The sequence below is a fragment of the Tachypleus tridentatus genome, chromosome 13 (assembly GCF_004210375.1).
Source record: "Tachypleus tridentatus isolate NWPU-2018 chromosome 13, ASM421037v1, whole genome shotgun sequence".
NCBI classification, from domain to species: Eukaryota; Metazoa; Arthropoda; class Merostomata; order Xiphosura; family Limulidae; genus Tachypleus; species Tachypleus tridentatus.
This window is the reverse complement of record NC_134837.1, coordinates 96,572,990-96,680,652: the sequence shown is the minus strand read 5'-3', so window position 1 is coordinate 96,680,652 and position 107,663 is coordinate 96,572,990. Positions and strand designations below refer to the sequence as shown.

Genomic DNA, 107,663 nt, shown 5'->3' with positions numbered 1-107,663 from the left:
GAATTACGTTTCTTAATTACTGTTTACCTGTATGCCTAGCGTCAAATACAATACTTCAAATAATGTTTAACAGAACTTCCGAAAAATAACATATCCCTAACTCACAAATACAAAATGTACTTAATACAAAATGTCACAGACATGCCAACCCTTACTATTTAGCTGTAACTGAATCACAGATTCTTACTTTGTAATTGGTACTGAACTAACTCGCTGTTTCATTGGTTCTTGTATTAATATTTTACTCATTTTATACTCACTACACAAAACTAGCTTTTAACTTTGTTGAAGTTTCTATATTGCATAGTACAAATTCCAGAAAAGCGTCTAGATTAGGCATTAAAAATATAGCTTATAACAATAAAAATATCAGTCAGATCTATTGTTATAATATGTACTTTGATACAAGATGTCACTACGTGCCTTTTTTTATGTAACTAAAAGTATATTCGACGATTTCATCGCCTAAGAAGTTTTCTTATCAATACAAATGGCTATAGCGAAAGCGTATAATAAACTGAGATGATATTATTTCAAATGTATTGCAAAGCAACATTTGATGAACTTACATGAAATTCTAAATAATAATGTATTATGTTTGTACCATGTAACTGACCACATATTTTCAAATACATAACACGACATGAACGAAAATAGTCCTTTATTGTTTCATAGGTATAATACTATAGGTATATTCGATAGAGTAAAATCACCAGTGCTCAAACGTGACCATTTGCAGTGAAAACACGAATAAACAACTGACAATTAAGTAACTTAGTGATAAAGTATGTAATCTCTGGTAAATTATTATATTTGTGTTTAAAATTGTAAGTCGATGCATTTATGGCATATTTTATTTGATTCTGTTAAGATGAAAGTAGGTGATTGATATTGTCAGGTTTTTACGTATGTGTGAGCCGGATATTTACAGTAGGCGTCTATAACTTGTTGGCGATAAATTTCAACAATAAATAAAGAGCACACAGTCCACCCATTTTAAGATAAAATATTAAAATAAGTCAATATATATATATATATGTTACACAGTTAATCACCACAGTTGTATCCAGAGCTTTCAATAATTGTATATTTTCGTCAACAGTCCACACAGATTCGTTGAATTACTTTAGAACACAATGAATAAGATATTTTTTCTTCTCTAAATTGTTGTTATAATACAATTTGCAATAAATTCCCTTTAAAGAAAAGCGCCACTATACGCTCTTTACAGCTTAACTGACAATCACACAAGTCTAGATCTATTTGATTGTAGCTCTCTCTGACTTTGTCTTACTTGAACTACATTTTGGACACGTTATTTATAAATAGTCCAACCGAGGCCTAGAACTTTCTATAGACTACGAGATATCTGTAAAATAAAAAGTATATGTGTGTGTGTGTGACTGCCAAAACACCAAAAGAAAAGAACCTAGATATCTTTATTTTTTTTTACATATACTAAGGTGGTTCTAAAGGTGTGTACCTGGGTATCAATTATTAAATTTGGCTCAAAAAATTTCGATGATTTTTTCATCATATAAATTTTCCCTGTAGCCCTTAATCTCCATAATTCTGCTTCCTGAAGGTCTGGCCAGGTAGGTTAAGGCGTTCGACTCGTAACCTGAGAGTCGTGGGTTCGAATCCTTATCGTACCAAATATGCTCGCCCTTTCAGCCATGAAGGCGTTATAATGCCATGGTCAATCCCACTATTCGTAGGTAAAAGAGTAGCTCAAGAGTTGGCAGTGGTTGGTAGCACTAACTAAAGCAGTAGCTGCCTTCTCTCTAGTTTTACACTGCTAAATTAGGGATGGCTAGCGCAGATAGTCCTCGTGTAGCTTTGCGTGAAATTCAGAAAACAAACAAACCTGAAGGTCTACAGAAAATTATCATGTTTATTTCTAATTCTTGCTTATTAGTGAACAATATGTTAATAGTAGCCAAAACTTGGGAAACAATGGACATATTTTAGCAAAAATGAAAAAAATTCAATAGTGTATGTAACTGAACATTTCTTTGTCAGTCAAAGGAAAGAAAGACATCAAGACCTTCCAGAACCTATGGGACAGACCTTCAATATATTAGAAAAGGTTTAAATAAATAAAATTCAGAATAACATCAAACAAAACATTTAAAGAATTTTGGCGCAGGAAGAGACAACAGTGTTAAAAATTTTAAATTGTATATCATTTGAATACGTAATTTCGCTTTTTTTTTTCAATTCGGGAAACAGCATCAGCAATGGCGCCGACGAGGCCAAAAATTAGAAAATAAAGTTGAAATTCTTTTTCATGTTTATTAGTAGAAAAGAAAATTAAGAAAAAAGTTTTAAAAGTAAAAATTAATAATATTGGTTTCAATACCTTGAATTAAATTAAGTTTTGAAAAAGGCTACAAACAGAACAGTGGAAAAATATTGATGATTCTGCAATAAGAACTCGGACAAAAAAAGTGTAAAAATCACAATACTTGTTTAAAAAATGAGGCTTTAAGAATTTATAAATGTGGGAAACTGCAACAAACAACAGAAAGAAAATTGTGAATCAGAGAAAATTGGAAAATTCAAAGAATGAAAGGAATTTCAATAAAACACGGAAATAAAAAAACAAATATGACAGCTAAATTAAAACTATTTGCTTGTTTAAAAAGAGTTAAGTTGAATTAAATTAAGGAAGTAGCGATAGACAAATTAATTAAATAATTGTTCCATTGGGATAGATACAAAAGTAATTATAATAATGGAGACGCTCGACTGGTAAAGTGAAACCTCTGAGAATCACGATGGAACTTTAAAATCCCGAAGTAGAACGTGCGTATTTTAATAATAAAACAATTGTTCATTTACGAGAATTACACATCGAATGATGCGATAAACTAGTGCTTCTAAAAATAACTAAATATAATATTCGCGCTATACTTAAACCATCTAAATCGTAACATTCGCATTAGAATTAAACAGTCGTGTACACCTAACAGAAACATACACACACACCCAGACCAATACAAAACCTTAACAAACAAACAAACACACAGTAAGGCGGTGAAACTAAAAACGAAACAAGTGGAATGTAAGGTAAGGCAGAACTTAAATATAAATATTGATAGATCAATAAACTTCTAATATGACAAGCGCAATGATGAACTAGTTCGATTATATGAGGCCATACTCAAACATTTTTCAGGCCAACTATGCTACATTTTGAGCATACGAGGTGTGATTGTGGTTACCATTTTCTCGAACCCATACCTTATAGTGAGATCAGTTTAGGACTAATCCCTTGATGCTTTATGAGAGTTGGAAGAAAAGATAAGTAACAAATAACTATTCCTTTTTACTATATTATTTCCAGTAATAAAATAATCCATTGTTACCGAAAAGCTCACATGATGGAAGAAATATTAAAAAAATGACATTAGGAATATAACTGTTAAGCTACAATAGTAAGGATGTTCGATTAACAACAAAATTGTAAACTGTTGTAAAAATACAATATAAATTTTAACGTACACTTCATGTTAGGATTCAAATTATATATTTACGTATGAGTTATTACCTCAACACTTTTCTCTCTCTCTCTTTTCTTCTCGATCTCATTGCACTTTTTGTTCGTCAATGTTTTTGTACTGATTTGATAGTGAAATTTACTAAACCGTAAATGCATAAATACTGTACTTATAAACAATCATGTAAAAATTCGCCGAAATGTTCAGTTTACATTCTTCTAGTAGCGCAATGAGTTATCACAACAAATTAAAACACTGATGTTTCACCTTTATTTTTAGGTTGGTAGTTTGTAGTAGCAGAAAACCAATAATACTGGGACTTTGTAGACAGTAGTACATTTTAAAAACACAACCATATATACTTATTTTATCACAATTTAATTAATTAAAAATTGTATATGTATAGAAGTTAAATTCTTAAAATAAAGAAATATAGTTCAATGCACTAGCACTCACAATTCCAAAACGTTCTTAATAAAATAACGATAAAAAGCGGTGCATACATCGTAGAATTAATAAATAATAATAAAAAAAATGCAGATGGAGCACGAAACTGTGGGTACCAAAGCGTCTCTTTCTGTTTTTCTCCCCACCCTATCTTAACTCATACGTTTCTTAGGTATCCAGGATGATAATATTGTTTATAGCCTAATTAATTATCATTACTTTGCCAGTACGCTGAATGAAAACAAATATATTTCTTTTTCCTTAGCATTCACCATAGCTTCGGACAACAAATTTGAACTTGTTGTAAAAAAAAATATATATACTAATTATGAATTCAAACTTTAAGTACGAGGAATTCAGCTGAAAGAGTCAAGAAACAAAGTTTATAGATCATGTATACAACTCTTCTACAGAACAGCGATTCTTTTCACCTTTCAATTTAAACAATGTAAAAGCATTCTGACAGTTAAGACCAAATTTATACTCCAAAGTACTTATGACTCTTCACCATGTGGATCAAAGTGTCCTTCAAAGGTCAGAGAAATAAACCTGATTACAACCAATTTTTATGATACTCCCTTGAAAACGAAATACCCAAGATAAACGTTTTCCAACCCAATGTTTAATATACACAGATACCTTTAAATATATTTTAAGAAAACATATAACCATAAAATATGACAATAATTTTTACAGTTAGGGCAGCTGGACAGATAATTGTTAAACGTTACTGCTTCACAAACACAGCTAGTACAACAATGTAAACATAGCAATACCGTTATACCGACAACACAATTGCAAAACTAAACAGTACTTACTATACGAAGTACTGACATATGCCAGAAGACAATAGCAACATAAACAATAGCGGCAAATGTTTAATAAGAGGGAGTATTTGTTTTGGTTGTTTGTAGTTAAGCGCAAAACTACACAATGGGCTATTTCTGACATACTCATTAAGGTTATCGAAACAGTTTTTGGTGTCATAAGACTTCATACATATCACCAAAGCACTGGTGAGTTACAGGAAGTGAAATCTGATGTAAAATATTTTTAAACAAAGTATCTTCAAAATCCTAACTGCCATGAAAACAGAATTTTCTTAAACCATTGTGGTAAATATTAAAATTGCATTGCACCTAGAATGAAGAGTAAATATCTAATGTGTTACTGTTTAAGAGCATTCACTTCAGTTTTTGTTATATTAGCATTAATATATTTTGATTTAGTCACCAGTCTTATTATTTTTTTTCAAAAAATTCAACGAGAATGTTAGATAAGTGCTAAATCTTTGGTAACTGTTGGAAAGAAGTGTTCCTTTAACAAAATGATTCCATACTGTGAGCTTTCTGAATCACTTGTTTTATTTTATCTTTTCTTGTTAACTGGATAATTCTTCCTCTGGCAAAATCTTTCAATCTTGCTTTTATATCCAACAAATGTGTTCTTTGTTTGGCAAAACAATAATCTGGTTATTACAAAAGCTAACAAAAGTAATTGCGTTGTAGTGATGAATTATTGTTATTATTTGAGTAATATGAGTGAATTATTGAGTGATCAAGAGCATTATAAACTTTTAACTAACAACCCAACTAAAAACAGAGAAAATAAACTGAATTAAAATTTATTAGATTATAAAAATATTCAATTATTATCTAAGTTTTCGAAAACTAGTGATACAAATGCACCTTGCCTAAGATATATGAACAATATATATATATACATCTCTAAGACCTGTATACATCAGAAAGGTGTTTAATTCTAAAATTGGTATATTTTTAGCCTGGATTTTGAGACCTTATGTGGAAGGAAGTGTGTGTTATAAAATACAGAACGTTTTACAAAGATATTGGGTGCGTTTGATTCTTGTAGTTATTTCATTATTTTTACAAGTATCAATAAATGAATCTATTGATTGTGCTCCCTCTTGCTTTATACTATATGAAAATTCAAGAACACAACTTTCTTCGGAAGTTAAAAAAAAACAACATTGGTGACTTCAATTTAATAGCGAATTTTACGATCAGATTGAAGAATAATTATGGATAATTCATTATCACCTGTTGTATCTAAAATCGTTTTGAACATACTTGATTATGAGGTTAAGGTACGGTTAATCCAAGATTATGCTTATGTCTCATATTGATAATGCATTTGCTGGCTTTATTTCTAGACAAACAGAACAGTTTTTAACATTTAAAAATTTTTAAATCCTAATATTAGATTTGCTCATGAGAATGAAGGTAATATTTTTGTTAATGTTATGGTGAATAGGGTCAATAATGCTTTTAAAACAGCGTTTAAAAAGGAAGCACATATTGATATTTTCTTGAGGTTGGTAGTCAGCTCATCATATAACTCAACAAATAGGTATCAAAAACTTTATTGGCTACAGCAAAAATTAATTGTAGTTGAGAAGAAGAGCTTGATATTTGTGAAAATGAATGATAATCTTACCGGTGTTGTTAGAAAATACTTAAAAATTGACAGATTGACAGAAAAAAAATATTTATTTAGATAATTTTGGTTTAATGAATAATTCTGTACCTAGCTGATCAAACACGATGAAAAGATGTAGAAAGAAACTGAAATGATATATAAACTTCCAATTGTTGGTTATTTTTTCAGTAAGGAAAAACGTTAACTGGAATATTAAAAATATAATTAAATCCCACACACATTTGAGAAAGAATTAGTTTACTATGTAGAACGTACGGCCTATAATTACCAAAATGTTTTAATAAAGACATACCTTGTGTTAAAAGCTATACCAAAGTCTGAAATATAGACACAAGTGGCAGGCGATATACTGAGGATGCAGAACCCGAGATGTGATGGAGAAGAGGAATAAGCCAGCTGTATTGAATATCGAATCCAACAGGTAAGGGTAATGGAAGAAAGATCCTGAGAGGAAGAGGGGATAAATAAATGGGGACGGGAACTTCTGAAGGAAGTAATGCACACAATATAACAATGAAGAGCACACAAATGGAGATAAATTAAGGGAATGGAGTAAATATAAAAGTTCCAATTCAGAAATTCTGGATGCCAAGGAAGCCAACGTATCAAGAAAAAATAGACCAAAAGGGTAAGGATAGGGGAAGAAAGATCTCACAGTGCAAAAAAAGAAAGTATGGGATAGGGCTGCTTCATACCCAAATATTGAGGAGAGAAGACACCAGCAAGTACTGGACGAGAGGCTGAAATACAACTGTAACTGAAATATGTGAGAAAACCATAGTTGAGTGAGTCAGTAAGGAGCAGTCAGGAGGACTCTGCAAGGAGTGGTATGGATGAGGAAGATTATTAGATGAAGTAATAAGATAGGAAGATAAACATAAAGAAACTTGTTCGATCAATCCTGACTGAAAGTATCTATAGTTAAAGTTTGAGGATGGGGAACAGAAAACCAAAACAAAGATAACTGATGATTGAAGGAGGGAGCAAATGCATCGTTATGAGGGGTACCCCATCGAACACAAAGTCACTAAAAACTATGGTGGGAAATTGGTGTATCACCACATGATGGATAAACTGAAGATAAGGATAAGAATGCTCGGTAATGGGAATGTATAGATAAGCATTGGAAACGTCCATCTTGGTCAAAGATCCAGAGAAAATGTCCACCAAAGATTGTGGATCGTGAGCCGTGAACACGGTGAATGAAACAGGACAGGTCAATGACTGATCTCCAGTCTCCAGTATTGATGGGAACCATAAATAGTTGGGAGTAAAATCCCTAAACCACGTGGGGTAGGTTTGATAGATTATTGAGTAAGGAGGTCTTATACCACTACAGAAAGTTGCTGGCACAACAAGAGATCTTGAGGAGGAAAGAAATAGGATAACTAATCCTTCTGACAACATTTTGTAAACCCAAACATCTGATATGAAAGGGCTCCAATGATGAAAGAAGGCTTTCAAATGAGCTCCCACCAGACCCGAGCTCACAGAGTTGTCATCAGACAAAGATGGACCAAGGAAAGATATAACAACAGTATCACCATGATAAGATTAAGATGGTAATACTGGACATTTTCCCCACAAACAGGCAGAACCAAATCCAAAAATTGTTGGTGCAGATAAGGCCAATCTGTCCTGTGATAATAGAAAGTAGACTGACACATGGAGTGAGACGAGGTTTCTTAATACCAACATAGCTGAGGGAAAAACGTTCAGCGCAAATCAAAATATCAGGAGACAGGGAAAAGAAACTGAATACGACTGGGAGGCAGAATCGTGTTAAAGGGAAAGACTTAGGTCATAAGAACTAGGAGCAGTAGACAAAACATCACTTACTTCAAGAATATAATCTGAAAATATCTACATTGTCCATATAATGCTTCATTTTCCTGTGAATAAATGATGATAAATCCCTTGACGGGTCGCACACACCTGTGGCCTGAAACATGGCTTCAGACGATTGAGATGGACCCGAAGTGCTAACACGAACTTTGAAAATCGTGCTCGACGTTGAACAAACAAGCGAAAAACTTTGTGGCAAAACACAGGTAAAATAAATGCTTTCAAATGAAAGTGATTATGTTTTGAAATGAAAGGAAATAAAGTACAAGTTAAACTACTCCACAGCAGAACTGATAAAAGGAAAGACGTATGAGCTCGACAAGTAATGGTCTGGTAGTGAAGCATAAAAGTAATATACATCCACTAATAGTGGTGATTTCCTGTTGGTGAAGAAATAGCACACATTGATTTGATGAGAAACGTGTTGTAATCATTGATTTTAATAGGGGCATAAGGCTTGTGGTATGCTTTTATTTAAGTTCGCATATAGAGGGCAGCACAAACTGGGAAAAGCTAATCTTGTGAGAGATATATCAAAATATTTAAGTTTTTAAAATCAAATCTAACAACTTTCTAATTTTAATATTTTAGTTTGTTATATCAATAAATAAATATACATCAAAAACATGATATTTAATCAATTTGAAAGTTTGTCTTTTTCAATAGAAATAACATCAATCTCTAGCCCTAACTTTCAGTAATGATAACGTATATCACAAACTTCTTTAAAAATCTAATATAAATTTAGAATATAAAATATCGACAGGAATATAAAACAATGTTCTAAAACTATAGTAAGTTAACTGGCTTTCTAAGTAAGCTAAAAGTTAATTAACTAACTCACATAATTGGGCCACTCGAGTTCTAATCTAGCAAAAACATGTTCAAAACATTTTATTAGTGCTTTCAGGTCCCATTTCGTTCAACAAGTTGAATTTTTTTTTTATCAACTGTAAATATTCCAATAACAATTGCTAGAGAAATTTGCCGTAATTTCTTGAAAACAATGTACTTGGAAAGGCATTGCACGTGATCTACAGTTTATTACTTGTAATCTACATAAATAAAAATGGCAGGTCAAATACAAACTAGATATACGTATAACACAAGTGTGAAATTCCACGGAAAGTTAGAAAGCTCATAAATGGTGAGTAGGAAATCTAAAATGATAATATGGAGCAAAAAGTGATACAGAGAAGTAAATACTGTGAGTTTCTGTGAATATTACCTTTTTTAATGAGAAATTAAAACTAAAATAATGCTTAAAGTTTAATTATATACTATGTTTTAATGTCAAGTTTAGGAATATACATTGATGAGAAAGTTATTAAATTAAAATTTGAATGTAATTTTGTAAGACAGTTGTGACTTTTGCACTCTAATCCAGGTATGCCCTGCAAGTTAAACACGAGTCGCAAAATCTATATTTTGCTCACAGAGACCTGTGATCTCGGCCAAACCATTTTAAAATGCATTTGAGATAAGTAACTCCTTTTTTTATTAAAACAAAAAATACTCGTCATTCATACTGTATGTAGATATACAAAGTAACTTTCCACTAATATTTTTCACCAGAACTCATATATTGTAAACACATATGAAAATTGTACTTATATTAAATAATGATAATACTCTTTAACAAGTGTACTCATCAAAAAAGCAATCCAGGGAGTAATTCTGAATTAAGGTAATCTTTGTGAATCATTTCTTTCTGCATTTTTAATCTCATATAAATAAATACTTCAAGACCTTTTAATTTGTTTTTCTCACTAAATTCTAAATGTGTATAAACATGTTCCAAATTGTACCTAAAGAATAAATCATTTAATTCTGTCATATGCAAAAGTTAGTGATGATCATTTCATTTTATATCCACAACTATTCAGTAATATTGATTTTATATCCACAACTCTTCTGCAATAAACTCCAATATTAACTGCTTCTAATAACTTAATCATAATTTTAGTTTACATATATTCCTGGTGATTTCAAAATAGTTCTGTTAACAAATTACACAGTTTCTCACTGATTTAACATTTTTTGTCTCAAATAAAACAACAAAAGAGAATCTTTTTACAATTCTTTCCCGTTTTTCCAAGATCTCTTTCTTAGAGCTGATTGAATAAGGGGAATAATTACTCCAATAATCACGAGACTGACCATGCTACTTCTTATACTTCTAATACTAAGAACTATCTTAACCATCTAAGTCTTAAAAGATCTTAGCCTAAAAGTCTGTCACTAAATAATAAAATTAAATTAGATTTTAATGTTACATAAAATAATCTAGTTTTTTTCTTATTTTAGTTGCCCACAAAAATTGTCATTCATTTTCAAAATAGTTAAAACACTGTAAGTTTGTCTTTTATTATTCAAATGGTAATATTATTAAAACTTCTGACTAATTCACTGAGATATTAGGTGAAAAGAACTAAAGAAAAAATAAAAATGTGACTACAGCAATACAAAATATAAACATTTATGAATAAATTGTATGTGATAATTCAAGTTCTAATACTTTTCCCAAAAAATAGTGAATAACATTTAAAAGTGATGTTTCTCAAACAAATCTTTATAATACTCAGTTTTCTTTTTCACGTTTCACAAAATTGTTCTTACATAAAATTAGATACTTTTACTCAAAAATATTTTCAGCACAATCTAAAAGTACTCCATATTCCAACTTTAGGGATATTTACTTAAATCTTTCATAGTGTGTGTGTGTGCACATAGATGTTTATTTTGACATTTGACTTTTAGTCTGAGATATTGGTAAATGTTTCATCACAACATGCTAGGAAGCATGGACTTCAAATCTCAAGTGGTATCTTATTTTCAATTGGCTATGAAATACACATACATGTGTATACATATTAAGCCAAATAGTTCACTGTTACTAGTATGCATATGCTTGTGAACAAACTATTCATGATAATGTGTGAAGAGTTAAAGCTGCTAAGTTATATTATCATGTTTCCTTACAAAGTAAAACATCTGTCAATTTATACATGAAGTCTAGCAAACAGCACCTTCAGACACAAAAGTCTCCTAGTAGTATAAATATGAGTCACATGCCTAACTACATTTGGCAACCAGTTCCATTGCCTTTTTATAGCTTTTTTTATAGGTCAGTTATCACAAACAATTGCAAGAAAAGGAAACATGCATTTCAAAATATTGCCATTAGTTCTTAACAATCCCAAAGCTTCATGTTTTAGGAGAGATTATAATATCACACCAACATGCATGAAAAAAATTTCAAATATATTAACAAACTTTATTCACAAGATCTTTTAGCCCAAACTGCACATATAATTTGCTGAAATTCTTTAATCTGTCTTCACCTAACAGAATAAATTTTAAATATGTCAATATTTTTATAATAAAAAAATATTTTTTTAAGTGGTTTATTAAATATTCACTATAACCTTCCATTTTCTTTAATTTTACAATTACTTTCAATAGCACACAAACAAAAGTACAACATAAGAATGTTTGACTGTACTTTGCCAGGTGATTAAAACTAACCATTTTAAACTTTATCACTAATCATACAAAATGTTTCTTAATTTGCAGCCAAGTATAAAATACAGCAACAAAACAAAAACATCACTGACAATATTAGTTACTTCATATCTAATAATTCACTAACTGAAAACATTATTTCATTAAATATTTGTTACAGACACAAAAATGTTCTTTGTTTTGGAAGAACAAAATGATGTTTATCAAAAATGCTGGGATACAATACTGGAGAATTAATGTTTTACTTTCATTACATTAATGTAATATGATTGGGATATACTGGTTTTGAATTAAACAATTACACCTCAGTTCTATACTTTTGTAGAATGACAGTACTAATATGAAACACTGATAAACTAGAAAGCTACACTTATTTTATTAAAGTAGTTATGTAACACTAGTGTGTGAGAAAGTCAAGTAATGTTCATTCCATTTAACCCTTTGTTCTCCTAGTACTTGTAGGATTAGTATACGTTTAAACAGTTCAATTACTGTCAAATAATTTTTAACAAAAGAAGGTTGTTACTGATTTTGCAAGTTTAACACATTTAAGAAAAAATAACTACTAATATTTTCAATATCATAGGCCAGTTCAGCAACTAACAAAACATTTCACTGAACCTTCAGTCAGCTTTTAACACATTCTTCCAAAGTAAGTTGCAATTCAACCTCAAATAGGGTTTCCCATGGTCCTTTTATTACATTGAGAAATGTCTCTAACGAAGTCTTAGTTTGGGTACCAATGATCCAACAAAACTCTTGGCAACTGTCTTCATCCAGAAAAGACAGTTTTACACATTTTAGATTATCTTGAAGGATCTATATTAAAATAAAAGTATATTGGATCAGTATTTATTATTGATATATATAGTGTTTAAATTTGACTTGTTTGCTGATAACACACAACTTGAATAAATAGATTTAAACAACAGAACTTAAAATTATTCAATGTGATGTATTACACAGACATCACCACTACTGAATGATATAATAACGGGAGGAATTTGAGTTTTAAACCATACCTAGAACAGTGAACTGTGTGGAACATGGCAGTAATTTGATGATTAATCGTATATAGAGCAGTGAATGGTTAAAATTAACCAAGGAGTGAATGGTATAACACTGTGGAAGTCTGAGGGTTAAACACACACAAAGCAGTGAATGGTATAAAACACTGGAAATTCAGTAGTTAAACATACACAGAGCAGTAACCAGTATAAACCATTGTGGAAATTTGATGGTTAAACATACACAGAATAGTAAACAGTATAAAATACTAGAACCTGAAAATGCATCAGTACATAAATTATACCAACAAAAATCCCTCAATTACTTTCAAAATATTATAAAAAATATCTGAAAAAGAAAGTTTATACTCACAACTTCAATTAAATTTGAGATCTTTTGTCTATTAAGAGGTTCATAGTGTGTAACCGGTTGTGACATGGGAGACTTTTGGAAATGTATACGAGCAACATAGATATCTGTGTATGTGACAACTAGGACAACAGGCTGCAAAGTTGACATAACTGAAATAGACATTTAAAATGCTGTAAAAACAATAACTAATATTATAAACTACAAAAGACAAAAATAATTGATTTTAAGTCAAATGACTATAACTGGAAATGTTAACCTTGAGAAAGTTCAGTTAATATAAAAATTATGATACAAACATGCATTATACATTACAAAAACTACACATTAAGTGTGGGTTTATCATTACCTGATTAATCTTAAAAATAATAAATTATGAAATTAGTTATTTAATATTACAACACAGTGAAATTAAAGAAATTAACACAAGTTATAATGCAAAAGGTCAAAAAAATGTATTCTGTAATAACATTGTTCAGTAACTATCACTGAAAACATGGATTTACATATGTTAATTTTTACAGATAGTGTTCTTTGCCTCTTAATTTGCAATAATACAGATGGATCAAGATTGTTTCAATCCACACAAAATTAGCATCAACTGTGGATTTCTATTAACATCATCTTGAAATGATTTTCTTTTCGTAATTTCAGTTGTAGTCATGATCATTCATTTGATAAAAATGTGAGCTTTTCACAAAACCTTCAATCAAATATATAACACCATTTCAACATCCACTTACAGTTAAATCAGCTGTGATTTGGTTGGTTAGTTTGGTGTTTTATGGCACAAAGTAACTAGGCTATTTGCACCAAACATCCAATAAAAAGCTAAAATTAAAAGTAAAATTATTAAGATTCACAGAAGGAAATTAAGTTAAACAAGGCAAAGTTTAATTTTTAATTGAAAACATAAATAGCATCAAATTCCATTTATACATCTAGTCTACAGCTGTAAGAGAAAAACTACAGTAATGCAAGTTGTAAAGGACTTTCTGTAGCATAATTGTAATTATTATAACTCACCAGGAAGACTAACGGGTATGTTCAAAAATCACTGTTAGTCACCTGAAATTGACCTTTCCAGTCTTGGTTTCAAGTTATTAGACATTATGGCTGTTTTCAGAAAGTAATATAAGTTTTGAAAGACTTGTAGCAAAATCTTAGTTATTATAACTTGCCAGGATGACTAGTTGGTAGTCAAAGAGTAGCATTAGTCACCTGAAGTTAGCCTTTTGAGTCCTGGTTGAGTTATTTGACATTACAACCATTTTCTAACTTCAAATCAAACTAGATGTACTTTCATTCTTAGAAGGGAATCACATTAAAAAAGGTCTAATGTATAAATTAAAAACTTAAATAGCATTAAAAAGATCAATGGCCTTTAAAAAACTAAAAACATTCCTAAGGTGGACAGTGTCACCATCATCAATAACACAGTCTAACGTCACGGATAAACCTTGGGACAAAACATGTTTAAAATGGTGCTGTCTTTGATGGCAACACAGTAAAATGTGGCTTATTGTGACCTGAGTGTTACACAGACAACACACTGGTGCATCAGTCCCAGATAAAAGAAAACGAGAAGTTAGAAAACTGTAACCAATGCATAGTTTAGTTAGAACAACTTCCAGAGCGTCCACTCTAAAAAAGCATTGCCCACTGAAAAAGGAAAACAAAAACCCAGGTGAGACGTTTTGGTAAGGAATGAAGTATACAGCAAAAACAGTTGCAAACGGCAGAGGTGCAAAGGAAGTTCAGGAGACTCTGTGTATAAGATTTGAACTGGGGAAGTGCAGAAAGTCTTAGTGCAAAGCTGAAGTTCCTGATGATGAACAGGGTCCAGTATCTTTAAGGCCGAGGTCCTGGCAGAGCCAAAGACCAGTGATCCATAATCTAGTTTCAATCAAATAAGAGCATGATATATCTTTTGCACATAACACTGATCCACTTCCCAAGTGGTGGAAGAGAGGACACAGAGGATGTTCAGTGCTCTTGTACATTTGACCCATAGCCGTTTGATGTGTGGTATAAAGGTCAGCTTACGGTCACAGATAAGCCCCAAGAACTTTGTCATAGGGACCACAGGTAGCACAACTTCACCAATTATTCAAAGAATATTGATACAAGATGTTTCAAGTTGAATCAGGTGGTCCATGGTGGAGCACTGTTGTTGAAACCCACACTGGGTGGGTGAGAGGAGGTTGTTTAATTCAAGGAACCAAACAAAATGAGCATTAACCATCCTCTCTTAGGTCTTACAAAGACAGCCCATCAAAGCAATTGGATGGTAGTTTGAAGAAATCTTTGGATCTTTCCCAGGCTTAGAGAAAGGTAGGACAATAGCCTGGTGCCATGCATCAGGAAAACATTCTCCTGCCAAATCCAGTTAAAAACAATCAGAAGAACAGCAAGAGAAGCAGGAGATAGATGGCACAGCATTTCATAGTGTACTTCATCGAGTCCAAACGATGTACTGCCAGACTGAAGAAGAGCCAGTTTGAGTTCCACCAGTCAAAAGGGATGATTACATAGAAACAATCAGCTTGAAAAAAAAAGAGGTGATTGCTCTACCCAAGTATTGATGGCTAAGAAGGTAGAAGATGAAGCAGAAGTGCCAGATACCTGGCAAAAGCTTTCACCTAGAGTATTGGCGATGCTCCAGATATCAGCTACTTCCTGGCCATCAGAGAGCAAGATCGAGAATGGGACAGAATTATATTGCCCAGTGACCTTTCGAATCTTGTTCCACATTACTTTGGAACTGGTGGTAGCAGATATGCTGGTTGTGAACTTAAACCAAGAGTCCTTCTGGCTTTGATGTCTTACCCACCGAGCATGTGCACGGGCCTGCTAGAAAGCTATGTGGTGTGATAGTGTGGAATACCTATGAAAAGTATCCCTGACCTGTTTTTGAGCCTTCTTTGCCATGTGGCAGGCAGGATTCCACCACAGATGAGGATATTCTGGAAAACGTGTCAAGGTTTTAGGAATACACTGAGCAGTTGCCTGTATAATACAATCAGTTACTGCTGCCACACAGTCATCTATTGATGGCTGACAGATGATGGCAGGATTAGGAGAGCAGTAAAGGAGGGTTAGTGTGCTTGATCCAGCTTCCACTGGGACACACAGGTTGAGTGGCATTGACTACAGCCAGTCCCTCTCAAGATTATAGGAAAATGATCACTACTTTGTGGGTTATTATCAACCCTCCACGAAAAGTGGGAGAATAATGAAGGGGAGCAAATTGAGAGATCAGTAGCAGTAAAGGACTGACTAGGTGCATGAAAATAAGTAAAAGAACCAGTATTGAAAAGAGAAAGGTTGTGATCAGAAAGCATACATTCTACAGAGCAACTTCTACCAATATCAGCACTTCCCCAGAGGAGATGATGTCCATTAAAGTCCCCCAGAATTAAAAAGGGAGACAGCAACTGTTCAATGACAGCATCAAGGTCTGATTGATCATAGGTCTCTCTAGGCAACAGGTAGAGAAAACAAACAGTGATGGTACAACCCAAGGATACACAGATTGTTACAGCTTCCAAGGGTGTGTCGAGTGGCAAAAACTTTTAGCTACCATAAGTACTTCACCAATAAATAAATGCGAGTGAAAATTATCATTACAGTATAAACAAATATACACACATTATCTGCAAAAATATTTCTTCCTGGAAAAAAATATGGTCACGGAGCTGAATGGCTGAGACATAATCATGAATTGACCACAAAGATTTTTAGGCTTTTCTGGCATCCAAACTTCAACTTTTAATATCAGAATTGTTACTGCAGTGTTAGCCATGAATAGTTAACATGTCAATATTGAACAAATCATACATGTTAACTTAAGGAAAATGAGAATTCCCAGAAATGTATTTCATACAATGAAAATACTAGCTGGACCATTACCAATTCAGAAAAATAAAAAAGAATATGCAAGAAATTATTCTAGTTTCTATCTTATTAATTTTGCAAATTTTCTAGCAGGCATATTAATAAGTTTTTAATGTTTTGTGGTTTTAGAAAATTTGAACCATTGTTGATAAAATGTTGGAGCTGACTCATAATATCTGGAAAGTACAAGTATTCAAACCTTGTTTATAAGGTTAAAGCAGTATTCATAAACACATTTTGAATAGTTTGGCAGTACGTGCCTACTTTTCAGTTGATGTCTTCAATTTGATTTGTTGGATCAATTGTTACAACTGAAGCATTTGTCATATTTCAAACATTGACAAAAATATACATCTGACAAAAACTCCATGCGTGACCACACACATGCAGTAAGAGGAAATGCTGTGCACACTTTGGAATATATAAGAGAATTTATGCAACAATGATTTACCAGGAAAGAAAATGTGTGTCAAGTATAAACCAATAATATATTCTAATCTGTATTGAGAAATAGATGTTTATATTATCCACAAACTGATGCTGTTATAGCAGAATAACGGCATGTTTTGATCTGGTGACAAGGTTACACTCACTTACGGAAGTCTTTTTATGGTATCAACTAAGTAGCTTTGATCCAAACATGTAAAGGGAGTATCTTTATAACATTAAATTTAAAATATTACAGTACATCACTAACTTACATAACATTAAATTTAAAATATTACAGTACATCACCAACTTATATAACATTAAATTTATGCAACCCTTTACTATGCCAAAGGAAATAACAGTACTGGAAATTTTTTCTTTATCTGCTTTTATTCATTTTTTTATTTATATTAAGATAACAAAGTTTTGCGAGGGAAAATATAAAATGGTTTCTTAAATTTAGACATCATTTATTAGATGTACCTTTTTCACAGCAGGTGAACAATTTATAACTAAGCAATTTATTCACTAATTAAAATGAGAAACAAATACTCATTCTGTACAGAATCCATTTAAGTATAACATATTAACTAGTACATAACAAATAACAATACATACACCTCTCTATTGTATCACATTTAGCAACTTCTGCCCAATAACCCATTAAGTAGAGTAACACTTCAGTATCACAGTCAGTTTGGTGGAACTCTGAACCTTCAGGTTTCCATAGCAATACTTGTTCAGTGAGTTGTAAAAGACTTTGTTCAGCTGATGTCTCAATAACCATGGAATCACTGCTTGGTAAGATATCTTTCTTTATGAGATCTATATCAAAAACAATAAATAATACACAGTGTAATAACAATTCAGGTTTCATACAGTTTTGGGAGCAGGATTTTGTCTTTAACTTTATGTTTCAAATACAGCACATAGCACCAATTACTTTTGTGGCCATGCTTTTTTAAACTGATCATAAATAAAAGCTGTAGTTCAATAAGTGCATAAACATGTTTTAAAAGGAAAGTTAATTAATTTTTCCATTGCAAAAAGAGTTGAAAAAGGGACATGTATCAACATTTAAAGAGATCCATGAAATTTCATTTTATGGATGCTTTCAGAAGTGTATGTAGTGTATACATTGAATTGCAGGGAACTTCATCTACTTGACGATATGTGAATGATATTATGAGAATCAATCTCACCTTGTAGATGAAAACGTAGTCTACATCAAGTGTCCAGGCAAATAAAGTTCCCTGCGATTCATTGCTATGTTTGTAAAATCTTAAAATATATGCTAAATAATTCACATCCAAAGATCTTAGAGAGGGTGGTTAATGCTCGTATTGTTTGGTTCCTCAAATGAAAAAAAACCTCATTTCACTCATCAGTGTGGGTTCCGACGACAGTGCTTCTTCATAGACCACCCGATTAACATGAGTTGAACAGTATTATTAAGAAAATATTATTTCAACTGAGGGAACATACAACAGTTTACACAATTTAGAAGTTTGAAAGCATGGCCTCATAAAAAACAACAAAATGAAAAAGCCCCTTATTAATGATTGCCAAGTTTCTTTTACTTAGAAACTAATTCATGCTGCAAACTAGAAAGAAATCTTAGGTTTGAAAAATCTTTCAAAAAAGTATACGTGTAATGGTTTTATCTTTTTATACTCAGTGCTGAATCTATCTACATATATAGTATTTTGAGAATATGTAGCATTACTGCCACTAATTTATTCTTCTGTAATATTTAGCAACCAGACATTTTAATATTCTATCATAAAAGTAAATAATATCCAGGGTTACCAATAAGGGATGAAATTCTCCCCGTCTGCTGAATAATTCATCAAAATGTTGTTGTTGTTTTGAACTGAGCACAAAGCTACACAATGGGCTATCTGTGCTCTGCCCACCATGGGTATCGAAACCCGGTTTTTAGCATTGTAAATCCGCAGACATACCGCTGAGCCACTGGAGGGCAATTCTTCAAAAGAATAAATTATTATTACAATTAATAACATATTATTTAATATCAACACATTACCAAATGCTATATTTCTGTGTGTGTGTGTCTATATATTCATTCCTTCATTATGGCAAGCCAAGGACAACTAAAAACACATACATACAATACACAGTCCACCACTATAAGATGCCTAGCCTTTTTACTTTTTTTGCTCACAAAAATCAATGGTTTGAAAAAGGAGAGCCTCACATAACTTGCAAAAGCAGCAGCAGGTAAACAAATGCATCTCTACCTAAAAAATCACAACAGTGTACAAACCAAGAAACAAGGGAAAGTGCAGAAGCTGACACTCAAACCAAGATAGAAGCTAACAGTGCTTCCAACTCATCAAATTGATGAAATGACCACTGAGAGGCTTCTACAAAATAGTGTAGGAATGATAAATTTCTCATCATCATAATTAGATTCACACAAATCATTGAAAATTGTGATCTATTCAGGTTAACCATAGACTCCATTCTGGTATTTCCACACATTTAATAAAAAACATTGAAGCATCTAACTTATTAATCAATTTTACATCCTGAAAAATCAAGTCATAACTTATCTTTTAAAATTCTTAAAATATTTTGTAAAATATCAGTACTTTTGTTTAAGGTTAATATTTCTGAAAAATGCTAATATCTAGTACAAAAGTTACATATCCAATAGGTTTACATGAAATTCAAACATTCACAATCAAAGTTTGAAAGTAATTATTTATTTGATATATACAAACCTGATAGAAAAGAGATGAAACAGTTGCAATAGTCAGCATCTTTCAATAAACACAGAATTGAAAAACCATCTCCATTCCAAATTAGCCAGAAACCTTGATTTCCACATAAAATAATAACTTTTGAAAGTTTCTTCAATGGCTTAATATCAACTACCTGGAGACTGGAACCTGGGTCACTACTGAGAAAATAATATAAAATATTTTAAACTAAGTTCTAGAACACTGGTCAGATATGCAAAGAAAACTGCAAATTACAGTCAGGAAATTCAGTTAGTATTTAAGTTTCATTACTGTACTACACTCAGCATTTTGCTAAAACTGGTAAAAGAAGTTGGTTTTTCTTTGAATGATTAACATCTCATCACATTTTATAAGAAACAATACAAATGACTTGTACTATATCACTCACTCACTTTAATTTCAGTTTCTGTAAGTTTATGATTAGAGTAAGGAGATGCTAATGAAGAAACTGGCTTTCAAACTAATTAAATATCTTTCTAATTCAACACTCTAGTATAGAACTGATGAAACAAAAAGCTCTGACTCATTATGAAACTTACATGATTACTTTCTGTGTTGATTGTCCTAAGAATGAACACAGAAGAATGAAATACAAAGTATTTTCTTTCTTTGAGAAATACCCACTTAATTATTGAACATACATAAAGTTTGAAACAACTTTTGTGGGATAATATATTTCCAAGAGTAGAATGTTTCATCTGTGAAAGTGAGATATGATAAAGCACAGTGGCCAAAGTAAAAATGAATTCAAATCACAAATACATGTAATTAAATAATGGTGATTACAATGATGCTAAGTTATGTTAGATCTTAATAATTGACTCAAAGTACTTCCAAGTGTTTCCTTGTGTTGAGTGTATCTTCACATTCAATACTTTAACACATTTTTAAATTTATCTTGTGTTATTTTTCAATCATACCTTTATTTTATATATATAATACACCTAATCATTATTTTCCTACTAGTTTCTTATATACTGAAGCTCTTACAGTCTAAACATTGTTTTATACATTATACATGTCACATTTTTTATTATTTTAAAAATCATTTTTGCCAGCTTCTATTGAAAGACTTTTAAAATTGGTTTTAATATCTAAAGATGTAATGCAGCACACTATGAAGTTTGAAAATTGTGTGTATTTTAACTGAGATAATCCAGCAAAGTCCAAGTTGATAAAAGGAAGAATCAACAAAACTTGTAATATAGATACCAGTTACAAGGATATGTTTCGTGAAAAGGGTAGCAGACAAAGATCACAAAAAAACTAATAACTCAATTTACCAGCTTTAAGGTTTGTCTCAAAAAAAAAAAGAAAAAAAGAGAGAGTGCCATTATATTTGAAAATGGATGAAATGAAATAACTAGGGGGTCATTCTGAGCTTCCCATTGATTATTCACATGTCATATGTAGAAGTAAATATAAGGGACTATTTCCAAAAATAGAAAGAGCTGAGCAGAGGCTTGGGTTTGATTTATTAAATATTGCGACAGCTTAGCATAGAGAAAATATAACAGGTTTTTATTTTGTATTCTAGCTTGTCAATATCAGTAATTTGAGTCCCTAATTTATACAAAATTATAGACTTTGTATTTTGACATCAAAAACATCTAATGTAAACTAATACTGTATTCAACATACCATGTGACACAAAAATTGATCAGGTGAGTTTAATATTTACTTTTAAATTAAGAAAGTTGAATTATAATCTATAATTCGATATCAAACATAAAAAGAGAAGTTCATAAAATAGTGGTTCAATAAAACTTGGAATGCAAATCAACAAAAGCAATGACATGGCCTTTCACCCATGATCCATCTAGTTAGAGCCAATAAAAATTGCTCATATTGTATCTTGCACTGTGTCATCAGTGTGGTTATTCCTTAGCATTAACCCAGTCAGTTGAACAGTAGCATTATTTTACATTTCCATAGCTTAATCAGACTTGTTCAAAATAGCTCAAAGTATTTTCAGTTCACCTAAGAATACCACATATGAATACTCTCTTTATTGTTTTGTGATACAGTCTATTACTGCCTCCTTAAATTTATAGATGTTAAAAAGCTTTTTACTTGTATGTGTGTATAATAAAAATACAGATATATGCAAATTTTAAAATTCTCAAAAAATATGTAAAACCCATGACATACTCTTCAATGCCATTTCTAAGAAGAATGTAAAGTTGGGTTTCTGACAGCACCAGCAATCCTGAGACCTCTTCTACTGATGAGGGTAAGACAAGTTCTGTCTGCAGGATAGTTTTTATTTTATGAATAGATTTCTCTGAACTTTGGAATTAAAAAAAAAAAGATTGAAAAGAACATACATGAATTTACTTCATAAAAACATTAGCTTTCTATTTATTTGCAGCAATATGTTATTTGCTCTACAACTTATTTTACATTGTCATATTTTGTTCCTTCTAAACAAACATTCATTTTAATGTCAGATAAATGCTTTTATAATCTTACAGAAATTACTTTCTACTTATATTTCCTTTCCTCAAGGTAATTTTCTTAAAAGATTAATAATACCTTTAACATGCCTGCAACCTCCTCTTCTCTGCCTAGTACATAGACTTCAAGGTAAAGTTTAAGACGGTGATCAATCTGCACAAAATCATTATAACTGACTCCTGCTCCTTCAGATAACATGGACCAAATGTTATTATTCTGCCTCAAGGAAATTATGCTCTGATCATTGACCTCTATAACTCTAGATGATTGTACCTGAAATGTATTGGTATCTTTGATTTCAATGTTGTCTTGGGATTGTTTAGTACCCATATTATCAACATGTACCTCAGGAACTGCAGAAACTTCAGATGATACAGAAGAAACACTATCAGAACTATTAATACACTGTGATTTCTCTGATGAACTTGCATTATATATTTCTGAACCAGCATTTTCAGGTTTTATTATAACAAGGTCAGTTTCAGCTGGTTTTCCAGTTTGTACAGTTGTACAAACACTGCTTGTAATAGATCCTACAACAACAACAAAAAAATGATTAAAGTTCTTAGACTTCATTTTAAAACAAACAAATAAAAATATTTGGAATAGATGAACTCATGTTAGATTGCAAATGTATTATTACACATTCCTTATAATATGTCCTTCACAGATTTCAAATCAAAGGTTTATAGAAATAATTCACAAACTAGAGTCTTTTAGCATTGGCTTCTCCTCCTTCCAATATGAACATTATACATTATGTGTATGTTATATATTAAATATTATAACAATAGTGGTGTAACATAAGCCCCCACCACTTCTGCAAAGTGAGAAGGCCTCACATAAAGTTAGAGTCCTGCCCTGAAGTTTTCCAGGAGGCTTTGTTTAGAAGTCAGGAAAATTGTCAATCATCACCAGTTTACATTTTGGTTAGTAACTGTTCATTTCCTCTAGCAATACAGCTGTGGGGAGTTGTACCAACCCAGTTGTGATGCAACCAGTGAACAGTGGGGGAATGTGAAGGTGGAGGTCAATGCTTCATGCAAAATGGGCATCCTAGGACTATGTAGGACCAAAAGCTGTTTTATTTACCATTTACAACTTTCAGTTTTGGTTGTAATTATGGACTATAAGGAGTAAGTCATTTTAGAGGCACTAAAAATTGCCAAAGAAACAAAAAGAGAAACATAAAGACAGGTTGATGAAAATAATGTCTTTATTTATTCCTGCTATCAATTATTCTAAATCATCGTTTCAATCACATCCAGAATTGCACCTAAACCATTGTTATTCTGCTAGTAAAGTTAGTTAGTAAAGACACCACTGCACCCTTTAATACTGTTATGTTGTTGTCATTAGTTGCTAATGACAAGGTAAAAACAACAAATAATGAAACTATGATAGAAATTAAACATGATAAACCTGAAACAAATTATTGTCATCCACATAACTCATTCCCAACTAAGAGTACAAATGTTTCAACAGACATCAATCATGTTATCAACTTCAAAAAGTTTATTATGATTGTTGAAAATGGGTCTTGTGAGCTTAAAGGACATTTGTCACAAGATATGTAAAAGAAAGATACTTTCTGAGTGAATATCATTTCATACTAACTAGGAATGGAGATATGTTTCCAAAGAAATGGTGTATTACAAACTGTATTGGTTGTATGGAGGTCAAAAACATGCTTGTAACCAATAAGTAGTATGAAAGCATCCACACAGAGAACTTCACTGATAGCAAAGATGCCCAAAAAGAAGGGAATCTTATGCCCACTTTGTGGGATATGTCAAGTTGGTGCACAACAGTTTATGTCCAGACTGGAAGCACTTGGCACATGACACATGACAATATGAATGTGATGTGCATGGGTCCAACATAAGAGATCCAACATACAAAAACAGTGATAACTGGACCAGATGTCCCCTCCTTGGTGGTTGATATGTGCTACTACAATAGTATTGTCTGAATGCACCATTACCAAACAATGCCAAGCAAGAACAAAGAAGCAATGCAATGACACATACAGCCAAAAGTTTGAGAACACTGGTATGCATAGGGTTTTCATCTGTTATACCAATGGTCCTAAACCTCCTCATGACTGATTCCTTCCTCCATCCCCAAGTGATGCATCTGTGAAAAGACATAGATCTGGATGCAGGGGAGAAAGTAGCACACCTCCCATGTATGGGCATTGTCTAACCACCCTTTTGGTCATCTGCAACCCTGAAGAAAATTCCATCTCAGTGTAAGAAAACACTCCATGGTGAACTGGGGTAGTGAAATGAAGTGGTTAAAGCAAGATAAAGTGATTACTGACCATCAATCCACAAATTTCTTGGGACAATGGGAAGGTAGAAAGAAAAATCTGGGGGGGGACATGGGATAAGGAGAGATGAGAGATCGGAAAAGAAAATAAACAATGAAATCATCTGACAGAACATAAAGCACTGAACACCAGGGAAGGCATGACAGCAATGAAGACAATGAAGGCATATGATGCTCTAACTGAGGCAAGTGGGCTATAATATTTGTAAGTATGGATTGTTGTTGGACTTATGACACCAGAGGCTCCAGAGTTTTTCTACATTTATACATTTTTTTAAAATGTAACACCTCAGGAATTTGGTCATACAGAAATCTTCATGATATGTCGAGAGTAAATGGTACTGAGCCAATAAGGCATCATGATCTATAAGGTCCCAACAACAATGAAACCATATACGTAATGTCAGAGTTGAAGAGAAAAGGGAAAGCTTATCTCAAGAAAATCTCTCACAACTTCTGTGGAAAGCCACATAAAGAAGATATAAAAGTGCCTTAATAGATTAGTACAAGTAAGGTGCAAAGTAGAATATTGTGCACAACTAAGACTGACAGATGATTCAGGAGCTGCCCCACAAATAAGCAATAATGAACCTAACAGCTGTTGATCTAAAATGGATAACCAGCATGATGGTAGGAAAATGCAGATTGATCTCAAGACCATGTGGAACACAGCATGTAAATCTACTCACTCAATTAGAAGCTAAGTGATCAACATGAACTCAAGTACAAGGTGAGGGAGGAAAATTAAAAAAAAGTTAAGAAGTTGGAAATGTCATGAGGAATAAAAAAAATGAATAAAACATCACAAACCTGAAACACAAAACACAAAAGCCATAATGACATTAGTACTAGAAGAGACACTAAACTGGGAATAGGAAGGAACAGCAAATTTAAAGATGGAAATTCACAACCAAAATTCTCATAGCCTGTACAGGACCAGCCTGTTCTGGAGGAGCCTGGGTGTCATTGGGGAACAAAGTTTGTCCAATGTAATGTGCAATCTCTCATAGTATATAAGAACAGATAAATCCATCATTGGATTTTCCATTCTTGAGGCCTGAGAAAAAAACTAAATGATGGTTGTTGGTGTAATCTCCAAAGTGGTAACTTTAACTTCAGAATGCATTGCACTGGAAAGTTCACCAAATTCTTGTGCAGTAAATAAGGTGACTAAAATTAATTGATAAATATTGATTTAAAAAACAGGTTAGCCGAGAGTGCATTCATTTAAAAACTAAAGTTTCTCGAAAAAACAAAGTCAAACATGAAGCATTAAACAAACAAAACAGCACATCTGAACCTAAGCACTGCCAAACAAAAAGTGATGGTTCAGAAGAGGAATTCAGAGAGAGTCAGATGCATCACGTAAGCTCCTACTGCTAAGAATGCATGATGGTTTGCATGAATTCTTGCAATTCCAATAAGGGGAAGCAGAAGGCTTGTAGCATGCATAAAGAAAACGTTTGCTTGTAGAGGACAGCACTGAATGAGAATAGCTGATTTTGTGAGAGGAGTAATACTATAACTGAAAACAAAACAAAATAGTATTTTGGAAGTATATTGGAGCCACATGAGATCAGGCACCTCACCTACATTGATCAACATGGGGGGGGGTCAGTTTTCAGGAGGATAAAAATAAATTGAACACAACACTGTTTAAAATTAGATGTTTATGATATCATATTTCTGTATGAATTAGGAACTCAAATAACTTACACTGACAAGCTAAATATAAAATAAGAACTTCATATCTTTTTATTTTACTGAGATATGGCATATATCCTGAATCAAAAACTGTAGCCCTATTCAACTCTTTCAATTTTTTGAAATGGTCCTTTTGTACACTTACTCCAATATATGCCATGTGAGTAACCAATCAACAACTCAGAATGTGCCCAGAGTGGTTTTCCCTGCCATTTTAATCTATAAAAATGCTTCCACATTCTTTCAATCCAAGTTTTCAATGAGATAAGTTGTGTCTTTAGTCTGCTCAAACTTTCATATTTTGTAAAGTCTAAATAAATCTTAGCCAGTAAGCTTAATAATTTACAGTAGAATTCTGTGGTATCAGTGTAGTTATGATTTTTTTATTATTCAACTGTACATATAAAACCTAAAAAGAATTTTGTTTGGTATCCTCCACATGCAAAAATTTAAAACTCTCAGCAACCTATGTCCAGCAACAAGTGAGTACAAAGGTCATTACAAGAGGAGGTAACTGTTTGCTTTACTTCTTCATTTATTTTTCTATATTTCAAGAACAATAAGGTTAATAATTTATTTCTAAATAGTAATAATCTATATACATAATGTATAATAAATGGCAAGTGATTGTATGTTACAATATACTAGTCCACTAAAACACAGCAAAGACAGGGAGGACAGGTCAGTTTTATATTACTGAATAGGGGACCAAAGTGGATGTGCACCACATTAGTGCAAGTTATGTAATGTTAGGTAGGCATGAGTGGAAGATCAATATAACAAAAAAATAGTAAAAATATATGTTCATATACAGTGTTATGAGAGAAGTAAGCTACTTAGACATTTGTATAACATTTGTATTTTCGTATTGTAACATGTAGTCATTCTAGCACAAATAAAGCATAATTTTTTTATTTTTTTTTTAAATGGTTACTAGGTATAGTATAGAAGATAACAAAATATACACTCTTACTGAAAACAAACAAATGTATTTAGGGGGTTTTAGAGATTACACAAATAATATTGTGTAATATTGACAAAGAATAATTTTCTTAATTATAACATGAAATTACTTTGCACTTAGACTAATAATGAAACAATAATCCTTAAATACCCGATGAACCACTTTCTGCAGTTAAGCTTCTGTAACGGTTTCTTGGGTAGTCTAATGTATTTGACTTGCTGAAGTCATTTATATGATGTGGAGAAGCAAGACTGGAAAACATTAAAAACATTTAAAACATCTGTGAAATGTTACAGCTTTTACACACAAATATACTCAGACAAATCAAACAGTTGGAATGAATATCAAAGTAGTAGTTAATGTTACAATAGATCTTGATACAGAATCTTTAACTAATAAATGCAATAACAATTTGCTAATTATGAATAGCTTGTTCCAACATACAATTAATGGTTTAACATTTTAAAAATTATTTCCTACAAACTTATGTTTGTGTGATAGTCACCAAATTATGCCTTATTTTTATTTTCCCCTGTTAATAACACTGATAAGGCAGTCGCATATACTTATTGTTCTACATAATGTGATAAACCTGATTACTGACTTACGGACTACAAACACTGGACTTTTCTGAAATTGCTTCTAATCCTTGAGGAGCTTGTTCTGAACTAGATGAAGAGATCACAGCAATGCTACTTTGGCTAGGATTACTCAGTATTGTAATGTCACTGCAGCTTCTTTTGAAACCTTCTCTGTGCTTAAGAACTTCAGAACACTCTGGATTTAAGATTACTTCAGATGATACAAGGGAGCTGGTTTCTGATGATGACTTTGTGGGTTTCATTTGGCCTTTTTTATTTTCACCATCATCTAAGAAGATAAAACCAGGAGTATCTAAATTAAAAGTTATTGTTGGACACAATTTTAAGTTATTATATCTAAACATATTTACAAAGGTCTGAAAAGAAAACCAACTAATTGAACAATACCAATACAACAGTAAAATAAACAGATTAACATATGGGTTAATAAAAAACGTTAACATTTAAACTATATAACAAAAGTATGAGCACATAAGTAATAAAAACTAATGTTAGTATATATTATGGTAACCATAACACTTTAAGGTCTATCATGTGGTTTGGTATGAAAACTTATACTCATATTGCAATTATATGTTTATTCATTACCTTGAAAATCTAAAGAAACACTTCGTCCATGATTGTACTTCTTGTGTGTTAAGCTTGGACTGCAACTGACAACTTTGGATCCATATGGTAAAGGTTTTGATCTGTAAATAACTTCCATTCATGATATGCACATTAACACAAGGGTAAAATATTACAACTTTTCCTTCTTATGATACACATATTCACATTCTCTTTTTTTCTTCAAATATGTGAATTAGGGCTAATCCTATGATCTCAGCTTGGTCAAAGTGTGCATGTGATGATCCTTTATAGAAATAAATTTAAAATTTGATTAACTACCTTAATTATTAATATATTTTAACAAATTTGGTATTAACAAGTAGTTTATAATTCAAAGTTTTACCTCTTAACTTCAAATCAAAATATTTAAATCACTTCTTAATCTTCATTTCTTTGTTATATGACAACTCCCTCTTGATTTTTCAGTTTTAGAAATACTTTATTTCTTAAAACTTTCAAAGTGACACCAATTAGAAATAAAAACAACAGATATTTACAAGCCAGAACATAAAACTTCAGACCTTATTTTCTCAAGTTGCCAAGATATAAATATATTTATTAGCCCAGCCAGTGAAACTTTTTCAGTCTTATCATAGCTATAAAGAAATTTATCTATACTATGGGTCATTATGTGAAAGGAAATTAATTACCAGTAGACAGAGATATTTTTTTTTGGTTAATAGATTCTTAAAGATATTTCATTTTCAGGCAGATGTAGATACTTTACCTCAGATGACTTTTGTGTGTTCATTATTGTTCATCTCTTAAAAGCTAGTAGAAATTTTTAAACCTACTTACAGATTAATTAGCAGGCCAGTTGAATTAAAGTAGTTTAAGACATTATACTCAACTGGCTGGTATATTTTTTATGTTCTAAAGCTCATATTTGAAACATCCATGAATCTATCTATTTGAAGAAGTGACCTATTTAAAAGTTAAACATTTTCTTACTTTGAAAATGCATTTCTGATAGATAGGCACTTACTTCCCCCTCAATTAAAGTTATCTCGGTTTGCTCTCTAAGCATTGCAAAATCCATTTTGCTATAGCAAATCAGTTTTCTGCCATTTCAAAACATGCGCTAATCCCGTGATTACTCTTCACCAATCGTATTGTACAATCTTTACTATTGCATCTAACTCCCAATACTATCCTAAAAAAAATTCTCTCATTTAATGATTGGTAGGCACAAACCAGAAACCTGGAATCCCAGTGGGGAGAAAGAGTGGAAAGTGGGACTGGAGGTAAGTACTATCAAAAATATATTTTCACAGTAGAAAAATGTTAACTTCCAAAATTATTTACCTCTGCTCATCCAAAGTTAGAATTCCACATTGCCAAGGTGGAGAGGCCTCTGAAGCTGCATCAAACTCAAATCAATTAGAAAGATACCACATTGAAAGAACAAGTATGCAAGAGTAAGAAGAGAAAGCATATCAGAGGAGTATAACAATACTTCTGGAACAGGTATGTTCTTCTCTTGGCTATCAATACAGTAAAACAATTGGAGCAAAACCGAACTGAGAGGCATCAATGAAGTAAATAAACAGACATACAGTACTAATCAGTGCATGAAGTAATGAATAACTATGATACAAATCAGTATGAATTGGACAAACATGAAAAGGCTTGTGTGTATGCAACTACTTTCCCTTAGGGAAGCACCTTGGATATGTAGGATTATAAAAGATTTTGGTTACTGTTAAGATTCCAATTGTGAAGGTCATCATAACTAGCCCTCAGTCCACATCCACAGCATAATGAATCATTGTAAGAAACAAGATACCAAATACAGTGATATCAAATCAAAGTATGGTGCCAGTAAATGAGCTATAGGAGAAAATAAAATAACAGTACATGAATGGCTAAGAGCATAAGAGGCATGAAATGTATTTGAATTGTATAAATGTGGTCCACTCAGGCACAAAACATCCTTGAGATACATTTGATTATGCCAAGTGCATTCCATTCGAGCAAAAAAAATCTAGTGGAAGATCCTTAAATAAGAAATATATGATCATCAAGTGCAATCTGTCCAGACAAAAACATCTGGGGAAAGTGCCTTGGAAACTGAATATTACTGGATAATTCATTGTTTGGTACTGTAATGATTATAATAACTATAACCCCATATTCTCTGAGTGAATACACAAGAGCTAGAAACAATAACAAATAGGATACAATAAGGAGTGGTCTGAATAAAGGAAACGACTGGGGATAAGAGTCTAATCATAGGGTAAGTGTAGAGATGAAGACCCTTCCAATCCTGAAGGAATGCATTTACTCTCACAACTGAAGAGTGTAGAACTAGAAACCCAAAAGGAAGGAATTTTGGTATTCCAGCAAGTGGCAAACACATTTATATGTGGTGTTCTGATAAGACAAAAGACATGCAAGTAAAATCTACCCTGAAAAACATGAGAATGAAAAATCACCCAATTAACAATAACAAAATTTGACTGAAATCTAATCCCTAATTGGATATGACTTAGTATTAAAAAGGAAATTACAACCAACTGACATAAACAGTGAAATAAAGTATCAATAAATGAACAAACCCACAATATTGGCCAAAGTTACAATTATTGAAACAGTAACTAAAGGGCAAAACCTATACATATACTGAAGATTAAACAAAAACAAAGGAATAATCAAATTTTAAATGCAAGTTTAAACTAAAATAACTTAGATGTTAAAAGAATTATGAAAATCTAACTTACCAAGTATGGAGCAGAAAAACATTAAAGACAAATTATTGCATGAGGAAATTAGGTTAATCCACACAAGCACACACACACTCTTCTAGGAGTGAGGAATATATGCTCAAAACTCATCACAGGTCTTCTGTGAAAAAGGGAAATACCTAAACCAGAAGATTATATGGAGAAGTTGTAACAGATGTTACTCAGTATTACATCCTTCCTCACAAAAATATCCACCAAATTTATGACAAACCCAAGCAGAAATAATTAACCCTGAAACATTGGGACTAGTGTCAGAAACACTGTTGACTACAGTGGGAATTTCATCATCTGTTATATTAAATCTCCTATTTATATGAACAAATTAGAACTTGGAAAACAAATATTTTTGAAAACTAACAGGCAGAAACAATGAAAATCAAACATACAACGTCATAACTTGAAGTTGAAACTTATATAAATTTGTGATCAAGCACTACCATAATTTTGTCACACAAACAGCAAGTTAAAACACACATCTACACATTAAAATGCCAATCATGAAAGTGGGAATTCTTCTATAATAGTAGAAGGAACTAGTTGCACCAGTAGAGATGGCACAATATGATTGGTGGAAAGCAGTCATATGATCAGCACATTCAAATGGCACAAACTGATGGGGTATAGAAACTGGTGCACTGTAGTGAAATTTTTTAGTAATGATTAGACAACAGACTAGGATGGAGACAGCTTTGGGTGAAAGGAGCTAAGCACAGTTTTGAAGAAAAGTGATACCTTACAAAGTAAGGTTTGCACTTGCAAAGATCACAGATCACTCATGGAATTCACAATATATGTTAATGATCTCCCACTGTGGTTTTATTTCTGTATAATAAAAGGATTAAAGTTCAAGTAGGACCAAGAGGCAACAATAAAACCACATAAAACAGATCTGAAGAGGTAAACAGTAAAATATGAAGGTAAGTTGATCAATAACTTAGTTAAATGATCCATTCTGAGAATAAGAAAAGCATATATAGTCCATTCAGTATTGGTTAACTTTCCATTTCACTGTACATTGATGATTTCATTACAATTAAAGCAGAGAAAACAAGATAAAAAATTCAAAATTTTAATGAAGAAAAATTTTTGGTATTCACTTAGGGGGTTCTATAATTTATGCAAATTATAATATGAAACCTGTAAGATGAAAAAGTATTTCTATTCTTAATATGAAAAAATCACCTTAGTCTCAAAATAACTTTGTAAAAGCTTTAGAAATTAACAGATCTTTAGTAGAAATACTTTATTAAAAATTCTGAAATTTTGCCTACAAACACTTTTAATATGTCCTATAAATATGCCATATATATTTACTACGTATACATTCACAGATATTGTGTCAATCCAATGGACTGATGCTATTAGAATAGGGGTAAAATCTAATCCAATTACCAAAATAATTTCTGCTCTTCTAGAGCTAGAGAAATATTTTACATTCTATAATGAAAAAATAGCAGACATAACTGACTTAATGTGAGTGTTGAAATTTTGACACTAATATAAAACTTTTAGCACTATAAGGCACTATAATGATTCATCTATTCAGGCTTATGGCTAACAATTCATAGGGGAGTGGCAAGGTATTATTCTAAATTGAACTGAAAGTTTTCAACTTGAATAACTGTCCTTTTTCAGATTTAATGTTCAAAGTAACATCATCATGCAATGTTAAGAGAGGGGCTATGCTTTCTCATTATCACATAATTCTTGAAGTCAAAAATAAAATTACAAATATTAATTTAAAAACTTTGTACAGAATTTAGTTATAAGAACTTGAAAAACTAGCAATTAACTGTGAAACAACTTGTTAAACTTATTTACTAGCAAAGTCACTTAATCACAAAAATGTGGCCTTCCTGATATTTTACCTCAGGTACATACCTGTGTCTTTATGCTTAACCATAAAAATTGAAAATGCATTTTATCACATTATGCAGACCTTATTATTTTTCATTTATAAAAATCAACATTGTTCAAAAATGAATCTTACTGTTTCAAAAGCTGATACTACTCTACAAGAATAATAATAATTTGAATGTTATTGTAAAAACAAAAATTAATTATGAGAAAAATAAAATTTTATGGGGCCATATAGACTACTAGTTAAAGGTTATACTATAACAGAAAGAATAAGCTTCTTATTTTAGGTTGATAAAATTAATGAAGCAATTAAAAGACATTATAATTTAAGAGAATTTCAAAGGTGCATAAATGTGTTTATAAATGCTACTAAATATACATGTACAGTTAATATGGTCCTAACCTGTAAAACACAAAGCAGTAACATTTAATAATTTGGTTGGTTTGGCATTTTATGGCACAAAGTAACTAGGCTATCTATGCCAACATTTGATGAAAGAGCCATACATATGCCTCTTGAAATGTTTAATATCTCAATGAAATCCATGTATTATTTGAATAAAGTACTTATATAATAACTTTTAGCTTGAAATTATCACATTTCTTTCTACAGTATGTCTATAACAACCAACTAGTTCATTACAGTTGATACTCAGGTTATTCAATTACTGAATTATTCACTTTAATTTTTGAGAATAATTAGCCTGAAGAAGGTATTTCTACTTTAACATTACTGTGATTAGTTGGTGCATTCTAGACAGAACAAATATCCTTATGTCCTTCTCTTGGACAGGACTGACTTAAAAAAATACAAGGAAGAGACTGGATGTGATCCCTACACTTGTTGTACAGTAGCTCTAATCATTACAGTTTTCAAGTATTTAGGAAAGCAAAGAAATATATTTACAAGCTTAAAAGTGGCAAAAACTAATTATCAAGATTTAAACAAGTAGAATGAAAAAATAAGTACACAATAAATTGTTTAGTCAACAGAACTGTGCATTTCAAACCTGAAATAACAGGTTTCTTCAAAACAGTGAAACCTAAAGTATCTTGATTCTTTCAAGTCAGTGAAAAATAACATACCCATTATCTGTATTAAAGTTCTTTCGATATATATCCGAGAAGAATTTTCTAGGAGAACTAGATAAGAGAGAAGCACTTTCTGAAGATTGTACAGTTTTCTGTGGTGTGACATGAGAAGAAACTTGTAGAGTGGCTGGTCTTTCTGCAGCAGGTAAAGGACAAGAATCAAGCTGCATCACAACTGTGCTTTCACAGTTTGGACAAACTTCAACCTCACTATGATACTCTGAAATTGTGTCAACATTTACGTAACAACAGGTTAGAACTTGTTTAACTAAATATCTTTGAATTTTTTTTTTATCTATTTCATACAACACTCAGTATCATCACACCTGATTTTCAACTTAATACTTGAATGAGAGTTTGTACAAGTAATTCACAATTATCAAAACTTGTTTTACCAAAATAAAATCAATAAAGTATATACATTTAAAAAACGAATATCTACAACTTTCCTCTATGATTATTAAAGATGATACAGCCTTTTAAGACAGTGCTGAAGTGTTAAGATTTTACATTTTATGGTATTAAAAGGTTTTTGCATTATATAGATAAACTTTTGAGACTATAGCTCACTGAAGGTAGTTTTGAAAAGAAATATATGTAGTCAAATACCAACAGTTCAAATTTTTACTCATCATTACTTAGAAAAAAATAAATATAGCCCATTTATACTAAATATATTTATATATAAAAATTGAGAAATATAATCCCAAAACTTTCATTTTCTACATTACAACTAAAAATGTTTAACTGTTAGTTAAACATTACATGATTAAATTTATAAAGATTTACTGTTAACCAATTTATTATTTAAAAAAAACTATTAAATTTACTGCAATGTTTGAAAACATGGCAAGAGATGGTTTTATTCATATTCACTGAACATATGTCAGTAACACACCAAACTACAACAGCCATATTCAAAATACTTAATTTAGTCAAAAATGCCAACCTAAAGTGAATTTCAGCACAGGTTAACAACACTGAAATACCAAACAACATATAATTTTGCAAAATTATTTTTAAAACATATTTCCAAAAACTACATCATGCATTACATGGTGAATATAAAAAAGAATCATGAACATGAAATAAGTTAAAAACTACTGATTAAATGCACGGTTACATGAATGCAGAATGGCAGTACAGATTTTATATCAAAATGAAAATGTGTATGGCTTACTTAGTTAAGCATACATAACTTTGATTCTTAGTGAACTGTATTTAAAAATATATACTTATTTGTCTTAATTTCTTACAATCTAATTAATTTTGAGTTGTTTTGAAAATAATTAAATTAATTTGCTTAGTTTCTGCAACTATATACCAAATTTGGATGCTAGGCTTTGCTTGCATTTGTTTGTCCTATTGCTATAAAGTCAAGTGCTAAGTAGTCTTCATCTCTAATTCTTTATATCAAAACTGCAAGCACCTCTTAAATACATCTTATTTGTATCGATTATCATCATTACGGAAGCTAAAAGTAAAAATAAATTAACAAGTAACTGAGTAATATATACACATAAAACAACAGCAATATATACACAGGCTGCTGGTGATTGTTTCCCTGTATTTAGTGTTTTTAATTTGGGATAGTGCTGTGCTACCTGGACTGCATAACAAAAACTATGCTGCAAAAAAACTCCACAATTTGAGGGAAAGAGAAATTGTATTTTGGTCAGTGCTAAAAACTCTCTAGCATAAAACTGTAAGCATAAGTATAACACATACAAGTGATATAGAATCTAAAAACTTAGGCAACAACAACAACAAATCAGAAGTGAAGAAACACAAGAGAAACAATTTTTCAAACATTTGGGCTTATGGTCGTTTCTATACGAGAATATTTACATTCACAAGGTACAGCTGTAAACGATAAGCAACATTTTGCTTTCTGGTACCTTACAGGCTTTGTTTCTAAGCCGTAGTTCTGGACAATAGCCTGATAACATACTTTTTTCATGTTGTACTATCAGACACATTCTAATTAATATTATATGACTTACTTTTTCATATTACAAAGTATAACTACCCACAATCTTGATGTTCAAACACCAAAACACTAAATCAGCTTTGAATTTATTAAAAACAAAACTGTCAAAATGAGTTAAATTCTGTACAGAACACATCAGTCTGATTACAAATAAAGCTCTAATATAAAATACAATTCTTTAACAGCAAAAAGATAACCTTAACTTGAAGAGATTTTACAAAACAATTTGACAAATGATGCCATTGGTTTTAAAAGGCAATACTGATTACAAGTTAACTTGTTTAATTTTACCACAAACATTTTCAGATGTGATTGTCATGTCTGTCTTTTTTTCAGCTGTAAAACATACCTTTGTAATTTTGCATTTGATTAAAGTTATAAATTCACAACTTTCTTTTAATATATGATTGACCTTACAAATCTGATTACTTTTATCTAAAATATCTTTATTTTCTTTTAGCCGATTTCTTTATAACCAAAAAGGAATGAAAAAGGGAATTTAGAAACATCTATTTATCAAAGAAAACCTTCTTCTGTTCTTGTGTCACCACACTAGAAATTGTGTTATACTGAAACACAAAAAATGTCTTTGTTTTACACACATGTTCAAAGAAATTTGAAAACATCTACAAAATAACAAGACTTAAAATGAACTGTTACTAACTGCAATATTTCGCAACAGAAAGAGGATTCAACCCAACTACTGTAGATAAAACTACTAAAAAATTCACTATTGTGGAAATGGATCAATGACAATATTAAAAAGGAGGAATGTTTAGTATTGACATGTTTAATGTCTAGTTCTTTTAAAGTATTTAAAAAACAACAGATATTTTACTCTATATTTAAACTGATAATTAAAACAATTTTTAGCTTATACTAAAGATAATACAGTTAATGAAAAGTCTGGAGTTTATAATATTGAATGTGAATGTGAGAGTGTTTATATCAGAAAGATAAAACATAATTTCAAATATATTTTAGTAGAACAGAAAAAAATGTGTAAAAGATTTATCAAGAACTACTTTTTAGTAGTATGTATAGTAGTGTAAATATATGGGTATTTTGGTCTAAGGAGTCTTCTACAGTAGCAGAGATGCCAACTATTTTAAATGACTGAGCATAATGATTGTAGACAGAGGCCTATCACAGTTTTAGTCCTTTTAGATTTGCCAGAAATAAGACAATCTGGTAAACGAGGCCTCTTTTTTTTCCATCTTGTGAATGATCGCATTGGTGTTCCTATGCTGCTTAGAAAACGAGAAATACCCATCTACGCAAGCGCTGACTGGCTGACAAGCACTGATGACGTAACTATGGATTCCCCCATGTACCCAGAATGGAGAAGCACTGCACTCAAACTATTGGTAGACGTTGGAGATACAAATATTTTTTATTATTTCAAGCACAAACATGATTATTGCAAGTAGCCATTTGGACTATGTCTTTTATTTATTATCAAAATTTATTTGTATCTCACTAGACATTTTCTTTTCACGCCTTTCAAGCCCTGGGGGAACAATTTATCACTTTATTGTATAGGCCTATATAATATATAATAATTTGGGAGTTGCAACAAGTCGTAATATTTGTCTGTATGAACGTATAGTCGTAATGTATACACCAAAATTGTAATGATTATGCTAAAATCGTAATGGGTGGCATCTCTGCAGTAGGTGTCTAACTTGTTGGCAATAAATTTACAGCATGCACTCCATTTGCTTTTAAAATTATATATATGTATACAAAAGTTAAATGTATGTATAAAATTCTTTACACTATGGAAATCATAGTATTGTACAGTTTTCTTCTTGTCAAAAGTACACTCAAGTGAAATCACTTGCTGAATCAAATTCAGTTGACAAGTCAGACTATCTTTAATCTAATATCCGTATATAATTCACTTACACTGTCACACAAGTTACTTCAGTTGTATTCTGAGCTTCTGTACTTATGATAATCGTCTGTCTTTTCATCAAAATCCTCACAGGCAGATTCAATTAGTTTATAACACCCTTTGATAACACAAGTTTTCTTGTCTATTTCAAACCGTTAATTTAATTCTAACATATCAACCATTAGGCCATTTACTCCTATAATGGTTAACTGTATGTTTTCTACCCTTTTCTCTTGTTTTTTTTTTTAACTCTCTTTCTTCTTGTCTGATCACAGCTACTTATGTGTATCACTGAAATCTTCTAGAAATTTTGACAGACTTGGCATACACAAATTAGCAAACACAATGTCTGATAGCCTCAAATTAATGAATTCTAAACACACAAACTAATTAATAATACATACACTAAACAGTCTTTTATATCTAGCAAAATAAAAAAACTGAAAATTAAGCTATAGTAGAACAAGTACAAAAAACAGAACATAAAGTATCATGAGAAAAACAGTAACATTGGCAAAACCCAAGGATATTAGAGCAAACAATAGCCAGGAATCTTTAAAGATAAAGAAGTTTAAGAAATCATGAGTTAATAAATAAAGAAAAATTTTTGGCAAATATATGTGTATGAATGTGGCAGAACCTTCTCTGAGAATTATTCTGAAATGTAAATTTACACAGATCACATGACCTAAGGATGAATAAATATGACATGTCTTACAAGTTCACTTTTCATGATGTGATAAATTCTGAAACATGTTGAAAACAGATTGGCCTGAATTTAAAATGTTTTATTTATGTATTGATTTTAATGTTACGAGTTTCTTACTTACCATTTTATACAAACATTTAGTCACCGTTTTATATGATGAAAAACCATGAGCATAAATTCTAAAACTAGACACAACACTATTACCTTTATGACTTGCAGTCTAAAACTTACAAGTTCTATATATCTATTGAGAATATGCAACACATTTCAAAATGTATAGTCTATTAGACATTGAAAAAGTTTTAAAAACAAAACACAGAGTGAAATAAACAAATCCTTATTCTGGACTTTTTGGTCATCTTTTGATCATACAAAATATCCAAGTTACTTCTGCCAGCACCATCAGAGTACAGTTTTAGAACTTAAAAACTTAAAATATGCAAAGGTTATTATAAGTGAAACCATAAAATTGAAAAATTATAAACTATTTGCAAAAGCAGCTAATTAACAAGTATTTACAAGCAGCTACATGTTTTCTAAATGCAAAATAACTATAAAAAATATATATATTTAAGAATTGAAAAGTAAATATACATAAAAGTTATTTGTTAACATTTAAATGGTGTTATTTAATAAAACTTTTAGTTGCATATCATTCTAATCAAAACTACACTGTAATCTCAATAACATTAGCAGATAAATATACTCACCTTTATTGGAATAATTGTTCTTCAAATGTGGCATTTCTACTGGTCCAGACACTTTAACAAGTTTACGTATGGCAACATCCTTAGAAAACTCAGCTAGACATTTCTGACACTGAAAAATAAATTAATATCACACATCAGTTTTGTAAAATCTCTCTGAATCCTGTTTTCAAACTAGCCCAACAAATGCACTTGACACTGTTAAATCTTTAACACTTATATAAGACCTCTAAACTTCTGAGTCTTCTAAGTATTTTGTACATTGGATTCTACCATAAAGAAAACAAAAAAGTTTTAAGATCACAAACACTAAAGTTATAATTTTCTATTACAGAAAATGTATTTCTGACAGTTACTTACCTCCCCTCATAAAAAAACTATTTTCATTTAGCGCTGCCCTTTATAGACAAAACTTTTTTTCATGTTACAAAACTTGCACTTCCACTTACCCATAACCATCATGGTTCAACTCTAATATATACATTGTCATGCAACAGTCCTTCACCAATAAGAATGCTACACATCCTCTTGATGCATGCAACTCTATTTGATTCTACCAAACAATCATTTCAAGTTTGGCCAAAAATGGAAGCACTTGTTTTCAGTGAACAGAAATGGTTGGAAGTGTGACAGGAGGTAAATACCAATTGGAAATATATCTTCAGTGCAGGAAAATTACAGCTTCTGACAAGACACATTATCTTTTCTCACATAAATAGCTAGAATCCCACTTTGAACTGGTAAGGGGACAAAAGCAAGGGAAAAAAGTCACCTTCAAAAGCATTTAAAGAGCACCCTAAAGGGTGAGGATATCCTTACAGTAGGAAATCATATATGGAAGACTTCTGTGAAAGTCATCTTGACCTAAGAAGGTCCATACATTGTTCTGTACTTTATTTCAATTAAAGTTTTAATACCCATACCAACCATCTTGAAAATACATTTAAAGCACTGTTTAATTTAGCTGAAGTTTATTCACCAACCATCCAAGATATGAAGACCCAAACACATTGTTCAAATATTTCTTTGTCTATTATGGTTGTAACAATATTTTGACAGCATCTTTTACTTGTTTACAGTTATCTGGTATTTCATTACAGTTAAAATACCTGTAATGCCTATTTATAACACAAAATGAGGGTGTATAATTATTAGTCTACAACTTTTATGTGTGGGCTATCCATTGGAAACAGGCAATAACATTTTATTTCAATGACAGTTGTTTTTTAGACATCTAATGTAACTATTAACATGTAGCTGTTTGCAACTAACATTTATAACTTTTATAGTTAAAGTTGGTATTATATTTTGGACTTTTGTTTGTCTTATTAGAGTACAAATTGAGTAGAGTTGGGTTTCTGTTTTTCATTATTATTATTTTTGCATATAGGGTTTACCATAATTACCTGAATACAGATCAGAGGTAAACTCTATGTGTGTGTTTTTTATAGCAAAGCCACATCAGGCTATCAGCTGAGTCTACCAAAGGGAACCAAACCCCTGATTTTAGCATTGTAAATCCATACTTACCACTCTACCAATGTGGGACAAACTCTCTTTGTTTTGTTGGTACTTTGAAAGCATAACTACTATAACAACTGTGTGTAAACAGTGACTGCATAGATAAATTAAAGTAGCTTGAGTCCTACCCCTTAGTTGATTGTCAGTTGTAAACAACTTAGTGAATAATTTAAGAGATGGGGTAGTGCCATCACTATTTTGGTGCTATCACAACATGCACCTTTTATTTTTATGACTAGCCTTATTTGTCAAACTTTTTAAATTTGTTATTGATAAATCCTCTTTTGTATTATGGTACTAATTCACAGTTGTTGCAATTCCATGTTTATGTTTATTTGTATATATGTATACTAAGCATAATAAATTCACATAACAAGATGAACATTTTTATCTCAATTCTGAAAAATATTAATGAAATTAAATAATGAGAGCCTAATGCCATTAACCCTATGGCTACTGGTTAACAATTTTTGGAGAGTTGCTCTCATCATGTTTCATTATGAAAATAAAATTAATTTATGAAATTGTATAAATTTGACAAGAATATCCCTCAAAGTATCTAGTTTCAGAAAAATAAAACAGTTAATTTTGTTTGTTTTGCTGTACTTTCTAACACAAAATGCGTTATCTAATGTAGTTATTTGCATTTGCACTATGAATAGTTTACCTGCAAGTTAATTTTTATATGATAAAAATACTAGTTATTACCTTACAGTTTTCAAATCTCATTTACATAATCTCTAGAACCTCTTAACTGATTATCAAAAGTATTTTTAAGATAAATGTTTACACTGCATCTCCAGATTTTCTCCTAAATCACTAACTATCTGTTATCATCAATATACAGTGCAATGGAATGTTTAAAATTAACAAGTGGAAATCTTCAAATCTTTGGAAAAAATCTACTAGGATAGTTGTATTTTTCTTATATATCATAATTTCAAGCCTTTATTGTTTCACTTATAGTTTTAATTTTCCTTTCATACTACTCATCTACTATCATTTATGCTCATGCACTAGCTGATACCTGCCTGGCTTTACAAAGGTATTTTGGCAAACTCTCCACAGAGGTGCGTTGCTAAAATAAGGTGGCACATACGTGTGCCATCTTGTTTATAACTTTTCAAAATATAGACAGTGAGTTAAACTTATAAAAATCATTTAACCATTCAACATAACTTTTAAAACAAACATAATATATAATCAACTGAAATATAAAAGACCTAAATAGAATTTAAATATCTTTCTAACAATAGCATATTTAGGAAAGAAACCACAGTATACACTATAGTTGATCAAGCAGACAATAACATGAACTGCAGTTACATGTATACTGAAAGAAAAATTGCAATTTCAAATTAACCACTAGTATAGTATAATAGACTTTGTTGTTTGAATTTTGCACAAAGCTACATGAGGGCTATCTGCACTAGTTGTCCCTAATTTTGCAGTGTAAGACTAGAGGGAAGGCAGCTGGTCATCATCACTCACCACCAACTCTTGGGCTACATTCTGTCAACAAATAGTGGGATTGATCCTCACTATATGACACCCCCACAGCTGAAAGGGTGAGCGCATTTGGTGTAATGGGGATTCAAACCTACGACCCTCATATTACAAGTCGAGTGTGCCTTAACCACCTGGCCATACCAGGCCATGTAGACTGAGCTCTTTATAACAACTATTTAAACTCGTGTCAACTAAAAACATATACATTGTAGATCTCAAAACAAAGTAGAGAAGGTGGGTATGACAATTGTCAAGGGTTGGAATATTTATATCTGTTTCTCAGACAATCCAAGTTGTAGACATTAGATCTCATGCAACAAGTAGGTCAAATATAAACACTTAGTATGTAGAAACTCCTATATGTCCCAGCTTGTGTGTCTAAGACAAAAATGATACTAAAGTATACATTTTTCAAAGTATGTGGATCACATGGTACAAAAACTATAGTTGAAGGATTTTTTTTAAAGGTTTCCTTTGAAACAAAGTAATTAAAAAACTTAGATAACATAAAAATTCAAATTATAATATAATGTTAACTTAATTTCCATATATTGATAGTAAAGTGGGTTTAATTAAACTTTAAATGTAATGTAGCACCATAAGCAGAAAGGAATTTTAAAATGGCACCAGAAGCCATTGGGTTAATGTCATGCTCCTATCACAGCTACAGTGAGTTACCACATTGTATGGCAAATCATTAAATAACCTTGTAATTTTTATGTGGTTACTTATATGCTTCAATCAGCAAAGTAAAATAAAAAAACTGTACGTTTGAACAAAAGATGAATTTTATTTCAAATACACTTAAAAATTACATGTCATAAATGCCACTATTTTGAATAGGTGAACAAAGAAAACTAATAACTTAATTTTTACATGCATGCATGCATAAGTTTAGAAGGTGAAATATAATTAAATACCCAAAATTTTTAGAGTAGACTACAAATGTTAAACTATGCAATAACATCTATACAAGCAACACTTAAGTTAAAAATCACTGTTATTAAAGTATTCAAGAAAGTACATTTAATACAGAATCATTTTCATCTGTTTAACAAATAGCTTCTTTAACAGTGCATGTCACAAGGTTTTTAGTGACTTACATTAAAAAATAAACTATTTTTTGTTTATGTTACACTAATCAGCATAGGATAAAAGTTAACATTTTCCTAAACTGAAAATGAACTTTAAACTTACTCTGGCCCATCAGGGGACACTGAGCTACTCAGGTGAACTACAAACTTCACCTGAGAACCCTGAACTTCAGAGAGCAGATGTACCATTTGAGAATAAAAGAGTTAACATTTTCCTAAACTGAAAGTGTATGTCCAATGATACTTACCTCCACTAACAATTCAGCTATTCTTTAACATTGGCTTTGCATGCCTAAGCACTGACATTGCATGCTCCAGTCTTTTAGACTGCAATTAAATGCCCTTGGAAATATCTAATTTGCAAATTTATCCACCCTTTTTCACTGTTCCTTCTATCCTGGTACTGTATATAAGCACCTCACTTAGATAATGTAATTGCTTTTTGAGACTTACACCAGCTCTTTGTGGGGAGGAAGAGTAAAAATAAAAGATAGTCATAGGAATTATTATTGGAAATACAGTTTCATTTTTGGAAAATATTACCTTCCAAAACATACTTACCATCCATTGACAACATAGCTAGAATCCTACATTTTGATGGTGGAGAGGCCAGTGCAAGCATGATCCATAAAGAAAGTGTCTGCATAGAACAGTGGGTCATGTAACACTCTCAGGCCTGAAAGGCCAAAACAAATTATCAAATTACAATCTATTGCACAGGTGAAAAATAAATATCAAAAGAATTGCAGAAATGGGTGTAGCCCCTTCCCTAATTGCCAGGGATCAGGATATAGCAAGACTTGAGAGATGTCCTACAAACACGCCAACTATTCCAACTTGTAACATCAACATGTCAGCAACCAAAAAATATCTTACACCAGGAGGTGTAAAATGAAGGTAAACAAACAGATAAAGGATGGTACAGGGTCTCTCTATCTTGTTACCTAATAAAAAGTAAGTCTTTCAACCTGAATCAAAAATTCAAGAAGAGGAGAAAGTAATTAGCCCCACTGACCACCAACAAAGGAGGAGTAAACTCAAAGATGACAAAGAAAAGCCCCCAAATCTCACAGATCCCAATGATAAAAAGAATAGGATACAAACTGGACTTGTGAGAAGCCAACTTGCTAAAGAAACGTGTCAGAAAACAGAATCCAAATTCTCCCCAGGATCAACAAAAAAGGCAAATTCAGAGATCCTAAGATAAAGTATCCCAGAGTAAATGAATGTCTCCATCTCTTAGCTCACACTGAAAGTGCCCCTTACCCAATCATAGAGATACTAGATAATAAAGGAAGAGTATAACAGGTTAGATTAACTGCTTTGCTAACAACAGTAATACAGAAATTCACATTTAATCTGGTTGTTGTTTTTTTGTTATTGTTGCTTTTAAATTGAAATTATACTAAAATAAACAAGATGGAACAAAAATTGCAATCCATAATGGGATGATACTTAACATTTCAGAGGAAACCATAACCAATGTTTTGTTAGGAAAAAAAGTGATTCCCTTATCCAAGTCAAGTGCTTATACAAGGTATCAGGAGGGGTGGAGAAATTTGTAAATTACATATTACCAAGAACTTTTAAGTGGAAAATAAAAGACTGGAGAATATGAGAACTAACACTTAGATAATCAAAGAACAGATGTATTGTCAGCAGATAAGTATGTTTTGGAAACGCTTCCATCTAGCAGTGGAAGCCTAAACTATGATGTTATAACATTGTGTCAGATAAGGCCTAACTGTCCCTTTACACAACTGAGAAGTAAAACTTCCAGCAAGAACTGCAAAATTTACAAAGAAAAAAAAACTAAAAATTTGCTCCCAAAACTTTTAGCCATTAAAAGCAACTGAAAAAACATCATGTACTTGAAAAAAACATAAGAAAAACATATCGAATGTAGCTTATTTCAAAGTGACCTCCTCTTTATTTTTTGTAGCCCATTTAAAGACTATGTTGATTACTGTTGGTTGGAAGTATTTTGTGAGCTAAAGTTGTTTTGTTAAAGCAAAGTTACTTTGAGCCATCAGCTACATCCACCCTATAGAATTAAACCCTAGACCCCAGTATTGCAAATCCATAAACTTACCATTGTTCCACAGGGAGACTAAAAAAATCAAACACACATACAAATATTCGTCTCCTTTTTACAAGGAATAAAATCACTGACAGTCTCACTGTCACCATTCAGGTAAAAATTAATTTTTATATAGCAATCTCGTTTTGTTACAGAGCCATCAAACATAAAAATTAGACCCCTCTTGCCACATAAACTTGTTGCATCCTCTCTTTGAGGAATTTTTTATAGTTCTCTCCTATATTTAATATTATATTATTTATAATCAATATAAAACCAAAGTTTTCACCTAACTAATGACATATTATGTTTACTTACTAAACACAGAATTGTCAACTTCACTTTTAGTACAAGCTTCATTCCAAAGGAAAGGATATTGACTAGCATGGATGAGTTTATGACATCTCATCTCATAGTTAGAAAGCCAGAAAAATCGTGATAGTTATGGGGCATAGACTGCTTTTTGCGTATTATTATTATTATAACTACTTTAGTTCATTATTTAATTAGATAAACAGCATTTAGTGCATTAATACCATCAGTACAAAAAGATTATGATTAAGTATCCTCAACAATTAACAGCAAAAAAAATCCTGGTAAGTACTTTATTTCTTGTTTTTCATGTTTATTATTTATTATTATAGAACTAAAATGTAAAAATAGGAATCTGTTTTGGTTAGTTAAAGTTGGACTAGGTAAAATACATAATAATAATAATTATAAAAATGTTTCAAAGACACACATGGGAGCAGCTCAGAGTAGCTCTGTAGGTAACGTAATTCAATATCATAAAGTGAACTCAACATTCCCCAAGTGATTTATAACTTATAATAGTGCAACTAATAGTTAGATATGGTTCAAAGGGCAATAAAACAATAACATTCAAGTATAAATAGATGTATACTGTTGTGAGCTTAAAGCAACTTAGGATTAGTGAATGTGATTCCATGTTACATTTTGAAGACACTCTAAATTTAAAAAAAAAAAGGTTAGTAAGATATTTTTTGATTTTTTTGGTGGTTACAAGGCTGGTGAAATAGACCAACCTTATAGTGTTGAACATTTGAAATGTATGTACGAGATTTTTGAATTGAAGTATTTTTAATCACAGCATGAAACTCGCATTTCACTTAGGTTAAAAAAAACAATCACAAACTGATCTTTTTTCAGTTTATTAAACATTCTTCACTGAAAAATATGATTTTTTGTACGTGAAACAATTATAATATTTGGAAACATGCCAAATTGTTTAAAGATATACGTACTATATTAAAAGTTAGCAGTATATCACAACTATAGACTTCAAACAATTACGAAGTAATTACGTGGTCAGTCAATTCAACAAGCCCATGTAAAGTGAGCTAATATACCACATTATTTAGAAACAAAAATTACCTGCAAAGCTCCTTCAGTCATTTCCTGAAATACTCTGGCATCAACAAATGGCTTGACCATACCTACAAAGGCCTGAGTGAAAGTCACACACACACACACACAGAGGAAAAAAAAAGATATAATAGATACCACTATTTAAAATAGCAATTTTCATAGAAAAACTTACATCACCAGATCATAAAAAACTTAATATTACATAAAAAATTCATATTGCAGAGTATATTTTTAAAATATTTTAGGCAAAAATCACTTGATTAGATTATAGAGTTATATAAAACTGTAAATTATTTTACTATTATATTACTAAGCAGTAGCATTACACTAATTTCGCATCTAGATTTGAATCACAATTGTGATTAAACATTAAATGTGTTGCTTCAGCTATGACAAGAGCCACAAACAGAAATTATGAGATACTGCCAATAAATATATTTGTTATTGATTTATGTTTCAGATAATTGCCCTCCCTTACCATCAGATCTGAAGAAGGGTGGTAACCTGAAACTCCACCTAACAGTGTATTAATATGATAGTTATATATTAAAAATGTATAATAATATTTATTATTTATTAGGCATTAAGAACCCCTAGAGATAACATTTGTAATTCTTTCCAGTAAGAGATGATTACCACCACCAAGAACTTAACTTTTAGAGGCATCTACTTCTAGGCCAACATTGTTGGTTACCAACAATTTTAGCAAGTAAAGAAAATCTTATAACAGATTAAAAAAAATATATATGATGAGACACATTTTTCTTTGACTGTTGAAAACATCAATACTAAAGAAAATAAGAAAATTACAATGTTTCAAATCCTTATCCTTAATATACTACCATTAATTGGTAATGCACTATAGTTAACCAATCACACTCCATAACTAAAAAATTAAAAGTGCTAACCTCAGTACTGTCCATGTCTTCCATACAGTACACTCTCTCTCGTCTACTTTTTTTCAAAGAGTCAAAGGTCAAATGAACTTTTGTTTTATCACTGCTATCCTATATATAAATACAAGTGTGTGTGTGTATATATATATATATATATATATACGTGTGCATGTTTAAAAACTCTCAAGCAAACAGACAACAACAAAATGAAACAAAATTGAGTGAAGTAAATGACAAAGATTTTTCTTTTCTTTTTACAGATCACTACATTACAATTTCAATACTTGTAATTTTTACAAATACAACTATATTAATTAATCAAATTTCATTTTCTACTAGCCACAAAATAACTGTGCCCATTTTTTGTAGTTATAATTTTCTGAGGATCTGCTAAAAAGAGAATCTGAAACTTTAGCAGTTTTAAGGTTAAAATGAATTTCAAATAGGCACTTATTTCTTAAATACTAAAGCCTTTCTTTGTTGAAACACTTTCATTCAAAAAACAAAACATGTCATTCATACTTCTGAATGTCCTTGAAGCAATGCAGAGCACGTCAACTTACTCATAATTATTCACTTTCTCGTTTTCTAAGACTTCTTGCACGTGGATCAGGAAATCTTAATAAGCTTTGTTTTCCCACCATAATTTAAATTTATATGTTACAGTAATGGCTGAAAATCACATATCAGAGGTAAGTACCTATTAATCCTAAATTTGAAAATTCAAACCTGGTCAACTTACCTTTAAAATTCTTAAAACCCAGAACACCCACGCTGAAAAGGAAGTTGGAATCAGAAACAGTTAAAATTATACAAAAGGTACAGATTAAAAGGTTAGAGGTTTGTCATGCAAATAGCACTCAAATAAAAATTTCTTCTTCTTCTTAGCAGAAACCATTTGAGAATGTTTGAATAGCAATCTCATATTGAATGTGGAAAATTTAATCTGATTATTACAGTCCCCATTACTTAAACGTTGTACTAAAAAAAACATAAGAACACATTAACCAAACGTATTTAGCAGCACCCTTTACTTGCTGGAGCAAATCATTATTGTAACAACAGGGAGCTATCATTTGTTCCTGTATTACTACAAAAATGTACTGAATGCCTATTATACAAAGTAAAAAGGAAGTGTATGACAAAATTTTTGGTAATACACATACTGATTTTAATATTGAATACAAAGATCACTAGTGTAGCTATACAATACACATTAGGGTGCGCAGCAGATAAAAAATAAAAATTAAAATGTCCCAATTTTTTTGCTCAGTTGCTCAGTTGTGCCACTGCATGATAAAAGAACATAAACAAAGCTTCATTTCAATCGCGAAGTATTTAGGGGTCGCGCATCCCTCGCAAAGTTCACTATCTTCCTTAAATTTACCCTACATTACATTGTTAATGGTAATTAAATTATTTAAAGAAATTATTTAATATTTATTGATTATACAATTAGCAAAAACATAAAAACTTGAAATAAAAATTTATTTCATTGAAGTTTTATCTTGCCTGTCCCCTTCGCATTATGTTCGCCGATGTTCTGCCACCTGAAGCATATACTGAAATTGATCTTCGTTCTTGGTGTGACCCTTTGCCGTAAACTGTTGAATTAAAGCTACTCCTCTTTCAGCTGCGTCATTTGTCACAAAAAGTTTCTTTACTCTGTCCTTTCCTTGTTTGTACTCTTTGAGGCTCCCACTCTTTCAGTGGTAATGATAAAATCGCTACTAATATCCAGATGGTAGAAAATTTCCTTTGTTGCCGAGGTAAAAAAATCTGGAAGTTTTCTGGAAACAGCATTGCTTGCAGCATCAACTGTTAAACATGGAGTTGGTCTAGGAGATCCTTTCACAGTATTCATATTTGAGACCATCTTGAGTTTGTCGCTATTCGTTACACCGTCATCAAAGAGCGCAAGCCCAACTGCAACCTTAGATAAATACCATAAATGCCGATTCATTGCCTTTGTACCAACTTCCTTAATCATGTGATTTTCATGCAATGCAAGTTCCTTGAGTAGTGTAAGGTCCCTTCGAGTTGCCACGGAAGCATCCTTAGCTGTAAACCATGAGAGCAAGTAATGTTTAGTTATAAAAACACACAAGTCGCCAAGTTTGCTGCAGAAATGTGCGTAAAATGAAACACGAGACGAAGCAGGCCGTGGTCGCAGTCTACCAAACTCCTCTTGGAACATCCAAATTTTTAGAGAATATATTGCTCGAGCCATCCATCGTGCACGATGTACAGCACCAGAAGTACAGAAAGAAACTGAAGAATGTCCGTGTGGAAGAGATCCAAGAAAAATGACAGCTAATTCCAAGAGCTCTTTATAATCATCCTGTGGTTGATAAGATTGAAGGAGATTCTGACAAAATTGAATAATATCATATTTCCAAGGCTGTATTCGGAGTGGCATTGTTTCTACTGCTGTTATGTACTTAGTTTTATTAATTTTAGGCCAACAATCTCTAAAGTTTAAAAACAAAGTAATATCTGGACTTTTTGATGTCTCTATCACGAGAGTAGAGAATACAGCGCTCACGTTCAAGTAACATTTCAATCCTCAGACAGACGCCAGATTTGGATCCTGAATTGGTCGCTGTGGTGTCAAAGCAAAGCGATTTAATTCTGTGTTTTGCATTCCATTCTACTAAAACTGATCCGATCTCAGAAGCTACTGAATTTGCATCCCCACTATCAATCTTGGACACTGAAAGAATCTTCCCTACACTTTCACCTGAAACTAAAATTGCCAAACATTCGATCTTCTCTCTGCCAACCAAGTCAGACATCAGCTTACCATCCCAATGTAATGTCAAAGGAACGTTTGGAGAAAAACTTTCCTTCAATTCAGCTGCTAGAAGAGTACGGTTAGTAATTCGTTTCCTCCTTACGGAACTTGGGCTAATGGCAAGATCCTCGATATTATGTCCAATATGAGCTGCAAAATGAAGCAAAATTGGCGCGGCTTTTCGGTCACTGATCTGGGTTCTGTCTAAAGCCAAAGCTAGCCTTTCACTAATACCAACTTTTCGTTTAGTTCTGGAAGCACGTTGTTATTTGGTGCGCATTGCGCAACCCCTAAATATTAATGTATTGGATAGATTTTTACGCTAGCATATTTTTTCATTGAATGGAATCAAATTATAAGCAAGCGACTGAGTGTCACAACTTTTTGTTTTTTGACGCACCCTAATACACATGCTTAATTAATTTCACAACAACGTTGTGATAAAAGGTAACTGATTGTAATACTCTCCCCCTTGTACCTTTTGTAAAAGTTGAAGGCTTGTATTTATTTTAATATCAAACTGTTAGTGTTACTCTGTTCTATTTTGCTATTTATTTATTCTTATGTTTATTAGGCATGATTAACTATTCACCAGTTTTATGATTAAAATTAAGGTTGTTTATCTGGCCTTAAACAGTGAATTTTAAATAAGAATTATTTTTAGGAAGTCAGCTGCAGTTCTTTTAATTGGTTCCAATGCAAGTTTCTTTAGCAGTGCAAGCTTGCTGTACAAGCTATATAAGCACTGCCATTGAATCAAATACGTGCAGATAAACATCGTATAGTTATTATTTTTATTCAACATATAAAAAAAATTACTGTTCTATTCTATGAATTTGTAAGTTATATGCAAATATTTTAATTCATATATACATATACAATCTGTAAAATAAAAGTTTTTCAATAAAATATTAACATTTTTCAAATGAAAATTTTTTTATAGATGTCTCATATATTTTTCCTTGCCTTGTGTTGCCCTCTGTATGTGCAATTTTTGCTAACACTAGACTTGGTTCTTCCACCTATCATCCCATTTATTCATCTATGTAAATTCTGCAGTATTTCCTTCACCATTTGAATGTAGGATTCTAACTATTACATAAGCAGAAAGTAAGTTATCATAGTGGAAGTTAGTATTTTCCAGAACTAAAAAGGTATTTAGAATACCTACTTACCCCCCCCCCCCCCCCCCCCTCTTCCCAGTGTCAAAGTAATGATTGTCCTCTACTGGGAAGTAGCTGCAATATGAGAGGGGTATGTCACACTCCTATTAGTGGAGGGTTGTAGCATGTTCATTTGCATGCTACAGCACAGCTACACCATGTGTACACATGTGATGGTAAGTGAAAGAATCAAGGCTAGTTGGTTTGCAAAAATTGTGCATATAGAGGACAGAACAAATCAAGGAAAGGTATTATGTGAGAGAGATAAGGTATCATATTGGAACTAAAATATCATGGTGCATCATCAGTAGATTATATAAAATGGTACTATTAAAAGTTCAAACACTGATCAGTGATACATTCCAAACTTTCAAAGGATGAAATCTATCCTTCATTACAGACCCCAGAGGTAGAATCAGAAGAGAAACCAAATTCAAAGATATTTAAAGAAATGGATTTCAGTGAGAATTGGTGGAGTGAGCAAACTTTACATAATGACTGTGCCTCAAAATAAACAAAAGAAAAACATTATTTTGTTTGTCCATCTCCATGGCAGGAAAGTAGAACTTAGGTCAGATCTTCAGATACATGTGCATTAAGTAAAATGTACAAAAGTAGAAAATTATGAATAAGTTTACATGAATCAAGGAGATTCAGAAATTTAAAGCACATGGTTGTCACCAGCTAGAGAAAAACTCAATAAAGAAAGGTTTAATGTACATTCAAGATTAAACTTGTTTGCTCATAAAAATTCTGGATGAAACCTTATTTTACTCATAAAATATTGCTTATATGCCTATTCTGATAAATTAATACCTTTTTCTCATCCATTTTTTCCACAAGAAGCAACGATCGAAGGTCAAGAGAATCTTCCAGCTCTCCAGTTAGAACATTCTTTTCCTTTATATACTGACCTGTTATACTGATAAACATGGTAACAGATTTTTCCCCATCCAATTTTTGCACAATAAACAATTTAGCTTCTGCATCTAAAAGAAACAGAGAAAAAACAATAACAGTTAATCCAAAGCCCCTTCATGAAACTTAAGTAGAATACCATAGCCTTTGAAATGTAAAAAGTGCTTTACACTTTAGCTTTTGTACTGGACCAAATTCCAAAGGAATTTAAGTATTATTTTAGGTCTTAAATCACATGGATTCAAAGATAAAAATGCCATAAGAATATTTTATTTTAACTTATGTTTTCCTGTACTGTTGTAAAATAATTAATTTTGTCTGGAATTTATTTTTGATATGTCCAAGTAAATTTCATTTTTATCTCTATACAACAATATTCTTACATAGTTTTTTCTTGATACTTATATACTCTTCAAAACAAGAAACGCAAAAGGGATATTTTTGTTATTTTAAAGAGAAATATATGTAATAGCATGACAAGCTCAGAGTACGTGATGTTACACGTGTTAAGGCACTGATTGTCAGACCAAAATGACAATAAAAGTTGTGCACTTTGAAAACAGAGGAAAACATCGGATTTTTTGCCAAAACGCATGCGTGTGTGTGTCCAATAAATTTGTTTGAGAGATCTGCATGTTCTGCAAGTGCAACATGTGCAAATTCCTATAAAAGTGACGGGTTCTCGGTTTCCATAGCTCAGTGTTAAGCCACCGACACGCAATACAGTTACGCCAAGACTGACTGAAGCACAATGCAACAACGCCATTGGTCGCTTGGAAGCAGACGAATCTCGATGAGATGTTGCCAGAGCTGTGAATGTCCACCCAAGCACCATCACAAGGCTATGGAATCGTCACCAACAACATGGATCAACTCATGACCGTCCACGATCTGGCAGACCTCATGTGACCACGCCCACACAAGATCGCAACATCCACTTACGTCACCTTCGAGATAGGACCACCACTGCGACGTCTACTGCCTCAACCATACCAGGGCTGCGTAGGATTTCCGATCAGACCATAAGCAACCGTCTACGAGATGCAGGAATCCGACCTCGACATCCAGTCAGAGGCGTCATCCTCACCCAGCAACATTGTCAAGCATGGCTGCAGTGAACTCGGGCACATTGGGTATGGCCTCATCGACGATGGAGGCATGTTTGGTTCAGCGATGAATCACGTTTTATGCCTCGTAGGCAGGATGGAAGGACCCGTGTTTACCGTCGTCGAGGTGAACGTTTTGCAGCAAACTGTGTGCAGGATGTTGACAGATTTGGTGGTGACAGCCCATGATGTGGGCTGCCATCGCCTACAATGCCAGAACAGACCTTTTGCACATACGAGGGAATCTTACGGCTCAACGATACATCGACGAGATTCTTAAGCCCCATGTGCAACCCATTATGGTGAACGTCAACGACGTTTTTCAACATGACAACGCCCATCCTCGCACAGCCCGACTAACCACTGTCTTCTTGAGCCACCACAACATCAATGTTCTTCCCTGGCACTCCAAATCACCAGATTTAAACCACATCGAACATCTTTGGGACAAGTTGGACCGACGTCTGCAACGCCGACAACCTCAACCACAGACTCTATCTCAGCTTGCAGCAGCTTTGCAGGCTGAGTGGACAGCCATTCCACAGGATGTGATTTGTCATCTCATCGCTTCCACGGGCAGGAGATGCCAAGCAGTTATTGATGCTCACGGGGGGCATACTCATTATTGACGTTGAGTGACTTTAAACTTTACCTAGTGAGCGTGGACTTCGCCTTTGCAGACTTTGGATGTTCAGCAGTGAATGTGCAAAGGTTCACACATCATACAGAACTACCCGGAATAAACTTGTTAACAATTTGTCTCATATTTTGCCTTTTGTGTTTCTTTTTTTGAAGTGAATATAATGTAATTATATTTCTTGTTTCACTATAATTTCAAACTTCTAAAATATTCAAAGAATTTAATTACAGCAAGAGAAATGGAGAATTCTAAAAACTACAAATACATAATACTATTGTGATTAAACAAATGATTCTCTTGAGCTTCTAATTTCAGATTGTCTGTAAGTATTATAACAGTCTGAAAAACTAATAGTGAGATGGATAAAACAGATCTATGAAGTAGAAATACAGTTGTGAAATAAGTGTTTGAAAAATGAATTGGTAGTCTTTCATCATCCAAGTAAATAGCGTAACAAATTCAATTTTCAAGCTATGATATGCATTTTCTAATGATCCAAAATCCAGAACTCTTTAGGCTGGCTGGGATTTTACAACAAACAGTATTAGTTGGAACACTATTTACATAAGTCATTTGTTACAACAATTGTTATTATGGTGTGAATGCCTTTGTAATTGGAATACAACTATCATACATTATTTTAATTCTTGTAAATCTCTAAGCAACCAGACAAAGAAGGTAGCTTTGGATTGAGTAAAATCTGTCACTGCCAATAGCTATTGCAAATACAGTGGATAGAATACTATTATTATACACTCTCCAATTCTTGAAAATCCCTAGAAGACTGGAAAAAGATTGTAGTGTTTAAAAATACTCCAATGTCTTATGATAATCAAAATTATAATCATGTTTCACCAGCATTGTAAATGGCATTCACAACAAAAAAATAAAGACAAGTCAAAGCTTGCTAGACTGAGTACTTATGTTAAACATTTTCCAACATTATTCATGCATATTTCAAACCACAGTACACTCTACTCAGCAGTTCAAAATTAATTATAAAGACCAACAGACTTAATAGCTTTGCAATAACAAAAGACAGAATAGTTGAATTAACTGAGAAAAAGTAAGTAATTAGAACCCTTACTTTTTGGTCAGTTGGTTATTTTCACAGCAAACAACATAATGATAATCTCAATTTATTTGAGAGAAACAACAACTTTTGGTTAATTGACTATTGGAATAACCAAATATAAATACAATAAAAAACATTAATTTTAATCATTTAATTATTTTCATGTTAATGATTAACTGTAATTCTGATTGTTTATGAGACACTAACTGATGTAATTACTGGCCATAGTTAACTGATTATATCAATAAAGTCAATCAACTCTTCTTTCAGATACAACTTAAATATCTTAGTAATACATAAAGAGTAATGTATATAACAACTACAACCTATAGAAATAACTATCACAAAAATGCCTAAATTTCCCATCAGAATTTAAAGAATAACAGATATTGTTAACTCAAAATCCATGTATTTGTAAATGAAGTAAGTAAACGATTTGTGTGCTAATTAAAGAAACAAAAACATCAGAAGTTAGAGAGCTTCAGGCAAGAGGGTGACGAGTTAAAATACTCACTTCTTTGAATACCAGTGAGCTCTTCATGTAAGCCAGCACATACTATCTGTGGCTTCAGGCTGTCTCAGAAATTTCACAACAAATTTAACTAAAGCTGATATATTAAGAGGTCACACTAAGAGTAGAAAAAAACAACAACAAAAAAACAGAACCAGTAGAGAGGTTGCCAGGCCTTGAAAACAGAGTAAAGAAATGTATGAAGTAATGATATTTTCTTGTTGAAATGAATCCTTCAATATGCTCTGTTCAAGATTCTGAAGTGTTCACAGTTGAAATGTTAAAAAATGTTTCAATAAAAAAATGTCAAATCAACTACTTAGTGTCCTAATAACTTTCAGGTGTGTTGTTAAGTACAAAAACAATAACTACTCAAAATTAAAACAAATGATGAAAGAAAAAGCACATCCTCATCCTAACAAATGAAATGACTTTCAAGTAAATTCAACAGTTTTAACTGTCCACAAATTCTGCAAAGGTACAGGAAGGAGTTAAATTCATAAGTAGCTGTAACAGCACTACTTGTATATATAAACTATCATTAAAATGTTACAAGTATATTCAATGTATTATGTTAAATCGTTGCAAAAAAATTTCCTCCTCGAGTGCCTTTATAATAAGGCTGTTAGGTTGTAGAATTATATACATTGAAGTAATATTTAGAAGCCCATCAATAAAATTAAATGCTACATTAGAAAAAAAATCACTCAATACTTTTAGAACTTAAATATTCCTTTTATGAAAACTACTCCAATACATGTCTGATACTGCTTGGATGATTTAACAGTGATATACACCTGTGTGCAGGTCATACAGGTGTAGATGGCTGTCTCATATTTTGCTATTGATTGGATTTACACTATAGTAATAAGAAAATAGTCTATAGACAAAAAAGTTGCTTAGCTACTATTCTAGTACTTGTACCATGTGAGAGATTTTATCTTCTCTTTAAACATCTGAAGTATTTTCTTTCTTGCTTATAAAGAATTTGATGTCATTTAAGGGACGAGAGTGGTACATTACTCTTATAACTTATTTTAATGGTGTTGAGTTGAACACTGATTTTGCCACTGTTGAGATTAACTGTTATTTTTGGGGAAATTAACTGTTTTTTAGATCTGAGTCTATTCTACTGTTTGGACAATAAACTAGTGGTATCACAAATGCATATTTTATTTGTTTGCATTTTGCAAATTGAGTTTAAACAATATGTATGGTAAGATAAATGATAAAAAAAACATACTCAGTTGAACACCACTACGATAAATTAAAAGACAAAAACAGGTACATAGAAAAACAATTTAAAAATTTTAGAATAAAGTAAATAACACTATCATAATACCATTGCTTGAGTTGCATGAACATTTCTCAACATATTGTATGAGTTTCTTGTTTTTGATCCTTTTAATTTCTAACACTACATGATACCTTAACATCATGAAATTAATAAGATGAAAACAGTTTACAGTAACAATGTTTGTTAGAGACCAAAATAACAGGAAGAGTATAATAAAAACTAGGCAAAGGCAATTCAAATCTTTGACATGTAATGTACTTCAATACACAAATCCCATAAACTGTCCACCTTCTTAGGTATACTTTATTACACTCAAAGATGTAGTTTTCTGACATCTTGTAAGTTACCTAAAAAAAAACAACCCATAAGCAAATATATTATCAAATTATAATGTATTTTTCTTTAAAATAAGATGCTGTGCATTTAACGTAAAGCCTTTCAGAGATAAAGATTTAGGCTAATCAGCAACAGAAAATATGTATTACCTTAAGTCAACTGAAGAGCAAAATCTATACATAATTTTTTTAGGCACTGAAATAATATGTATGTGTAATTATAAATCTCTTGTCATTGTGACAATCTAACAAAATTAAATATCTTACCATTATCCCAAATGTCATCTTCAGCAGACAAAATATTTCCTTCATCTATGGATGTTGCTCTGTTCCAAACAAGACCAGCATCATCACTACTGCTTTTTGATTCCACATAACACTGGTTATCTGAAGCACTGTTAAAAGCTGAGTCTTCATCCTGTGAGGCAACCTGACATTGTTTCTCATCATTCTGTCCCTTTTTGTCACAATAACTTAAAACCTCAATGTCTTCTGTAGTTTCTACAGTTTTATTTTCTGTTGAAATTTGTTCTTTACCAGTGTTTTCTGTATTTTTATTAACAACATTATTGATATTACCATTAACTACTTCATCCACTTGCAGAATTTGATTGCCTACTATGACTGCAGAGTTAGTTATGTTACCAAAAGGACCTTCTGTGGAAGAAACATCTATTGGACAATATTCCAGTTCTACTTGGAGTGGTTTTATTGGTTTATCTCTTTGAATTGAAGAAAACATTGGAGTGCTCTGTGCCTGAGGAGTTCGGTTTTGTCCCATATTTCCTATAAGCCATTCTGAATCCAAGTATTTTCTTCTTTTCTCAAGGGCTATTTTAGCTTGAAGGTGGACTGCCAATTGGCAACTTGGAACTAAAAATTAAAAAAAAAAAATTCTGATATAGATGTTTACAGGATAAAAGTCCATTACACTTTAAGGTTACTTTATAAAGATTAAATCTATTTCGATTCCACAAAATAAATAAATAAAAAAAATACAGAAAAATCACAGATGCTAACTTCACAGAGAATTTAAAGATAATATTACAGGCATGTTTGAATAAAATTTCAATGGCCTTGTTGTCAGTTCATTATTTTTGAATAAATCAGTTTATCAACAAGCCATTAGGTGACTGTTAAGGCCTAAAACTTTAACTTAGTATATCCTCTATATAAAAGAGATGGAAAAGAAACATATAAATGAATCAAAAAAGCATAGCACTACATAAGAAAGCTTCATTTACATTTAACTCATGAAAATAAATGTATATGTTTCCACTTTTACTGAAATATACTATCAGATTCAAAAGTTTATATATGAACAGTTTTAAACCATATAAATGTAATAATTATACACAATGTATTTTTGCAACAGTTAAACAAACTGCAAGGCATTTTGAGATTTGTATTGCAAGATGTTTGATATAACACAAATTGGCAAATGAAAATATACTACACACATACATTTCAGCAAACACATTTTTTATTGATAAGTGATTCATTACTACTTGATCTTTAGCAATAATAAGATTCTTAATGCTGTTTTATAGATACAGTTACGTTTATTGACACGTGTATCAAAGAAATAAATCCAATGTTTAACAGTACACAATAAATAATTAAAATATTTAAATCTATAATTAAAAAATTAGGTTTCTTTAAGTATTTTTATTAAAGATTTGTCTGTAAGTATATAAAGAATCAAAGTATTGACTTCTTGGAGTGCAAAATCATTTCTATGTTAAGTTTATAAACACTTTTCTCATATTGGGAATATACAAACCGTTTGAAAGATGTTCAGCAAATCGAAGATATAGTTCAAATCAGGAGTATCTGCTTTCCTCAGATAACTCAAAGAAAGGTCATAGGTGGAGTTAGTAATAAGCCATGGTGGGATGGTCTGACCAGTGTAAACAGCAATGTCATCCAAAAACAGACCCAATTAAGCCAGCTGCACCAGGACGTGAAGACCATAGGGAAAAATGGCAAACCATCTATTCTGAAAGAGCACAGCCCAAGATAGGATGCTGAAGTGAGGACTGAAGTTTTGAAGCATAATGTAAAGAAATTTACAAGTGGTGGTGGTGAAGAGAAGGTCCATGGGACTCTGTGCAGAAACTCTGGACTGGAGAAGTGTGAAATGTCCCAATGCAGAATTAAGGCCCTCAGATGATGAATAAGGTCTAACACCTTCAAGGCTAAGGTCTTGGAAGAACCACAGACCAGACACCCATAGTCCAATTTAGAATGAGGACATAACAGATCTTAAGTGCAGAACATTGACCCACTTCCTATAAGGTGGAAGAGAGGGCACAGAGAATGTTAAATGCCTTTGTACACTTGATACACAGACTTGATGCAAAGAATGAAGGTCAGATTACAGCCACAGATAAGCTCCAAGAACTCTACCTCAGGAACCAGAGAAAGAATAGCATCATCAAGAAGAAGCTTGGAAACAGGATGAATACCCTGTTGGCAGCAAAAGTGCATGTAAACAACTTTAGAGGAAGAAAAGATAAAGCCATTTGTTGTGATCCACTTCAACAAATAATTGAAGGCAATCTGAAACTGCTGCTCAATAAACCTTATGCTTAACAAATGAAAGAAGATGAAGTTGATGACTTAGAGAGTCCATTTGCAACAGTAGGAGAAAGTTGTCCAGTGATAGCATTAATAATCTTGACACTGAATGCTGTGACACTCAAGACACAGCACTGAGGGTCTAAGTTTCTGTGGAAAAGAATGGGAAAGTGTCAGGCTCACAAAGACGTTGAACAAAACCCATGTGTAAGAAGGTTTCAAAAAATGATGTATTTCCACATAATGTCATAAGCCTTTTCAACATCAAATAATAAGGAAACAAGATGTTGTTGCTTGAGAGAGGCTATTGTGATCAACATTTCAAATTGAATCAGGTGGGCATTGGTGTATTGCTGTCATTGGAACCCACAATGAAAAGAAGCAATTGCTCTGCCAAAGACTTAAAAGATGAATGAGAAAAGCTCCCATTGAGCTTATCTACAATGCTCCAGGCATCAGCAACTTCCTGGCCATAAGAAAGCAACATCAAAAGGGGATGGGAAGTATACTGTCCACTGTCCTTCCAAATCTTGTCCCATATGATTTTGGAACTGGTGGTAAAAGAGATGCTAGTTGTGAACTTAATCCAAGGTTGTTTCTGGCTTTTATGTTTTACTTGCCAAGCATTTGCAAAGGCCCTCTGGAAAGCAATGCAGTTTGAAAGTGTGGAATACCTACAAAATAAATCCCAGTATTGTTTTTTTGTCTTCCATGCCTTTTGACAGGCAAGGCTCTACCACAGACAAGGATACCATGGAAGAGATAAAGTTTAAAGAACCACTACTGAAAAGTGAGAAAGGTTGTGATTTGAGAGCACGTGTTATATGGAACAACCCCTCCCCACCACTATCAGCACCACACCAGTGGGAATTGTAGCCATTTAAGTCTCTCAGGATTAAAAAAGGGAGATGGCAACTGTCAAACAAGAGCATCAAGGCCTGATTGATCATAAGGAGACAGATACAGAGGACAAACAATGATAGTACAATAAAAGGAAAGACTGATGGCAACAGCCTCTTAAGTTATGTTGAGCTGCAAAGGGAGGGTGGGCACATGTTGGTCAAATAGTAGTGCCACCCATCCATGCACTCGTCCATCACACAACCTGTCATTCCGGTATAAAGAAAATTGCCAAAAGGTGACTACATCTGCAGATTTCAGAAATGTTTCATGTAAGGAAAGACACACACAATGATAAGAATCAAAGCATTAATGTCATCCAGATTAGAAGAGAAACTTCAAATGTTCCACTGTATCAAAGTGGACATTTTCATTTAGGTGGAGAAGAAATGGGTGAAGAACCCTATTGTTTATGACTGCATCATTTGTCTTTTTTAGAAGGTCTATTGATCTTTATGAATTCTGCCCTGGGTCAAGTTGCTAGAAGTTTCACCTACTGAGGGCAAGAATGAATTATCATTCCATTCTTGGGGCTAAAGAAGGTAGACTTGAGCAAACATCAGAAACCAGGACCAAAGGAAATGGACTCGCACAGTCACTGGAAGGAAAGGTAGAAACAGAGAGAAGAGTAGACACTGACTTGTCAACTAGCTTATCCACAGAGGGTAAAAGACTCTTCACGTGGATGGAAAATGACTGTTGGAGGCACAGAAAGAACTGTCTACACTCCCACTGAAGCAGTGAAACATAGTGCAGCAGTATACATCCAAGAAGTTGATGACAATAACTTGGGGTATGTATAATAAATAGGGAACATTTCAGTGCCTACTGACCCCACCCACCATGTAGCCCTATGAGGGGATGCACTACAATGCCAAACAAACACAATGCTTCAATGCCAGGGTTTTGTGAGCATTATACCCAACACCCACCAGCATAAGACAATGTCCAGAACACCCATTGAGAGTGTCCAACACTAGTATTCAACTGACCCTAGCCCAACAGATCTAGGTGACTGATCCTGGGGGAAAACTCATCTACAGGAAATTCAAGGCCAAAGTGAGGTTGGACCCCTCAACCACCAGAATTCTCTTCCCCCTTTATGGGTTGCCACACACAGCAAACACAACATGTGAATGAATATTCAGATCTCAGAGGAGGTAAACTGAGTGTCCAGAACCTTCTCTTGGAGGTCAACTCGCCATGTTCAGGGGGAATTGATGTCCCAAAACAGCACATCCATTTTTTTTTAAAGGAAATTACAACTGTATGGAAATCCACAAGGAATTGCCAAAATCACAGTCCAAAACATAAAGCACTTCATCAAAGAAACCCATAACAAATGCTTTGTCAAAAAAAATGTGGTTACATTATCTGAGTGATAGAGTGCACACTAATGTAGGTGGAGAGTGTCACAAGGTCAAAAAATGCTGAGGACATTTAAATGGGTATCAAAGACGAGAGCAAGTATGACCCATGCTTCGATGGGCAAAGAGAAAATCAAGAAATAGCTATCAGTATAAGTGGATGGTAAGTATGTTATGAAAGTCACTTGAGAGATTAAAACTCTGCCCATCTGTTGGTTATAAATGATATAGTATAAAACATCATACAAACATATTAGCAATTTGTGGAAGACAGGTTGTACCAGGTGGACATAGCAAGTGGATCTGATCATTTAGTTTATGGCTTCTTACACAAATGAGATTGAAGGCTATAGTAATCAGACTTTGCCTCAGTAATGTTCATATTGTAATAAGTAATTTTCATTAAATTCCATACTTCAAGGAGAGTAGAAAATGAATTAGAGAAAAACTAAACCTAGAGAACAAATGTCATGATTCTCATACCAGGAGAGATTGAAGATTTTATTTCAATACTTCATTATAAAATTAAGAACTTAAAACTAATAGAATATTGGTTACCCATGTTTTGATACAAACTTTATTCACAAAAGTTGATTATAAATTAGTTTTATTAAATTTTGAATGTAACTGTAAAAGGTCACAATATGTGCACTGTAACCTACTTATAGGAAAAGGGCTATTGTAACAAAAGAAAGGGTTTGGTTTGTTTCGAATTTCACGAAAAGCTACATGAGGGCTATCTGTGCTAGCCATCCATAATTTAGCAGTGTAAGACTAAAGGGAAGGCAGCTAGTCACCACCACCCATCGCCAACTCTTAGGCTACTCTTTTATCAACAAATAGTGGGATAGACCATCACATTTATATAATGCCCCTCACAGCTGAAAGAAGCAAGCACATTTGGTGTGATGCGGATTCAAATCCATGACCCTCAGGTTACGAGTCGAGTGCCTTACCCACTACTTGGTCCATGTCAAGCCCAAAAGAAAGGGAGACAGTTAGTAAAACAAAGGTGACTTGACAAAAACAATGGGATTGGTATGCATGTATTCTAGCAAGATATTATTATGCTGACCTAACACATTTCCCAAAGCACAGGTAGAAGCCATTTATTATTTAAATCAGAAGCATTATTTTCTTTCCAAAAGAAGGGAGGGCAATTGCTATATGCTCTGTACGAATAAATTCTGTGACTCAATGTTATTGCTGCTGAAATGCAAAACAATCACCAGTTAATGAAAAGTGAAGGTAAAATGATCCTCTTGTAAATTACAATAAATCCAGTAAACACTTGTGCTTTTTTATGTATTTTGTACTTACTGTTGCTTTTTGATTCAGACTTCTGACTATTTTCAGTACATATCTCATCTGTAAGGTCTGGTATATGGACTTCTCTCATTTTTCTTGTTTTCTTTCTCCGAGTTTTTCCCTCTGTTTCAATGCTATTCACACTTCCTGTGGCTCTTTCATCTGTCTCAACACTTTTGACCGAATGTTCTTCTGCTTTCACAAACGAAACATCTTCATTATAATCTCTGTAAATTTCTTCATTTTTACCAACACTTAAAGTGTCATTTAAACTTTCAATATCGTCAATTGTAGTTTCAACACTGATGCATGTCGGAGAGGTTATTAAGTCTGAACGTCCCTTTCTTCTCTGTGTTTTCCTTAATACTTTCTAAATACAATATAATATGTAACAATAATTTTTATTATTATTTTATTAATTTTGGAAAAAAATTTAAGAATATTCATAGTAATCTTTTAGTTTCATATCTTCAATGTAAGCATCTGGTCAACATTATGTTTGACTTTAACTTATAAAACTTTATTTCTAATTATCATATACAATTAGAACACTAAAGCCAAAATACTGTTACATAACTTTGCAACCAATGGAACTACAATAAAGTTTATTTTAAATAAAAAAAACACTTTCTCATATTCACAGCTTCAAAGATACCATTCCCTGAACTAGTAATAATTTACTTGTGAAAAATGTGATTCACAAGCACAAAAAGATATAATAAAAATACTGTAATCTTACCAAAACTTCCTTCTGTGTTAATCTTTTACCATCTAGTAGTATCCCAGTTGTAATAGCATCTAGACTAACAAAAGTAGTTGTGAGGTACCGATGATCTTTGTGATAACTCAGTGGGTTGTCAGAAAGCCACAGCTGGAAATATTCATAAATATTATTTCAGTGTATTAATCTGAGTAAAAATTATCAAATGCCAGTTTATTTTGTAAATATTCCTAAATATACCAAGTCAAGAAAAATCTGTTTCTATGAAACAGTAGAATGTAGCCTCACCTTGGAATTAATTCCAAATATATATATGTATGTATATATGCACACACACACACATATGCGTTATTTGTTAGGAATTAAAATAAGAAGACTACCAAATATTGATTTATGTTGGTTAACAGAAAATGCTTAGTTTCCTAGAAAGCTCAGCTATTTCCTTCATGTGCTCTGTGTGAAAAAAATTAACACACACGAGGCTTCTAAATGAGAGTTAACAGTAAAATCCAACATGTGTGCAATTAGCTCCCATAAAAAGTGGAAGAGTGGAAAACTATCTATAGGTATGTTGCACGTACTGCAGTGCATCAAGGAGATGCAGGGTCATATAATGTAGACAGATAGAATTCTAATCAACAAGAGGTCAACTCTATTTCAGTTTTTAAATAAGTTATTTACCATAATGCTGTTCAGGGAACTATTTTAACTCGCATAAGAGTGAAATATGAAGTGGATCAACAAATTTAAAAACAAACAGTTTCACACATTATATTTTCTTGAGATGTAAACTGACAAGTAATGTAATATAAAAACAGAAAAAAATAAAATATACAACAAATTACTTTCCCTTATAAGAAGATCCTGTTCAGTATGCATTACTGAGAACATTTTAAATTTCCTGTACTGATAGGATTATTACATTTCTTAATACTGGAAATAACAAAGAATTTGAATTTGTATGTTCTTGTATGCAAACTAGCAATAACGTAGTGACAGATCCAGTAACATCCAAGAATACTTTGGGAAATCCACACAAAACATTTGAAATTTGGACTAGAAGTATTCATCCTTATACCTGAGAGGCCACACTATTTCTTCACACAGTGTGTTAGTACTTGTTGAATAACTAAAAGGAAATCATGAGGGACACATCTCTGATCAGATAGAGAGAATGAAAAGCTAAACTCTGGAGAAAAATCCATGCAAAATCACTAACCACAGAAATAATGGTGGGAAAATCTAAGACATATGTGCCACATTGTGTAGAATGGCTAGGATATGTAAAAATATAACAGACAGTTCAACTCCAGTTCAAAACCATCTGGCATCAGGTATGTATTGTTTGACTCATGGCAAAATAGGGATCCAACACACTGCCTTCACCTCAAATTAAGGAAACAGATGTGAGAAATTTTATATCATCCAGCTAAACAGAGAATATGTGCAAGTCTATGTACAACACCAGCCACTTGGAAAACCAATATCCAAACTGCAGTAAAAAGGGACATAGAAGTGTGGAAGTTCACTCAAATCTAAAACCTACCAGAAAAGTTGCACTCTGTAAAACATCATCCTCCATGTTTAAACCTCATGTAGGTTGTGTATATGAAGAGACTACATTTACCCCACATAACATCAGCTTTTGGAACTCCATTACACAGAACTGAAGTACAGGAGGCAGAACCACATCACCATGATAGAACAAGGAATTCTTACTAACATTTGTGTAAGGAACTATACTGTATGGTCATGCTCTAATCCTAAACCATTCTCTGAATAATGACATATAATCAATGGAAGGATAAGGGACCCCAACCCAAGGGGTGAACTGCATTGTGGTAAATCTACTCATGACAGAGTGTACTATTCAGGTGGAGAATCTATGGCACTTAAACCTACAGAACACCATTGCCCTACTCTCAACTGAATGGAATTGATACAGGATCCATTTTGCCGCTTAAAGAAGGGAAGAATGCATTGGCAAGTCTTGAGGAATACTGACAATGGAAGCAATGCAATGTGTGACCACAAAATACTTATTTTGAAAGAGTGTACTACCCTTGAATTATTTACTCAAAAGAACAAAGGGGATAGGCAGCTATCTCTTACTGCTTTACTCACGATAGTGCACGAGTCAGCATCATCTGAAACAGGCACATTTATGAAGCAAAACGTAGTGAAGACAATCTACAAGCAATTGTGCAGAACACCCATCTCAACAGTATGCAGTGAAGAATAACAGTAACAGGACAACCCAATTGGGGAATTAACTAATCCGCTAATCCAGAGGAAATGCAATAAAATGGAAACGGTAGGAGATGAAAACGGAGAATGGTACTTAGAAAATATAAGATACTGGAAAAGGCTGCCTGATAATATTCAATGAATGAAAGAAGCACCACAATCAAACAGCCAAGTGATAAAATCTGCTATGAGAGAGACAGTGGAATAAGAAAGAGTGACCTATGGTGGAAGACATTCCACTTCTATTAACAAGCCACAGAAAAGGAAGGGTTAATGGAATGGATCCAAAGGGATGCCACATACATGGATAAATTGGATCTCTTTGTAAGAGATCATATAAAATGCTACACATGAATGTCAATTTATATAACTAAATAAATTTTCTTAACATGTTCAATTTGTATAAGTGATCATTTCTACATATAAAAGACTATTATTTTGTGTTGTTATGCAATGTAGTAAATTATTATAATCTCACTTTTTTATTTATTTTTCATAAAATAAACAATTGTTTACTATATTTGTTGATTAATTACTTTATCTGCCCCCCAGTGGCATAGCAGTATGTTTCTGGACTCGCACCACTAGAATCCAGGTTTCAATACCCATGGTGGACAGAGCACAGATGGTCCATTGTGTAGATTTGTGCTTAATTACAAATAAACAAACTATCTGTTTTACTTAACAATTGTTAATTAAACTTTAGACCACACCATTCAAAAGTAATTTGAGAAATAGATACCTTATAATTAATAAACTTAAGTGTTCCATTATATATATTTTATAATATTCCAATACATTAAAATATAATTTTGTTTTTTTGATAAAGCGAAATGATTACACTTGTTAATCAGTACAGCAGCAACAGACTTGTTTCATAAAACTAAAACATAGGAATTTTAATACTAAATTAAATATGCATGAATTATTTTACTTTAATATCAAATATTTAATGGATCATAACTATTTTAAGTACAGATTTTAAAATTTTGTACAAAAGTTTGGGATTTTAAGTTGTCCTTCTCAGTCTAATGGGGATTAAGAATTAAAATTGCAAATGAGAAAAGGTACAAAATATTGGAAAAATACACCAAAATATTTGTTTAATACAATTACAAAAGCTGCTTAAAGATAGCCTTTCCTAGCCCACTTTAAGGAATAAAATTTATGTTGTGAAACCGCTACTTCCTCTAGCTGTAGACAACCACGTTATTTCAACTACATCATAAATGTAACAACAATACCTATCTCATCATATTAAAATAATAAACCTATTTAACTTATGCTAAAACATTCACCTCATATAAAATCACTAAGAAAAGACAATTAAAACCTTAAAAGTTCCACTGGTCTGCATTTAACACAGTAACTACAAGCTTTGGACTTACAACTTAGTACATCTTCAGGTGAAACTCATTATATCAGCCTATTACTACATATTGTTATTATATATAAAAGTGTTAATTTGTTCCATCAGTCCTTGTTCAAGTCCATTAAGCAAAAGTTTCCTTTCCATGCAGTTCTCATTAATTATTTGTTTTTAAAATGAAATACATATTTTGTAGATTACATTAGTGTAAAAATATTTTATCATCACTATGAACATCTTTACTATAATAAAGTCTTGCTTTATCAAATTATTTATTTTACTCTAAACACTTGTGTAACTATTTCCTTTGTTACAGACCTAAAGACTACAGTTAGTAGTGTTCATTAACTCATGTATAAAAGGTTTACAGATTTTACAATAAAAAGCATTACTTTATTTCACATTTAATATCAAGCATTTAACTTGTAAAGGTTTAATTGACAGAGAAAGTTGAATAGCAGAAAACAGCAACATTTACAATAATTAATTTCACTCATTTAAATAAACATTTCATCCATCTATGTTCTTCCCATTATCATTATTGATAAGAATCAGTCTCCCCTGAAGGCAGTGTAATTAAAATTGTGTTAAAAACAAAACCTTTGCGTAGAAAATTCAAATGTTTAGCTAAACAATGTTTAATTAAAACATATACATAAGAACTCAAACACTTACAACATTCAGATGGTGAAGCCACAGTAATGGCTGTAATACTTTATGCTCTATTAAACAATTGAAACTTAAGTCGAGTTCCTGTAATAGCTTCAAATGTGCCAGACCTACATAAGAAACAAAATGCTATCAAATGGAATTTTAATAAAATTACCACATTTAAGAAACAGATACATATAATTTTCACAATACAATATTTAAAAGATTATACTCTTCTTGTACCAATTAACTTTAAATTGATTGGAATACAAATTCAATTTACGTTGCAATACAACAAATATTTCCAGCTTTGTGTACTACTACTACCTTTCCATATAATTCTTTTTAACAATCAAAATTATAATGTATTCCATGTCTACAGTCTAAATATAAACAGTTTCTTGTAACGTAAAATCAGCTTTATTAGTAATTAAACTCGCTTGAATCCTTAAGTGAATGAAATTACTTCTTGTCTACACATACCATATGACACTTCATGAATGTGTCAACAGCATACTATCCATATATCACATGCTCAACATTTCTCAATCACAATAATATAGTGAATGCCTACAGTATTTATACACTAAAAATCCAAATATAAAATTCACAGCTGAATATAAACATCTTACTAGTTTACCATTCTTGTATTCTTTAACATAAACTATTAAATAAAAAAAATATATATACAAAATCCTCAAAGCCAGCCTTTATCATTCATATAGTTAAAGCTTTTCCTTAAGCTTGGCTAAACTGACTGTCTCCCCAGCATCAAAAGACAACCCTATTCTAAAAAATAAGTTATGTTAAAAAGAAACAAAAAAAAAACTATCTTAATTGAAAAGGACGACTACCCTGCCAAAATTTATGTTTGTGTTTCTATTCCAACCATTTTCATCATTAAGTATGTAAAAAAAAAGAATGCATCACCACAATAAACTCTTTTACCAATCTTAAACACCTCAATCAAATCCTCTCTTACTTTTCATTTTTCATGAGAATACAATTTTGGAGATCTTAACATCTCATATTCTGATCCTTTTTCAACAATTCAATGTCTTTCCTTTGGTAAGAAGCCAAAGAAAGAACACAATACACCAAACTTTATAAACTCTTTGCCCTACCACAGGCAACATCACACTGTATGGACAGCTTAAGAGACTGATCAACCACTAAATAAAGATCTCATTCTTTCTGTTAAAGTTATTCTCATCCAAATTATATTTATTATTTAAATTATGATAACCCATATGCATCATCTTGCAATTATTATAATTAAAATCCATCTGCCATTTACTTGCCCAATTCACTATATGTTCTAAATCCTTTTCTAGAGCAACAGCATCTTCTTTGCACCCAGCAACATCCAAGACCTTAATATCATCAGTAAATGTAGGTAATTTATTGACCACTCCTTCACCTATATCACTGATATAAATAAAAAAGGGCAAAGGTCTCAAGACTAAGCCCTGAGGTACCCAAATTGTGACATTAATCTAATTTTACTCAGCTCCATTTATAACAACCATGTTTCCTTCCATCCAGCCACTATTCTATCCAATTAAGTAACCTATTTCCCACATCTATAGAGATTAATTTTTTTCAAGCTTTTGGTACCTTGTTACATGCTTTCTGAAAGTCAAGACATTCTAAATCTACACTCTTACCCACATCTACAAAGGCAGAAACATTTTCAAAGAATATCATAAGATTTGACAGGCATAATTTTTCCTTAGTAAAATCATGCTCACTGTTCAATAAAATTCTAAATTTTGTTAAGTGACTTTGCAAAGCATCTTTCATTAAACTTTCCAGACTTTTCCCATAACTGATGTTAACAGGCTTATAATTACTGAAAATTTTTATTATCTTCCTTGGGCTTACAGAAAAAAAAAAGTAACAATGGCTCACACATACAACCTTCAACCTCCTTCAAAATCCTTGGAGAATTATCTGGCCCAATATATGTAAGCAGAAAAATAGTTTTGAAACCAATGTATATTAGAAACCAAGTTTTCAGGACTTTATAGTCATTTTGATAGCTTCCTACCTACAGCAAAAGATCTCCTCACTAGTGACATGTTGGAGACAAACTAAAGATCTGAAATGCCATTCTTATATACATCTGAACTAAAATCAGTAATAGAGAAATTAAAAGAAATGTAAGAAAATAAGCATCTGCAGATCAACATGAATTTTATCACAAATATTAGGCAAGTTGGTTACCATTAATTCACCTGCTTTCAGCTCTCAATCTATAACTTTAAAATTCTTCTACTGAATAAATATATAACACTTCAGACAAACTATAAAACACTATTTAATTACTGTAACTGACAACCTTATGATAATCAGATGAATGGAGGATGGGTAGAAATCAAGAATTTAAAAGAGAATGATGAGTGGTAAACAAAAAGTAGTTTTAAGTCAACATAATTTGCCACATTTGCTTTTCTTCCAACTATAAGTCTGTTAACACTAGTTAAATAAACAATTTTTTCACATATATTAGTTGGATAACCTTTTTTTGTTCAGTACTTTCTTCAAATCATAAATGGGATTTGTTTTTAGATAGCTGACAAATTCCTAAAATTTCAAAATCATGAACCAGGTCCCAAAATAACATCTTATACTAATTGATAAAAACTAAAAGCAGCATTTACACTTCAAAATTTAAGAAAATATACCATTAATGTCTTGTAAATAGTTGTATCGTAGTGATAAGGTCCTCAAGGTAAAACAAGACTGGTAACTAAGAACAGGAATCATCCTAAGTTGGTTAAAGCTGAGGTTAAGTGAAGTCACTCTATAAAAAAACTGCATACACACACAAAATGATAAAACTGATTAAAACAGTCACTGAAAAATTCAAAAAGGTTTCATTCAATAGACCAATTTTTTTTTACAAGGTAACTTTATAAAATGTCTATCAATAACTTATCAATACAACATTCTATTAACTTTAAAAATTTTTCATTTTATTTAACTGATTGAATTTTTCACATTACTTATATGATCAATCTACAAATATTCAAATTAGCTTAATTTCCACCCAAGCTCTCTTTAGTGAAAATTACCATAAACATGATGCAAACTTTAAAGACTTGAGTTTCTACATTTCCCTCCTATAATGTACAGCTCTATCTTAAGAGGAAATTAATAATGACATTAAACTGCATCTAAAGTAATGACACCTACATTATCTCATGCTCATACAGATTGTTTATTTTAATTTCATATTTCTATTGTAGTTTTTAATGTCATATTTTTATTTTTTGATAGGTATTATTGATAGAAGAAAAAAAATTCTTAAAAAGAACAGTTGGAATGGAGAGTCAGAATGCATACAACCAACAAATTTTTAGGTAAGTATTTATGCTTTCACACACTTTATCACTGTTATTTTTGGATATTTTATTGGTCATATAGCTACTTCTAACTTCAAACTGTTATCAGACCAGTAACTAAAGCTTAGTTTTATTAAAGATTCATGAGCATGCTGGTGTTTAGCTAAAAGTGCATTAAATTTCAATTTCAAGATATCGTACATTTACAAAATAGGCTACAATAAGTGTGGTATGCATGCGTACGTTTTCTACTCACTTTATCAATACAGAAATTAAAATTTATTAATTATTTAGTTTCTATGCTAAAACTATGTTGCCTAGCAGGTCTTTAAATTTATGTTATAGCTGCTTTGTTTCTTTGTTCTCTATAAAGAATGTCTATTCTGCTTGTGAGGATACTGTAACAATTATACGGCATGTGGATTAAAGGGACTGGCACTGTAAGTGTTTAGTAGATGATTATGATGTAGACTAAACGTAATAATCGATCAGTGCTGTAAAAAGACAAAAGTTACAAACTGACACTGTTGGATGGACAAAGAAAGTGAGTTTACCCGATGAATTCAGACACTTTGTTAGTTCAGTTTTTCATGGCTTTTATTGACTAGTTTGGTAGAAATTCATCTTAACGGATGGAGAGAGAAACTATTTATTGATACAGTATAAACAATTGTCCACTTGTCAATGCAGGTATAAACATTATTATTCTTGTGTCCAAATAAAGAATATTTCCACTGACCTTCATATCTGTCCAGTCTATCTCTCATGCAATTTAAATCTTAGTCAACCACAGATCAGAAAAAAAATTGAAATATGAGAGAAAAAAATTTTCTGGCATGTCACATTTATAAATTATTGTATATTTATTTAGGAACTTCTGCATTAACATCAGTTTCTAGACTCACCGAATGTCAACAAAATAACTAGTAAGCCCAGTTATATGATCATTAAGCAAGTTGTATCTAAAACAATGGCATTATACCATAAGTTAGTCCACAGTTTGGAAACTTAACTGTTCAAAATAAGTTTGAAACTCACTTTCTTGTGTTTTTAATTTTAAACAAAACACACCCTTGTAATGTTTAAGATATATTTTAGTTAAAAATGATGGCATAAACATATCTTTGAAATATTTAAAACTAATGTTATTTTTTTATTATTTCTGGAAAAATAAAGAAATAATTTTGAAGATTTTTGTTGCCATCAATGAAATTAGTAGGTAACTTTTACAAATCTAATACATAAATTAATGAACTAATCTAAAAGTTATAACAAAAATCAACATATGAAAGTGTATTTCTTAGGCTCTAGGGTCTCAATTTACAATTCATAAAGTACCAAGTTGAATCCAAGAACTACAGGATTGCTGTACAGATGATGACTGCACTGGTCATATTCTCCAATTATGCACTGAATATCCTCCCCATAAAAAGACTGACTCCCCTGACACCATACACACTTAAAACTTACTCTTATGCAAAGTCATTACTCTCAATTTTCTTTAACAAGCAAGATATTATAAGCCTGTGCTACAGACATTATAAATAAAGTAATTTTAATTTTTTGTTCAATTTCAATTAAGAATCTAGTAAAAGGCAATTACATTTAACAGTAATTCACTGTACTGAATAAACATCCTGAATGTTTACAATAAAATGTATTTAAGCAGGAAAATATAGCTACTGTTTTTGTTTATTTGGGTTACAGTGAAGTTGTACATGAGAAACATGAAATTTTCATAAGTTAAATTACTTTCCAACTGCCAAAGTTCCTTTACAAAATACAATATTTTAAGTAGATAAGATGCAAGCTCCTTAAGAACCAGCTGCTAGACTAAATTACCATAGTGCAACTGTGAGTCAAGCTAGTTCAAGTTTCTTACTTACAAATTACATTTTTCCAGTCATAAAAAAATCACTGTCTATATTGTGGAAATAAATGTAAGTTGTTGTTGTGTATGCTAACAAGATTTTCATTACAAAGCATTATACTGATCAGTAATCTTAAACATAAATAGTTTTAAATGCAAGAGTGATTATTAATGAAAACCTATATTTACCTTGGATTGAAAGAGTTATGGCTTCAAAATGCAATTGAAAGACAATATTAAATCATTTTTGCCTAATCTAAAAGTGCAACAATAGGTTTGTGCAATGAAAACTTAGTCATTAAATTTATCATACTTGAAGTTTTGGGATATTCTCCTTAAGGATTGAGATCTACTATTGTTATATTGCTTTAAAATATTAAAATAAAAATCTTTTGCTTGAGGACTGGAACATTTTGACAATTCTTCAAGATTTAATGTTATGTACAACTCAACATTATTTCATGGGGGAAGGAGGAGTTAATAACTTTCATATCTTTAGAGATTTTAATTTAAATTGTAAGGTACAGCACTCAGTGTTTTTCTTTTCTGAATAAGCACTGTTTGTTCACAGAAAACTTAAGTATACTTTTAAAATCTTCAAAGAAATAAGAAGTTGCATGTATTTCAAGACAACTTATTCAGACATCATACACAAGTTAAAATTCAAATAAAATGAAAGCAATATCTTGAGTTTTAAATAAATATTTTTAAATAAGCCAATTTATTTGCATTTCTTTATCATCAAATATGATAAAGGATATTCATTGAAACTAATATTTCCAAACTTTTGCTTTTCAGCCTAGAAAAACATAACTTCAACAAAAGTTTCATTAAAATATTGCTTTGAACTAAGCTTTTAAATATTTGATTTATTTCATGTTAGCTACAGACAGCTCTAGAATCAATATGATGTAATGAGCATGTAAAGTATTAAACATTTGGGGAAACCGTAAACAGAACCTCCACTGTACATATAAACACGTTAACAATATTGGAGAATTAAGGACACGATAGGTTCTTAGCGTAGAACATCGATCTGCTCCCCAAGAGGTGGAAAAGAGAACATGGAGGATATTCAGTGCCTTTGTACACTTGACATGTAGCTGTTTGATGTATGGAATAAAGGTCAGCTTATGATCAAAAATAAGCCCCAAGAACTTTGCCTCAGGGACCAAGAGAAGCACAACTTCTCCAAGACACAGCTCAGAATCTGGATGAATAATCCATTTGCAGCAGAAACACATACAAACAGTTTGGAGCAAGAAAAGGTAAAACCATTTGATGTGGTTTACTTCAGTAAGATATTGAAGGCAGTCTTTAGCTGCTGTTCAATAAACCTCATGCTCAACAACAGACTTGAAATGTGAAAGTCGTTGACATAGAAACCATTCGCAACTGTAGGGGAGAGTTATCCACTGATGGTATTAATCTTTATAATGGAAAGTGTAACACTCAACACAGCCCTGAAGAACTCCAAGTTCCTGTGGGAAAGAACAAGAAAATGTCAAACCCACACATACTTGGAACTGCTGGTTCATTAGAAAATTTTTAATAAAAAATGTGTAAATGACCATACAACCCATATGAATGCAGGTCTCACACAATGCCATACCTCTATGGCGTATTTTAAGGTCTGTCAAGGTAAAAAATACAAAAACAAAATGTTGCTTAAGAAAGGCTTCCTGATTGATATTTCAAGTCAAATCGGGTGGTCCATGGTGGAGTGCTGTCTTTTGAACCTTACATTGAGTGGGTGAGAGGAGGAGGTTTGATTCAAGGAACCAAACAAGACAAGCATTAACCACCCTCTAACATCCTAAAGAGACAGCTTGTCAAAGCAATTGGATGATAGTTTGCAGGAATCTTGGGATCATTCCCAGGTTTAGGAAAAGAGAGTACAATAGGACGTTGCCAATTATCAGGAAGAACATTCTCCTGCTAGATCTGGTTAAACACAACAAAAAGAAAGCAAGAGAGGCAGAGGATGGATGGTGTAGCATCTCATAATGAATATCATCTGGTCCAACTGGTGTACTTCTAGACCTATGAAAAGTAAGCTTGAGTTCCACCAGTGTAAAGAGGCAATTACAATCATAGAGACGATCAGCCCAGAAGGAAAGAGGCAATCACTCTGCCTGTATCTTGATGGCTAAAAAAGTAGGAAATGAAGCAGAAGTGCTAGATGCATGAAAAAAGATTACTCTGAGAGTATCAGCAATGCTCTGGGCATCAGAGACCAAGATCGAAAGGGAGGCAGAAGTATACTGTCCACAAACTTTTCAAATCTTGTGCCATATGACTTTGAAACTGGTGGTAGAAGAGATTCTGGAGGTGTATTTAATCCAAGATTCCATCTAGCTTTGATGTCTGACTTACTGAGCATGTGCACAGGCCCACTGAAATATAATGAGGTTTAAAAGTGTGGGATACCTACAAAAGGTATCCCAAGCCCATTTTTGAGCTTTCCTTGCCATGTGGCAGGCAGAGTTCCACCAAGGACGAGGATACTGTGGAAAACATGCTGAGGTTTTAGGAATACACTGAGCAGCTGGCTGAACAATACAGTTAATCACAGCTGCCAAACAGTCATCTAATGATGGCAGGATCAAGTTTTGAAAGAACAGTGAAAGAGGGCCAACTGGCCTGGTCCAACTATCATTAAGGCACACAAGTCGGGTGGCATTGACCAAAACCAGTCTCTCTAAAAATGATAGGAAAATGATCACTGCCCCTGGGTTAATGTTAACTCTCCAGGAAAAGTAAGAGAAAAGTGAAGGGGAACAGATAGAAAGATCAACAGCAATAAAAGACTGATTAAGAGCATGAAAATAAGTATAAGAACCAGTATTAAAGAGAGACAGGTTGTGATCCAAGAACATATGCTCTATGAAATGACCTCTCCCATAAATATCAGCACCATCCCAGAAAAGATTAAAAGGCCAGGATTAAAAAGGGAGATGGTAACTGCTCAACGAGGGCATCAAGGTCTGGCAGAGAGAACAAATAGGGAAGGTATGACCCAAGGAAGCATGGATGGCTACAGTCTCCAAGGGTGTATCACATGACAAAGATAAGATGGGCATATGCTGATAAAACCAGTAGTGCCACCCCACCATGCACTTGTCAATCATACAACCTGTCATTTCTGTGCAAAGAAATTTGCCAAAGGGTGACTGTACTGACAGGTTTTAGAAACGTTTCCTGTAAGGAGATATACGGGATAATAAGAATCAATCAAATTCTTAATGTCATCTATATTTGAACAAAAACCCTGACAGTTCCACTGGATAAGAGTGTCTGTTTTTAGTTATGTGGAGAAGAAAGTGATGGAGAGCCCTTCTATTTCTGACCATGTTTTTTTCTTTATTAGGTGAAGGTCTATCAATCTCCATAGATCCTACTCTAGGTCGAGCAGGCAGGTTTCTGTGTGTGGACAAAGATTCCAGCAATTGAGGGTGTGAACAAATTGTCATTTTACTTCTAGGGGATGCAGAAGAAGATAAACTAGAGAAAACACCCAAATGTGAAGTCAAAAGAAGTGGAACCTGGCAGTCACTGGAAGGAGTAGCAGGGACAGAGATGGAAGTAGAAGAAGATTCATCAACTCCTTTAATCATGAAGGACAAAAGATTCTTTGGGTGTTTTGCAAATGACTCTGCTGGAGGCACAGAAAGATCTGTCTGGACTCCCACTGTGGCAGTTGAATGGAGTGCAGCAGCATAAGTCCAAGATAAAGTTGAAGTCAATAATTTCCTAACCTCTGAGGAAGAGATATTATTTACAGTATTCAAGCTTTGAACCTATTTCTCCTCCACCTAGTTAGGGTAAGAAACAGAGTAAGACAGGTGTGGACCACTACAGTTAACAGTGTGGTCCTAGTTTGCACTCATAAGCGTCGTGGTCTTTGCCACCACAACAAGCATATATTAAAGAACAACAACAAGATGTTTCTGAGTGACTTAACCATTGACACTGGAAACATCTGAGAGGGTTGGGAATATATGGCTGTACCTTACAGTTCAGATAACCTGCTTTAACTGTGGCAGGAGGACATAGTGATGTAAATGGCAACATCAGAACATTAGTAGGCACTATAAATTCAGTGTTTGCAAGCAAAGATTCAGTGCATTGCAGAAATGACTTGGCTGAAGAAACTAGCAAGGATCTCTGACTCAGGAATGTTCCTTAAATCCCTCTCAACCATAACTTCTCTAGAAAAATTCAAAGTTGCATGGGGAGTAACCTTGACAGGTATATTCCCAAAGGCCTTAAATTTCAAGAAAAGTTTGGTATGTGATGGTGAAGATGTTTCAACCAAAATGTCTCCAGAGCACAACTTCTTTAATGACTTAGGAGAGTCAGCAAGCCCCTCCTCTAATCCACTTTGAATAAAAAAGGGGGACATCTGTCCTAAGGACTTCTCAGATAAGGAATGGATAATTAGAAATCAAGATACAGAATCTCACTGTGATGTTGACTGAACAGCAGAGTTGTCCATGTGTGGTCATTTTCTGATAATTTTTTTTCAATTTTTTCAATAAATGAGGGTATCCATAATAAAGATGCTACATTTCAAAGCCCACTGACCTCACCCAGCATGAAGCCCTATGAGAAGACACACTACAATGCCAAACAAAGACACTGCAGCGATTCCAGGATTTTGTGAGCATTATATCCAAACACCAGCATCAGATACAATTTCCACAACACCTGTTGACAACATCCAACATTGGTACTTGGTTGACCCTAGCTCAAATGGACTAGCCGATTGACCCTAGAGGGGCCACCCCAAGGCTGACCATCTACAGGAATTAAAGGCCAAAGTGGTGTGTTGGGGTTGGACCCCTCAACCACCAGGATCCTCTCCTTCCCTTCACAAATCACCATGTATAGCAAACATGTGGGTGGATGTTTAAATCTCAGAAAAGGTAAACTGAAAGTACAGAACTTTCTCTGAGAGGTTCCCTCACCACATATAGGAATTCGTCTCAAGGGAAAAAAATTGTTGTACTGACCAAGCAAATGATACAATAAAATCAAGATAAATGATACATAATAAATTAACAAAATAAAATAAGAATGAATGACAAGTGAAAGTACAACAAGGTAATAAGAAATAAAGAAGATACTACAAAATTTTGTTTTTTTTTATGGGTATTAAAGTACTGATTAAGAAAAAAATATAATCAAAAAACATAGGACATTGATATAAAATACAGGCCACAGTAAATTACCATAAAAACAGTTAGTTAGAAGGAAACATTAAATGAAAGATTTTCTTTTGTTTATTGTCACTGGAAAAAGAGTTAAGATTCAAATAAGGAACTGTTCTTCACTTTGACATTCAACTGGAGTAGACCTTAAGAGAACAATGCTGAGAGGTACAAGATGATTTTTGCTATTGCACAAATGTTGAAAGACTGGCTTATCAGTATCAACAATTATCATGTCTTCCCTGTTTACAAAATATCTCTCCGTTTTTTGGCTCAGTTCATCAGTATGTAAAAGGCTACAAAGATCACAAATTATGCAGCAGATGACACTTAGAATGGCATGTGAAAGAGTAATCTGAAAATACTTTCCATCTGCTGTTATTTATCCGTAGAAGTAAAACTAATATTTTTAGGATTAAATATGAGACTTTGAAGCATAAGCAGACAAATGTTTGTTAATTCTTACTATGAAGCACTAATGTTAGTGAAACCTTTAAAAAATCACTATGTTACGTTTTGAGTGTTTTAGAGAATAGCAGTGAAATTTTTTTTTAAATTCATATGATAATGCAGGCTTCAGGTTTTGAGAAATTAGACAAATATTACTCAGATTTTTTAAACTTGCTAACTTTTGAATGTTTAGACAAGATCACTCTCATATTCATTACTTTTTAGTTAATATTTTGTCTAAACCAAATATTTCAAAACAGAATGAAGACTCCAAAAGACTTTCTTAGCCTCTCAAAATTCCTGAAAACAATTTTTCAGTGGGGGATTTTAAGACCCCAGATCCCATACCATGAACCTAAAAGTAGGCCTAGCAAAGCCCCTTGATCCTTCACCATTTAAAGCTATTCAGTCTTCACTTGGACCTCTTCTGTCAAAAGTTATGGAGAACTCTATGCAGATTTAAATGGGCATACACTGTAGCTATAACTAGACAAATGTGATAAAGCAACACTTGCTGGTTAAACAGAATGACTGAGCTATCCTGCAAAAACACAAAACATTAATAGATACAAGTTGTACGAGGTTTACATAAATCATTATTGTATTCAAAGAGATGGTACAAAAAATTGCTTGTACATCTAATTACCTTTCACCAACTAAAGAATGAAAAAAAAATCAAACCTTTAAGTTTTCTCCAGTCTTCATGCAGTTATGACTAAGATCAAGCACATCCAGATCTGGAAGTTTTTCCTGTAAGAAATTTACATAAAAAAGACCTTTAACCTTTATAGTTATGTAAATACAATTTTCAAACTGCACGTTTAACTACTGTAAAATATTTGCTCAAACATTTTCTAAATTAAGTATTGAGTTTAAAAAACACAATTAATATTTAATTAATATGTAATTTTTTTTGTACTTTTTCAGTGAAGTTTGAGCATAGTCAAGCAAATACACATTAACCTTGTTTCTTTCCAGCTCTAACTGGGACTTCTTCATTAATAGGCAATTAAACAATTTTCTTCCAAGAAGATAGAACATCATGTCGAGGAATTATAATTCAGTGCTTAAATGGCTCCTAAGTAAATACTTTAACTTCAAACTAAAAAACATACCACAACATTTTCTAGATCTCCTAGCTTATTGTGTGATAAGTTTATCTTCTTTAGTCTCTCCCACAAACCTCCATTCTGAGATGCTTCTTTCTTTGAATGTTCTAACTCCCTATACAAATCCTGAATGGTGAACAAAAAATAAATAACATTAATTGCCAATTTTTGAAGCATTTTTTAGGTTTTCACATTAATGAAGATTAATAATTTAATCAACTATTCAATATAATCGATTACCTATGGACAGCTAATACATCAGTGTCCCACAAACTAGCTGATTGATATCACATAAATAATCAGGTAATTGAAATTATTATTTTCAATTAATACCATTTTAGTATATTCCACCAAATGATTAATTGAAATCATTGTAAAATAGATCATGACAAAAAACCAACTGAAGTTGTTTGATTTATTACAGTTTTTACTTATTCCAACAACTGAACAACTGAAATTATGATTAAATGAATTGTCACAAAAATAATCAAATAATTGAGATGAGTTTTTGATTATTCTGAATATCTAAGTAATGAAAGCACTGCCATTATGTTTGTTATTAAGCACAAAGCTATACAACAGGCAGATGGGGGAAATACTTTATGATTTGAGCATTTTGATTTGTATTGCTACTAAATTTACTTAACCTGTGTCTGATTTTACAAAGCTACTAAGATTATCTACCACTGTCAATTTTTAAATGCTGACTACAAGAAAAGCAACTGACTGATAGTATTCACTGCCAACTCTCTGGCTACTTTATTATTCAAAATGTGTAAAGATGTGTAAATGATTTATTACAGTTTTTACTTATTCCAACAACTGAAATTATGATTAAATGAATTGTCACAAAAATAATCAAATAATTGAGATGAGTTTTTGATTATTCTGAATATCTAAGTAATGAAAGCACTGCCATTATGTTTGTTATTAAGCACAAAGCTATACAACAGGCAGATGGGGGAAATACTTTATGATTTGAGCATTTTGATTTGTATTGCTACTAAATTTACTTAACCTGTGTCTGATTTTACAAAGCTACTAAGATTATCTACCACTGTCAATTTTTAAATGCTGACTACAAGAAAAGCAACTGACTGATAGTATTCACTGCCAACTCTCTGGCTACTTTATTATTCAAAATGTGTAAAGATGTTGCTTTTTACAGTGTCATGTTTCTAATTTATAATTGCATAACTGTATTATAGTTATATAAATTGGCAGGGATCTAAGAGAGAGGTTACATGAGTCCATGTCTCCATTCACATTCAAACCAGAAATTAATAATTATATTATCTAATATTATACGAGCAAGCAGGTCATGATTTTGTTCATATTGAAATTTAATTAAAAACTAAATATTTATCACTGTGTCACTTGCTTCATATGTATTCTCTTCAGTAGTGAATCCTCTTGAAACTTCAACCAGGAAAAAAAATAAAGCCAACTGTACCAGCATTATTTACTAAATTCATGTAAATCTTTAACAGTTATAAGAGATTGCACATTATGTTGAAATACCAACTGAAGGTGCACTGCAATTAAAATGATTTCATACATTTCATAAAAAATTAGTACAAAAACTTGTGACCTTCTGACAACAAAGTAAAAGCTAACTCACATTTATAGAGGTTAGACTTCTGTAACACTGAAGAACTTCTAGATGTGGAGATAATGCTTGTAAACCACTTAATATACACAGAGGCACTTTCTTCACTTCTAGCTCTTTCAAATTATGAAACTTTGATACCTCAACATGTGATGGCACTGAATGTGAACTAGGTATAATCTGGGTATTAAAAACAATTATGAATAAGTTTAATGTGTAGATACATCATTCACTGGCTGCTAGCTTAAATTATTTTTATAAATATATAGCCTTCTTGCTTAACAAGAAACAAAACACAAGAGCTGAGTTAAAATTACTATTACAGATTATCTCAAAATGCATTTGTAAAATTCTATGACAGTATATAAAACAACAAAATTGTTTAAATTACTTTTATAAACTACCAAAAATATAAGTATAAAATATTACAAAAGAAAGAGAAATTTAATCACTTTTATAGATTAAAACTTGCACATAGTGTACAAGTTTTGAGATGTAAAATAAAAAAGTGCAATATATGTGGATCATAAATAAATCAATGGCTTACTTTTTTCTTAACTCAGTGTGAACCAGAAAAGTGACTCAAAATTTCCAAAGTTAACACCTTCCTACACTGAAAATGTATTTCCAATAAATACTCATTTTTGTTCATAAAACTGTTATAATTTTTTTAGTGTCTCCATAACAGATTTAAATGCCACTAGCCTTGAGTTAACTCTTACCCAAATTCATGTGCTTAACATGAACTGCAATGGTGCACAATGGTATCATCCTGTAACAATAGCTCTCCATCAAAAGGAAAGCAACACAACCTCCACAGATAGTAACTATCCTTAAGCACTTGGATTCAAGATAACTTCATGCTTAAATGAGGCAAGAAGAATAAAAAGGCACACTGGATGTGCAAAGGCCAGGTGAGAATCTATGTGATATAAATTTTCAAAACAGAAAAGTATTAACATCCAAGATGATAATTCACCCCCACAAACAGAATTATTGAAATTATGGAGGGGCGAGTGCAAATTTTAGACCTAGATGAGCTCACTTTAGAAAGTACCTGAAGAGAAAGCCCATAAAGTGTGTGTTTTTCTTATAGCAAAGCCACATCAAACTATCTGCTGAGCCCACCGAGGGGAACTGAACCCCTGATTTTAGCATTGTAAATCCACACACTTACCACTGTACTAGCATTGGGCAGACCAAGATGAAAGAATGTGTATAGCCCAAAGTGTAGATGGGTGGACTTCAAACATGACCAAGCAAACTTCTGCACATAAGCAGTCAGCAAGCCAATATGTGTCATGTGATAATGGCACATATCAAACTATATGATGGTAATCATCACAACTATACTACACAGGTTCCAGTTGCAGAAGGAAGGAATATTAGCTGTGTGAGGTGTGACCCATACTCCATTGACAGTATCAACATTCCTCTATTTCTCATCATATTGTACTAAGACTACCAGTGAAGATGCTCTAAGGTTCACCACCTTAGCAGCTAGAAACCAATAAGTGGCAAAAGTCTCCTATTCTCTTAATGAAGAAGTAGTGGAGAATTTGCATTTGGAAGATCTGTAAAAATGTTCAGGTCCCCATCAGACCACTATACAGAAAGGTCTTGTATTAGAAACAGTAAAATGGATGACTGCAAAACCCTTTTTAATTTTAAACAAGCAAGTGCAAGCCAAAGAAAGGAACAGTTACTTCCCTGGTGCTGGCTTTTTCCACGACAGTCCACAGAAATGGTACAGTCTGCATCAGACAAATGAATAAAAATTGTAACACCAGGAGGACATCTCAAATGCTTTTTTTGGAACATGCCTAACTGTCAGCACAGCCACCAGAAAATATGAGGAATGAGGGACTACTTCACAGGATGAAATTTGTCCAATTCTGGTGATAAACTGATCCATGGTCTAGGGATGGCAAGGTATGCAAGTGAAGTAATGGGGTATTATTAAGTATTTTTATGCAATTTCTTCAGTATTTAAGAAACTATAAAGGATCTACACAATAAAAGTTTCTGGGTGTGTCACACACACATGAAGAAATGAAGTAGAAAAAGACCTGAATTGTAAAATTAGGTCAAGAGCTAAGCAAAGCATACTGAAATAGTTGGATAAAAAAAGATTTCTCTTTCCTGATCTATATGTATACTAGCACAGTAGATCTTTTTCTTCTTCCTTCTTATCAGTCACTTTGTCACTTTGACACTTATGTTGATATCTTTACACATCTCATCTCCACTCAGTGCTCTAAAGCCTCAACAGTTCATTATCTTTTGTAATAAAGTCAGTCTTCAGATTCTGCTTCCATCAAAGCCACACTTGCTCCGTCCATCTGTACCTCAAAAGTTGCATTTTTTTCCCTCTTAAGGTACCTCTTAAACAGATTAATACTGTATATCTTAATCATCCTATTAACTTTCACTTTACAATGCATTCTGTTGACCACTTCCTGTACTGTTAAAGGTCCTTCCTACTGCTGAAAAAGTTTCTTGTTGTCTGTAGGTAGCAGAACTAAAACCTTCTGTCCAACCTTTGAATGTTGACCCTTGGTCTTGTTATCATAGATGTGTTTCTGACTGTCTTTTGGCTTTGCTTCTCCTGTAAAACTGTTTAATAATTACAGTTTAATACACCTTTCCAATTCTCTGTTTTGTAATTTTCTTTCCATTTTGTATTGTGTTTGGCTTTCTCTTGACTGTCCTAAAGTTCTGCACGGAAATGTCTTTCTTATACACTTCTTTCAGCTCCTGTAAAACTACATTAAAGTTGTCACTCTTAGAGACTTTAAGATACAACTAAACTGAACTTTTTCCTTTACCATTACTTCACTTTCTTTTGCTAGTCTTTGCTTTTTCCCACTCATCTCACACTACATGTTTATTACTAAACTGTCTGCACACTAAATGTTTAACATCAACAACATACAAACACAACTTTTATTAATCATTTGCTTTTAGCTCTCTTATAATTAAAAAAATTAAATAATAAAATATTCATTCACAAAATAAACTAATTAATAATATTTACATTACACATTTTCATATCATGACAGAATGTAAAGAAATGTTTACCATCAAGAGCTTAAACACACACATAATTCATCTATTATACCTTTGTCCTTAGCAAGACTAAAATTAATGTAGGTACATTTTTATCCCATCAGTTATAATCTCTGATGCACTGGAATTCTTAAGCAATTTAATAAGAACAACAAGGTATACAAGACTGTTTAGTGTAGGCATTATTAATTAATTTATTTTGTGAGTTAATATTAATTATCAATGTCCCATTAACTGTGGAGCAGTTATGCCAGGGACCTAAGCTGTGAGGAGCATCCACTGATGATCCATATTGTCAGTTTAACTCTTCTTTTTTTGATAAATCTGCATATTTTCTTTTATATGTTCTCTTCTTCCTTATTACAGACTAGATCAATTTTTAAAGATTCTGAAGAAACATTTATAAAAGGATTCTAGAATTGATCATATGGCTCTAGAGTTGTACAAAACCATGAAATATGTAAAGCCCACATTTATTCTGTGCACTGCTGGATGAGACACATTAACAGCATAAAAATTGTAGATTAAAAGTTAAACAATGATTCAGAAAATGAAATACGATATTGGTAGGACCTACTGTATCAAGATGTTGAATGTCTAAAATTTTTGTGTGGAGTATTACCTGGAAAATATGAGCACTTTATGTATAAAAACCACACAAAAAAAGACACTCATGATAAACACTCCTGAAATATTCGTAATAAAACATTTTTAACAATAAAATCTACATAAGTCAAAAGAGTTTAATGTGCCATCTCAAAGTTTAAACAAAAAATATTTTATTACTCAAACAAATCCCAACACATACACAAGAATGATAAATGAAAGAAAATGTTATATGCATAAACCCTAATTCACTTATTCATTAAAGGAACACAATCGAACTGTAATACATCACATTCATACATCTATAAAACAAAGGGAAAAAAAACAAATTTAAACTTAGAGCACAAACCATCTGCAAGCAAATCATTTTATTTTTCTGAGCAATGGAGTGAATGGATTAAATTTGATTCTACATACCATAGGGCAATAATCATAACCAACATAAGCCTGCAATGATAATTTTTCTTTAAGAAATATTTATTTAATAACTATACATGTAATTTTCAGAGAGAAACTCCCATACATATTCAAAATCAGTAAAACTGTATATCAGTAAAGTTCACATTACTAATTTGATTGTGAGGTGCTTGTATATTTAAATGGGAAATGCCAAACTTTACCACGAATAAAACTAATAAGTGTACATATTTTTCTTTTATGATGCACTATCATGTCTAAATGGTTTTACTTCATGAAAAAAGAAACTTTTTCCAGGAATCATTTTTTTCTCTCAAAATACTGATCATAGACAAGAAATTATTAGATAAATAAAATAAAGCTAACTTACCTTTAAACGAGGAGTTTTCTTGATAAAATCATAAAGAAAAGTTAAATCATGTAAAAATCCAAGCTGGGATCCACTAGTGCAGAATACTTCTGATGATTCTTCCAGATTATCAGACAAAAGATGGTTGAAAAACTGATTCAGAGTATGTATAACTGTGACAGTCAATGACAACTTGCTTTGCCCACTCAGTACTTTATCTCCTATAGGAAGAAGACACATATATACACATACACAAACATTTATTGTAAATGACTTCCACATAACAACTACAAAACTAAGGCTTTTTTGTCACAGTTACATATTAGTGCCATCATTAGCCAGTATAAGGAAGCAAACAGTCATATTTGCTTAGACTATGAACAAGGATTTTACATTATAATGTCTATGAAGTGAATATATAACAATTATTCAGTTGTTTTACAAAAGTAACTTTTTATTATACTAGAAAATCTTTTACTTGGTGGTTTTAGAACAAATGTTAATTAAAATAACAGTAAATAAACTTCAACTCTACAAGCTCATACAAGTATAGTCTGAACATGTTTAATTTTTAATGAATTCCATATCATTTGACTGCTTTTACTGATTAGTTTTATTAAGAGTTGTCATGGCATCTTCTTTATTAAGAGTACTGGTACCTGTCACCTTATGGGGGTTTAAAGAGGATAACATATGACTTCCTAGAAATGCAAATAAAGATCAAATTTAAATTTATACTTTTTTCCCTGATGTGGTGCTTAGAAAAAAAGTCTTCCAGGAATAACTACATCTTCTAAGATAGTTTTTACAAATAAGTTCATTTATTAACAAAATAAGCTAAGCTACATAACCCCTTCACAGATAAATGATATATTTCCATGAAAACCTTTCTACATGTTACCTCTTACTAGATTTTATGATGTGCATATCCATATCACGATATAAAAATATTCATGTCAATTCTTAACTGATCAAAACCACAAACAAACACAGACAGTATAATTTCAAGTATATTGTATATTAATAATAATTACCATTTTGTCTCAAAAATTCTGCTAACTGCCGAACACTGTCTTCTTTTTCTTTGGTAACTAAAGGTTCATTCATAACTGTATATTCACAAGGAGCATTTCATAACCTGTTATTTTAATTAAATGTAAATATTAACCATTTAAAACCCATTTCCTTTAAGAACGAAGGAAGATATTAAGACAACTGCATCAATCATCCTGACTCAAAGTTATAAAAATTTTATTAAGCTAATTAAATAACACAGCATAAATGATAGTTAACTCCTCTACTGACAAACCCATACAGCAAAAAGTAAAAAGCTACATAGGTAATATTGGATAGATTTTAGTAAGACCAGAACTGAGACAATTTTATAACTTCCATAATAAGTTCTGCACACATCTAAGACATTTAAAATAGTCTATAAGCAAGCATATATGCCTCCCACGAGAAGAAGGATGTATGGATGAAAGGTCTAATATTAGTTTAGATCAATAATATTTTTCCTTCTGTATTAGTGTTGGCATATAAAAAACTTTCCTATTTATAGTAGAAGATAGTATGTTGATTAGCTAAATCATTTGTTCATTCCCAGAATTTCTCAGCAGAAGGTCTCCCATAACATTCCACATCCTAACTGATGCTCTCTCACCCAACAAATCTATAGATACCAAGTATCCTAAAAATACTGTATATTTTGTATATTTGCTTCAGCCCCATAAAACTTTAGTGCAGCCACTAATTTGGAAACTCCTGACCTAGATAATATTGCAAGATAACAGGTTATTTACCTTCACAATTCAACTTGCAAAGTTCCATTCAGTTTCAGCATCAGCAGAAAAAACTGTTTATATAAGCTATCTTTATGACTTTACATGGGAACTCAGGTGATTTAAAACAAATTTATACAGTACATAATCTTATAAATATTTACTGAATTAGTTTAGTAAATTACTTTGCAACTGTAAAATATCATGTACATACTTCATACTATAGCATTACTTTTTTTAAACAATCTTGCAAAAATGTTTATATTAACATAAAGATTCCATTGCACATTAATCTGAGTGAAAAATAAAAAACATCAGGAATAAAAAATTAATATCATATCCTTACTCATTTTAAACATAGTCAACAAAATAGTGACAAGTATTTATTTTTAATAGTGAGCTAACTGATGTATAAAACATGTAAGTGATGATGATGATAAACAATGCAAAAAAATAATCATTAAGTTAAGCCATAAGAAGAATTTGTTTAATTCATTTGCAAAGCTCAAGCTTAGGAATAAATACATAAAAAATACTACAAACATACCTCTAGTCTTAGTAAGGAGAATGAGAAGAAACTTGTAAGATAAAGAAATCCATGAATATGTTAATTTTATACCTTGCACTACACTATAAGTGATGCCACAACTGCCAGTCACATTAAATCATAATTTAACCTCAAAATTTAATAAAGCTGGGCCTTCAATGGAATTTACTACCACATTAATTATTGAGCTCAATAACTGATTAAACTTAATATATTGATTATCCTTACAAGTCCAGAGCAGTTGGAATAATTGAAGATTTTAAAACAGAGTTTTGAATTATTTTTAGTCATAACTCTAAATAATTAATAAATTCTATATAACACTAACTGTGGTAATCAATAGCCACAACTAACCAATTTATCAAGTTAACCACCCAGCACTACAGTCTAACCAATTTTAGACTTTTCATTCTAATCTTTATTCTAAATAAGCTATTTTTTTTCAAAGGGAGTGTTAAGTTTGGATAACTTCATTGTAAACAGGAGAGGAGCTAACATTTGCAATGCCCTAAACCACGTCACCTCAAAATCTAACTCCACTACTATCAATAGTATCACTACCTATATTCAGGAAGCCTTTAAACCTTTACTTTAGCTTACAACTTTCAAGTCTTAACTAGATCTGTTTTTAACATTTATCTTCTTTTTCACTTGCCCATCTCATTTCTCTTGAAATAAAAATTAAATGCAGATCCAAAGCTAAAAATGAATCTCAGAACGGCTGGTATGGGTATTAACACTTTTAATAATAAAGCAGAGAACAACGTTTCGACATTCCTAGGTCATCTTCAAGTTAACAAAAAGCAAGATTTAGGGCTAGTATAAGTAATATTATTTGCATGATATAATTTAGTGTATTTTGTGTGATACAAATTCTTACTTAAAGATAAAATGTAGTGACAAATTGTTTAACTAGTAAAAATTAAAAACAACAACAACAATGGAACAGCCATCAATAGATAAAAGTTCTAGACTACAGTCAGGTTTTTGTTGTTTTCATGTTTTAACTCTATTACTATACAATACTATCACAAAGTAATGGTTATGTGATCGGTTTTGTACAGAAATTCTGGAATTGATAAAATAAAAACGTCAGCGTATGTTTTAAATATATTACAACAAAGAATTAAGATACAATGAAACCATCCTTAATAAATCTTGACAAACCATTACAACACTCGTGTGAACAAAACACTCCTACCAACACTGCCCTCTTCACCACAGATCACCAGATTTGTCATTTCTTTAGTAAGGGAGGTCAAATGACGATTTACCAGTCGCTTAAATTAAAATAGAAGATATTGAAACAAAGTTATATTGAAATAATGTAAAGGAGTTTTAAAATAATAAAATTAAAAGCTAGAAGAAATAATGTAGAAATAAGATGAAGATCTATTATTGTTACCCTAACCAGTTTATTATATCATATATATACATATATATATGTATGTGTGCGTGTGTGTGTGTACACACATAAAACATTAAGCATGTTGTATCAAAACTCTTTCAACCCAGCATGGTTAAGGCACTCGACTCGTAATCTAAGTGTCGCGGATTTGAATCCCCATCATACCAAACATGCTCGCCCCTGCAGCCGTGAGAACGTTACAATGTTACGGTCAATCCCACTACTGGTTGGTAAAAGAGTAGCCCAAAAGTTTTGGTGGGTGGTAGTGAGTAGCTAACTTCACCTCTAATCTCACACTGTTGAATTAGGGACGGCTAGCGCAGATAGCCCTCGTGTAGCTTTGCGCGAAATTAAAAAAGAAACAAACATCAAAACTATTTTGATATGGAAATAGCAAGTTATGTGATAAACAAAACCGATTAAAATACCCAGTAAATGGGCAGTAACGGAGCTTATTTTTACACTGTCTGGTGTTTCATAATTAGTGAGAGTCATAAAGAACTTATTACTTTTCAAAATATCTCTTAACATTTTTTATGACCCTGCCCCCCGTAGGTATAGCGATAAGTTTTTGGATTTACAACGCTAAACTCAGAGATTTGATTACTCTCGGTAAACACAGTAAATAGCCAGATGTAATTTTGCTATAAGAAAAAAAAACACAATCACAAACACACTTTCTAACACAAATATTCATACTCTTAGATCTTAAAAAATTATTAAGCTCGGGAATTTAAAATATGCTGTGATATTTTCAGAGTAAGCTAATTCCTCTACAAGTACAAGACAAGTTGCTAATAACAACTGATTGAACCAGGAAATGTATGGAATACTGTATTTAGTAATTTGACAGACTTCTTAGCCTACGTGTAATAAAAAGACGATAGAGTTATGAAGTAATGAACAAAATCTTCATTTCATTGTTAATAGATAATAATTCTACAGTTTTCACTCTTTTTCGAACAGAATGATCTCAACATAGTTTATATACTTGATGTTCTCTTAGTATAATTGAATCGGGTAAACACAATTTAATTCTACGTGTAAAATTAGTTTATTTATCCAGTATACAGTGCTATTTCATGAATCGTGTTCTTTCGCAGATGGAACTTACAGATGTCATCCATTTGACCAACAATGGATATTACACTTATTGATCTCTTCACAATGGATACTACGAGCTTCTGTAATATCGCATTGGGAAACACAGACGTTGTCTTTTACAAAAACATTGAATAACAAGGCAATTAGAAAGAGTTAATCTCAATGGTTCTCTGGACCACATGGCAACGCTTAAACTACATTTAAATGAAAGAAACAAGAAAATTTACAATATCTTATGAAACTCAAAGTAGAAAAAACATAATGTATGAATGAATATCACATTTATAAGATAGGTATATCCTTTGTACGTAATAACATTGGAAAAAAGAATATGGATCAATTTGGGATCAGAACCAGAGAGAAAGAGAGCTGAAAAAAATCATACCCAACCTATAGTAAGCAAAATATGAGATTTTGTAACAGGTGAGAACCTATAAACCCAGGGAATAGCGAGAAAGCAGCTGCATGATATTTAAGATTATCTCCCTCAAAAAATGAGATTAAGAAGGTATCCATTTGTGATATGTGAACTATCTCATTCACATATCACACAAGAAGCTGCAGGCAAGTAAAGGCTTTAAGCAATACAACAAATGTTTGTGAGTGAACTCAATGATATTTTGTCCTAGTGTTTAAAGGAATGATAAAATAAGACGTGGACCAGCTTCTGACATATTTGAAATGGCTGAATTCAAGAGTAGGAAGCTCAATATCTGATGGTGTAGACTTTTGTACTATCAGAACAAGGACGAACAAGAGAAGTAGGATACAGACATTTACACACTGTGTCACTGATTTGTCAAGTATTTAAAAAAGTAAGAAAATTAAAAGTCTGACCATTTACATTGATAATCAGTATTGATTGAATGATAAGGCCTATTCTACATTAGCAGTGGTAGACTAAGAAGACATTTCCATGCACAAGACAATTGAGGGACTTTTCAAAAAAGCCACGAAGCAATAATGTGCTTGAGAGATAACCTCGTCTTTAAAGAAGCTGATTCAATCACGAACCAGTTTAAAGTAATTGCTTTAAACTAGTAGTTACAGAAGGAAAAGCCTGCATCAACAGCTGTTGTGGCGATATCCCTAAACAGACTAGTCTACTCAGTTACTTCCACCAAATTGAGCTACAACCGTGCCAAGGATTAATACCAGTGCCATTCTGGTACTGTGATGTAACCATTCTGATTCCAGTGAACGGACAAGACTATTCAGTTCATTCATGGGGTATACACCACAGTCAATGATGATTATGCAACTATCTTAACATCATCCAATTTAGGAGAAGCATGATGTTGATGAATACTGTACTGAGTCATTATTTGATGGATCTGTATACACTCATTCTCTGCTGACAACACTTGCTTCAGGAAACCCAATTATTGATGGAATAACTCACACTTCCTGGGATTCAGCTTGAAGTGAAGAAATCAATGTGGGATGCTCATAAACTTCAAGTACATATTTCTATTAAGATTGTTTCAAGTTAGTTTTAATCAAAATTGCTACACGCAAATGTGTTTCTTTGTTTTGATTATATGTGGTTGCTGAAAAACATCTTAACCTATTAATGAAGAGATGCATGGTCAACCTAAAGTCTAAGACCTGAAGCCATTTTGACTTGCTTTCGGATGTGCGTCGATCTCATGTTACTGAAAACATAATATAAGACAAATAACCAAATATCATAATGTATATTTCTCTATACGATTCAACCTTTATTCATGTAAAAATTTGTTTGTTTATTTATTTTATACGTATTAATTGAATCATAAACTTTGAAGAAAAAAAAAAGAAGCTACATGGTTGTTTACAAAACAAGCCTTGAGTACAGATAAAGTCTGACATAGGTTTCTGTTACCTGAAGTGTCAAAATTTTGACACTGGGACTTATTTCCGTAGTTACATCAGTTTAATATTTGCATGTCTAACATTGTTATTTTATAAAATTTTGAAGAAATATTTCTTTTTCGTTTTATCCTAAGTTATTCAAATCACAAAGTTTGAGAAAAAAATATAATTAGATGCGAAAGTAGTTTGTTCTGTAAAACAAATTATATTTGATTAATCTCAGACAGTTCTAAAAGTTAACAACTTACAGTTGGAACATTTTTATTTATTTCACGTATTTAATTAGTTGTCATTTACTAAGCAAACGGATGAGGCCACTTGGAATAATTCAAACTCCAACCACCTGTGTATGTGTGCCAGATGTATAACACACACTATAATAAAGTTCATTTGTTCTAGGGACGTCAGAATATATACAGGTCTTTCTTACTAGCTATGGAGTCTGAGAATTGGAAGCTCTATAAACCACACTAAAGAGACACCTACCAAATTACCAACGCGTTGGCGAATAATCTACAGAAGAAACAAAGGTCAGTCAAAAGAAGTAGAACTAAAGTCAAGCATAAAATATTTCAAAAGTGTGAGTTTTAAAGTGTGAAGAACAAAATTTCCATAAACATAAGAGTTTTTATACGGATATGTACAAATAGATGTTGTATTTCTAATTACTGTTGCAACATCTTTCTTTAAATAACGCCAAAATAGCTCCGATTTGTAACCTATAACATTCAAAATCAGTAAATGGCACATATTATGTTTTTATTTAACTTTAAATATAAGGTAAATAATATATATATATGTATATTATATACATATCCACACATACAGGTGTATTTTAACTACTCAATATATAGATATTTGTACGTTCTTGAACATAAAGCTGCTTTACTTATGGCAGGGCTTTAGCTCCAAATTTTAGCACTATAAGCGTTTAGACTTACCATTGAGCTATTTGACTTATAAAAGTTTTATTTTGCTTAATTTCTGAGAATACGGGCTCGGCATGGCCAGGTGGTTAAGGTATTCGACTCGTAATCTGAGGGTCGTGGGTTCGAATCCCTGTCACACTAAACATGCCTGCCCTTTCAGCCGTGGGATCATTATAATGTAACGATCAATTCCACTATTCGTTGGTAAAAGAGTAGCCTAAGAGTTGGCGGCGGGTGGTGATGAGTAGCTGCCTTCCCTCTAGTCTTACACCGCTAAATTAGGGACGGCTAGCGCAGATAGCCCTTGTGTAGCTTTGCGCGAAATTCAAAACAAACCAAACCAATCCGAGAATACGAGAAATTTCTGTTGCATAGTTAAAGAAGCAATGCTCCGCCTTCGCTCTTCCATTGGTTTCCCACAGCTGGTGAAAATATAAGGCTCGAATTAATGAATATAGTTATTTGTATTTAATGTTGCAGACCCTTTACTATTTTCTCTTTGTGGTAGGGTCACTCCCTACTGCTAGAACACATGATAAACGTAAATTAGTAAATTAGAGAGACGTATAAAAGGTTAACTGCACTTTGTCAGTAAAATATTCCAGGTCTTGCTGCTTTGAAATTATTTCATTTATTGTTGGTTCCTTTAGGTATCTTGTTTGTTTTGGAATTTCGCACAAAGCTACTCGAGGGCTATCTGTGCTAGCCGTCCCTAATTTAGCGGTGTAAGACCAGAGGGAAGGCAGCTAGTCATCACCACCCACCGCCAACTCTTGGGCTACTCTTTTACCAACGAATAGTGGGATTGACCGTTACATTATAACGCCCCCACGGCTGGGAGGGCGAGCATGTTTGGCGCGACGCGAGCGCGAACCCGCGACCCTCGGATTACGAGTCGCACGCCTTACGCGCTTGGCCATGCCAGGCCCACTTTAGGTATCATATTTCCATTTGTCGAAAGTTTCAATTGTTTGTCTTGTTTTTTACTTTCCCATAAATTTTCCCATGTCTTTAATTTATCTTCAGCTACTACAATAATCTTTAATAATAAACTACTACAATAATAAACGTAGAATTTTAATGTTTTATTTATTTATTTAAATTTAATTCATTCCGGAAAAATATACAAAAGGGTGTAATAAAATTCAGAGGCGTAGATCCTAGGGGGATACACCCCCCTTCATTTTAGGTGGGAGGTATGATGCATACAATCATCCCCCATACAGTTTGGTCTGTTGAATTGTTTTATTGCATCACAGGCCTACAAATTGTGTGTTTGTCCTTGTGATTCTCGTGTTCTTACCAATCGAATTGGCCCGGCATGGCCTAGCGCGTAAGGCGTGCGACTCGTAATCCGAGGGTCGCGGGTTCGCGCCCGCGTCGCTAAACATGCTCGCCCTCCCAGCCGTGGGGTGTATAATGTGACGGTCAATCCCACTATTCGTTGGTAAAGAGTAGCCCAAGAGTTGGCGGTGGGTGGTGATGACTAGCTGCCTTCCTCTAGTCTTACACTGCTAAATTAGGGACGGCTAGCAGATAGCCCTCGTAGCTTTGTGCGAAATTCAAAACAAACAAACAAACCAATCGAATTACATAATTAGGCCTAGATGTAGGATTTTTCAGTAGCCGAAATGGACATCTTTAATATAGGCGTGCTTTTAAGCTTTTCGATCTAAGCGATAGTTCGTAAGTATCAGTCAGTAGGCCTACATGCAAGTATCGTGGCAACAAGATTACTCTGTGACTACATGTTTACAGCTTTCAGATTCACGTAATGAGAGATTACCAATTTGCAAATTGAACAGTCTACATAAGTGGTTGCAAAAATCATCCCCCCCATCAGGTGTAAAAAATCTACGCCCCTGGTAATAATATATAATTAAAAATAATTACGTTACCATTTATTATTACATAAGCATTTAAAGGTTCACCTCGTTAGTTATGATACCTCTAAAATTGCAAGGAAAAACGTCTTTCAAATTATAAAATTTGTTCACCTAATTAAAAAAAAGGATTTTTCAGGTATCTCTTAACAACAAAGACACAGTGAAAATTATCTGATAATATATATCTCTTCCGATAACAAAACTCGTCAATTTCATGTTTTGACCCCACAGAAATAAAAAAGACAAGTCTGTTTTGTAGAAGAAGAAACCTCGTCATCCGTGATAAATCTACGATAAAAAAATGTATTTTTATCATAGTAGTTTAAATAATGGAAAAATTATATTCATAAAAACGTTATTTATTTATATCTGTGTGTGATAACGACAGATACAAAACGACATGCACTGCTTGAATTGCGGAGACAAAAATATATTAGAATATGTTTTCAAATATCAATAAACAGTTTATACGCTTGATGAAAAACTATCATTAAGTGTGATCTAAGTATGTAAATCACGAACTGTGTTGATATTGTTTAAACCTTCCTTCCTTTTCCCAATTTGAAGGTCGTGGATTCGAATCCCCGTCGCACCAACATGTTCGCCCTTTCACTTGTGGGGGCGTTATATTGTGACGGTGGGTGGTTATGACTAGCTACCTTCCCTCTAGTCTTACAGTGCTAAATTGGGTACGGCTAGCGCAGATAACCCTGGTGTAGCTTTGCGAGAAATTAAAAAAAAACTTCCTCTAGAGGCTGGACGTGGTCTATGTTACGGCTGTGCTATGAATCTGTGGGTTTCCACTTAGAGAACCTTTGTTATAAAATTATCTTCGTGCTTTAGGGATGTGGGTTGCGCTATAAGAGCGATATTCAAAACCCACTATTCTGTAAAATAAGTTGTGTGTGCTGTCCGCTGCCTTCTTTCCTTTTCATCCAGCAATTCGAAAAACACCAATGGCTCTGCTCAGACAGCCCTTGTACAACTTTGCATAGAATTTCTAAATAAAAAAACAAATAAAGAAACATTTCTCATTATAAACAAATTGAATGGCCTTCTGAGTAAATAACCTATGTATATCCAATCTGATGTACCCCAGTTTCATTGTCCAGATACATTCACCAGCACCGAATAAGACTTTTACTTTAAAAAAAGTACAATAATAAGAAATTTAATAAACATAGATCGTACAAGCATTCAATTATGTTCAAGAAAACACTGAATAAACAAATTGAGTGTATTAATGACAACAGTCCGACAATCTCTTAAAGATCCGTATAAACATAGAGCATATGAATATTTTATTGCTCCATTTCCACCTGAATATAAGTGGTTTGCTGTAAACTTGTAGTTTCTTTAGAATCAAATCCAACAGTGAAGTAAATTTAATACTTAACGAACTCCGACAGAACTGTCTCAGAGATCTTAAACTTACTGATAATGTATTTAAAAACAACAACAACAAGATAATACATTTTGTAGTAATTAAGCGTTAAACAAAACTTCTTATATATGATGAAATGTGTCATTTGTTTTTCAGATTACGTGAAATGGATTCTTTGTTCCTTATTATCACGGCATCTTTCTTCGGATTCTCAGGATTTGTGGTGCTTTGTCAAGTTTTATACAGTCGCTGTCAGAATCACAATGAAGAGGAACCAAAAGAAGTAATTGAAAAGTTAATTTCTTCAGAGTAATTATCGTATTTTTAACTACAACTGATTCACAAGCAAGTATCAAGTGGGCAAATCGACCAAATAATAGCAGATTCACTGATGAATTAGGGGGATATTTCTGTAATACATACCTTGTTGTGTTTTCTTAAAGTGTAAACTAATGAATTTGGACAAAATGTAAATAAATGAACCAAATCGTTATTATTACAAATGAACTGAAAATACTGTATGTGTCTACACATATAAGTTAGACCTCTCTAAAAAGTTAAATTTAGCTCTACAACTTTCTCTTCCACAGGAGTAATCTCCAAGAAACTAAAAAAAAACACAACGCACACATGTCGTTTTGGAAAAAAAATCTTCACTTAATGATCTCCTAATAAACACTGCCCAAGGAAAGTGCGCCTGAATTCCACAAATAAACTATTTTTCTTTATCCAGTCGGCAATACCATCACGTGATCTTTGTTCCTTGGTGGCACTTAATTTACGTTATAATCGACCAGTAAATAATATTATAATGCTAATTCTGTTACTCCAGATGTGGCCCGGCATGGCCTAGCGCGTAAGGCGTGCGACTCGTAATCCGAGGGTTGCGAGTTCGCGCCCGCGTCGCGCTAAACATGCTCGCCCTCCCAGCCGTGGGGGCGTTATAATGTAACGGTCAATCCCACTATTCGTTGGTAAAAGAGTAGCCCAAGAGTTGGCGGTGGGTGGTGATGACTAGCTGCCTTCCCTCTAGTCTTACACTGCTAAATTAGGGACGGCTAGCACAGATAGCTCTCGAGTAGCTTTGTGCGAAATTCCAAAACAAAAAAAACATACTCCAGATGCTATATGTTACTGCAAAACCATTAAACATCTCTCATTATAGAGAACAAACCAAGTAGCACAAGATAATCTCAACGACTTTCTGGACCAACTATTGTCGCCATTAGAGTTCAGAAGTTAAATAACTGAATTTTAAAAGGCTTCCATACAACTACAGCAGGTAAAAACGATAACTTGTTCTCCCTTATCTTTTTTTCCAGAGTTTTCCTAAGCCAACAATTAAACTTAACTTTAAATCCAATCTTTTTTTAATTCGCGACATTGTCTAGATGTATTTTAGCTTCATATCGAAAAACAATTATACACTTTGCAGACGACACAAACTATTTAACAATGAATCATACTAAAAATATATAAATCTTTTAACATTAACAAAACCTTTAATTAAAAACTAAGCAAAGTTAAAAACACCATACCTTAGCCATATACAATATCAAAGTCTGCTTTCACGAAGTTCCCCGCTGGGACAGGGTTAAGGTTTCAGATTTACAACGCTAAAATCGAGGGTTCGATTCCTGTCGGTAAGCACAGCAGATAGCCTGATGTGGTTTTGCTATAAGAAAAAAACACATATGCTTTCAAGAAGCTTTAACGAATTTGTGAGTAATTTAAGAAAATAAATATCAGAAAGCAAATTCGAAAACAAAAAGGGAAATAATTTACAGCTAAATGTTATGTAAGTGAATATATTATAATTCAGAATAAATTTGTAATTATAAATTCACAATAAAATACCTTTTTTCTTTGATTTTATTTTTCAGTACAATATAACATAAAAATACCATTTAGCAACGAAAACCATGGAATACCTTTTAAAATGCACATGTACATATTTCTAATCATAAAGACTAAAGTAAAATTATTTTGTTTGTTTTTCAATTTCGCGCAAAGCTACACAAGAGCTATCTGCGCTAACCGTCCCTAATTTAGCCGTGGGGGGCATTATAATATTACACTCAATCCCACTGTTCGTTGGTAAAACAGTAATCCAAGAGTTGGCAATGGGAGGGAATGGCTAGCTGCCTTCCCTCTAGTTAGTCTTACACTGCTAAATTAGGGGCGGCTAGCGCAGATAGCTCCTGTGTAGCTAAGCGAAAAAGAAACTATCTAGTCTGAAATTGAATATTTTATCGGCGGCTCACGAGGAGCGAATTCTATGTTGTTATTGTTATAGCTCGCTTAATGGCTAGCCTCACACCGTTTACAAGCTGACTATTCTTCGACGAAGATATCTAATGTCTTCGCTGAAATACTAACATCTGAAGTTAATTCTCTCAAGTTAAATAGTTTATGATATTCAAAATATATAAACGTTTCTGGTCATATATCTGTAGTTTTCTGATAAATAAACATTTATCACAGTTATTGCTTCCGAAATTTATAGTATATTGACTGTAGTAAACTAACAACAATATTAAACTATCCCTGCCATATGTTGCATTGGCTATCTTTTATACTCATTAAGCGAGATTCTCGAAAATTCATTTGGCAATAATACTGTCAATCACTGGTATTTTACTCACAAACATCGTACATTGTTGATTCTTAAGCTCCAGGATCTTCCACACATTTAGAGAAAAGGCGGAACTTTCTCAATAGACATTTAACAATATAAGTTACATGTTTTTCTAAAGATATATTAAACTAGAACAAACATAGATATTAAAATAAATATATAACAGTAAATCCGTTACATAACACACATGCCAATCTTTTCAAGCCAGTATCATTCTTAGCCTACAATCTTGTTTTTACATAGATTTATCCTGGTTCCAGTGAGAAAGAACTGGGATATAGTATATTTACTTCTTACACAGTCAAGCTAATAATATTATCTTTGATGTTTAGCTTTTATTAATGGTTTCTTTGTCTTTCCTGGGTAAAATCGTTCGCTTATTAAGAATATATGAATCCGTAAGAGTAAAAATACTTGTATAACAAACAAATAAACAATGAGTTTATCACATATTCATATTTGTTATGGTATCTAAGTCATTATTACTTTGTTTATTTAATAATCTGGTTTGGCTCAGAGAATTGGTTGTCCCTAAACATTATGCTATGATTTGCTACATGCAAACAAAATGTCACACGAAATTTTGCGTTTTAGATTTTACCACACATAAATGACATAATTAAAAGGAACATACAAGTTATAATTAGTGATACAAAGATCAGGGTCATTACTAAGACTTGTGCAGCAGAAGCAATCCAGACCTTAAACCAGATATTAATACGTTCTGCATACATTTCAGATAATGCCTGTAAGAAAAGGAAATGCTTCGAAAAAGACACATTGAATCCGATTCCCAGAAAGTAGTACAATTTGACGAAAAACTTTTTTAAATGCTTTGCTGTGCTGCCTGAGATTGTAGCAACAGAATAGTAAATTATGTTCGCTTGTTTGGCTTTTCGGTAGATCTTGAAAGGAGAAAAATTTGGGGAGAAAACTGGAAGGGCAGGTTGGAGATCACAGGCAGACAGAAAAAAATTGTGTGAAGTAACGTAAAGCGAGGAACAGAAAATGGGGCTAAATTTCACTCATCTTAGATAACTCTTTTTAAATCTATTTGAAATGTGGTTTAAAATTAATTCGTATCACGAAAAATCCACTATGGGATGTTTCAATATTACAGAACTTGAATCGAAGGCTGACAAAAGTCACTTAACTCAAACTAATGTAATAAATTAACGTTAATGTGCGACGTCACGTTTTGCTAATGTTTAAGTTTGGACTGGCCCAGCCGAGGCTAATCTAGGACCCTATAAATTTCAGCCTATGTGAAGCTCTTATTAATATACCAAAAAGTGTTTATATATAGTTGAGGCTTTAACCAAAAGAAAAAATTTAGTTCCTATACGAATCGATGAAATGCTCAATATAATATTATTAGGCCTAATACCAGGCTACATCATTTGTAAGCAAGCTTTATTTGAGTTTAGGAAAGCTACAAAAACGAAAATCATTGAAACATCTAGCGATACTTGTTTAAATATACTCAACAAAACGTCTAACTCAGTTGTCCAAGAAAAATAAAGCTTATTCGCCTATAATTAGCACACCAAACATTAAACTGTAACTGTATTCCTCGTAAATACGTAACTTATTCATGGGTTTCGTTAATCTCGTAGAAATGATATCAGGTTTCAGGTGGTTTGGTTTGTTTTGAATTTCGCGCAAAGCTACTCGAGGGCTATCTGCGCTAGCCGTCCATAATCTAGTAGTTTAAGACTAGAGAGAAGGCAGCTAGTCATCACCACCCACCGCCAACTCTTTACGAACGAATAGTAGGATTGACCGTCACATTATAACTCCCCCACGGCTGAAAGGGCGAGGATGTTTGGTGTGACGGAGATTCAAACCCGTGACCCTCAGGTTGCGAGTTCCAGGTAGACCTATCGCGATTTTCAATGTCAATAATGACATCACAAAATGTCAATTGGCCAAACTCTGTATACATACGGCTCTGAATAGACTGACATTTTACTGCCCTCTGCAAATAACAATCTTTGCAACAGCTAGTGATTTCTTTTGATAGCACATATAAAAATATAAGCCTATTTCGAAATTTATGTAGCAAATTCAATGTGACACGAGAAGAGATAATATGATAGCACGTCTTTGTTTCTTGTTCTTTTGTTTACTTTCGAAATACCTTTCTTCAATTGATTATATAATTTTTGCCTTTTTATTTTATTTTCAGGGTATCTTTCTAAGTTAATGTTCAAATGATTTTCACTATAATTTTAGGCTATATACCTACGCACCCCCCGCTAGTACAGCGGTATGTCTCCGGATTTACAACGCTAAAATCAGGGGTTCAATTCTCCTCGGTGGGCCAAGCAGATTGTCCTTTGTGGCTTTGCTATACGAAAAACATACACACACGTATATCTACGCTCGTACCGTCAGATATCAATGTTCCTATAAATGTTTTCTTTGTTTTGCTTAAACAAAAACAATATTATTTGCGAAACCTTGTTCTATTCGCTTTTTGTTCTATAACCGAAATGTAAAAATTTGTAGTTTATTACGTATTGTGAATCTAGATGTACTAGTAGAGAGGTGCTTCAGAAGAATGAAATAAATATAGCATCACTCTAGAGATAATGATACGTTTTTGTTTGTTTTTTAATATATAAAGTAAACTATTATTCGATTTACCACTCATCACTGACGCTTACCGACTGTGAGGAATTCCATCCCTCATCAGCATTACAACATAGGTTCACTCTGGTGAATAAAATACATCACAAAACACCATACATATTTTTCTGCTTGACTCGTGAGTTTTAGTAAGAAGGCAAAATTTTAAAATTTTGGATTAATCGCCAAATTATCTTTATGTTATACTGAATAAAATATCATTTTTATAATAAGAAGGTAAATATAAGTGTAAATCTTTGGAACTGTACACATATTCCATAACTTTTGATATCTTTTATGTGCTCGTTTTTTTCCTCTCTCTCCTCTTCATCATCATCAATACGCATAGCAAAATTCAATTCAAACCTGAAGTCTGTCGTAATGGAACAGGCGATAACGACATATACTTTACGCAAGTAACAAACAGCAGATGGTTCTGTTAGAAGGTCATTCATGTACTCGTCATTAGTAGTAGTCACTATCTTTACTGTAGAAGTGTTTCGAATACCAAATAGTTATTAGCGTTACCGAACACAATACTTGAAGGCACAGTGTGTTTTTTATAATAACAACAAAGTCAAATTTTTAAATATAAAAAATGGGTTTGCAATGTTACTCTAAGAATAGCTGCTTTAAAATGCACATAGTCATTAACTTGTATCTTCCTTTACCACGCAAAATAAAACATTTAGAATATTTGCTGTTAACCTAAACATCAGCCTTACGTAACCATTTCGTACTAAACAAAAGAGAAACACAGAAAGAAGCACAGATACTGTGAAAATCTTCGGCTTTTTGTTTTAACGTTTGTGCGTTAATCAGTTGTTTTATGACCATTTTCCTCTCAAAGTGTGTTAATTAACAAGTTGGCTACAAGAATCTATTAACTTTAGGCCTGAAATGAAAACACAATGATACAAAATCTGCACACTTCTGATATTTCCGGAGGAAACTGCCTAAGGCATAAAGCTCGGAAGATGTTGACTTAGAAAAATCAGTTGTTTTTGAAATCTAAGTTATTAGTGTAGAGATCGTTGTGTAGTATTAGCTCTTTGACACTTTAGGATAAAAACTGTAAACCTTCAACGAAACAAACACGTTAGAGAAAGCTTGTATACTCAGCAAACTCTTTATTTTTTAGTTGATTTCTGCTTTTAAACTGGAGAGATTAATAAACCTTTCTCGTTTTTTTATTTCTGAAGTCTCCTACGACTTTTCTAGGTGCAGTTTTATTTTTACTGTGTAACGGATTTAACTTTATACGTTTATTTTAATATCTACGCTTGTTTCAGTATAGTTTTCTTTTTTTCATGTGACGTATATCGTTGGATGTGTGTTTGCGCAAGTTCCTGTTTTCTAAATTCGTAGAAGATTCTTGAGAATAATAATCAAAAATATTTGTTTAATGAAAACGCTAACTTGTTTTCCAACATTGTCGAAACTTCGAGAAACTTGCTCGAGTTGTATAAAAGCGGCCAACTAAGAGACAGTAGAAGAAAATTATTAGTCAGTTACAGTCAATGTACAATTGGCCTCCAAAACTGTATTTGTGATTGAAGTATTTTAATCAGAAACCTACATAAATTGACCAGGAAAGTTTACAGATTTTGAACATTACAAACCGTTTAACTTCAAACATTAGTATTTGTACGTCCGAAATAAATTGTAATAGGTAACAACTGTTTAACACTTTTGTAATATTTTCTTGTAGAGTATGAATCATCACTAACGCTGCCAAGAGTGTTCCTTTTTTTTTTTCGTTCGTAAAAAGCGGCCTGACATGGCCAAGTGGTCAAGGCACTCGACTTATAATCCAAGGATTGCGAGTTCAAATCCCTCTCACACCAAAGGTGCTCGCCATTTCAGCCGTGAGGGCGTTATAATATGACGGTCAATCTTACTATTCGTTGGTAAAAGAGTAACCCAAGAGTTCACGGTTGGTGTTGATGACTAGCTGTGTTCCCTCTAATCTTACGCTATTAAATTAGGGACGGCTAACGCAGATAGCCGTCGTGTAGATTTGCGCGAAATTCATAAAACTAGCCGTTTGTAAAAAAAATAAAAAGTATTTTGCTAAATACATTTTACTTAATTTTAAAACCTAATGGTTTAGTATTTCACAATATATTTTATATATGTAAAGAATATCTAATGTGATATCCTTTTAAATAATTTAAACGTATTGTTTATATAATTTGGTTCAGCCTGTCCACTAATGTGTCAGCGGTTTATTTCTAAGTTTGCAATGCTAAAATTTGGGGTTAAATTCCCCACGGTTAACAGAGCACAGATAGCCCCTTGTGTTGTTTTACGCTGACTTAAAACCAACAAACAACTTAAATTTGAACCTACTGTTTGCAGCACCGTCTAGTGTGATATTTTTCATTTCGAAATAAAATGTTAAAGATGCGGCATATTTCTTTGCACATATCATACCTTAATTAATTTGTGCATTTGTTTGCTTCTTATAGCTCTGAAGCCAGCAAAAACTAAACTTTGCAAGCGGACTAGTTTTGGCCCTGGAGGTGCCATTATCTACAATACGAATCCACTTTACAAGGGGAGCTAAAACGCGGTCGGATAACCTCCCAAGCATGAAGGGAAGCCCAGAAAAACTTTTAGATCTGATGATCCCAAATATGCCATATAATTTTATGTTTGAAATTCACAAGCTAGTGGGTCCAAACGTGGCACATATCCTCAGGTAATATGGCTGGATATCCTTATGTGTGTTTGTTTTCGGGGATAAATCCCCCTTGGAGTCACTATAAAAAGAATTAAGGATAACAGAAGAGCTTGACAGGTACGATGGAGCCTCTGCAAATTATAAGGAGGCTTTTAAACACCGCAGCTCAACGTGAATATCTTATGTCAAAGCAGGAACACGTTTTACATTTTGTCATGTAGTGTTTGAGGAAGTACTATTAAAACGTGAGGAATAACTTTTTAACGATTATTTATTTGTCTGTTAATCACAACTCTGCACAAGGGATAATTAAAGTGTATTAGAGGAAACTAACAGTAAAATAGCTGATATCATATACATTTCTTTTTTCTCCCTAAAACATTTTTTTTTTTTCAGGACCGCTGTTTTTCATACATGACGAACAATAATTTCAAGACTTAGGAATATTAATAACTTCTTTCTTAGCTAAGTTATTTCTGCATAGGTTGGATAAGTGTTTGGGGTAATTATCTTCTTGGTTAGTGGGATCCTTTACAAATAATACCCAAAGCACTGTATATACATGATGGATCAATGTTTGATGCTACTTTTGCAGGCCCATTATTCTAACATTTTTTCAAATATCTCCTGTCGCCTCAGTAAAGAAACACCCCTTAACCATCACACTTCCACCTCCATGCTTCATGGTAGGTGCTATTCATTGAAGTATCTTTCACCTTTCTTTTATCGGACGTTTAACATATTCTTTGAACCCAATATTTCAAACTTGGACTCATCCGTCCATAACTTTTTTTTCAATCATCAACAGTCTATTTTTTGTACTTTTTAGCAAATTTTAGTTTATTTTCAATGTTTGTTGATTGAAGTGAGGATTTTTAACTGCTACACGACCAGATATCGAGTTTTCTTCATATTGTAGATCTGGACACATTCCTGTCATTTAGTACACGGTTGTTTATCACATGCTTGAAGATCATTGACAGTCTTCTCTCTGTCCCAAAGGTTGCATAAACGAAGATACTTAACATCCGTATCATTGAATTTGGGTATTCTGCCTCTTCCTTTCCTATTTTCAAATTTACCTGTTTCTGTATCATGACTTAAGATGTACTTGACAGTGTTTGGGAACCATTTTAAATCTGTAGTAATTTATTGGAGATTTTAACCAGCATCATGTAAAGCTTTTATACGAGCTTTCTGCTCTACTGTAAATTATCTATACTTTTTGGGCAGTGGAATGACAACAAAACTTAATACATGTACATAATGTTAAACACTTTTTGTCAAGGTTTATTCGTGAAGTGCTATTAACTTGATTTCTTCTGACACATACCACTACCTCATGCTAGCTTCTTTCTATATAGTTAAGACACTGCATGGGATACCAT

General features: G+C 32.6%; 1 protein-coding gene and 1 long non-coding RNA gene across 10 annotated transcripts; one reads left to right on the top strand and one right to left on the bottom strand.

The window, feature by feature from the left end:
- Positions 1–11,511: 11,511 nt before the first annotated feature.
- Positions 11,512–90,987, bottom strand: LOC143237455 (uncharacterized). 9 transcript variants are annotated; one of them, XM_076476721.1, is made up of 25 exons: positions 90,923–90,987; positions 88,462–88,565; positions 87,449–87,648; positions 82,999–83,166; positions 81,384–81,503; positions 80,950–81,018; positions 72,076–72,205; positions 69,413–69,516; positions 65,140–65,271; positions 64,413–64,770; positions 58,513–59,118; positions 53,180–53,352; positions 48,419–48,517; positions 47,517–47,588; positions 39,921–40,029; positions 34,609–34,834; positions 28,898–28,998; positions 28,316–28,577; positions 27,858–27,958; positions 22,787–23,241; positions 22,403–22,500; positions 20,231–20,409; positions 18,102–18,308; positions 13,161–13,309; positions 11,512–12,599 (listed from the first exon to the last, which is right to left on the bottom strand). In XM_076476721.1, the coding sequence occupies exons 2-25, from the start codon at positions 88,532–88,534 to the stop codon at positions 12,408–12,410; spliced, it is 4,383 nt and encodes a 1,460-aa protein (XP_076332836.1). In that variant the 5' UTR covers positions 88,535–88,565; positions 90,923–90,987; the 3' UTR covers positions 11,512–12,407. The 9 variants fall into 9 exon arrangements, with proteins under 9 accessions (XP_076332836.1, XP_076332838.1, XP_076332839.1 ...); XM_076476723.1 differs by having other exon boundaries at positions 90,957–90,975; XM_076476724.1 differs by lacking the exon at positions 90,923–90,987 and adding an exon at positions 89,756–90,894.
- Positions 90,988–94,506: 3,519 nt separating this feature from the next.
- LOC143239349 (uncharacterized) lies at positions 94,507–99,563 on the top strand. The gene is made up of 2 exons (XR_013021141.1): positions 94,507–94,651; positions 98,477–99,563. It is a non-coding gene; the product is annotated as an uncharacterized LOC143239349 (long non-coding RNA).
- Positions 99,564–107,663: the final 8,100 nt, after the last annotated feature.

What these genes read in the sequence shown, in the direction of transcription:
- LOC143237455 (XM_076476720.1), bottom strand. Translation starts at nt 89,257, where the DNA reads ATGGAACTTTGCAAGTTGAATTGTGAAG. An exon ending in AGAATTTTTGAGACAAAATG is followed by an intron (nt 87,649 to 88,461) that starts GTAATTATTATT and finishes TTCTTCCTATAG; the next exon opens with GAGATAAAGTACTGAGTGGG. An exon ending in AGGTTGCAGGCATGTTAAAG is followed by an intron (nt 22,501 to 22,786) that starts GTATTATTAATC and finishes ACTATCCTGCAG; the next exon opens with ACAGAACTTGTCTTACCCTC.